General features: G+C 51.4%; 6 protein-coding genes across 11 annotated transcripts in view; 3 read left to right on the top strand and 3 right to left on the bottom strand.

The window, feature by feature from the left end:
- The first annotated feature begins 1505 nt into the window (after positions 1-1505).
- ERCC2 (ERCC excision repair 2, TFIIH core complex helicase subunit) lies at positions 1506-15878 on the top strand. 2 transcript variants are annotated; one of them, XM_033128912.1, is made up of 23 exons: positions 1506-1545; positions 1858-1957; positions 2937-3014; positions 3089-3151; positions 3320-3433; positions 5143-5259; positions 5354-5470; positions 5778-5901; positions 5994-6090; positions 6259-6392; positions 6472-6640; positions 8381-8499; positions 10680-10749; positions 10838-10907; positions 11008-11109; positions 12191-12254; positions 12801-12922; positions 14249-14341; positions 14424-14496; positions 14687-14757; positions 14894-15037; positions 15181-15324; positions 15780-15878. In XM_033128912.1, the coding sequence occupies exons 1-23, from the start codon at positions 1541-1543 to the stop codon at positions 15870-15872; spliced, it is 2283 nt and encodes a 760-aa protein (XP_032984803.1). In that variant the 5' UTR covers positions 1506-1540; the 3' UTR covers positions 15873-15878. The 2 variants fall into 2 exon arrangements, with proteins under 2 accessions (XP_032984803.1, XP_032984804.1); XM_033128913.1 differs by lacking the exon at positions 1506-1545 and adding an exon at positions 1634-1767.
- Positions 15879-15943: 65 nt separating this feature from the next.
- KLC3 (kinesin light chain 3) lies at positions 15944-23886 on the bottom strand. Of its 4 annotated transcripts, none has more exons than XM_033128916.1 (13): positions 21377-21400; positions 20751-21016; positions 20018-20248; positions 19662-19731; positions 19029-19248; positions 18587-18674; positions 18411-18512; positions 17763-17936; positions 17051-17141; positions 16937-16977; positions 16739-16848; positions 16492-16555; positions 15944-16221 (listed from the first exon to the last, which is right to left on the bottom strand). In XM_033128916.1, the coding sequence occupies exons 2-13, from the start codon at positions 21006-21008 to the stop codon at positions 16150-16152; spliced, it is 1521 nt and encodes a 506-aa protein (XP_032984807.1). In that variant the 5' UTR covers positions 21009-21016; positions 21377-21400; the 3' UTR covers positions 15944-16149. The 4 variants fall into 4 exon arrangements, with proteins under 4 accessions (XP_032984807.1, XP_032984806.1, XP_032984805.1 ...); XM_033128915.1 differs by having other exon boundaries at positions 21314-21390; XM_033128914.1 differs by lacking the exon at positions 21377-21400 and adding an exon at positions 23787-23886 and having other exon boundaries at positions 15953-16221.
- A 6252-nt stretch (positions 23887-30138) lies between these two features.
- On the top strand, positions 30139-40133 carry CKM (creatine kinase, M-type). Its single transcript, XM_033127980.1, has 8 exons — positions 30139-30201; positions 32249-32459; positions 33390-33544; positions 34130-34262; positions 36623-36794; positions 38344-38467; positions 38899-39088; positions 39606-40133. Exons 2-8 carry the CDS (start codon positions 32267-32269, stop codon positions 39782-39784), a joined length of 1146 nt encoding a protein of 381 aa, XP_032983871.1. The 5' UTR covers positions 30139-30201; positions 32249-32266; the 3' UTR covers positions 39785-40133.
- A 136-nt stretch (positions 40134-40269) lies between these two features.
- On the bottom strand, positions 40270-72255 carry MARK4 (microtubule affinity regulating kinase 4). 2 transcript variants are annotated; one of them, XM_033127979.1, is made up of 18 exons: positions 71891-72255; positions 67425-67625; positions 65374-65427; positions 65232-65280; positions 64487-64552; positions 64335-64405; positions 63059-63115; positions 60334-60570; positions 57246-57365; positions 56697-56796; positions 55244-55353; positions 54974-55133; positions 52075-52292; positions 49224-49327; positions 47066-47344; positions 46826-46905; positions 45819-45863; positions 43836-44042 (listed from the first exon to the last, which is right to left on the bottom strand). In XM_033127979.1, the coding sequence occupies exons 4-18, from the start codon at positions 65257-65259 to the stop codon at positions 43978-43980; spliced, it is 1740 nt and encodes a 579-aa protein (XP_032983870.1). In that variant the 5' UTR covers positions 65260-65280; positions 65374-65427; positions 67425-67625; positions 71891-72255; the 3' UTR covers positions 43836-43977. The 2 variants fall into 2 exon arrangements, with proteins under 2 accessions (XP_032983869.1, XP_032983870.1); XM_033127978.1 differs by lacking the exon at positions 46826-46905 and having other exon boundaries at positions 40270-44042; positions 71891-72253.
- A 4038-nt stretch (positions 72256-76293) lies between these two features.
- EXOC3L2 (exocyst complex component 3 like 2) lies at positions 76294-96884 on the top strand. Its single transcript, XM_033129261.1, has 12 exons — positions 76294-76356; positions 80141-80680; positions 83965-84598; positions 86253-86364; positions 87309-87410; positions 87512-87612; positions 87831-87941; positions 89450-89585; positions 92596-92718; positions 93120-93275; positions 94040-94161; positions 96254-96884. The coding sequence occupies exons 2-12, from the start codon at positions 80158-80160 to the stop codon at positions 96540-96542; spliced, it is 2409 nt and encodes an 802-aa protein (XP_032985152.1). The 5' UTR covers positions 76294-76356; positions 80141-80157; the 3' UTR covers positions 96543-96884.
- A 15482-nt stretch (positions 96885-112366) lies between these two features.
- The window catches only part of LOC117035381 (very-long-chain 3-oxoacyl-CoA reductase-like), a 15045-nt gene continuing 12872 nt past the window's right edge, over positions 112367-114539 (bottom strand). The window contains exons 7-11 of the mRNA XM_033129260.1: positions 114472-114506; positions 114183-114264; positions 113428-113493; positions 112920-113069; positions 112367-112738 (exon numbers count right to left, since the gene is read on the bottom strand). Coding sequence (XP_032985151.1) covers positions 112628-112738; positions 112920-113069; positions 113428-113493; positions 114183-114264; positions 114472-114506 — 444 coding nt within the window. The 3' untranslated portion in view covers positions 112367-112627. The remainder of the gene's footprint in view (positions 112739-112919; positions 113070-113427; positions 113494-114182; positions 114265-114471; positions 114507-114539) is intronic.

Genomic DNA, 114539 nt, shown 5'->3' with positions numbered 1-114539 from the left:
AGTGTTCCTTTGGTTAAGGCTCAGGGTTAAGTCGGTGACTTCATTAACTGGCTCAACATCCACCCCTACCATCACCATCCTTATGAGTTCTAGTCCCCCAGTACCTATTTTCAGAGCCTTTGTCTAACTCTGGAAGTATATTCTCATTTGTATGACTATATAATAAATGTCATTTGTTGATGTCAGTATCATCATCTCCACTTTAGAGGTGAAGGACTGAGTCTCAGAGAAAACTTGCCAAAGGCTTTACAGCTAGGTCAGGTGCTGCGTCCTGGACCTGCCTGCCCACTCTGGGTTTTCACTGTCTGGAGAAAGTCACTGGAATGTGAGACCCTAGAGGGCATGGCTGGGTCACTGCTGTGTGCTTTTAAACACCCAGTACAGAGCATGCACAGAACAGGGGTCGGGGAATATATGATGATTGAATGAATGAATGATTGAATGAATGAAAATGAGGCGATTATGAAGAAAGTGACAACCAGGGCCTAGCATAGGGTCAGGCACACTGTAGACACACCATAGCTATTTGTCGAACAAACACATAAAAGCTAACATTTTTTGAATGCTTAGTACGTGCTGAGTCCAGTTTTAACTGCTTTATGTGGGTTAGTTTAAGCGTCATCTACATTGTAGATAATCTAATTGTTCTACTTTGCAGGAGAGCAAATGGAACCCCAGAGAAGTTAAGTAATTTGATCAAGGTCACACAGCTAGTAGACAGTGGAGCCAGGATTTGGGCCCAGGCATTCTGGTTCCAGAATCCATACCTTAACCACCTAACCACAGTGCCTTTTCATTACTGCTTGATTAAAATACATCTGGCAAACAGTTGGAGCTCAATAAATAAGAGGAGTTATTTAACCCAGAGAAGTCTAGGACACAGCAGGCATTTTAAAAGTGCATGTTTGACCACAAGGTTGCCTGTTCAACTCCTGGCGGCCGGAAACGGATGGTGGGCTCCGCCCCCTGCAACTAGCAACTGGCAACTGGACCTGGAGCTGAGCTGCGCCCTCCACAACTAAGACTGAAAGGACAACAACTTGACTTGGAAAAAAAAAAAAGTCCTGGAAGTACACACTGTTCCCCAATGAAGTCCTGTTCCCCTTCCCCAATTAAAAAAAAAAAAAGAGTGCATGTTTGTCTGGTGCAGCGAAGCAATTCCTAATTAGTAAGCCCCGAAGAGGTCCCCAATTTTCCTGTTCTTTTCCCCTAGACTTTCTTCGCTACACAAATAATCTGAGCAGATGAAGAAGACCGCATCCTAATGAATGGGATCGATTCTCTCGGTTCTCTTTCTTCCATGTTTTGTTCTTGGTCTTCGGCGATCCTCAGCGACGCCTCTCCCGGCGAGCCCGCCCTCGTATTGCCGTGCGCATGCGCATTATCCTGATTGGCTCTACCCCAGTAGAGTGACGGGAGGGATCCGCCAGTGGCGTCGTGAGGAAGGTGCAGCGGCCCCTTGAGGACGCCCCACGGATCCTGCCGCACTAAATATTCATGAGGGGGCGGGTCGGTGCCGCTTCTCGCCCCGGCCATCGCCATGAAGTGAGAGGGGGGTTGGGCGTGGGGACTTGGAAGATGGGGGGACCGGTGGGCGCGCCCGGGGCCCCCGCGGGGCGAGGGGAGGCTGAAGGGATGGGGAGGGGATAGCCGCGGGGACCCACGGTACGGTAACGGGAATGGGCAGCGAGGAGATAACGAGGAGACCCAGAGGTTCCTGGGGAACGGGGGTGTATCCGGGGGGACCCGCAGGCCGGTGCCTGGCAGGTAACCTCCCTCGGCCCGGCGGCAGGGGAGTGTGGGGGTTGAAGAAGGGCTTAGGGGACCCGGGACTGACCCGACGGCCCCTGCGGCCAGGCTCAACGTGGACGGGCTGCTGGTCTACTTCCCGTACGACTACATCTACCCCGAGCAGTTCTCCTACATGCTGGAGCTCAAACGCACGCTGGACGCCAAGGTGCGTGGGCCCCGTCCGCCGTTACCCACCTGACAGGTGGGGCTTCCACGCAGGCGGCTGAGACTGAGATTGCAGGAGGTCTAGATTAGAAATTAGAGGTCCTTGGGGAGCCAGCACTCCAAAACTTCCTAGTACCTAAAATAATAATAGTTAATAAACGGAAGAAAACAAAAAGAAACAAAAATAAGTTAATAATAGCAGTAGCTGGCTTTTATCAAAGCTTGAGCTACTCTGTGGCTGGGAATATGTAGATTTTGGACTCAGCTACCTGGGTTGGGATTCTGGACCCACAGCTGTGTGCCCCCTTGGGAAAATCACTTAATCTCCCTGTTCCAAAATCGGCGTCTTAATAGTACCTAAGTCAGAGGTTAATGTGAGGGTTATATGAGTTAATTCACTAAGTAAGGTCGCAGTTGTCACCTGGGGGTGATTTTGACTCCCAGAGGACATTGGCAGTGCCTAGAGACATTCCTGGTTGGCATACTAGTGGAGTGGGGGTGCTACCTGGCATACAATGTTTTGAAGCCACAGATGCTGCTAAACATTCTGCAGTGCACAGGACAGCCCCTCCACAACCAAGTATTATTCGGCTCCAAAATATAAATAAAGCTGAATTTCACAAACCCTGATGTAAGACTCTTAGAAATACTGCCAGGCACAGAGGAAGTGTGAAGTTGTTTGTTTGCTACATTAAAAGAAAAAGGGCTCACTGTATATCAGGTACTATGCCAAATATTTAACCCCCAGTTTTTCATTAATCCTCATAATCATGCTATGAAAAAAGCTTATTAGGCCTATTTTAGAGATGAGGATACTGAGGCCAGAGAGGTGAAGGCACTTGCCTAAGACCACCCAGCAAAGAAGGGTTCAGACCCACTGCCCCTGGGGCCCAAATTTAATTGCTGTGCTGGCCTGCCATTTCAAGATGGTGGCATTCTGGAGGGAGTTGTGAGAGCCTATGTCTTATCCCAACACACAGGGCCATGGAGTCCTGGAAATGCCCTCAGGCACTGGGAAGACAGTGTCCCTGTTGGCCCTGATCATGGCGTACCAGCGGGTAAGTGACCCACTGGGCCTGTGGAAGGGGAGGAGGGAAAGGGCTGGATGGGCTGAACCCTTTGTTGTCCGCAGGCATATCCACTGGAGGTGACTAAACTCATCTACTGCTCGAGGACTGTGCCTGAGATTGAGAAGGTGAGCTAGAGCCAATGCCGGTGCTTCCTCACTCTCCCCGGACTTCGCTGGTCCCCCTGTGGTTGCCATCGCAGCTTGGGGGTGGTGTTTGGGAGGCTGGGGCCTGGTTGGGCAGGGGCTTGTGCTTTCAGTGAGGCTGAGTTCCCCCTCCCTTCTCTTCTGGCACAGGTGATTGAGGAGCTTCGAAAGTTGCTCAACTTCTATGAGAAACAGGAAGGCGAGAAGCTGTCGTTTTTGGGGCTGGCTCTGAGCTCCCGAAAGAACTTGTGTATTCATCCTGAGGTGAGTGCCCATTCCTCCCCTCACCCAAAGCCCCAGGGTTGAGAAAACTCTTACATTCAACCAGGAGTTTTAGATCTTCAGACTAGACCTCTCGGGGGATACGCAGGGGCCACGCATAGAATTCTCTCCTCACATGTAAAATTCCAACTCATCTTTTCATGGCTGAGGCGCGGATACCACTGGGGAGCCCTCCTACTTTCCCCCAGCCTGGGAGAGGTTAAAAAGGCAGTTCCTGGAGGCTGGCAGGCCTAGTTTCCTGGCTTTGTAACTTACTAGTTATGTACTCTTGGAGAGGAGATTTCTGCAGTCTTGGCCTCGGTCTTCCTTTCTGTAAAATGGGGATAAATAAGTACCTGCTTCGTACAGTTGTTGATAAGATTGGGTGAGCTAATGCATGTGTACCCTTAGCATGTACAAAGAACTAAAAGGTATTAGAAACTGCCACGATATTAATAGATCTATCACACATAGAATATTTGTTATTTTTGAATTATGTTAAAAAGCCACTGGGCTCACTGTGCACCAGGCACTGTTCTAAGCACTTGATGTGTGGTAACTCATGGAATATATATTCTATAACATTATTTGTAAGAATATATGAGAAATAATACGTATGATGGATAATAATTAAAGAGAAGTAGCATAGGCCTTGGTGACTGATGGAATGGGAAAAGGAGAAGGAAGGGACGGCAGCCTTGAGCCTTCCCTTTGGGGAAGGAGAAGGTTTTGTTCTGAGGGCAGGCAGCCCGGGGCTGTGATGATACCACCAACAGAGACTTGGAGGGGACAGAGCAGGGCAAGGGCGACCGTGGGTTCTCATACTGTGCAATCAGAACCTCCTTTTATTCTTAGACCTTGCCAGGGTCCTGGGTGGTTGAGCATCTTAAAAGTAAAGCAGTTATCCTTTATCTACAAGCTAAAGAATCTTCAAGGCTTAATGTTTTGTATTTATTGAGGTATAATTGACATACTAGTTTCAGGTGTACAACATAATAATTAGATATTTGTATACATTTCAAAATGATTACTGCAATAAGTCTAGTTAATATCTGTCACCTTACATAGTTATACATTTTTTTCTTGTGATGCAAATTAAGGTCTACTCTCTTAGCAGCTTTCAAATATGCAATGCAGTGTTTTTAACTATAGTCACCATGCTGTATACTACATGCCCATAATTTATTTATCTTATAACTGGAAGTTTGTGCCTTTTGACCCCCGTCACCCATTTAACCCACCCCCCAACCCTGCCTCTGGCAACCACCAATCTCTTCTCTGTTTCTTTTTTCTTTTTTTAATTTTTTTTAGATTCCACATGTAAGTGAGATTATGCGATATTTATCTTTCTCTGCCTGACTTATTTCACTTAGTGTAATGCCTTGGAGGTGCCTGCATGTTGTTGCAAAAGGCCAGATTTCCTTTTTTATGGCTGAAGAATAATCCATTGTATATAGGGCTTAGTGTTTTACAAGTAATAATTAAAGAGTGACAATTTTGCCACTCTTGCATCCCTGCAATAAGTTCCCAAGTGTCTTAACTGTTCAATAATGAAACAGGTTGAGGTTTGTGTTTTGCCCAAATCCCCGAGTCTCACCCCAGACAGGACAGTCTCCCATTGCACCCAGCTGTGGGGTGTAGAGCCCCAGGTTCCAGCAGTGGTTGGGCTTCTCAGCCTGTTTCGGGGCTGAGATGTACCCCTATCTCCCCAGGTGACGCCCCTGCGCTTTGGAAAGGATGTCGACGGGAAATGCCACAGCCTCACGGCCTCCTACGTGCGGGCGCAGTACCAGCAGGACCCCAGCCTGCCCCACTGCCGCTTCTACGAGGTGCCTGCTGGGGCAGGGCTAAGGGAGGGTGAGCCAGGCCCCTGTGACAGCCCCCATCTCCCTGACCCCCAGGCATCCTCTTGCCCCGCCCTAGGAATTTGACGTTCATGGACGCCAAGTGCCCCTCCCCGCTGGCATCTACAACCTGGATGACCTGAAGGCCGTGGGGCGGCGCCAGGGCTGGTGCCCATATTTCCTTGCCCGCTACTCAGTGAGGAGGCTGGCAGGGGGTGGGAAGAGGGCGTGTGTGAGGGTTACAGGCTGCCTGCCCTTCCGGTTACCTGTGTCTGTCTGCCTGTATCTCCCTATGGGTCTGTGCCTCTCTGTCTCTATCAACTTGCTTATATGTGTGCCTTACCTCGCCTCTGTGTCTTGTCCGTCTGTGTCTGCCTGTCCATCTGCCTGTGTCTGTCTTTCCTTGCCTAACCTCTGTGGACCTGTGACGGAGTGATGTGGTGGTGTGGGCGGGTAGAGGGGGCAGTTAGGCTGGGGTAACACTGCCCTCCTCGGCCCCCCAGATCCTGCATGCCAACGTGGTGGTTTACAGCTACCACTACCTCCTGGACCCCAAGATTGCCGACCTGGTGTCCAAGGAGCTGGCCCGCAAGGCCGTGGTGGTCTTTGACGAGGCCCACAACATTGGTGAGGAGGGAGCCAGGGCAAGGAAGTGACGCCAGCCCCTCGGCTGCCCCGTCTGCCTGATGGAGCCCAGACCCCTCTCCTCTCCTCTACAGACAATGTCTGCATTGACTCCATGAGTGTCAACCTCACCCGCCGGACCCTGGACCGATGCCAGGGCAACCTGGAGACCTTGCAGAAGACAGTGCTCAGGTGGGGGCCCGAGTGGCTGGTAGACCCTGTGCTGGCCCTCGCCCAGCCAGCCAGCGCCTGCCTCTCTCAAGCCCCTGTTCTCTCCCTGACCTGCCTCCAGGGGCACCAGCCCCATCGCAGTGCCCTCTCAGGTGTCTCCTGCCCTTCCTACAACCTGTCTCCCCGCAGGATCAAGGAGACCGACGAGCAGCGTCTGCGGGAGGAGTACCGGCGCCTGGTGGAAGGGCTGCGGGAGGCCAGTACCGCCCGGGAGACCAACGCGCACCTGGCCAACCCCGTGCTGCCCGACGAGGTGCTGCAGGGTGAGCTGCTGTCCCCGCTGCCACCCTCCCCCGGCCCCACTCTCCCTGTGGCGTGGCAGCTGACCTCTGCTCCCCGCAGAGGCGGTGCCGGGCTCCATCCGCACGGCCGAGCACTTCCTGGGCTTCCTCCGGCGGCTGCTGGAGTACGTCAAGTGGCGGCTGCGCGTGCAGCACGTCGTGCAGGAGAGCCCCCCGGCCTTCCTGAGCAGCCTGGCACAGCGCGTGTGCATCCAGCGCAAGCCCCTCAGGTGCGGCCCCACGTAGCTAGGGGTTTCTGGTCCCTGTGGGGCGGGGGGCAGGCCCTGATCCTCGCAGAGCCTCTGCGCCTGTGGCCACCATGTGGCCATTGTCAGCCATAAATAAGGAGTGTGGAGGGAGCACACATGACACCTGTTGGCCAGAGCAGGCAGGTCCAAGGGCAAGGTCAGAGCTGGTCCTCCGTCCCTGTGTTGGGCAGGGGGCTGGCAGGCAGCACATGGCTTGATCGGAGACCTTACCTGAAGAGATTTTGACAGAGGCACTATTTACGGAGGGGTGGGTAGGGCAGAGGAGCCATCAAGGGTGGCAAGGCCCCTGGGTAGCCAAGAGCTCAGAGGTATTTCCACCCCAGGCCACAGGGGCAGGGGCGACAGCGGCCCTAAAGAGGGGCTCCTGAAAAGGCCCAGCAGGGTGTGAGCTGGGGGGAACGCCCCAGACCTCCTGGACCCCTTCCCCTCCCACTGGTGCCTCTCATTGTCCCCTGGACCTGAGGGCAAAAGTAGGATGGGGCTCCCCGTACTTTTCCTTTGCTGTTTTGGGTAGGTCATTGGTCTTCTCTGAACCTCAGTTTCCTCCTTTGTAAGATGGGTTGGGGGTCATCTTATTCTAGAGTTTCCATGGTGGTTAAATGAGCAAGCAGCAATATAAGTACCTACTCTGTCTTGAGCACTGAGGATGAGCTAAGCACTTTACATTTTGTATCTCCTGGAATCTCAGTATGGTGTCCCCATGCTGCAGATGAGGACACTGTCACTTGGAGTGTGGAAGCCATTGCCCAGAGTCACACAGCACTGGGTGGGGTAGTTGTGCGAAGCCAGGCCTGTAGGGCTTTGAGGCGCCTGGCTGCCCCGTCTCTGAGGGGGTGGGGCAGCCTGCCCCCAATGGGAGACTTGTGAAGGCAAAGATAGGGCATTAGCCGCTCAACACATGTTCCCTGAGGGCCTGCTGTGCTGGGGACACCGTGGTGACCCAAACAACCCTGGCCCTGCCCTCCTGGGCTTAGTCTAGCAGGGAGATAGACCCATCCCCCGACAGGGACGACCCAGAGCCGGGAGGGCTGAGATGGGGGAGCCCAGAGGGGTAGGGGTGGGGTGGGGGAGAAGAGAAGACAGACTTGAAGAAATGACGTCCAGGAGAGAGGTTTTAAACTCTTGACTGTCCACCTGGGTCCGAGCCAGGTGGCCCTTCTCCATGACCTGCCCCCAAATGGTGAGAGCCTCAGCCTGACCATCATTGTTTGTGGGCGCTGGTCTTGTGTGTGCATGAGTGTGATGTAGTGTGTGTGACTGCGAGGGTGTGTGGGCATGTGGGACTCGGAGGCTGTATGTGTCGCCAGGGTGGCCGAGTGTGACTGAGACGGTGTGAGGTTCTGGGTGCAAGCGAATGACCGTGCGGCCGTGCAGGATGCATGTTGTGACTTTGGGATTCTAGGTGTGGTTGTGGATTTCCTGTTTTGACTGAGACCTGCATACCAGATTGTGTGACGTGTGACCACATGACTCTGGGATGTGTGATTATTGTTCTGTGTGTGCCATGGTACCGCCGTGGCCCTGCATGACATGCAGATGTACAATGTGGGGACACAGAGGTGACACAGCCCCAGTCCCTGCCCTCACGTAGCAACCCAGTCACCTGGGGAGGCAGAGGCATGTCCACGTGCTCTGTTGGAGGAGGGTTGCTGATCCTGTCTGCTTCCCACTACCCCCGACCTCCTCTTGCCTCCCCACCAGATTTTGCGCAGAACGCCTCCGCTCCCTCCTGCACACCTTGGAGATTGCCGACCTCGCTGACTTCTCCCCCCTCACCCTCCTGGCTAACTTCGCCACTCTTGTCAGTACCTACTCCAAGGGTAAGCGCACCCCTTCCTGCCTCTGCCGGGCCCCCTGGCAGCTACAGTCATGATCCCAGCAGAGTCCAGAGGATTGTGTGTAGGACTCAGACACTTCAGACCTTGTAGGGCTGTGCGCAGGAGTTTGGACTTTGAGGGCACTGTGGAGCCAGCAGCAGTTCTTGAGTGAGTGAGCCTTGTGCTCAGATTTATATTTTCAGAGGCTCCCTCTGGCTGCAGACTGGAGAAGGATGGGAATGGCGATGGTATGAGATGAGGCCAGAGAAGTTCTGTGGGGTGAACTCACACTCAGGGTGCAGTAAGGACTTGATCGTTCTGTATCTGAGGGCACTGGGGAGCCATGGCAGGTTCTGAACAAGGGAGGGACAGAGGCAGATTTGCACTTTAGAAAGATTCTTCTGGCAGGGACTGGGGTCAGGAGAGGAGGAGCCTGGGCAGGTTTGCACGAGAGAAAGGGAGGGGGAGAAGAGAGATGTGGGAGGTAAAGAGGCTGGGACTTGGTGCCTGGGTGTGGGGAGCAAGGGGGAGACAGTTGATGATACTCAGATTTCCAGCTCGCTAGGGAGAGGGGAAGTGATCCGGAGGCTTTAGCGCCTTTATCCGGCAGCATTCCCTCCCCTTCCTCAGCTTTAAGCTGGCTGAGGTGAGTCTGATCCCTGGGGATTACTCCTCTGTCCAGGAAACCAGGTCAGGCCTGTCTGATGTCTTGCGGCTGGGCCCGGCCTCAGCAGGAGGACAGAGAGTCTGTCCCCCTACCCCAGAGCCTCTCAAGCAGCAAGTCCCACGGGAAGCTTCCTTCTGTGTTCACACCCCCTCCCACTCTGTCTCCCCTCTCAGGCTATCTTTCTCCTCTCCTCCCCACTTACCTATCTACCAATACGTCACTTTCTTTTACCTGGAATATCCTTCCCCATCCTCCAGCCTCCAACTATGTCCCCCTCAGCCTTCAGTTCTTGGCTCAGTAGAGATGTCCCCTCCTCTAGTAAGCCCTCTCTGACCCCCAGGCTGTTCTCAAGTGGGCAGGGCTGGGTCCCCTGGCCTCCTTCATCCCAGCCCTGCCCACTTCGGGTGGTCAGTGGGGACAGGTCTATGTCCCCATCACTGGATCGTGAGCCCTGAGAGAACCGGGCCAGAGATGTCTCAGTTACTGGTGTGTCCCCTGCACAGGGCTGGGCACAGAGGACTTGGCTTTTTTTTTTTTTTTTTAACTAAGTGAAATTGAATATGTGAATTCATCCATCTATTCAATAAACAGGCCAGGCAGGAACCAAGAAAGACCTCTTCCAGGACCTCTGGGATTTATATTCTAGAGGGGAAGATAGGTAGTGAAGGTGCAAACAAACAAGGAAGATAATTCCAGAAAGTCACAGTTTTCATGAGAAACAGATAGGTTGTCATATTGGAGCAGACCTGCAGTGGCCAGGGTGGCCAGGGAAGAAAGCCGTTCTGAGGAGTCGACATTTGAGCTGAGTCCCAAATGACCAAATGGAACCAGCCACCTTGGGAAGATTTCCAGGCAGTAGGGCCAGTAAGTGCAAAGGCCCTGGGGTGGAGTGAGACTGCTGGTTTTTGAAAGTTAGGCAGGAGGCATGTGAGCAAGAGAAAATGGGTCGGAATGGCCTGGACCCCAGGAAGGGTATGGGGAGCTGTGGGGGGCTTCTGACCAAGACAGGGGTGTGACCTGACTCAGGATTTCACAAGGTCCCTTTGGCTACTGTGAAGGGAGCAGGGGTAGGAGCTGGGAGCCCAGTGAGGAAAGGAGGCAACTACAGTGCTGGGCAGAGGTGGTGGCAGCTGAACTGGGGAGGGGGGCGGAAGTGGCCAGGTAGCAGATAGACTTTGGAGGCAGAGCTGACAGCCTCCTGATGGCTTAGACAGAAAAGTAGTGGGAGAAGGATCGAGGCTTTGGTTTGAGTGGCAGGGCGGGCCCTTACGGCCCTGGGAGAGACTGAAGAATGAATCTTTGGTGCTCTCTGCTCTGGATCCTCTATGAACATCTGCACAGGTGTTGGTCCTGGGGAGAAGTGTACAGGTTGGGGTGAATTTTGGACTCAGATACCTGGGTTTTAGGCTTGGACTGCTGGTGACTGGTTCCTTTCACTAAGGGGGTGGGGACTGGGGACTAGCTAAATGGGCATGGTTACTGCTGGCACCCTGGGAATCTCACTGGCCCTTTGTAGGTTTCACCATCATCATCGAACCCTTTGACGACAGGACCCCGACCATTGCCAACCCCATCCTGCACTTCAGGTGAGACCCAACCCCAGTGGGGTCGTGAACAGACCGTGGGCCCCAGCCCCCAAGCCAGGCCCTCATCATCCTCATCTGCTCCCCACAGCTGCATGGATGCCTCTCTGGCTATCAAACCTGTGTTCGAGCGCTTCCAGTCTGTCATTATCACTTCTGGGGTGAGGATCCTTCTCTACCCCCCAGTCCCCAGCTCTCCCCTGAGGGGCTCCTAGTTCCTGCCCAGTCTTACTGAGATCTGTCCTGCTGTCCCCGCTACAGACGCTGTCCCCATTGGACATCTACCCCAAGATCCTGGACTTCCACCCTGTCACCATGGCAACCTTCACCATGACGCTGGCCCGGGTCTGCCTGTGCCCCATGGTATGTGGGAAAGGTGGGGTGACCGGCCGCCTTTCCTCTCTTTGTTCCCGCCACTGCTCAGGCAGGAGAGCTTTACAGCTCAGGACACGGATTCTGGGTGCACACAGACCTGGGCTTGATGCTACTTCTTCCCGTGGGTGTACACCCCCGGCCTCAGTTTTCTCATCTGTGAAATGGAAATGCCTCCTCCCGGATCTCCCCGGGTGGTGGAGGGTAGCGTGAGCCTAGGGGTGTAACACACTTACGTGGCCCAGGACCTGGCTCTTGGTTAGCGTGGCTTTGCCCGGTTTATCATCTGTCTGTGACCTTGGTAAGTGCCCCTCCTGCGCTGCCTCAGTCTCCTGTGTAAATTGGGCATCGTAACACGGAACCTCAGACGCTCATCTGTAGCCCTTGGGCCAGATGTGCTTTAGAATTGAGAAGTTTGAGAATTGAGAATTTCCCCGACTTTAGAAACGAGGCCTGTGCCGTGTGCTGTGTACCACGCCCAGTGGGGTGTGGGCAGCAACCTCCAGTTAGAGTCATGTGATTATTTCATCAGCGAAGCATGTAGAGCCAAAAAGGGAGATAAGTCAGGACTCTGAATAGACTCGGGGAGGGCAGGTTTCCCTACGCTGAGTTTGTGCCAAACTTAAATATCTGGACTCCCCCGAGTATTGTGGCTTTGGGAATTGCCCCCGGGGGTTGTGGACTGGTGCTGACCACACTGCAGCAGGGTTTTGTGAGGCTGCTTGTGGCGTTGTAGCAGGGGCTCTCACGGTCATGGTGAGGAGCATTCTCCTGGAACCGACTGGCGGGAGGCTGGCGCCAGTGGAGCGTACTTGCTAGCTGGGGACATGGGCAGACTTGGGTCCTGTTCCCTCTCTGCCGTTTGTTTGCTGTGTGACCTTGGGTAGGCGATTCACCTTCTCTGAGCCTTAGGGCATTCTTCCATGCAGTGCTGATAACAGGGTAGCTGAGCATTCATTCAGTGACACCATGTCTATAAAAAGCTTAGAACAGCATTAGCTGGCTACCAGCACTCACACGTGGGACTGGTTGCTGCTGCGTCGCTTATTGTGACCTCTCCTGCTGTCTCCAGATCGTTGGCCGTGGCAACGACCAGGTGGCCATCAGCTCCAAATTTGAGACCCGGGAAGATATTGGTATGCTGCTGCCCAGGGGCTTTTATTTGGGTTCCAAGAGGGGAGATTTATCAGTCAGTATGGCCTAAGACTTGCTGCAGTAACAAATACCCCCAATTCGAGGTGGCTTTACACAGAGGTTACTTCTTGCCCACGGAACATGCCATTGAGGGGGCATGGTGGGGGCCTGCCCAGTGTCACCTCTCTGGGACCCTCCACCATTGGACACATCACTGTGCTGGTGAGGTGTGACAAGAGGTTATCGTGGTGATCATGGTGAATTGTATACTGGCTAACAAAGGTGCTCAGATGGAAGTGACACGGCCACTTGTGCACTCATTGGCGATGGCAAGTCCCATGGCCATGCCTAACTTCAGGGGGTGGGGGGGGACAGTCCTCCCTAGAGCCTGGAAGAAGTGGAATGTGAGCGATAAATAGCCCTACAGACGGCCTCAGTGGGGTTTCTGGGAACCCCAAGTTCAGGACCGGGCATTAGACAGGAACGCTGATGGGGAGTGGGGAGGAGAACCCAGGCCAGCAGAGGGTGCAATCTGTGATCCCTCACAGCGGTGATCCGCAACTATGGAAACCTCCTGCTGGAGATGTCTGCCGTGGTCCCTGATGGCATCGTGGCCTTCTTCACCAGCTACCAGTACATGGAGAGCACTGTGGCCTCCTGGTACGAGCAGGTACTCTCACCACCCCGGCCGCCATGCACCTGAAGGCTCCTGGCTCCTCAGCTCTTGGCTCTGTTCCTCTGTGTGCTCGTTTTACTCCTCGTGTTGTAAATGTTGACGTGTCATAGGTGACAGGATGGTGTATAAGCTACATATGAACAATTTAAGGAATAAATCGTGTACAACTCCGTGGGCCCCTCCCTCAAAGGCATAACCCCTCAGGAGAGGTAACCACACACCCCCTTTCTGGGTTCCCCATGACCATGTCCCCCCAATATCTATGGTATGGAGACACTGGGTAGCAAGTGTGACTCCAGCTGCGTGCTATGTTATTAATGGAAGGTTCTGGAGAATTAAGGCTGGACAGAGACTCAGGACAAAGAATCTACTGGGGAGTGTGTGGGCACGGACCTGGGGCATTCTGGAGACTGGGAGCTGGGCACTGGGTGGCGACAGGATGTGGGTAGGGGGTACAGCTTTGTCCTTTCTGCTTCTGAGTGCTCCATGGCCCAGCTCTCGGGAGGAGGTGAAAGCAAGCTCTTTGGGGTGACATGAGGGAACTGGCTAATCCAAGCACCAGGGAATGGTGGGGGTGGGGACCTCATCCACTCACAGCCAGGACCCTGGTCTTCTCCTCAGACAGGCCCTTTCCACAGTGGGAAAGGTGGCTGTTGGCCACCTGAGCGCCTCATCCCAAGTGCCTTTTGTGTTCTATTTCAGAAACCTGTGCCTACCCCAAAGTCACCAAAATAGTCTCCAGTGTTTCCTTCTAGAAAGTTTTGTAGTTTTAGCTTTCACAGCTAGGTCTGTGAGGTACCTCAGATTCATCTTTGTGGATAGTGTGAGGTTGGGCGTCAAGGTTCCTTTGTTTCTCCTATGGAAATCCAGTTGCTTCGGCCCCATTAATTGAAAAGAGCTCTCCCCACTGAACGGCACAGGTGTCCATCTGTGAGGGGGTATGTCTTCTGGAACTTCCATTCTGTTGTCTGTGTCTTTGATCACGTGTCTATTACAGCATCACTTGACGTCTCCCGGCAGCCTCTGATTGGCTCTGCCTGTCCTACCTCAGCTTCTCCACTGTCACTGGCTGTGGGGCGGGTAGAGTGTCCCAGTTGGCCATCTTGGGCCCCAGGCCTACCCCCTTGTCCAAAAGATGAGATGCGGGGATTGGTTCCCTACCCAGGTCACAGGGCTCCCCAAAAGAAGTGAGGCGTGCCAGTGCCACCACCCTCCCTCCCGAGTCTGCCGGGGACAGAAGGGAACCGGGGCGAGGTGAGGACGCCTGTGTGCTTAATCCTGCTGCCAACACACCCTGGCCTGCCCGGTGTCCTGTCCTAGGGCATCCTCGAAAACATCCAGAGGAACAAACTGCTCTTTATCGAGACCCAAGATGGGGCTGAGACCAGTGTCGCCCTGGAGAAGTACCAGGAGGTAAGGGGGGTGGGGGATACTGAGAGGGGCCGGAGGGGGCAGCTCTGAGGGGTGCAGCTCTGTCCTGGCCTCCCCCCCCCAGGCCTGCGAGAACGGCCGTGGGGCCATCCTGCTGTCAGTGGCTCGAGGCAAAGTGTCGGAGGGAATCGACTTTGGTGAGTGGACTAGGCTCTCCCCTCCCCAGGAGCCTGCCTGGACTCTTCTGCTCCCCCAGGGCACCACCCACAGCCCGGGCACACACAGGGACCCTCGGAGCACACCCACTGTCTCCCCGCTCCTGGGCCACCGGAGGGTGGCTTTCCAGCCTGTCACACTGGTAACCCCCCTCTTGCCCCCTCCTTCCAGTGCACCACTTCGGGCGGGCCGTCATCATGTTTGGCGTCCCCTATGTCTACACTCAGAGCCGCATTCTCAAGGTGAGCAGCACGTGGGGTGCGGAGGATGTTAAGGCCTCTCTTGCTCCCCAACCCCAGGACTTCTGTGGTGTGAGGAAGGGGCTGAATGTGGAGGGACAGGCAGGAGGGGACCGCTCCCCCATCTCCTCACCCACAGGCACGGCTGGAATACCTGCGGGACCAGTTCCAGATCCGAGAGAACGACTTTCTCACCTTCGATGCCATGCGCCACGCGGCCCAGTGTGTGGGTCGGGCCATCAGGGGCAAGACAGACTACGGCCTCATGGTCTTTGCTGACAAGGTGTGGGTTCAGGGGCCCCACCAACCTGGCTGTTCCCTAGTCATTTTTCAGATGGGGAGAGCTGGGCAGGGTGGCCTGAATGCCCCCCGACCCCCAACCCAGGGTCCTGACACTCTCCCTTTCATTCCCACCCTCCTGCCCAGCGGTTTGCCCGGGCGGACAAGCGGGGGAAGCTGCCCCGCTGGATCCAAGAACACCTGACTGATGCCAACCTCAACCTGACTGTGGATGAGGGGGTCCAGGTGGCCAAGTACTTCCTGCGGCAGATGGCACAGCCATTCCACCGGGTGAGCCTGAGTCAGCCAGCCCTCACTTCCCTTCAGCCTCCCAGGCTAAGCTCCTCCTCCGGGAAGGGCCCTTGACAGAGAGGTTTGTGTGAGCCCACATGCCAGGCTGGGGGGCTGGGGGCAAGTCAAGGGCTACAGCCACCAGCGTGTCCCCCTCCAGTAAGTGAGCAGGTGCATGGGAGCCGGAGGAGGTGAGGTGAGCAGGCACAGGTGGTGGGGCCTCTGGAAAGCTGATCCTTCCCTAGCTGGGACACAGCTGTCTGGCTGCCACCTTCCTCCTCTGGCCCGTCTTCTGTTTAGAGGGATGGCACTCTCTGCATTATATGGGTGTTTCGAAATTCATGCATCCTGTCCTGTGAGCCACCTCTCTGTCCCCATCTGGGGCATGTGCAGAAGTGCAGCAGTTGTCTCCCCGGCTTCTGGCCTGACCCTCCCTCTTTGTCCCTCTCCTGCAGGAGGATCAGCTGGGCCTGTCCCTGCTCAGCCTGGAGCAGCTGGAGTCGGAGGAGACGCTGCGGAGGATCGAGCAGATTGCACAGCAGCTGTAGCATGAGGTGAGGGCAGGGCTACAAAAGGTGCTCCTGGTGACTCCAGCCTTACCTGGCCCTGGGTCCCAGCGGCTTGGAGGGGGCCTCAGGGGAGTCACTGGAAGACCCCTGAAGGAACGAAACCTCAGGCAGATGCTCCCGGCTGCCAAATCCATAGCCTTTAATCTCAGGAGAGGGCAGCCCAGTACACCCAAGAGGCAGGGAGACGAAAGGACCCCCATTTGTCCACCCCTCTCCCACTCTCCCCGAGAAGCTGAGCCAGGTGGTTCTGTCGACTTTAGCGGGGGCCCAGGTCCTGGGTGCTGGTGCTGAGGGTCCGAGAAGCCTCACTCAGGTGCCGGCTTGGGAACTGGGGACAGGTACAAGGGATGGCTGCAGGGTGGGCGAGGGCAGGACAGCCCTGCTCCAGCAGCATGGCTGCCAGCTTGTCCGTCTCGATTGCTGTGTTGCTCATCCTTCTGTCCCCACCCGTCCATTCTCCTGTTCTTGGGTCCATCCCAGCCCACCAGCCCTTGGCTCCCAATGCCAGCCTGACTGTCTCCACCCTTTTCTTGCCTCTGAGCCTGTCAGCATGGCCCCCCACTCTGTCCTTGACCCAGGTGCCCATCTTCCCCCTCACCTGGGTCCCAGTAGCCCTTGCACTGTCCATGTGCAGCGTGTTGAGTGACATGGCTCTCTTCATCCTACAGAGGAAACAAGTGAGCCCAGGAGCGTCAGGCTCCCACGCTGGGGAAGACCTCTTCAACATCGGATTTGACTGTATGTGTCACAGGGAAGATGGGAGCCATGAAAGGTTCTTGAGCAGGACAGGGAATGGACTGGGCTGCAGATATCAGGGTTCTTTGTTGATCTGATCCAACACTCACCCAGCTGCCCCTGCCATGCCCTCTCCTCGGAGACGGGAGACCAGCTTCTCGCTTCCACGCCGGATAGACTCACGTAACTTGGAGAATGAGCTGCTCCGACGACGAAGGTTCTGAGGAGGGCACGGGGGACACCAGTCAGTCCCCATCCCATCCAGTCCCCATTCCCAGCCTGGGAGCTGGAGCCAAGCCCATCCTCACCTGCTGTTCTGTGTCACCAGTCGTGCCTGTGCTGGGGGCTCCTGGGGAACAGATGGGGGCCATTGTGGTGGGGACACGGAGAAGCCACCTTGGGGGGAGGGACTGGGGGCTCACCGAGAGGGGCGGGCAGGTCCTCCCTGCTGAGGATTTCTTTGTATAGTTTTTCTGCTTGCTGGTACTTGTTCTGTTTCAGGTAGGCTGTGGCCTGCGGAAGGGCACAGCCTGTGATCTTGGCTCAAATCTGGGAGCTCCGCAGGCCCCAGCACTGCCCCCAGACCCGGCAGCCGCATCCCACTCCAGGCCTCCGCCTACAGCAGAGTGGGCTTGGAGCTGACCCCACTTCTGCCTGGGGGACACAGGGCAGGAGACTTCCTGGCTCAGCCTATTTCCCGCTCTACCTTGGGCCAGTGACACAACTTCTTTGTGCCTCAGTTTCTTCATCTGCAAAATGGGGGCCACAAGAACACCTACCTCACCAGGTCCCTTAAAAAGCGGATGGTACAGGAAAATACTAAGCAGGGGATCTAAAGCTCAATAAATGTCTGATGTCGGCTCCCAACCAATCTCTCCAGCTTCCTCTTTCACTGGAGCTGTTCGCTGGCTGCCACCAACTTCCCTGTTTCCTAACGTTCCATGTCTTCTGTGCTAAGTGAGCTCAGCAGTCAGGGCTCAGCTAGGAAGCCAAGTCTTAGGGGACCCCCTTCTCCATGGGCCTGGCAGAGGGGATTGCTCCCGGCCTCTGTAGCATTCCACCCTGGAGCCAACGGGTGCCTCCCCCACGTGTGACCCATCCACCCCCCACCCCCGGGACCCCTGGCACCCTCACCAGATTGTTCTTGGTCTTGGCCACGTTTGGGTCATGGGGCCCACCCAGGGCCTCGTAAATGCTCAGGGCTCGGGCGTAGTGCTGCTCCACCTCCTCAAACTTGCCCTGGTTCTGGCAGAGCAGGGCCAGGTTGTTGAGCTGCTTGGCCACGTCCGGGTGGTCAGCGCCCAGGACCTAGGGGTTATGGGGTCACAAGTCATCGGGGTCATCCAGGATGGGTGGGTCACGTGACGCCAGCAGCCATAATGGAGGTCAGAGGTTAGGGATTATAGGGTCAAAATGGAGAGTTACATGAGGTTGGGGCTGGAGAGCAGAAGTCACACTATCAAACTAGGGATTCATCAGGTTAGAGGTCATGGTGGTCCAGAAACCACTGTAACTTGGGGTTCAAGGTCACATGGGTAGGTAGATCAAGGGTTGGGGGGCATATGAGGTGAGTTAAAAGCGATCAGGAGTCAAGATCAAAGGGAGCTCACAGAAGGTCAAGGATGGTGGGTCACCAGAATGGGTGCTCTAGGCTCAAATTGTGGGCTTACAACATCCAGTAGGAAAGACATAAAAGGGGCACCACAGGATCAGGGAGCACTGCAGGATCAAATGGGAAGGGCGTCACAGGACAAGGGACTCGGACTGGGCAGGGGCCAGGACCTTCTCACGGATCTCCAGGGCACGATGGCACAGGGGCTCTGCCTCACGGTATCGCCCACGCTTCCCGTAGAGGACGGCCAGGTTGTTGAGGGTGGCAGCCACCTGTGGGGTTGGGGGAAGCAGATCAGGGATTGGAAGGCACAGCCCCCAGCCCTTCCTCCTGGGCCACAACTCACTGCAGGGTGCTCAGGGCCCAGTGTCTGCTCCCGGATCTGCAGGGCATCGTGGAGAAGGTCTGTGGCTTCTTTGTACTTGTTCTGGTCCCTATGGGGTGGCCCAGGGATGGAGGGGAGTCAACCATACTGGGGTGGCAGGCCCAGCGACCTGGCTGAACCAAGCATGGATGGCACCCTTTGGGGGTCCCTTCTGGGTCTCCCCACACCTGCACCTCCAGATCACTGCCAAGCCTCTGGCCATCCATTGTCCCCATTCTGTTGGGGTCTCTGTCACCCATGCTCCCTGACTCCTCTTTGCCTGGGTCACAGTGGCCTCCCCAGATCTCTCCCACCATCCCAGTGCCCCATGCTGACAGAGCAGGACACCAGGGTCCCCTTTTTTCACCCAACTATGGCTCCCACCCTTGCTGCCCCTCCAGCTGTAGCCAGCTGCGGCCCTCACCGGTACACCAGTGCCAGGATGTTGAGCATGGTGGCCACGTCAGGGTGGCAGTGGCCTGAGCTCCTCTCCAGGTCCTCTAAGGCCTGGCGACACAGTGGCACAGCCACCTCGTAGCGGCCCTGCCCTGCATACTGGATCACGAGGTTGTGCAGCGTCCGAAGGCGGGCTGGGATCTCATACCCGCCCTGCTGAGCTGCTGCGGCCCCCACCGTCTCAGGACCTGGGGGTGATGGGCACCGAGTCACTACAGTCCTGCCCCTCCAGCCCCACACGAGTGACACCTTCACCTAAGAACTACAGCTGCCTCGCTGCCCAACTGGCCCCGGGACCATGGGCCCCTGCACTGACTTCTGAGATGGGGATCCCAGGCATTTTACTGGCCCATGGGACGGAAACATGGGCACCTGCTTGGCTCATGGGGCTGTGGCCACCATGGCCGGCCTGGTGTCGTGCCTTCCAGCCTCACCTGCCTTCTGTCACCTCCCACAGCCACCTGTTTCATCCGCTTGACACCCTGCCCTGACCTCCCTCATCTGCTGCGCAGAGACCTTGGGGTTCAGCAGTCTCTCCCCAGCTTCGCCCTTTCAGCCTCCATGACTGAGCTCCCCACAGCCACGTCTCCCCCACACCCACCTTTCCTCTCCTCCTCCTCACTGGGGAACAGGGAGGCCAGGCTGTCTCGGCGAGGGGGGGACTCGTGCTGCTGGCGAGAAGACAGGAAAGTGGTAAGTCAGAGGGTTGGGAGTTTGTTCCAGAGACTGGGTCCTGAATCTCTCGGGGTTTGATGGAAGTGGTGGTCAGGGGCCACAGGGGTTGCCTGAGAGCTTGGGGAGGACCTGGAGGCGCCTGTGGAAGTTCTAGTGGGTTGGGGAGTTCTTTGAGGGTCTAGAACACTGAGGCTCCGTGGAGGGTTGGGGAGCTGTGAGTTATCTAAGGAGGATCGAGGCCCCCGGCGCACCACAGCCCCCACCTCGCCCGTCCCGCAGCACCTGGAGCTCAGCAGGTGTGTCATACTGCCGCAGCTGCCCCAGGAACTCAAGGTGCTTCTTCTCCTCCTCCAACTGGGCCACAGCCTCCTCACTGGCCCGCAGCCGCCTCTGCGTCTCCTCCAGCTCCTCCCGCAGCCACACATTCTCCTGGGCCAGCCTCCGGGCCTGTGCGCGCAGCCGCTGCTTCTCGGCCTCCAGCGCGCCCACATGCGCTGACAGGGAAAGCAGCACCTGCCTCAGGTTGGGGGGTCAAGAGTCAGGGCCCTGCTCCCTACCCTGCCAGACAGCCCCTGGCCCAGCCCAGGGCCTCAAGTCAAGCCAGAGCACCTTGTTCTATCCAGGATCCGCCAGATTCTAGAAACCCTTCCAGTGTGACTCCAAGGATGCACGGAGGCTCCCAGGGACATATCCAAATCTTACCCAGGGACCTCTTGATTTCCCCCAGGCACATAAATTATGCCTAGGGACACTTCATGTCCCACCCATGCATCCCAAAGTTTCTCCAGGACCTGCAGTTCTATGGAAGGACTCCATCTGGTTCAGGGGATCCTGTCATACTCAAGGGCCCTCCCAACGCTGCTTAGGGACCCCAACTCTGGCCGAGAGCCTCCCCCTCCCAGGCCTGGCTCCCCTAGGTCTCACCTACCCCAGGCTTGTCCCCTGAATACATGGCCCTCTCACTCCCAGACCCCACCCAGGCCTGAGCCTCCCCCCACAGCTGGCCCTCTCATACCTGGGCCTCGCCTAGCCCTAGTTCGATGGCCTCCAGCGAATGGCTCACCACCTGCTGCTTTTCTTCCAATAGTTCCAAGCCAGCCACTGGACCCTGCCCTGCCAGGGCCTCCACCAGGTGCCCAGCCAGGTCATGGTGTTCTGTACGTAGGGCCTCCAGCCCCTGCACCACTTGTCGCGTCTGCCGCACCAGCTCCTCAGGATTCAGGCGCTCTGGGCCCAGCCCCACACTTCCGGGGGCTGCCACCTGCACAGACATTGCTGTTCCTGAGGGGCAGCGGGATTGGGGAATCACTGCCAAAGCCAGGCATGCCAGCCCTTCAGCCTCCACGCCATTCTGACCAGCAGGACTCCTAGTTACCTCCCTAGCCAGCCATCCCAGCCAGCCCTCTGCCTCCGTACCCTCCTCTTTCCAGCCAGCACCCTGTCTCACACCCATCCTGGCCAGCCCGCAACTGGGAACATTCTAATCTAGCTTTGCCTGTCCTCAGCCACGAGGGCAACTCCAAAACCCCAAAGATGACCAACCAAAAGAAGGCAAACAGCTGGCTTGTGGCTTCCTACCTGCCCCCAGCTCATGTGGCCAGCCCTCGCCACCCCAAGGGCCCTAGATACCCTGGCCCGGACCTCCTGGCTGTGTGACCTGGGACTGGAGGCAGCCTCCTCCGCTGGGTGTGTGGGGCGGGGCGTGTGGAGGCGGCAGCTTCTCGTGAGCTCACTCTTAGGGTGTTTTTGTTGAGAACCAGTCAGACCACTGGGGGTGGGGTGGGGCAGGAGGAGCAGCCGAGGGGCTGGGGTACCGGAAGCAGAGGAGGCCTCTAGATGGGGGGGTGGGGCTCAGGGCACCCTGTATGGGCTCTGGGGGCCTAAGGAGCTGACAGACCCTGAGGGATCAGGGGCTCCACCCTCTACTGCAGACAGGCTCAGCCCGCCCAAGGCGTGTTGGGACACACGTGTGGCAGGTGTGGCCCATGGATGTCACACTGGCCTCGTGACAACTGAGGGTCTGAGGCCCAGATTGTAATGGGTGGGGGGGTCTCACATGAAGGACTTCATGTGGCTTGTATGTGAGTGACAAAGTCAATGACACAGTTGGTGGTGGCTCAGGCCCTCATATACACACTTACACACATGCACACTCCCCTCTCAGAAATACAACTCAGTACACTCTTTCTCCTCTGAAAAATCAAACACATCACATACACTCACACACACACATTTTCCTTTCAAAATACAACCTAATGCAACACACTAATGCAGGCGCACACACATACACTCCCGTCTTAGAAATATAAACTGACACACAGATATATTTTCCTGTCAGAAATAAAAACCAACACATGCAGAAACGAACTCTCTGCCTCTCCTCCCTCACCCGCGAAAATATAACCAAGTCTCTCACATTCCGAGTGTCTCCTTGCACTTATGCCCATGACACATGCCTCTCCCACACTTCCGCAAGCAGCCCACTCTCCGTTGTATGCCTAGTACTTCCTCCGAGCACACACACACATTCCCAGGATTCGCTGTGGACCTGTCACCACCTTCCCCATGTCCTCCAACACCCCCCACCCCCTTGCAGGGCTGGCCAGGGATTTGTCCATCTGCACATGAGCACACGGATACACATATAGAGCTTCAAACATGGACGTGCAAATGGCCCCTGAACTCAGACTCAGTTATGCTGCCATAAGTGGGTGCCCAGGGCACAGACAGCTGTGGGGACATGCACACACCCTCTGAGGCATCTTCACTCTAGCAGCTCTGTCCACCATGAGCAGCCCAGCGGTTTCTGCACCTGCTTGCAAGTTCACAATCATATACGCTTAGACACACAGTAAGGGTAGCACATAATCCTGTGTGTTTTATAGATCGCCGGTTCTCATCACCCTCAACCTCTCTCTTTCTGTGTATGTGTTTGGGCATTTATCCATCTCTCTTTCTATATATGTGCGTGTGTATGTATGCCACACCATCCTTAGTCTCACACCTCACACACAAACCCCATAAACAGTCAAACACAATCACACAAGTTCAAGAGTCATCCTGACAATCACAAATCCTGCCGATTTATACAACCTCCCACAACCTCATGTACAATCTCAAATAACTGAGCTGAATGCTCCAGACACAGCCTCGCCTGCACCACCCACAGCCAACCACAGTAACAGTCACAGCGACACGCACAGCCACATAGAACTGGGGCTGTTTCCTCGACACACTAGCTCATACACTCGTACAGTCCTCCAAGCAGCTGACTCCCCTTCCCGTGCTCAGACCTGTCACACAACCACACAGCTGACAATGATGATCAGACACACCCCACACAACCATTCTGTTGCACACATTGCCCACCTCCCTGCCACCCCCCATATGACTGGCAGAAAGACAACCACAGCTATGCAACCTTAGTCACATTCATACCTAATCCTACAAAGAGTTCAACTCCCTCCCGTACACACAGAGCATTACAGACACACAATCAGAGGTCTCCCACATTTTCACATCACTGAAACAGCCCCACACCATTTCACACAGTCCCTGTGTGCCCTCCTAGGGTTACACAAACAGTCCATGTCCCCTTCACATCCATACTCACAGCCTGACACTATCTCGACATACACCTGAGCTTCATACACCATCACTAATACACACGCACCACACACTATATCCATACACTCGCAGGCAGGACGTCCCCATCATGGTCAGCCCGGCGTAGCACCCAACTTACCCCTGGCCGGCCTGCCCAGACCAGTGCACCCCTGCTTCCCAGCAGCGGTCACAGGGGGCCCCTCTCTCTCCCTAAGCCCCGCCCCCGCTCCTGTTTACCTGTGCACGGGGAGGGGGTGGGGCCCCAGCTGGGCCTCCAGAGTCGGGGGAGCCCCAGGGCTGGGGAGGGGGCATCCAGGGGCCCCCAGGCCTGTCCTCGTTGACAGGCCAGCGGGCCCAGGGGAGCGACAGGCCCAGCCTTCACCCTCCGCCCCCGTCCACATCCTCGCGACCCCCGGGACCCCCGCCCCACACTTCCGGCGCCCACCTGACTGCGGCCGGCTCCCAGACCCGCTCTGCTGTGCAGGGCCCTGCGGTCTCCCACACGCCGCTCTCGGCTGCGCCTAGCGTCTCGGGCCTGGGGTGGGTCCTCCCAGGGGCGGGGCGGCCTGGAGCCCTGCCCCCTGCAGGTGAGACCGGCCCCGCCCACCGCCCAGGGAAAGTTTAGCCCCACAGCGAAGGCCCAGTGGGAATAGCACCACCTCCGAGGAGGAGCCTGGAGCCTCCAGGGCACGTTGAACCTGAGGATGATTCCAGCGTGCTAGAGGCCTGGAAACGGGGACGTCGGCGAGCCAGCAACTTAAAAACTTGGAATCTTGGAAACTTTAGATGCCAGAACCATGGTCTTGCAGTGTCAGCTGCCAGGCCTTTGCCTTGGCTGTGCTCCTGCTTGAACCTCTCTTCCCACAGATCTCACCTTTTTTCTGGTCTCTTCTCATAGGCCGCTTCCTCCAAGAGGCCTTGCCTGACTGCCCCTTCTAAATCACACCCTCCCACCAAACCACTACCTCGTTCCCACTCTTGATTTGGTTCACAAAACTTTTCAGGGCCTACAATTATTTTACGTAACATTATATCACATTACAGTGGTACCTCGGTTTTCGAACATCTCCGCTGACGAACATTTTGGTTTATGAATGCCGTTAACCTGGAAGTAAATGCTTTGGTTTTCGAACACGACTCAGAAGTCGAACTTGTCACACGTCTTCCACTGAGTGCAAGATTCTGAGGTCTAGCTGTCGGCTGTTTTCGAACGTTTCAGAACTCGTGGATTACATTAGAAAACTGAGGTACGACTGTATTATGTTATGTTACATCACATTATTGACGCGGTAATGTAATGGCTAAAAATTGGGCTCTGGGTTCGAATAAGATCTCAGCACTTATTGGCTGTGCAGGCCTTGGGCAAGTAACGTAACCTCTCTGTGCCTCAGTTTTTCTAATCTGTAAAATGGGGAGAGTCAAAGGCTGTGAGGATTGAATGAGTTAATAAATGGATAGAAAGCATTTAGCAAATATTAACTACTGGTTGTATGACATGTTATTGGTTCTCTCCTCCTAGAATGTCAGCTCCTGAGAGCAGAGCTCTGTATGGTCAGCACTGCATCTTTAGCACTAGAATAGAACCTGGTACAAAGGAGTTTCTCAGTAAAGATTTTTTTGTTTGTTTTTTTAAATTAAAGTTTATTGGGGTGACAATTGTTAGTAAAGTTACATAGGTTTCAGGTGTACAATTCTGTAATACATCATCTATAAATCCCATTGTGTGCTCACCACCCGGAGTCAGTTCTCCTTCCATCACCATGTATTTGAGAGTTTTCTGAGTGACTGGATGACTGAGTCAAGACCTAGAAACGTAAACTGGCCAAAGCTGGGTGCACAGGATTCCAACATCACAGAATTTATTTAAAGAGGGCTTTTCCGGACCTCTGCCGTATCCTGGTCACTGCACTACAAGAAATTTCCAGCAGAGGGCACTGCTGATCCGTGAACCAGGCCCCAAATTCCAGCCCAGCTCCGCACCTGTTCTCCAAGCCCCAAGGCAAAGGCTCCCTCCTCTTGGAAGTTTTCTCTGCCCGATATCCCCAGGCTGGATGAGACGCTCCTTCCGAACTCCTGCAGGCTCCTGGGCTCCCACATCCCAGCCTTTCCCATTCTGAGTCATCATCTCCCACACTGGACTCACTATTGTGTCCCCAGTGCTACCCAACACAGGAGGAACCCCGAGAAAGCACTCGGGAGAGTGAGTGTTGATTGAATGATGGAAAATAAAACCTAAATTCACACTCTAACTTCTCCAGATTATTTTTAGGGAACAGAGTAGAGGAGGCAGCTGAACACCCTCCTTCCCAACTCCCAATTCTTTTGGCCTCAGGACACTGCGTGGTGGTTCTGCCATATGTTTACTAGGAGGCAGCCCAGGGACTAGAGAGGAGCCAGGCCGCCAAGGTGCAACTCCCTGCTCCGTCATTTGCTAGCTGTGTGACCCCTGAGCCAGGAACTAACCTCTCTGAGCCTCAGGTTCCTGGTCTGTAGCATGGGACTCACAAAGGTAACCTACTTTATGAGACTGTGGTGGGTATTAATGAATAATCCTCGTAAAAGGCTTAGCTCAGAGTAGCTCACGGTAAACACTATTAATGTGGCTGTGGGCCAAGGGAGGGAATTGGAGTCAAGTGGATCTGAGTTCAAATCCTGCTCTTGTCATTTCCTTTCCATGTGACCTGGGGCAACCAATGATTTTCTGAGGACCTATTTCCTCATCTATAAAACTGGAATGATCAAGCTCACCACATAGCATGCGTGGTGAGGATTAAATGAGACAAAGTCTGAAAGAAGAAAATGTTAACTAAGGTGGTCATTTCTTTAGGCCAGCCTTGTGCCAAGCACTTTTGCACACCAACGAGGACTGGAATGTCTGAATTCTTACCCAGGATGGGCCGGATGCCATGTCTTATAAATTAACCCTGTTAATCCTTACACCAACCTGCTGAGGTAGCTGATGATGTCCATTCCACAGGAGAAGATGAGGCACCGAGAGGTCAAGTGACTCATTCGATCACGCAGCCAAGGAGTAGCAGAGTCCCTGAATCCATACAGCCACCCTGAAACAGGCACTATGACTGGCCCCATCTAAAGAGGAGGAAACTGAGGCTCACAGAGGAAAAATCTCATGTCCAAGACCACAGCCAAGAAGTCACTCAACAAAACTTCCATCCTACCACTTAAGGCCTCAATTTGCCACGTCAGGAAAATGGGTGGATGGGTTGGGGGCTTTTCTATTTTCACCTTTGGCCATAATTTTTAAAAAGCTCCCCCTTTTTTAATTTACAAAGTAATGCACTGTCAGAAAAAAAAAATGTTCCCAAAGAACAAGACTATATAGTGAAAAGTAGGTCTTTGCCTCCCTTGATTCTCAGACACCCTTCCCAGAAGTAAACATGATTGCCAGTTTCTAATATCTTTCAGAGATATTCCATGGATATGAATTGCGTGTGGATGTATGAGCATCAGTGCCCATTTAAGAAAAACACAAATAAAAAAACCCCTCACCCATGGAGGTAGACTGACGGCCTTGACTTTGTGTGGTCATGTGACTTGCTTTGGCCAATGGCAGAGGAGCACAAGTGACAGTCGTGCCACTTCGGAGCTTAGGCCTTAAGAGGCTTTGACCATTTCCTTCTGTGTCCTGGCATAGGCCCGAGAAACACTCTCCCTGTATAGCGGCTCCCCATTCAGCCCACACCCCACAACATCTACATATTGTTGAAAGATAAACTGAGGCACATTCAAATTTTTAAGAGTTTATTTGAGCAAAAATCAATTTGAATTGGGCAGCATCCAATAGAACAGATAGAAAGGAGCTCCGAGGAGCTGTACAAAATGAAAGGCTTGTAGGCAGAAGGGAAATGGAACAAGGAAGTTATTCTAGGCAAACCAGCAGCTTGGTTATTGCAAGGTCACTTTCCCTTAGGAGACGGCAGGGGTCTATGAGGCAGATTACCTAACTAGTGCTGATTGGGCAATTCCTGATTGACAGGTTTAAGATTCCATGTCTGGGAGAGCTGAAACTGTCATTAAGTCTTGGTGACATGGGGCTTAGCATAAATCCATTTGGGGCCGGTTGTCTGGTTTTCAACAGTATGGAGCAGAGCTTCCCAGCTGAGCCCTGCTCAAATCAGCTAAACCCACATCCGTTTTAAAGCTAATGCATTTCGGGGTGGTGTGTCTCACAGCATTTTTGTGGCAATAGGTATATATGAGGTCAGACAATTAAGTTTGAGAACTTGTTGCAACAATGTTGCTAACCTTTTTTGATATCAGAGGGATTATTCATTATGAATTCGTACCAACTGGACAAACAGTTAACCAAGTTTACTATTTGGAAGTGCTAAAAAGCCTGCATGAAAAAGTTAGACAACAATTCATGGTTCTTGCATCACGACAATGCACCAGCTCACACGGCACTGTCTGTGAGGGGGTTTTTAGCCAGTAAACAAATAACTGTATTGGAACACCCACCTTACTCACCTGATCTGGCCCCCAATGACTTCTTTCTTTACCTGAAAATAAAGAAAATATTGAAAGGAAGACCTTTTGATGAGGTTCAGGCATTAAGAGTAACATGACGTATACTGGATCCTGTGTCTCCCCTGCTCACAACCCTCAGTGGCTTCCATCCCACTCAAAGTGATATGGAAACTCCTCCACAGCCCCCAGGGCCTGCAGGCTCTGCTCCTGTCCCCTCCTCAGCCTCATGTTCTTCCTTCCACTTTCCCCTCTACCCCATCTGCTCCAGCCCTGAAGCTTCCTCCCTTGTCTCAGATACGCCAAGCCACTCCCACCTCGGGGCCTTTGCACCTGCTGTTCCCCTTCCGGATTCCCCACATGGTTGGCTCTCTCCTCTCCCTCAAGTCTCTGCCCAGATGTCACCTCCCCAGACAGGCCTGACCTCACCTCCCCTGTTGTGCCATCACTTATCACTTACTCTCTTTCAATTTCCTTCAAAGCCCTGTTGTCCCAACATGACAGCATGTATTTACTTGTTCACTCACTCAAATGTCACCTCCATGAGGGCAGGGGTTTTGGCTGTTTTCTGCTGTGTCCCCAATAAGTGCTCAACAAATAATTGTGTTCTTTTTTTAATTTATTGGGGTGACAATTGTTAGTGAAATTACATAGATTTCAGGTGTACAATTCTGTATTGCATCATCTATAAATCCCATTGTGTGTTCACCACCCAGAGTCAGTTCTCCTTCCATCACCATATATTTGATCCCCCTTACCCTCATCTCCCACCCCCCCACCCAAATAATTGTTAAAATGGTAAATGCATGACAATTCCAGGCCAGTTCCTTTAAGCCCTCAGGGCCTCAGTTTCCCTAACCATGAAGGAGACCTTTGCCATTCTGGCCTTGCTGGGAAGGGATAGGTGTGTGGAGAGATCAGGGTTTGGGCCTCAAGGAAAAGTTTTCTAAGCAACCCTCTCCCCATCAGGGGTGAAACAGAGAGGGCACCTTTTCCCTAGATCTGTCCCCATCTGCCTAGGAAGAAATGGGGGAGAGCCAGGAGGAGGGAAGAACCCCAGAGGGAAGGGAACGTTCTCTTCTTGCAATCCTGGGCTCTCCCTTCACTCACTCCCCCGCCCCCCTGACCTGCAATATTGGTGCCTTCCAGGAGGAGGAAGCAGCTTCCTCTGTGCCCTCCTCCCTTCCACGGACTCCCCTCCTCAGTCCTTGAGGTCTCCAGTCACACTGGAGGTGCCAAGAGCTCCTGCTACAACCGGATCTGTGCGAGTAGGGCGCCCGCGCTCTGGCCAGAGTCACCGCCCTGCCTTCTTCCCCTGGGAGTGGGGACGGCCTCCTGGGGCCGTGGCTGCCCTTGTAAGGAGGCAAGGCCCGGGACACCCGAGAGGCCTGGTTATAATTAACCCGGACACGTGGTGACCCCACCCCCCAACACCTGCCCTGGGCCCCCCCCATCCCCAGCGCCCCGGGTTCTCGGCTTTCGCAGAGGAGACAGCGAAGTGTGTTCCAAAAATAAACCCTATCCTGGGCGAGTCCTTCCCTGTCCCCTCCACAGCGGACGGAAATCTCATAACGTCACCGTCACTGGGCTGGTGGAGTGGGGAGGGTTGGATTACTGCCTCCAACCCCAGCCTTGAGTTTGAATCTCAGCTCAGCGGAGCCTCAGTTTCTGACCTCCCCATCTCCCCCCCCACACACACACACTCCCAAGGAGGAAAGTGCATGTAAGCACAGGCTTCTGTGGGCAGCAGCCCTGAGTTCCAACCTCAGCCTTGGTCATATTCTCCCTATACGGTAGTTAGGTGACACCGGGCAAGTCACACAGCCTCTTTGGACCTCTGTTTCCCCTTCTGGAAAACAGATACCTGGCACTCTGGCGACCATTGCAAGGTTTCCCCAGGGCCAAGGCTCAGGAGATGCCCTTCGCTGGAGTCAAGCCCCCTGGGGGCTGAGGAGAGGGCTGGGTACAGGAGGGGGCTGGCAGCTTTGTGGAGGGCCAGGGAGGGTGGCGTCTACGTGCCCAGGACGGTTCCTGCGACTATCCAGTGTCCCCGGCAGGGGGCCAGCTGTCCCTGCCAGCCCGACTCAGCACTTGGTCAGGGGATCAGCTTGGTGGGGCTGCCCTAGGGCGGCCCATACAAGGCCATGGGGCTGGGCTCAAGGCATGCCTGGGTTCAGCGTGGGCACAATGCCCGGGCAGTGAGGTGAGAGGCTCAGCTGCCCTCCAACCCCCATCCCTGGGGACAGCCCCTCGCAGCCAATAGCACAACCTGGGGGGGAGGGCGCCCTATATATAAAGCCAGGGCTGCAGGTTCTTCCTTTGGGTCAGTGTTGCCTCCAGGATACAGACAGCCCCTTTCAACACAGCCCAGACAGGTACTGCTGGGGTGGGAATCAGGGTGGCAGCCCCACGGGTGCCAGAGGCCGGCCTGGCTCTGGAAATGGCCTTGCATGTCTGCTTCCACATCCTCCCGCACACAGGCGGGCCAGCGTGTGGGAAAGTTGACTTCATGCCTGGGAGTCCCCTCCACCTGTGAGCCCCCAACCCCCGCTGTGACTTGTGATCTCTGTAGCACAGTGTCCTGGGGAGGGATCCTGGGGACAAAAGGGGTCTTGACAGCTGCCAGCTGCAAGGGCCTGACCTGTGTTCGTGATGGTTTGTCACCAGAACGCGGCTCCACAAGCCATGGGAGGAGTCTGTATGTCACTTGTCAGGGTCTATAAGAACAGACTCGGTGGAGTCTTTGCGTTTGTGACTGTGCGGGTCCCTGTTGTGTCCCAAAGCAGTGTGACCTTGTGTCTGCCTTTCCGTGGCTCCTGCATGGGTGCCTGTGTCCTGGGTATGACCCTGAGCTTGGAGGTGTGTGCATGTAACTCTGTTGATGGTGCGATCAGGGGGTCCATCGTGATGTGTGTGTGTGGCTCTGGGGCTATTTCTGCTCACGTCTCTTGGACGCACCCATCTTGCCTCAGTGTCCTCTCCTGACATGTCCCCAGTAGGGATGGGGGTAGGGGCACCCTCTGAAGGGAGGTTTCTGGCCTTGCAGCCCTTGAGTCCAGTGGAGGCCTGGATGCGTGTCCCTGGCCACCCTGACCCACCTGTCTCCAGCCTGCTGACTTGGTGCAAGGCGAGCCCCTGGAATGTGGGGGTGGGGTGGGGTGTGGCAGCTGGATGTGGGGGAGGAGGAGCCTGCCAGGCTCTAAAAATAATCCCCAACCCTGGACAGCAGCTCCAAAGATCTTTCCTGGGTTCCCATCCCCCCTGGCCCCATGCCTCAGCCTTCTTCAGCTCCCCTGGTCCCAGTCTTCCCACCGTCCTATTTGCTTGGATTCCTGGAGCTGGGAGTGAGCATCCCACCCCCGTCCCCACCACTGAAGGGTCCCTCCTCCTTTCTGGGTCTTGTGAATAAAAAGTAAGAATAACCCAGTACCCCTAGGTACTGGACCCAACTCCATGCCAGGGCTTGTACTCAGCCAGCCAAAGGCCCTAGCTTGAAGAATCCTCCTGGCAACTTCATGGAGAAGTCTCAGTTCGCAGGATCCAGAGGCTCATAGAGGCTGAGCAACTGGTCTGGGGTCACAAGCAGGGAAATGGCATTGGTGGGATTTGAACCCAGCTCTGTAGACCCCCCACCTCCAGGCTGAGCTTTTCTTCCCAACTGAGCTCTGTGGGAGAGCTGTCAGCACACAGAGGTGGGGCAGCCACCCAGCCCCCTCCCTCCCACCCTGCTCCTCATCCCTTGACTGAGCACCCAAGAACCTTCCGGGAGAGACTGTTCCTTCTCTGCTCACACACTCATTCTCAGCATCACCTTTCACCTTCTTACCAGCTCCTCACTTAAAAACAACAACAACAATAATAGCTTATTGTGTGCTTATCGTGAGCAAAAAAATAATGCTTATTGTGTGCAAGGCATTATTCCAAGTACTTTACATACATTAACTTCTGTAATCCTCCCAGCATCTTCATGAGGGGAGTGCTGTTATGATACCAATTCTACAGATGAGGCACAGAGAGGTTAAGCAACTTGCCCATGGTCACAGAGCTTGTTGTAAGTGGCAGAGCTGGGATTCCTACCCAGGCTGTCTGATTCTAGAAACTACATTCTTATCCATGCCCCAATTACTACTCCAACCCAAAGATTTCCCCTTCCATTTTCCAGCTGGAGAAACTGAGTCTCTAGCAAGATTACTAGTCCAAGGTCACCTGCCAACATATGGCAAAACTGGTATCCTAACCCAAGACTCCTGAAGCATCCTGTCAAAAGGCAGGAGCTCAGAGAGGGGACCCATCTTGCTCCAAGTCACACAGCACAGGAATCAGGACTGGCCCTCAGGCCTGCCTGACCCCAAAGCCTCGCTCTGTTCCCTTGTGGTCTCTGCTGGATACACGCTAATCTTCCCCACCTCCTCTTCCCACTAGGCCCCCCACGCCGCCACCATGCCATTCGGTAACACCCACAACAAGTTCAAGCTGAACTACAAGCCGGAGGAGGAGTACCCGGACCTCAGCAAGCACAACAATCACATGGCCAAGGTGTTGACCCCTGACCTCTACAAGAAGCTGCGGGACAAGGAGACCCCGTCTGGCTTCACTCTGGACGATGTCATCCAGACAGGTGTGGACAACCCAGGTAAGCCTCCTTGGTGGAGCATTACAGGGACAAGAACAGGGGGGTGCTCTGGAGGCTGCCAGCCAGACCTCGATCCTACCTACCTCTGCAGGCCTCAGTTTTCCCATCTGTAAAGTGGGGACTATACTCACGGAGCTGTTGTGAGAAACGAATAAGTTCATATGTGGGGAGGGCTTTGGACAGGACCTGGCATATAGTGAACTACTCAATAAACATACACGAGTCTAATGCGAGACTTCCCCCAGAAGGTCATTTAATCTCTCTGGACCTCACTTTCCTCACTTAGAAAACGGGTACCCATGTTGTGACACTATAGGAGCCCATATGCACACAGTGCTGGAGTAGCACTTGTCACAAAGAGAGCACTCAGAATGTGACAGGGGATGTAACAGATGCCGTAGTTCTTTTTCCAAGGACACCCTGCAAGGGGGAGTGGACCGGGTGGTAGGAGACCCGGTTCTAGTCTTAGCCTCCAACTGATCACGTGACCGAGAAGAGAGGCCCCCTGTCTCTTCGTGCCACTGTTTCCCCATCTGGGAAGTAAGAGGATTTTGCGAGTCTCTTATTATCAATGGGAACTGATAGTCTAAGGTTTTGAAAGTTTTTAGGTGAAGACACCACGATCTGGGAATTCTGAAGTGGTGATATTTTTAGTACCTTATAATTGGCCCCCTGAGTCTCTCCTTTCTCCTTTGTCCTGCTCCCAGCATTTTTTTCCTCACCCCAGTTGCCACCTTGACCTCTCCTAGCCTCCCCTCCCCATTTTTACCAACCCTCAGCCTTCTCAGTTCTGACCCACAGGTATTGAATGAACCCCCGCTGACCCAAACACATGCACACGCACACACAGACACATGTACACTGTACCCAGGAGCCCCGGCCGTCCTTGCTGGAGACAAGCACCTCTGACCTCATCCCAACCCCCCCCAGGTCACCCCTTCATCATGACCGTGGGCTGTGTGGCCGGAGACGAGGAGTCATATGTGGTTTTCAAGGACCTCTTCGACCCCATCATCCAGGATCGGCATGGAGGCTACAAACCCACCGACAAGCACAAGACTGACCTCAACCATGAGAACCTCAAGGTTGGCTGCCCCCGGGGGGTGGAGGCAAGGCGTGGGGAAGACAGGGCAGAGGGGCGAGGAGGAGAGAGGGACAAGGACAGAGGCAGAGGGAGACAGAGAAGGACTGAGGTGGGAGGGGCACTCAGAGAGACAGAGATGAACAGAGATGGACAGAGATACAGGGAATGGGACAGAGAGAAGACAGACAAGAAGAGAGGGAAAGAGGGAAGAGAAAAAGGGAGGAGAGAGCGAGGGAAAGGCAGGCACAAAGTAGACACAGGAAAGGGAGAAACAGAGATACAGAGAGGATGGAGAGAGTGATGGGAGAAGAGACAGAGAGAGAGATACACAGACTGAGTCAGAGAGACAGGGAGAGTAAGAGACAGAGATGAAGAGAAACAGAAATGGGGAGACAAACTGGGGAAAGAAAGGTATGGAGAAAAAAAACTGAGATAGATGAGGAGATGGGAGACAGAGATGGAGAGAGAAAGAAGGGAGAGACAAAGGCAGGAGAGACAGAGGCAGGGAGGGCAGTGGGGAAGGAGGAGCCAAAGGAAGCAGCAGAGAGCCAGAGGGAACTAGATGTGACACCCACCTGCCCTCCAGGGTGGAGATGACCTGGACCCCAACTACGTGCTCAGCAGCCGTGTCCGCACAGGCCGCAGCATCAAGGGCTACACGCTGCCCCCCCACTGCTCCCGCGGGGAGCGCCGGGCTGTGGAGAAACTCTCAGTGGAAGGTGAGAGCCCCCACCCCACCCACTGCTAAGGTCACCCAACTCTGACTCTGCTCCTCCACAGGCAGGTCCCTGGCCCCCTTTGGTCCCCTATTTCCCCAAACATGAAAGTGCTTGGTATATCATGGGTGCTTGGTGAGTGACAGCTGGCAGCATTCCCCCACGTGGAAGTCTGGGGGTGCTGTCAAGACCTGAGGCACGCTGAGCAGATCCATGCAGACACCTAGTTGCACCAGGGTCCTGACATCCAGTCAGCCAGCAAACATTTATGGTTGATCTGGCTCTGTGTGGGGACCTGGGGCTTTCATGATGAATAAAATGGACAGTGTTGCTGCTCTCACAGAGCTGTCAGCCTGGTGGGGAAATGAAAGGAAACACAGAAACCAACCAAACAACAAGATAATTCCAAAATGCCATGAAGCCAAGAAATAAGGGGTGTGGCAGAGAATGACCGGGGTACTTCCTTAGGAAGGAGGTGAAACCTGATTGACAGGAAAGGAGCCTACCTTGGGAAGAATTCTAGCAGGTGGAACAGCAAGTGCAAAGGCCCTGAGGTGGGAAGGAATAGCAAGGAGACCACTGTGGCTGGGGTTGAGGAGTGGAGGAGATGAGGTCAGAGGGGTGTGGGTGGCCAGGTTGGGCAGAGCCTTGTGGATTGTCCAGAGGGCTTTGGCTTTGACTCTGAGAGAGGTGGAAGCCATGGGAGGGTGGTGAGCAGAGGAAGGACAGGTTCAGACTTACATGGAGCCCTCTGGCTGCTGAGTAAGGAACAGACTGTGGGCGAGGAGCAGAGAGACAGTGAGGGGGTTACAATGGTCCAGGTGAAGGGTGAGGGATAGCAACGGGATGAGGAGAAACATGTTTTGGAGGTAGAATCATTAGGGCATGTGTTGTTCTGATAAATGTTTAACAACTGGCTCTCGAAAAAAATAGCCCTGATTTGCAGCGATGGCCAATTTCTGTCGTGTAAATTCTCCTCCCATGGCCAATTTTAAGCTATTGATACGACATCATACAGAGATGGGAAGAGATGCATGGTAGCACGTCATCATATAGTATTTCCACCACACAGATAGCGATAGATGAAGATAACGTGAAGAACATAGATGATAGGAAATGTAGTAAAATAATTAGGAAATGATAGTTTTGAGTATTTATTACCTTTGTTTTAAATATAATTTATTTAATTTGTAAGTTTATCTAATTTATTTTAATAATATATTTGTATAGTATATGAGATACAGCATTATATAGAATATTATATAAATAATGTATAAAATGTATATAAATAAATACAGGGGTGCCAAAAAAATGTATACACATTTTAAGAGATGATATCAATGTATTAGCTACATTTTCAAAGTTGAATTGAATTATGGTAGCGATGTGTAGTATGACGTTCACTCAAAAGATGGCGTTAATCAAATGAATGCTAGCGTCACCATGCGACAAGCAGGACAGTCAAAGAAAATGGTGGAAGCACAGTTGTCGTTCGAGGAGTGCAAACCATTTTGAAGTGGTATCTGAAATTCGAGAATGTTGTGGAAGTACAATGACAATGGAGGCGTGAGTATGCAACAGAACCTCCAACACGCCTAACAGTTGCATGCATTTGTGATAAGTTTGAGACGCACAGTACTGTGTGAAGAAATTGAAACGTGCAGCAATACAAGTGGAAGCTTTGGTCAACGTTGCTCAAGCAGTAGTTCGCCGTGATCAGAAGTTCTGGACGCTGATGGTAACCACTTTGAGCACCTCTTGTAATTGCAGAAGTCAAATGTGACTTGTGTTCATCTTTTGTTATTGGTATATGTTGAGTATTACAATTTTAATACAGTTGTTTTCCTTTCTTAAAATGTGTATACATTTTTTGGCACCCTCTGTGTATGTGTTATATAAATATTATACATATATACAAATATACTTATACACATTATATGTTTATTACACATATGAATATATACAAATACCAAATACATTATATTATAATAATTTTTACTGGTGACTCCCCAAATTCCTGAGACTTTGACTATCTGTCCTGCCAACCAGTAGATGTGGGCACCAGCACACTATTGCTTGCAGGTGGATTGGATGTGAGGCTCGAGGAAAGGAGAGAATCCTGTTTTCTGGCTTGAGCACATGGTGTGGCTGTTGGGGGAGAGTTTGGCGGGGCTGGGCAGACAGGAGAGGAGCACATTTGGTGGCTCATGAATTTGGGTTTAGACACAGTATTCAGGCACTTTAGGATATCCACAAGGCCCAGGCCCATTACAGGCAGCAGCCTGGGGTCCCTGGCGCCTCCACACCCCGCTTCATGGGGGGCAGGCTGCAACTGCTGACGGCTCCTTCTTGTGGCCCCTTAGCCCTCAACAGCCTGACTGGCGAGTTCAAGGGGAAATACTACCCTCTGAAGAGCATGACAGAGCAGGAGCAGCAGCAGCTTATCGACGACCACTTCCTGTTTGACAAGCCTGTGTCCCCTCTGCTGCTGGCCTCAGGCATGGCCCGAGACTGGCCCGACGCCCGGGGCATCTGGTGAGAACCCCTGCTCCAAGGACTGCCCTCCCCACAGCCTCCTCCAGTCCCCGCACAACCCTCCTCTTTCCTCCACCAAAATTAAGACCATAAAAGTAATTATATTTCCAACCAGAAAATGATCATGTCCTCTACTCCGGCCTACCCTGTGGTCTATGTGTCCCATTTTGGGAAACCTGGACCAGAGAAGTGGCAGTTAGAACTTAGACTTAACCAAGACTCTGTGGGTTAAAATCCCAGTCCTGCCACTTACTAGCTGTGTGACACTGGGCACATTATTTAAAGCTTTTTTGCCTCAGTCTCCCCATCTGTAAAATGCAGATCACAATAATTCATAGCTGTTGGGGTTCTTGTGAGGATTAATGAGTTAATTTACGAAAAGAATTTAAAGCAGGGCCGGCCCGGTGGCTCAGGCGGTTAGAGCTCTGTGCTCCTAACTCCGAAGGCTGCCGGTTCGATTCCCACATGGGCCAGTGGGCTCTCAACCACAAGGATGTCATTTCAACTCCTCGAGTCCGGCAAAGGACGGTGGGCAGCGCCCCCTGCAACTAAGATTGAACACGGCACCTTGAGCTGAGCTGCCACTGAGGCTCAGTTGGTTGGAGCACATCCTCTCAACCACAAGGTTGCCGGTTTGACTCCTCCCACAAGGGATGGTGGGCTGTGCCCCCTGCAACTAGCAGTGGCAACTGGACCTGGAGCTGAACTGCGCCCGCCACAAGTAAGACTGAAAGGACAACAACTTGAAGCTGAACAGCACCCTCCACAACTAAGATTGAAAGGACAACTTGACTTGGGGAAAAAAAAAAAGTCCTGGAAGTACACACTGTTCTCCAATAAAGTCCTGTTCCCCTTCCCCAATAAAATCTTAAAAAAAAAAAAAGAAGAAGAATTTAAAGCAGCGCCTGCTATATAGTAAGTGCTCAGTACATCGCGACTATTAGTGTGATCTTTATTACTATTGTTGCTAATTAGGCTTTTAATGAATCTTTGAATCCCTGATTCTAATAGTCAAAGATTTAAAAAGATTTTGAGAAACTGGTTTCAAACGATTTGGAGAGTGTAGGTTCTAAGATATACAGATGGGATGATTTTAAGATTTCAAGATTTTAAATATTTTTATGTTCTAAGATTCCACTAATTTTAGATTCTGTGATTCCACGGTTTCAAACATTTCCAGCTCCTAAAGTTTCATGGTTCCAAGACGTTTCTGGGATGTCACAATGTGATAGGAAGATTCTTGGGTCCTGAGACCAGATGCAGGATTTCCAAGATTTATCAATTAGGATTCCAAGCTTCTGATTCTAAGAGTCTATAATTTAATGCTGTTCAACGACCTAAGACCCTAAAAGTTCTTGGTCCCCAAATTAGAGATTTTACAGATCCTGTGATAGTCTACAGATGCGAGCTTCTGTGATTCTGAGAAAGCAGATGCCACCACCTAAGGCTCCTCAGCCCGCTGCCCCATGGCGGGGGTATGTTTGCGAGAGGGCGGGGAATGGGGTTCCCGCGGAGCTGATTCCCGGCCTCTTGCTGCGCCCCACCCTAGGCACAACGACAACAAGAGCTTCCTGGTGTGGGTCAACGAGGAGGACCACCTCCGAGTCATCTCCATGGAGAAGGGGGGCAACATGAAGGAGGTGTTCCGCCGCTTTTGCGTGGGGCTGCAGAAGGTGGGTGCCTGCCCCTGCGGGCTGACTTCTGACTCTACTTTGAACGCCCCATGCCCTTCCCAAGGCCCAGTTCTACGGAACCCGGCTCCTCCCCACACACTAGCCCCGCCCTTCAGACCCGCCTGATTCGCTTTCCAAGGCCCTGCCCTGCCCCGCCCCCCCCCCCCCCCCCCCCCCCGCTCGGCTCCATCCCTATACTCAAGACCCGCCTCCAAAGCGTCTTCAAATCCATCCCGCTCAGAATCCGGCGGTAGTCCGTGTGGTCGGGTGCCTCCTCTCAGAATCTCATCCCTCCGGGTTTCCCCACCGCGACCCCGCAGAACCCGCTCCCACCCACATCCTCACGCCGTCCCGCCGAACACCGTCCGGGTTGCAGGTGTATTTGGGGGTGCCCGCTGGTGCTGACCCGTGGTTGTCTCCCCCTACCTCAGATTGAGGAGATCTTCAAGAAAGCCGGCCACCCCTTCATGTGGAATGAGCACCTGGGCTACGTGCTCACCTGCCCATCCAATCTGGGCACCGGGCTGCGTGGAGGCGTGCACGTGAAGCTAGCGCAGCTGAGCAAGCATCCCAAGTTCGAGGAGATCCTTGGCCGTCTGCGCCTGCAGAAGCGGGGCACAGGTGCGGCTCCGCCTCCTGCACCGCGGCGTCGGGGGCGGGCCATTTGAGGCGGGGAAAGGGGAGGTGGGGCGTTCCCACGAGTCCTGAGGGTCGGCATGGGCTGCTCCTCTGTGAGCCTGTTGCTTCCTCTTTAAATGGGCCTTATCTCATAGGAGTCAATATGATATCATCGTGGTTATATAATATGCATTGTGTATGTCCTTGGCCCACTACCGGCCTCAGTGTCCCACCTATAAAGGGGAGATGTTAGGATTGGAACACAGGCAGCCTGGCTCCAGGGCTCACTCTCTCATCCACCATGTATATTTTTTTGTTGGATGATAGGGGAAGTTCCTAAAGCTGGAGACTTGGGCCCGTGAATAGACAGCCATTTAGGAGGCTCTGCGTGCGCGTAACTTGTTTATACATAGTAGGCATTCAATACATGTGTCTGTCGCGGTTGACACGGGGACAGCGTTCGGAGCTCCGCTCCTGTACCTCTGCTCCCTCTTCACGCTCCTGCCTCCTGCTTCCACAGGTGGCGTGGACACAGCTGCCGTGGGCTCAGTGTTCGACGTGTCCAACGCCGATCGGCTGGGCTCGTCGGAGGTAGAACAGGTGCAGCTGGTGGTGGATGGTGTGAAGCTCATGGTGGAGATGGAGAAGAAGCTGGAAAAGGGCCAGTCCATCGACGACATGATCCCCGCCCAGAAATAGGCGCCCAGCCTGCCCGCCGCCGACTGCTGGAGCCCCAGCCAAAGGGAGGAGCCGGCCCACCGGAGGCAGGCCCCTTCATCCCTTGCCCCGCGGCTTTCCCCTGGAGGCCCGCCTATAATGGTTGGCTCAACAGAGGGCTCTATCCAACCTCGTTGGAGTTCCAATTACAACCAGAGTTCCAACCAATGGGCTCCATCCTCTGGGTTCTGGCCAATGAGAAACCTCCCTCACACTCACCTCTCCTTTTTCCAGAGTTCTGCTTACCAGTAGGAGCTAATGGAGAGCGCCCTGCACATCTGGAGCTCATGCTTTTTCTCCAAAGCAACAAATAAAAGCAATGGTGGCCTTAGCTTTGTGTGCGGTAGTTATTGAGGGAGGAGGAGGAGGGACGTTTGTAATTGTCAGCTGTGTGATCTCGAAGTGGTTTGCCGTCTCTAGGCGTGCACTAGACACATTTCATCCCATCTCTAAAATGACGAAAAATTAGGGTAGTGCAATCCAAAAATTGTATGTCTCTATGGGGAATCTAAAACCCAGAGAGGTGTGGCCTAGTGTCACATAGCCAAGCTTGGGCCCTTCCCAACCTTGGCTCCTGATCACAAACGCTCAGATCTCAAACACGGGATCCACGTAAGGGAAAAACCTAACAAAATGTCTGAGTCTCGAATTTGGCCCGTGAGCCTCCAGTTGGAGACGTCCCATGCATCTCACCACACGTACCTCATTATACTTTTCACTGGCCCCCTTCTGTGAGGTCTGACTTTATCCATCTTATAGTTGCTACCAGTCTTCTCAACGTCCCTTACTTTGCCCAAGAACCTGCCATTAACTCCCACATCTCCCCGAACAGCCTCCTATTATTTGCAACTTTTCATGGTCAAACTGAAATGCGTACCATTTGCTGAAGGCTCGTCTTTCCAACCCTTTCCCCACTATCCCTCTATATATTCTTAAGCGCCTACACCCTGCAATTTCCACCTTACTGTCTTTGCTCATGCCGTGTTCTCCAGACGGGGGCTTGGGTCAGAGCATCCCTGGTACATATTTAGGGATTGGTCTTTTGGAGAACTTGGTCCCAGGAAGGGAAAACTGAAGCCCAGGGATTCCCCCCAAGAATCCCCAGAGATTACTGAAATAAGACGGATAGACCCCAAAGGTTTAAGACACGTAGGGACTGTCAGATGCCAGGATGTCATTTACAATATTATCCCCAATTAAAGACCCCATCACTAATCCCAGCTCCAATTCCCACCGCCATCCCTCAGAGGCCACAGACCACAAACACTACAGCCTGGCCAGGCTGAGCAGCCAAATCCTCAGTCCAGGCGTCAGCTACCATGGCCATCCTGACCATTTGTCTCCTAAGCATTAAACCCACCCCCTCTGCCCAGCTTCTGCCCTGCCTGACCTCCTCCCTACTCTTCTGATCTGTCTCCTTCCCTCCCGTCACAGCAGACCTGTCCGTCTCTCCCTTGCTCACCTCATCATGGATCCCCAGTGCCCTTTGAAGGCCCTGCCAACATCTCCAGCCATCTCTCTCAGTGACTCTATACTCACGCTGAATCAGATGCCATTTGCTGAAGGACTTATATTCTCTCTTGCTTCCCAGCCATTCAACTGCACACCGTAGTCCCTCTACCTAGAACACACACACCTCCCCATCCCCATCCTGCAGTGTCCAGATAGCTGCTCCTTCAGAAGGCCTCCCCGGGTGGGGCAGGCACTCTCTTTGGACTCCCATACCAGCCCTGCCCACTCTGGATCATCACTGAGGACACAGCTGCCTCCTCCACTGGACTTTGAGCCCTGAGGGCAGGGCTGGGGCTGTCTTGGTCACCACTGTGTCCCCAACACAGGGTTGGTTCCCTTGACACTCCCGTTTTCCAGCCCTCCCAACTATAAAAACCTTTCAGCCTCACACATAAGACAGGAAAGCAGTTCTGCCCAAGACCCTGAATTTTTCAACACTGATCACTCTTAATCTTAACCACCCTTCATTTTATCATGTTATCTTCCCTATTAGCTCCACGAAGAACACAAGATATTCCTACCATGATGCAATAGGCAACTGAGGCACAGTTAAGCCTCTTCCCTGCATACAACCCTCCATGGCTCCCTAGTGCCCTCAAATGAAAGCCCAACTTGCTCATTTTGGCCCACAAGGTCCTGGGTGAACAAGCCCTGCCCTCATGTACTGGACAGTCCTCAACGGCTTAAGTCAATCAAGCTTCCATTTCCCTTCTCCTGCTCACATCTTGATTTCCCATTGGGAACCCCCTTTAAATTCAGCTCTAGGTATAGGCCTGGCCACTTGAGTCACCAGCGATTGGTTCAGGGATGATCACACGATTTTTCTGGGCCAATGAGAGTCTGTCTTGGGACTTTTGAAGGAAGTTGGCAATGGGAACTTTCTGCTGCAGAAACTAAGCTGGAAGGATGAAAGTTGGAACTGCTGGGGTCATCTTTGCCATCACGCAGTATCTACTGTATGAAACTACTAGAATGAAACTAAGAAAAAGCAGATGAGATGGCCTGCTGCCTGGACCCAGCCATACCTGAAGTCAGGAACCCCTGGACTATTATTAAATAAGCAAACAAGTAGCCTTTTGCTTAAGTGTAGATGGATTATTAGTCCTAATACAGCATTTCTCATTAGTTCTCCACTCACCCCCAACATAGCAGCCACACTGAAATTACCCACAGCTCTCTGAAGATATACCATGCACCCCCACTTCCCGGCTTTTGCCCCGGGCATACCCAATACCTGGTCAATTCCTACTCATCCTTCAAAGCCCAACTCTGGCATCTATTCCTCTGGAGTGACTTCCCCAACCTCCTCTCTCTTCTGGGCTCCCAAGCAATGGTTTCTCTATTGGTTGTGTCAGAACCCACGTCCTCCACAGACAGGGGCTCCTTGTATCTCCATGTCCAGTACTGGGCCTGGCACGGAGTAGGCACCGGTCAATGACTATTTATTGAATAAATGTACTACTGGAGTAAGAAGTGGCTTAGAGTCTCGTATAACATGTGGGTGGGCACGAGTGGATGAATGGGGGTCCCATATAGGAACTGGGGGCCTCAAGGATAAGGCTGAGTTCTGTCCTGCCCTCTTCCACAATCATCCTTGACCCTCACACCCCTACTCCCATTCTGCAGATGAGGAAACCGAGGCTCAGAAAGGAGAAACCACTGGCCCAAAGTCACACCCTTCCTCTTCATCTCACTTGTAGGTGAAGGCAGGGAAAGGAAAACCCCAGGGTCCGGGTGGGGGAGGGGGGACTCTCCTAAGTTTATTGGGCAACAGGCTGCAGGTGAGGGTACTGACAGGAGGGTGGGGGTGTAATAACTTAAAAACCAGAGGTGACAGTGGCAGCTCCTTGAGAGATCTCTGCAGAGGGGAGGGCATGGAGGTATTTACAAGGATTTGTACAAAGTGCCCCACGCCAGCCAGGGGCAGGAAGGGGGAGTTCGAGCATGAGGAGCAGGGGAGGGGAAAGAATCTGCCTCTCTGACCCCCACTCCCAGCCCCCCCAATTCTCCAGTCTTTAGGCTCAGTAACTCTTCCTACCCCCTGCCCAAGGCCTAATTCTTGCACTGTTGGGAGGAATGGAAGTGTCCTCAGTTTCCCTTTCTGCCCCTGCCCTTCCCCCAAAGTCTCCTCAGGTGCCCCATGGCATAGTGAGGGGGGCCAGGACTGGCTGGAGGCTCCAGGAAGGTGCCAGCTCTCCTGCTAAGCCCCCTCATGCTTCTCATGCTGAGCGTCCCTGGAGAACAGCAGAGGGGACAATCTTTGCCCCCAAATCAAATTCAGGGAAACTGAGGGGATGACAAAGGGAGAATCCCCTCCCTGACCCCTTTCCCTCCTGTAGAAGTGAAGGGGACAAAGAAGAGGAAGAGAAGGGGATCCGGGGCTGTGGTGGCTCAGAGCTCGAGGTCATTGGAAATGCGGGTGACGAGGGTGCGGAAGGCCAGGGCAGTGCCCGCAACGCGGCGGAAGAGAACTCCCCGCAGTCCAGGCCGGGGCAGCTGGCAGACCTCCACTTCGAAGTGGGACAGGGGCTCGGGCCCGCCCGCACCCCCATGCAGGCAGGCCAGCAGGAATGGCTGTGGCTGGCGGCAGCGGCAGCGGGCAGCCGCGGTGGCCTGGCGCAGAGCTGCCATCAGGGCCTCGGGCGGGCGCGAGCTGGTCAGCTTCACACTCCAGGGGAATCGGAGCAGCCTGGGGGCGGTTTCCGTTTGATCCCAAGGTAGATGGCAACTGGGGTGGGAAGATATTCGAGGTCACAGATGGGAGAGGAGAGGAAGGTAACCCACTGCTCCCACTCTTCAGGATAGACTCCTCCTAGCTGTCCCCTCTAAACCTGTCATCCCCTTTTACTCCAATAACATAGTTTCAGCTGGTCATACAGCTGCCTAGCTGGAGACTACATTTCCCAGCCTCCTCACAGCCAGACATGGCCTCAGTCTCCAAATTCCAGGATGTGAGTGGAAACATTTGCAACTCCACACACATCACCTCCTCCAAAGGACATTGCATGCCGTGGCTTCCTGTGCTCCACGTACTGTGAGCTGGACCTGACTGCAGCATGAGCCAGCCTCGTGAAGATGAGAAGGTTCTAAAGGATGGTGATGCAAGAACCTGGCTACCTGAATGACCTCATGGAACAGAGTGGCCCTGCCAGCCTGGCCTGGCCACATGGTTTGTGAGAGAGAAAAGTTTATTCCTGTCTGTATTTTGGGGTCTCTTTGCTCTAGCAGTTAAACTCATTTCTTAACTAATACATCCTTTTTTTGGTAAGAACAATCACTTTTCCATTGGAGGACCGACTCTCCCTACTCTAGACCAGGAGGTTTCACTTAGAAGCAGTACTGTCCCCCAAAGGGGTATTTGGAAATTTCGGGGCCTTTTTGTCACAATGTCTTGGGATGGGAGCACCATGGGTGTGTGGGGGGCAGGGAATCAGGGACAATATATGTTCTGCAATTGGCAAGAGGGCCCTGCACAACAAAGAAACATCCTGCCTAAAATATAATACCAAGAGTAATCCTTTTGGAAAACATTGCAGATCTTGCCTTTCCAGTTTAGGTGGGGCTGACTCTGCCTCTCAGTGCTAAGGGTGAACACAAGACTGCATTCTGGCCAATGAGAGCATCCCATCTCTGCGTTCTGGCCAATGAGAGCATCCCATCTCTGGCCACTGTGATTGCCTCAAGGATGAGCATGTGACCAGGTCTAACCAATCAAGAGTACTCCATCTCTCCGGCCACGGGCATTCCTTTAGGAATGAACATGTGACCCAGTCCCAGTCAAGAGGAATCAGTCTTCGGACTTTGTTGGAACTGCTGGGGCGGCTCTTTACTTCCACTGGGGTCTCCAAACTGGTGTTGTGTCAAACTACTGCAGGGTTTGGCAAAGTACAGCTGTACTTTGTAAAAAAGTTGTATTGAAACACAGCCACACCCATTTGTGTTTGTATTGAATGGGGCTGTGTTTGCGCTACAATAGCAGAGCTGAATAGACATGATAGAGACGCTCTTGGCCCTCAAAGTCTAACAATTTTCCACCTAGGGCTATATACCGTATTTCCCCGAAAACGAGACCAGTCTTATATTAATTTTTGCTCCAAAAGACGCATTAGGGCTTATTTTATATTACGAGCATCCCGAAAAATCATGCTATGGCTTATTATCAGGTTAGGTCTTATTTTCAGGGAAACACGGTAGATAATATTTGCCACCAGCTGGTCACCATTCTGCCTCACTGGATGAGAGGGGAAAGGGGGCATGGTGTCAACAGGGGGAGGAGCTGGTTATAGATGGAAGAGGCTGAAGTTAAAGATGGTCAAGAGAAAGTGCTCAGGGATGGGGTGGAAATGAGGGGAAATCATTTGGTGAGGGGGAGGAAGAGGATCTGGTAGAGAAGGGATGTGACGGGCATTTCAGGGAGCTGGCCTTGGATGATGAGGCTCAGGTTCTATCTAAGGACCAGGGGGAGGGGCTGGTGTAGCAGTCAGGGGTAGGCACACAAACTCACCTTGTGACCTCAGGTCCCCCGATTCTCTCAGGTTCGTCTGTGACCCTAAGGGAGGAGAGGGGGGCAGAGTGTCTAATCTGGACGTAGGGAGCCCCCTCCCCCAACCTACCACCTCTAAGACTCTGGGCAGCTCCTGCCTTGGCCCGGGTTCCTCCCCCCTGGCTGGAGCTCGGCTGGGGAAGGCCTAGAGTCAGGATTTGATTTCCCTTTCCATGCCCAGAAGGGGAGCCCATTCTGAAATGATTAGTGTAAGTCACAGGAAAGATACTAAAGAATTTGGAAGACAAAAGAGAGAGGAGGTGGGCAAAGACACACACCTATATATAGAAGGGGCAACACACACACACATACACATCCGTCCTTCAGGCTTTGCTCGAATGACACCTCCTTAGTGAGGCCTGCCCCATTTAAAACTGCACCCGCCCTTCCCCACACCCCTGAGCCCTCTTCCCTGCCCTATTTTTCTCCTTATATTTGTTACTACGTGATAGTCTATATATATTGCTTATTTATTGTATACTCTCTGGGTCCCCTAGTAGAATGTCAGCTCTGCCTGGGCAGGGCTTGACAAAGTACATTTTGTTCACTCTACTCCAGGGCCCACGGTGGTTCCAGGTACATAGTAGGTACTCAGTGAATAATGGAAAACATTTGTAAAACATTTTCCAAGGCAACATTATAAACTCAGTCTGTACATATATCACTTCATTTAATCCACAAAGCAACCCTATGAGGAAGGTACTGTTATGACTATACCCATTTTCCAGAAGAGAAAAGTGAGTCCCAGAGAGACTGAATGACTTGCTCAAGGTCACTCAGCAGAGCTGGGGTCTGAACCCCGAGAGTCTGGCTCCAGAGGCCAGACTATTGTTTATTAAATGAGTAAATGTCCCCAGGTACAGACCCCTCCCCTGACACAGCCCCCCTCCCTCCATGCCCGCACACACAGGTCAGACATGCAGATAGGGAGGCAGAGCCAATGAGAGTGGAAGGTGGACAGGACTTACTGATCTTGGATCCCTGGGGCAAAGAGGTGCCCGAAACGCAGCGGTTAGAATTCTGTCGTTTAGAGGGATCGAGGGTAACCCTGTAGTGTGAGGAGGGAGGTGAAGGGTGACGCAGGAGGAGGAAGAAGAGGAGGAAGAGGAGATGATGTCGGGGTACAGGAGGCAGAGCAGAGTAGAAGACAGGTTAGGCCCCATCAGCCCCCTACCCTGCCCCCTGCCCCCATGTCCCGTGGGGCTTACCTTCGGGTCAGTTTGGAGGTCAGCTTGGTGAAGAGGTTGGTGGTGGGGCGGGGCCGCCCGGTGGGCAGGGGTGTGGCCTCGTGGGCCAGTGTGGGAGAGGCAGGGGGCCCATTCTGCACGCCCCCGCCTCCCCCGCCCCCTGCCCGCCGGTCTCGGACCTGGCCACCATGGAAGGTGCTTCGGATAGTGGAACCCCGTGCCAGGCGGCTCCGCTCTCCCGATGGTGGAGCCAGGCTGTGACTGGAGGGGGAGGCGGGGGGCACCCGTGGGGTACCCGAGCTGTGGGCAGAGAAGGACAAGTCAGGGCAACACCTCAAGGCAGGCCAAGACCCCAGTCCCTCTGATTCTTCACTGTCCTGTCCCGAGATCATAAACTCCTCCTAACCTAGAGCTCGGAGACAGGGTTGCCATGTACAGTAGGACAATTAGTATTATATTACCAATTCTCAACACCCCTAAGTCATCCCTCCTTCAAACTGTCCCTTCTTCAAACTACCCCCTCCAAACTGTCCCCTAACCCACCTTTCCTTTCTCCAACTCAGTCATTGAATAGATTCAGATACCTTTTTGGATGAATCTCTTGCTATTTGCCATCCAAACCTCAGGAACCAAATCAACTTTGTAAATACTTTGCTATCTGAACTTTCATTATCCAAACTTGGGAAAGGAACAGATGTGTATGTTAAGAGTACCTATATTAATTATGACAATTTTTCAACAGGTGAAAATCAGGAGGAAGGGCCCGTCTTCCTAACTCTCTCAGGATGCTGTGTGGGCAGTGGTGGTCCCACTGTACCAGGACCCTCCTCCAGCCCCCTCTGACCCTCCCAGTCCCGATAGCAGAGGTCAGACCTCCAATCTCTATCCTTCCAGGGACCCCAGCAACCAGCCTGGATTTCAAAGAGAGAACCCTGACTGTGGCAGATGCCACTACCTCTCCCCCAGAATTCATCCTCCTTGTTCTTCTATAGTGACCAAACTTTTAATTGAGAGAATGAGCGCTGTACATGGCCATCCAGCCAGAGACTACATTTCCCAGCCTCCCTTGCAGCTAGGGGTGGTCATATGACTATGCTCTGGCCAATGGGATATAAGCAGAAGTACTTGATACCATTTCTGTGTCACGCCTCTATAAAAAGAATGCTGCTTTCACTCTACCTTCTTTTCACCCTTCTTGCTGGTTGGAAAATGGTGGCAACTGATGCAGTGGCCTCAGACCCAGAGCTGGAGCCTCATGTTGAGATTGACAGAATCAACCTGGGTCCTTGAAGGACCTTTCCTGACTACCTCTGGATTGTTGTCACCGAGGACTAAACTTCCATCTCATTTAAGCCACTATACCTGGGGTCTCTTTGTTTCAGAAGCTGAGTCTATAATCTAACTATACACCGTCACTTGACTAGAGATGAAAGGTCATGCATTATAGTGGTTACAAATACAGATTCTGGAATCTTTGCTCCTTGACTTAGCAGCTAAGGGCCTTGGACAAGCTACTTAACCTATCTGTGCCTCATTTCCTCAGCTGTAAAACGGCGATACCAGGATCTACCTCACAGAAGTGTTAGGGACATTCAACCACCTAAGGGACGGAGGCTTGGCACGTGGTTACTGCTTGATGAATGTTGGCTACTATTATTTTTATACCCCTACAGTCCTGATGGGCAGGAGAGTCACTGTCCTGAAGCCCTTGGACTTGAAGTCGGATGTGAACAAATTCATTCCCTTCTTATGCTCCAGCCAGTCTGCACTGGTTTTCCCCTCACTTGCCAGCTGAAAGAGACTGAACAGACTCAGGCAAAATAAGTTTGAAAACCAGCCAACCAGAGGATGTGGAAGCTGTGACATTCTGGGGCTTCTAAGTACTAAAAATGGATCATTAAAAAAATAAAAATAAAAATCAACTTAGATTCCCAAGGCTCGTAGGCAGAGAACAGGGCAGACGCTTCCCTGTGCTGATGACTGATTAATTAAGGGGGGAGGATTTTCAGGGGGGTCCGGGAGGGGGAGGACATGGGTAGAGTCTGCCAAGGGAAGGGCAGAGACATACACTCCCCAGTCCCAATGGCACCTCTCCCCCAACATCTATCACCTTAGATCAAGGGGGGCCCTGCTCACCTCATTTCACTCCCCCCTCCTCACTGCCACACCCCCTCCTTACCTGTTTTCTTTGCCATTTGGCAAAAGGGATGGGCGCTCAGCTCCTGGTCGTTCTGTGCAAACGTAGGTGTTTCTGCGGGTCATCATGCTGGGAGGGAGGTTGTTCTGTGGGAGACATGGCCAGGAGGGGATTGAGGGGGTAAAAGGGCACCCCTTAACTCCCTGCTTTTACCCTCCCTGGCCTCCCTCGTTATGAACGAGGTAGGGGCCTATGTGTAAACTGATGGTTTACTCTGGGCTAAAGGACCCAAAGACACAAGGCTAATGGCTCACTCCAGCAATCTAGGCTAAGAGTCAAGGGAGGCCATTGGAGCTGAGAGGGTCAGAGAAGGTTCCAGGGGCAGCCTTGCCCACCTCTTTCCCCACTCTACCCCCCCAGTACAGTTCATCAAAGTTTTTTTTTAACATATTCATGCCACAGTGTCTCTCTTTGCCTTTGCTGAGGCTGTCTCATCTGCTACCTGGATACTCCTCCTACCTTCCCCCTGACTCACTCCTATGTACATTTCAGATGTCACTTCATAATCTACTCCCACCCCCGGCCCCAGGTTAAGTCAGGTGCCTCCTCTGGCTTCCGCAGTGCAGCAGCCTTGATCACCTTGTACCGTCAACATCTGTTCACATATATGTCCCTACCCAGCACTGGACAGTGAGCTCTCTGAGGATAAGAAATACCACATCAGGATTATGTCGCCTCATAAAATGTATTTGGAAAGTGATCCCTCTTTTTCTAACCTCGGGAAGTTTGTCTAAGATTGGCATTATTTCAGGCAGCTGGATGGCTCAATTGGTTAGAGTGCAAGCAAGCTCTGAACAACAGGGTCGCCAGTTCGATTCCCACATGGGCCAGTGAGCTGCACCCTCCACAACTAGATTGAAGACAATGAGCTGCCGCTGAGCTGCTGGAGGGGCGGCCAGATGGCTCAGTTGGTTAGAGCTTGAACTCTCAACAACAAGGTTGCTGGTTCAATTCCCACATGGGATGGTGGGCTGCACCCCCTGCAACTAAAGACTGAAAATGGTAACTGGACTTGGAGCTGAGCTGTGCCCTCCACAACTAGATTGAAGGACAATGACTTGGAGCTGATGGGCCCTGGAGAAACAAACTGTTCCCCAATGTTCCTCAATAAATCTTTAAAAAAAGAAAAAGATTGGCATTATTTCTTCTTTCGATGTTTGGCAGAATTCCAACAGTTTAGAACCATTTGGATCTGGAATTTTCTTTATGGGAAAGGTTTAAATTATGGATTCAATTTCTTTTAACTATTCAGGTTTTCTATTCCTTCTCATGTCAGTTTTGGTTCACTATGTTTTTAAAGATATTTATCCATTTCATCTAAGTTGTCAAATTTATTGGCTTAGAGTAGCTCCTACTACCTTTTTACCATCTTACGTTAAAACATAGTTATCTTGGGGGCAGCCAGTTGGCTCAGTTGGTTAGAGGGCAGTGCTCATAGCACCAAGGTTGCCCATTTGATTCCCACATGGGCCAGTGGGCTGCGCTCTCCACAACTAGATTGAAGACAACAACTTGACTTGGAGCTGATGGGTCCTAGAAAAACACACTGTTCCCCAATTAAAACAAACAAACAAACCCATAGTTATCTTTTTCATTCTGATATTGGTAATTTGTGTTTGCTATCTTTTTTTCCTTAATCAGTCTTGCTAGGGGTCCACTTTTATTACTTTTCAAGAACTAGCTTTCAGCTTTGGTGATTTTTCTCTAGTGTATATGTTTTCTCCTTTACTGACTTTTCTTATTATTGCCTTCCTTTTACTTTTTGGGGGGGCTAATTTGCTGTTCCTTTTCTAGCTTCTTAAAGTGTAGGTTTTATTTTAACAACATAGCTCTTACTGAGTGCTACTGAGCCAGCTGCTGTGTGAAGTACTTTATTCTCACGATAACCCAAGTTCTGTGATAAGCTGATTTCACCAGGTGGAATTCTGAAGCTCAGAGATGTGAAGGCACTTGCTCAAGGTCACACAGCTCATCAATGTAATTCAAACTCTGGTCTATGTGGCTTCAGAGTCCTGACCAGTTTCCTATAATCTGCCTCCACCCTTGTCTCCCTATGTTGAGGATATTTTGGTTCCCTCAGCTTGCACCATAACATTCTAGGGAGCTGCAGAAGCAGGAAAAGCCAAACACTACATTCCCCAGAGTGCTCTGCAGCTCGGGTTCTGGATAGGAAAGGGTCCTGCCAATCTTTGCACTCATGAAGATATGGAAGGTAGAAATAGGGTGGCAGTCACCTTCCTGTCCCCTTTGACTTCTGCTCACACAGGCAAGGTCATGAGATGCGGGTCTTTGCTTTAGCAGGGCTCCAGTGCCCATTCTCCAGACCTCTCAGTGGCAAGAGGCTCTTCTGGTGGAGGAAGAAGTTTTTGAGTCTTACCCTGTAGCCATGATCGTGTGTTTTTGAATTCAACATGAGAGGTGGCCCCAGTGATGGCAGGTCCCTTGGTGGGTCAGGTCTGCTCTCATGAGGTGTCATTCTTGTAGGTCTAGTCTTTTGCCTGCTCCTCCAGCACTTCCTACAATTTTCTAAGCACCACACCTAATTCCCTGTATTAAATCCTTCCTGCCCAAAACGTGTAGTTCTTCTTTCTGACACAGACTGCTAATTTGCACACTAGCATCAGGCATGAGCTCAGGCAAAGAGAGAACACTCAATAAATGTCTGTTGAAAATGAATGAATGAATGAATGGAAGTAACAAGGAGTCCTGTGTGGTGGTCTGGGGAACAGGATGGGAAATGGCAGGGTGTAAATGATGTGAATCTGGTGGCATCTACAGGCTGGGCCACGGGTGGTCGCACCCCTGACCCTGCTCCCCACGCCTGGCTACTCACAGGGGTGCTCGTGCTATCCTTCCGCCGCTCTGGGATCTCAGCCTTGTTGGGGTTGTGGGCGCTGCTGACCATGGGGCTGGAGGGGGGCAGCCCTCGGCTCCCGCTGCCCGCGGCACTGCAGCTTGCCTTCCGGCCAGGCAGGCGCTCCTCTTTCAGCTCTGTCTCCCCCGTGCTGGTCGGGCTGCGCTTAGGGTGCAGGGGTGCAGGGGATGGTCCGCCTGGTGGAAGGAGGGTACAGTTAGGGCTGGCGTCACCTGGAAAAGCTAGAACCTACTCTGGGTGATCCTTGGGAGCCTAGAATTCCTTGCATCAGCTGCAATCTCTGCATAGGTCACTCTGACAATATCTGCCAAAATGACACACGCACATATACTAACCCAGAAACCCTACATAAATGACACGATGCAAGTAGAGGGTATGCATTGCATGACCCTGTTTTTAAAGGCACAAAGATTGGGAACAGCCTAAATGCCCTTTAATAGGGGAATTGCTAAATAAGCCAAGATAGTTCTGTATAGTATTCCAAGATTATGGAATACTATACAGCTATAAAAAAGAATAAAATCTCTTTATGTAACAATAAAGCAATCATCAAGACAGCCTACAAAGGAAAGGCAAGGCATGAGGTCTACAGTGTGCTACCATTTGTATAAAAAAGGAGGACAGTGCCTATCTGTATCTCCTTGTTTATATATGAGCATCTCCAAAAGGCTATCGTTTGTGTTAAAAGGAGAGAATATTATCTTTATATTATATTAATATATTAACATAGTGTTTACATATCTTTATATGTCTCTTTTCTTTCTATCTTCCTCCTTCTGTTCATAACTACTTCTTTATATATTTATGAATGAAACCCTTCAAAAGAATTTATATAAAACCAGTAATAGTGGTTGCCTCCAAGGAGAATGGGGTGGGGGGTGGGGTGGCTGGGAGAAATACGTCACATGAAAACATTTTTATTGCCTACCCTTTCTGTACTATTAAATTTGAAGCATGTTTTAATTTCAAAAACCAATCTGATAGATGATGTAATACAGAATTGTACACCTGAAATCTACGTAACTTTACTAACAATTGTCACCCCAATAAACTTTAATTAAAACAAAAGAAAAATCTGGCCCCTTAGTACATCTTAGGTATTTACAGGTTTAGAAACATGTTCTAGAACTTCAGACAATCAGAACATCGGCATGTTAAATCCTCATGAATCTTAGTAGTTAAAAGTCCCAGAACCATAATAAAAGTTCGTGATGGATAAGGGGCGCCTGTCAACAATCCTTCACTCCGAGAACCCCTGGAACCCAGAAGGTCTCCATGTGGGGGCTTTTAAAGGGTACATGTTCTAAGCATAGGATGTTGGAGTCACAAGCTTCTGAGGATTTTCTGGGCCAGTCCTGCTATTTTATGGGTGGGGAAAAGGAGATCCAGGGGAGGGGAACAGTTTGACCATCCATAAACCCTTACTTCCTGTTTAGGGCTGATGCTGAGTTTCCTGACAGCCCTCTCTCCATACTAGTGCCTCTCCCAGAGTAAAGAGCTTCACCCTGGAGATAAGAAGGGCTGCAAAATAACAGAGAATTGAAGACCACCCTGGCCATCCCTTAAACTGTTAAACATAGAGTTACCATATAACCCAGCAATTCCACTCCTAGGTATTTCCCAAGGGCAATGAAAACATACATCCACACAAAAACTTGTACACAAATGTTCACAGCAGCACCATTTACAACAGCCAAAAGGTGGAAACAGCCCACCTGTCCATCAACTGATGAAAGGATAAAGAAAAAGTGGTCTATCCATGCAATGGAGTATTATTCAGCAATTAAAAGGAATAAAGTACTAATCCATGCTAAAATGTGGAGAGACCTTGAAAATGTTATCCTAAATGAAAGAAGCCGGACACAAAAGGGCACACATTGTATAATTCCATTTACGTGACATGTTCAGAATGGGCAAATCTGTCCAGACAGATGATCGATTAGTAGTTGTCAGGGGTATGGGGGAGTGGAGCGGAGTGGGGATTGAAGTGGATGGCTAAGGGGTGTGGAGTTTCTTTTCGGGTAATTAAAATGTTCTAAAATTGATTGTGGTGATACACAATTCTGTTACTATACTAACACCACTGAATTGTACACTTTGAATGGTATGTGAATTATCTCTCAATAAAGCTGTTAAAAAATAGTGGAGACGATTAACATTTGATGAGAGTGTAAGTAAGAGACCTCTTGGGAGTTTCTATGCCTAAATCTGTGATGGTGGTGGGGGGGGGCCTATTTATTTTCTGAAGGGGATGAGATACCTTCAGTTACAGAATGTGGGGTACAATTAGGTGTCTGTCCAGCCCCTTACCATTAGTAAGGAAGGGGCTCCCCACATTTCAGCGGGGAAGCAAGTCCAGAGGGCAGGCTCTCAGCAGCCACTTTGTACAATGTATCCTCCAGTATCTCAATCACAGTAGATTAATCCCAAGTGGATCCTGGTATCAGAGCTCTCTCCCTGACAAGTGGATCCCTGACAAGTGGATCAGAGAGATTGCAGCTACCATTTGGGCTGGTCTCTAAAATGAGATGTCAGGAGCTGAGACATTGGGAAAAGATAAGGTACGGTAAGTGAGAAAGAAAGGAAAAACCAGGTGAGCAGAGATGAAGCAAGACACAGAGAGTGTCCGCTCTGGGTATGGCTGCTTTTCCAGTTTCTGATTCCTCCCAGAGCCTGGCTGTACATTCCTGCCTCCAAGTTCTATGAAATGTCCCTGCATCTTTCTAAGAAAGTTTTCCCTTTGCTGTAATTGGCTTGAGTGGGTTTCTGGTGCCTGCCTGTCGGAGAACCCTGACGTATCACAGGGCGGAGGCTTTGGGGCCAGGGATGGCATGTGAGGGTGTGGAGCCATACTCACAGAAGTCACTATGCCTGCGCTGGCGGTGGTAGGTGGAAGAGGAGCTCCGCTGCCCTTTGCTGTGGCTGGTGCCTTTGCTGGAGCTTGTTCCATTGGTGGTGTCGCTGGGCGCCCGCACCCGTGCCAGGGCCAGTGCTGGGGCACCCCGGTCCCCACCCTCCTGCAAGAGGATGACACACCACAAGGAGCCTCAGCTCCATGTTCCCTCTGCCCCAGAAGTCCCTCCACCCTGGGCACTGCAAAACCCAAATGCCCCTGGCACCTTCTGACCTCAGTCTTCCTGCCCAGCAGGAGGTAGGTGGCGGTCACTTCGTTGTACTTCTGGTTGGTCAAGGCCTCTTTGATTTCTTCCCGCGTGTAGCCCATACCCACCATCACGTCTGGGAGAGGGGGATGGAGAGGCAGTTCAGTCCGGAGAGCCTTCCCTTCCACTTGTTTCTGTATCACATTAGCAATGCTTGCTCTTTGGCCTGTTTAGTACCTATTCTTCCTTTTGCCAGGACAACCCTGATTTTCCTTGGAAGAATATTCCTTCCCAGCTCAGATCACCTGGTTGACTCCTGCCTGTTCCAAGTCCCAAGGGCAGGCATAGGACCCAGCTCTGGCCAATCAGAGTGCCCCATTCATAAGGCCACAGTGACTGATTGGTTCAGGGCAAGCACATGACCCCAGTCTGGCCAATTACAGCATTCCATTCCAAGGCTAAACTGATTGGTTCAGGGGTAGCCAATAATCACCAGCCTAGGGCTTTTAGTAGTTTATCATGAAGTGGCTTCTCTTCCTTTATGAGTACCCAAGGCCACTAGGATATATTGTTGCCAGCTTGCTCCTGGGAGTGGGGGTGGGGGTGGGGGTGTGGGGAGCTGCCTAGGAAAGAAGCCACCACCACATAGAAGATTCCCAACAACTATCTGAACACCTGGATCCAGCTGTGTCTGTAGGCCGACCTACCCTAGCCTTTTTAGTTATGTGAATGAATTAACTTATCACTATTAGGTTAAACCATATTAAATTGCTATAAAAGTGGCAATTTCCTATGGTTCAACCTATTATTATTATTATCTGGTTTAAGCCAAAATGGCTTGGGTTTTCTGTTACTTGCAACCACAAAAGTCCTGACTAACGTAGCCAGCTCTGATGGTGGCCTGTTTCCTCAGCTGTAGAATAGAGGGTTACTGGATGGTTCCTAAGGGGCTCTTCCAGGGCTAATGCTTTAGGGGTCAAGTGTTCGAAGGGTCCAGGCTGGAGGGATCAGGACCAAAGGAGTGGAGGCGGAGGCACATGCCAAGGTGGGGATTTCCCCAAACATGCGGATTACTGATGACTTGTGACCAAACTCTTCTGCAGGTGACCTGTGACTTCTTTTTGTGTCTTAATAGTCAAAGCTAACACACATCAGCACTTATTACATGCCTAATATAAAGTGCTTTACGTAGATTAACTCATTTAATATTCATAACAACCCTACAAGATAGGTTCTATGATTACGCCATTTTACAGATGAGGCAATAAAAGCACAGAGAAGGGAAGACACTTGCCCAGGGTCACACAGCTAGAAAGCAGCAGCAGAGGGGTTGGAGCCCAGACTTCTCCACTCTCCCCAACTGCCTTGCAACCTTCTCTGACGCACTGACCAAAAGGGTTGGTGCTGGGAAGCTCCTACCCCTGGTTCGGTGGCCAGCGGGCCTGAGGAGCTGGGGCACCTGCGCACCCTGACTCTCACCGATTCGCTTGGTGTCCCCGAAGTCCTCCTCTGGCTCTGTGTATGGCTTCAGCTCCTCACCCTCATAGCCGATGTTGATCCATTTGTCTTTCATGATTTGCTGCAGGAATCAGAGCAGGACAGGGAAGAGGAAGCCAGACGTCAGAAGAAACTAGGAAAAGTACAGCTGCGCACCCCCTAGGCAGGCCCCCCAGGTGGGGCTACCTGTCCTGACCCCAACCTCAAGGCTTAACACCCCAGGATAGAGGACTTCCTGAGAGCTAGCACCCCCTTGCCACCCCCCATGCTCCCGCTGGAGCCTCCTGACGCCACCCTCCCGCCTCCACATCATCTAGGTCCCCAGCACCCTGTAATCATCCCAGGAGCTCATTAGCTAATTACTGGAATGGCAGGGAGTGGGCGCAGCGGTGTCAGGACAGGCCCAGGAGCCTTTTCCCGGGCTGCCCGGCTCCCACCTTCCAGCAGTGGATCTTAGGCAGGTGGGAACGGTAGAGGAAAGGTGCAGGGCATGGAGGCTGCAAGGGGAGGGTTGTGGGGCTGAGGGCTTACCTCGAGAGTACAGCGTTTAGCTGGGTTCAGCACCAAAAATCTCCTCAGGATGCTCTCACAGTCTGTTGACATGTAGAAAGGGACCCGGTACTTCCCTCTGAGGACTCGCTCCCGCAGCTCCTGGAGGGACAGGGTTACTGGGGGAGAGGCCCAACCTTCCTGTCCACCCGTTACACACACACACACACACACACACACACACACACACACACACTCATCTTTGTCTCAATCTCGGACAGAAGTAACAGAAGCTCTGAGATCCAGACCCAACGAGGTGGGCAAAACCCTACCACTCTCTCTAGACCTCAGTTCCACACCTGTAAAATTGGAACATTAAATGCAGCAACTTTCCAAAAAAATATACTATTTTTAAAGCTATATAATTTTCCATTCAGAGGAAATCTTACAGAGAAAGTGAATTCTATAAGCCAGGTAAGGGGAGAGGTGGGCAGGTGAGCTAGCCAGTGGGGTTGCAGTCTCCTTATCTGTAAACAGGAATCCCAGCACCCACTTCATGGACTAGGGTGTGATTGAATTTATAGAAGTAAATGCCTAGCACACACTGGGACCAGAGCAAGTGCTATTTAATTAGGATTCCAATAGGGGAGGAGGGAGGAGGACCCTGCCCGCCTCCCTTTCCCCGCTGTACCTTCGCCACTAGACACGCCTGTCTTTCCAAAGAACTATGAGCTTTTTATGAGGGTCCTTGCCAAGGCTGTAAATTCCATGCCCTGTGGCCTGGATGACCAGGGAGGGCCCCTTCCGTCCTGAATAAAGAGTGGTTACCAGAGGGAAGGGGGGTCAAATACACGGTGATGGGAGGAGACTTGACTCTGGGTGGTGAACACACAATGCGATATACAGAAAACATATTATAGAACTGTATATTTGAAACATATCTTATTAACCAATGTCACCCTAATAACTTAAAAAAAAAAAAAGAAAATGTACGGAGAGAGAAAATGGAGGAGAGGGTGAATGAAGAGAGGGGGTCTCTTGGGGTGAAGCCCTTTGCTGGAGACTGGGCGCGGGTTCTGTTCCAGGGCCTTCTCCTACATGGCTGGGGAGCCTCCTGGGTCTGCAGATCATTACAGCCTGAAGGGTCGTGAATATTTCATAATAATGAGTATCGCTTTCAGAGCACTCGCCCCACGCCGGCGGTATTCTAACTGCTTTACACATATTCCACCTGTGTTCGCAACAATGCTGTGAAGCACGTCATAATGCCCATTCTCCAGAAAAGGAACGGAGGCCTAGAGAGGTTAAGTCACTAGTCCTGGGATTATACAGCCAGAAACTGACAGGGTCTGGGTTCAAACCCAGGCAGTCGGGCTCCAGAGCCTGTGCTGTGTCACTACTGCACCACACTGCCTCTGTCACATGAAGGTGCCATCAGGCCACTGTCACCATCACGAGAGCTGCCCCCAAGCATGTCACCTAGTTAAATGCCAGATCCCGGTGAAGGGCTTTACACACCCAGTCTGGCTATAAGTGGATACTCTTAATGTCCCCACCGACAGGAGGGGAAACTGAGGTTCAGAAAGGGACATGTCCAAGGTCACTCAGTAAGGAAATGACAGAGTTGGGTCCTGCCCCAGCTGTGTCTCCTTTGCCTAGCAAGGCCTGAGGTTACTGGAGGGGAAACCAGGACAGCAGGAGGTGACAAGGGCCTGGGGCAGGTGAGTCACTGGCCTAGACCCTTGAAAAGGTCTCTTGGCTTTATGCTTGGGGCTCAGAAAGATTCTTCTGTGATAGTGAGCACTTTCCTGCCTCATCTCAGTGAGTCCTTGGGTCGCTGCTACAAGGTTAGTACTTTATGGTGCTCACTGAACAGAGCGGGAGTCTGAGTCTCAGAGGGGCCGGCTGCTTGGCCAAGGCCACTGTGAAAAGGGGCTCCCTCCTCCTCCTCACCCAGTCTCTGCTCTGATGGCCTGTCCTCCTCAACACTGAATGCCACATAAGGAGCCCGAGTAGATGCTGGAGCAGGAGGAAAAAGAGCTACCAAGGATGTCCTCGGGTCGCTATCTGAGTGTGAACCACGGGTTAGAGGCCAGGACTGCATCAACGCTGGATTTCCTGAGTGTGACAGTGGACGGGAAAATGCCCGGGTCTCAGCGGATACCTGCTATACGTTGCTTTTAAAAAAGAACAGTGTGTCTGCAACTAATTCCCAAATGTTCCATCAGTAACGATGACCACAACGACACCACGAGCATATACAAATAGATGTGACAAAAGTGGCCAAATGCTGGCGACTGGAGCATCTCCTGAAAGGTGCCATGCATACTTTGTTCTAGCCTTACAGCTTTTCTATAGACTGGCAATGTTTCAGAATAAAAAGTTCAAAGAAAAAAAACTTTCCACCTCTTTTATGTTTTTTTCCCCTGTAGCACTGGCCAGCATCTGAAATAATATATTTTGCTTATTTATTTGGTTTTCTGCCTGGCTCAGCTGCTGGAATGTCGGTCCATGAGGGCAGGAATTTTTTAGTTTTCAGTGCACAATTCAATGGTTTTTAGTATATTCTCTGAGTTGTGCAATCATCACCACAATTTTAGACCATTTCATCACCCCAAAAGAAACCCTATTCTCCAACTTCCCCATCCTCCCCTAGACTTAGGCAACCACTAATCTGCTTCCTGTCTCTTTGGCTTTGCCTCTTCTGGACATTTCATAGAAGTGGAATCACACAATGCGTGGCCTTTTGTGATTGGCTTTTCCTACTCAGCGTGTTTTTAAGGATCACCCATAGTGCAGCTGTGGGAAGGCAGGGGTTTCTGCCTCGCTTGTTCACACAGTATCTGCAAAACCTGAAACAGCCTGAACCATCGATGGTGGGCAACAAAAAAGTGCTGATGGAGTTGTGATTTGAACCCCAGCCCGCCAGCTGCAAAGCCCATGCCCCGAACCCCAACAGCGGTCCACTTGGGCTGGCCATGCAACTGTGGGGACCTGGGTCCTGCCTGACCTCCGTTTTGCCATGTGACCTCAGGCCAGCTCCTCACCTCTGCAGAGAAAGTGTCTTGGATGAGGCTTAGAGAGACCCTCCCCAGGAGAGTAAGACCTCCGTGCCAGCCCCTCCCAGCACCTTGAGGTTGTGCCCATCAAAGGGCAGGGAGCCACTGACGAGGGTGTACAGGATGACGCCCAAGCTCCAGATGTCCACCTCCGGCCCATCGTACTTCTTGCCCTGGAACAGTTCTGGGGCGGCGTATGGGGGGCTCCCGCAGAATGTGTCCAGCTTCGATCCTAGCGTGAATTCGTTGCTAAAGCCAAAGTCAGCTATCTTGATGTTGGCCTCTGCGTCCAGCAAAAGGTTCTCAGCCTGGGAGAGAAAAAGAGGGCAGAGGGTGGACGTGTGTAGAGGATAGGAGCATAGGCTCTGGAGCTGGTCCACCTGACAGCCTGTGGCCCAGTCCCTTATTCCCTGTGTGACCCCAGGCAGTAACTTTATCTCTCTGGGCCTCAGTTTCCTCATCCACAGAATGGGGGCAATGACAGTCCCTACCTCACAGGGCTGTTTGAGAATTAAGTGAATTAATCTATGTAAAAGACCTAGAACAATATTCTATACCCAGTAAGCACTATATAAGGTTAGCTATTATTATTGTCCACATGGTCTGCAGAGCTGTAAGTCCTCAGGCCACTTCCTGTCCCTCTCTGAGCTTGTTTAACCAGCAGGGAAAAAAAAAAGAGGACTGACTGCTCAAGACCCATAAAAACGAAAACAGTCATTTTGTGCAACACTTACTGCACACCTATAATGCACTGGGCTTCGTGTACTGTCATTTATTTTGTAAGAGTGGCCGCAGAAAGTAGGATTAAGAGTACAGACTCTGGAAGAATCCTAGCTTCAAATCGCAGCTCCACCACTCACTCACTGTGTGACTTTGGGTGGGTTACCAGACTGCCCTGTGCCTCAGTTTCCCTATGTGTAAGCTGAGGTTAAGCGTAAAGCACCAACCACAGCACGTGGGGAGTAGCCAGCACTCAGTAAGTGCTTTGTATTGTTATAAGGTTTGGTCTTTTTTTGGTTGTATGTGTTCTTATAATCGCCATTTCACAGGTGAGGAAACTGAGGCTCAGGGAGGTTACCTATGTCCACAGCAAGAAAGTAGCAAGCCTGGAATCCAAGAGCCCCGGCCTCCCCATGGCCTGAATGAGGAAGGAGCCTCCAGCACCCTGCCTCTCCCAGCTTGACCACAACTCGATGCACATATCCACCCTTCAAAATGTTGCCCACGGAGGCGGCCGGTTAGCCCAGCTGGTTAGAGCTCAGTGCTCTTCTTAACAAGGTTGCCGGTTCGAACCCCACATGGGCCACTGTGAGCTGCGCCCTCCACAATTAGACTGAAACAACTACTTGACTTGGAGCTAAAGGGTCCTGCGAAAACACACTTAAATAAATAAAAGTTTTGGAAAAAAAAAATGTTGCCCACGTGTGTCCCATGCCAACCATAGCTCTTCCTTAGTCCAGGCCACCAGCATCTCTGGCTTTCTCACGGTCTCCCCTCCTACTATTTTTCGGTAACGCCTTTCCCCACCTCTGACCCAACAAAGGGATAGAACCCACAGACACACACTTCAGAGAGTTCTTGCCCAAACCTCAATCTGATGGCATCTCAGTCTACCTCACGGGTGACATTTCCCTTCGTGGCATTTGAGGTGCCACAGGCCAGCCCCATCCTCACGTGTAGGTTGGTTCCCCTGGTGCACTAACCAGATCCCAAAATCCCTTTTAGCCACTTCCAGGATCTTCCACCAGGGGGCGTGCCTCCTCCAGGTCTCCATCCTCACAATCGTGGCACCCTTACCCAGCACCTTAAGGGTGCTTCCTCAGAAGGCCACAATGGGGATGTCAGGGCAGTACGGAGAGAGGGTTTAGAAACTTCTACAGCAACGTGACAATGGAATTTTATGTTTTTTGAATTTAACAGTAATTTTAAAAATTGGGCTTGTGTTTTGTACATGGTTTTTTCATTTCATTTTATTGTACTTTACCAAAGTACCTGTCCACAATGGGTTGGGAATTGAAAACATTAAAACAAACCAGGTCCTTCACTCAAGAAGCACTACCTTAAGAAGCACTTCCTTAAAGCACAGGGGCCTGGCTGACACATAGTAGGTTCTCAAGAAATCACAGCCAAGACTTGACTGAGCTACCCAAACATTTATGTCTCGGGTTTAAGACGAGAAGTCTTGAGATGTGAGGTTCTCTCTGGGTGGGGGGTGTGGAGCGGGGGCCCCCCCGACATGAAGCTTCTCGAGGGGCTGCCCCTGTTCAGTTTGAGCACGCAGCAGAGTCCAGGCCTACTGAGTCCCTTCCCTGCTGGGTGCTAGCTCCAGGGCTCTCTGTCAACGGTCCTTCTCAAGTTCTAAGATGCCTGGGAGTCTCAGACCCTGGAGAATCAGGCTCTAAAATCTCAATTCTCGAAGATTCCTGAATGTTCTAAAGTCTGAGAGATTCCAAGACTCCGGAGGTTCTGAGAGTGACAAACTCTATCGCCTCCCAGTGACTCTGTCCAGTACACATGTAACCGTCCGGGCCATTCCAGGACACTTTGTTTCTTTCCCCTTTGTTCGCTCCTCCTGCCCCACTCCCCACCCGCTCCCCCTTCTGCTGGCCCTGCTTTTGTCACAAAAGGCTTGGGAAAAAGTCGAGGGGCCCTGAATGCTCAGAGAGGAGCAGGTGGAGAAAAGGGGGTAATGTGGTGGACGGTTCAGGGGAACCCCAAGGGACTAGAGGTGGGGCTGGGGACAAGCGGGGGCACTGGGGGCTGAGCTGGGAGCTCACAGTGGGATGCGGGGCTCACCTTCAAGTCCCTGTGTACAATGTTTTTCTGGTGACAGTAGTGCACAGCCGAAACAATCTGGGGGGAGAACAGGGGGGAGAAGGTCAGTTACTTGTGGCCCCCAAACCTTTCAGCCTCCCTCAGAGACCCCGTGAGCCCACTCACAACCCAGCCCTTGGACCTCAGGCCTCCCCTAAGCACAGGCTCAGATGCTGGGGCCTCACACCCCGATTCAGTCACAGTAGGAAATGCTATGGGTCCTGCACATGCAAACACTCTGTTACCCAGATATTAGAATGCCCTCCTGACAGGGACATTGGAACCAAGACATGAGGACTAGCCCCCTCCTGACTTTCACTTCTGGAAACATGCATGAGTACGTCGCATACCTGTAGATAGATCCACGACCCCAACACACCAAGGCTTAAGCTCCCCACACCCCGTACAACTGTGTCAGAGCCACTGGACAGTCGGACTGACACCCTCGCTCAGATCCCTTCACCCAGCAAACCCCACATCTGTATTCCCTCTTACCAACACTCCTGGGCACCCTCACACCTGCATGCCATGCCCTCTTACATATCTGGACACCTCACTGCCACATACCTGGACACCCACACACCTCACCCACCTGGACATCCTTACACCATACACTCTCTTGTCCACCAACCTGTATACCCATACCCAGGACCCCTCATACCGTCTCACACACCTGGGCACCCACATTGCCACACATGTGAAACCACATGCCCTTTTACCCAGCCACCTGGACACCCACGCACCCGCATGTCCTCTTACCCACAAACTTACACACCCAAACTGGGCTCCCCTCACTCATACACTCAGGCTGCCACGCACACTTTTACCCGCACATCTACACTCGTACATTGCACCTGGGCACCAACATAGCTATTTCCCACACATCTTCTAATCCACACTCCTACACTCACGTGCCTCAGCACCCCGGCACCTCCAGGTTCTCCTAGCCACACTCCTACACACTACACACACCCTCACAACCCCCACAAAAAATCCCCCCAAAAACAACACCTGTAAAAACCACCCCCCCAGGCCCCACACCTGGCACCTCCCTGCCTGCCTCACCCACCCAGCTGGGCACCTGCACACCTACATCTGGATATCCTCACACCTGGGCATTTGCACATCCATGAACACCCAACTCTCCACCTTTACCCATACGCAGACTTAAGCCACGCCCCCAGATCAGTGGACAATCAGACTCATCCCCAGGGACCCAGGCACCCCTCCCAGCCCCAGCCACAGCCATGACCCCAACCTGTCGGAACTTGGCTCGAGCTTCCTTCTCCTTCATGCGGCCGTGTGACACGAGGTAGTCAAACACTTCTCCTGCAGGGTAGAAGCCAAGGGGGTCAGGGGGACCCTCTCCGGTCACCGCAGAGGACAGGGTAGGGAGGGGAGGGGCCTCACCAGCACTTGCATATTCCATCACCAAGTACAGCGTCTTCTCAGTCTCGATCACCTCAAAGAGCTTCACTGCAATAGCCAGAGGGTAGGGGGGTTATGAGGAAGCGATCTCCCACACCCGACGTGCACTCAGTAACTATGCGGATACGCCGACCATAATACCCCTCACTCAAGAACACTCTATGGCTCCCTACTGATGGCAAGATTTTCCCAACTCCTCAGCCCCTCGTCACAACCTTTTCTACTTGCTCACAATAATGTCAGCTCCATGAGGCCAGGAATTTGTGTCTATTTTCTCCACCACTCGGTCCCTAGCATCTGGCATGCAGCAGCCACTCAACAAATATTTACTGAGTAAACGAATAAATGGATGGATAAATGCTGCAGCCAAATCCAGGCGAGGCTAAATCCCACTTCTCTCCCTAAACAGCCCTCTCTCTCTCCCTCTGCTAGTGATAATGACAATGACAGATGATTGCTATTGATGACAGTAGCTCCCACAGCTTAGCTCTGAACTAAGTGCTTTGCATGCATTATCTTACCCAATCCTCACAATGACCTTGATGTAAGCTCTTTTATCAATCCCACTCCAGAGGAGGAAACTGATGCTCAGAGAGGTTAAGTGACTTGGCAAAGGTCACAGAGCCAGTGAGCAGCAATATTGCTACGAGAAAACAGGTCTGTCCCCGACTCCTTTCCCAAGTGCCCTGGTGGGTAGCCTCTGAGCCCACTCCCTTCCCCTTCTCACCAATGTTGGGGTGGTTTAGGCCCTTCATGATGCGGACTTCTCGGAACAGCTAGAAGGAAGAAAGAGAAAGGTAAGGGTGGGTGGTTCCAAGGACCCTCTCCCCAACTTTGCCCCCACCCTGCTTCCTCTCCCTGGGCCTCACCTTCTGCAGGCTGCTGGGGTTCAGCTGGGTTTTGTCGATGATCTTGATGGCAACCTGGAAGTGGGAGAAGGCAGGCAGGGCCGGGGTGGGGAGGAGGTCAAAGTACCACAGGCCCTTGGGCTGAGCAAGGTTCCCTAACTCAGATCACCCTGGGATGCCCTTCCTTTGCCCCCTCACAGAAAGCCCTCAACCTGGGCCATTCCGAGTGGATGGGGGATCTGGGCCTCAGGACCTTTGCACATGCTGTTCCCACCACGTTCAGTGCTACCCTTATTTCTATAAGGAAATATCCCCTATTCCACAGTGGAGCCTGGATGGGGCTGCTCCAGGGGCCTGTGTGAGGGTGACCAAGACCTTGAGGGGGCCCTTTGTGAGGGCATCTTAGATCATTCATCCATCACATCTTTGTTTTGAATGTACGAACTGTGGAACAATGAGTAATAACTGTAGCTTACATTTACCGAGCAGTCACATGTGCCAGGGGCTGGTCTATGTGCTTTACAAATGAGAACTCTTTTAATCCTCATTACAATCTTATGAGTGCTAGAATTATCCCCGTTTTACAAATGGGGAAACTCAGCCAAGGTTATGTGACCAGTATTGTGGGCTGGAATCTGACCTTATGCAGCCTGATAAAGTCTACTTCTTAAACACTTAAAAAAAAAAAAAAAAAAGAATATATATATAGACACATATATATACATATATACACACACACATAGTTTTAAAAGAGCTTTGAGATAGTCATCATGGAGGGAACATCAGAATGTTACTGAATTCTCTTTATACTTATTTTACAGTTAATTTTAACTTTGAATTACACTTGGGCTAGAGCACCTAAGTTTTTCCACAGTGAGGGGCCTTTAAAAGTCTTAATCCAGCTCTAGGTCTGTAGTTTTCCCAAAGGCGTTTGGGGCCACCCCCAATCACCCTCAGATCCACTGGATTACAGAATTCTTCCCCTGGGAGGCCCTTAGAAGCCGGTCCTCTCAGAAACCCCTGGAATCATGTTCAAGACCAACAGCATAAGGGGAACGATGTGTTCTTTGTGGGGGAGAGGGTCCTTTGGCTTTGCTCGTATTCTTCCAAATGGGTTTTTAATTTTTGTCAAGCACTTTGTATGCCAGTATTGAGACAATCATATGGTTTCTCTCCTTGAATCTGTAAATGTGGCAAAATACATGAATAAATTGTGAATCTGAAAAGAACTGTGCATTCCTGGGATAAACCCAGCTTTGTCATCACACAGCTTTCTTTGATTTTGGTATCTACGTTCATGTGTGAGGCTAGCCCATAATTTCATTTCTTATCTGCTTTTGTGGTTATCATCGAAGTAGCACTTAAAATCAGTTGGGCAGTGCAGCCTCTTTCTTTAGTCTCAGGAAGTACTGTCATAAAATTGAAATGTTTGGTAGAATTTGCCCATAAAACCACTGGGGCCTGGTGTCTTTTGTGTGTATGGCGTAGCCAGTGTGAGGGCAGGAGAGGGTTCACCAAAGGTAGAAGAAACCACTCCAGTCACTTGCTCTAAAATAGAACGGGGTGCAGAGGAGTCATGAACCCCACCCACCATCTTTTTTTTCCTCATTAAGTGTGAGTTAGAGGCATCATATTTAGGTCCCAAGGTCTGCGTGGATGGGCCCTTTCTACAATGTTGCCATACTTGGGACTTATGCCCGCTCTGGAAGGGAAGGTGGGGAGAGCGTGTAATGGAGAACACAAATGAACTTCTTGTGTTCTCATCATCATAAAACGGGGAGGCAGTCCAGGTTCAGACACAACAGCCACATGAATTCTTAGAAATACAATACATGGTTCTGCCTGTGATTTGAGATTTCCTGACAATTTCAGGGATGCCCTAAATTGGCTCTTTTCTGCTACTTAGATTGTTCTGGAAAAATCTGAGATGTTCCTATCTGTCTGAGACAGAGGCAGGGACTTACCTGAGGTCACAAAGCACAGTGAGGGCCAAGCCCGACCGCACCCCACCTCCCACAAAGCACTGGTGCCGCAGGATTCAACCCCGAGCCCCACCCCATGTCCTCACTCACCTCCCGGCCGGTCAGGATGTGCCGGGCCAGCTTGACTTTGGCAAAGTTGCCCTTCCCGATGGTCCTCAGGAGTCGATAGTTGCCCACGTGGGGCTGCTCCTCAGGACAGGAGGCGATCGAGTTCCGGCAGCGGGCGCCCAGGGAACGGCTGGACCAGGATGGTCCCTTGTCCGAGGAGCGGCCACTGCCCAAGGTGCCATGCTGGGTGGGGGAGATGGAATGTGAGCGGTGGGCAGTGCCCGTCTGATCCTGCCTTCAGTGGAACCCAGCGCTGGGGAGGTTAACTCTAGCCCAGGCCAGAAAAAAAGCAAGATGCCTTTGAGTACCCTGTCTTTTTCTACAAAAAGACGCCTCCAAGAACGAAGATGCTGGGGCCCCCCCAAATCTATAGCATCCAGTGCCCCAAACATTAGGCCTCTTCTTCAGCCCTCTCTGCACTTCATCTACCCCCAACTTTGTTTTCTAACAACTGGAACCTCCATCAGCTCCATAGTATTTTATTCTAAATGCTGCAACCCTCAGCCGCAGTCAACGTTGACTGGTCCCAACGCGCCACCCAGCCCCTCACAGCCTCCAACATGCTGTTTTCTCCACCACTACCTCCACTCCGGCCCCCAAATTCTACTCCAAACCCAAATGTTAATACCGTATTTTGTTCCCAGTTTATAGTGCCCTTAACATTTTCTTCTGATCCCAAATTCAACTCCAAACACAGTGACCAACAGTCTTTCATTTTGCCCTGACGTCATTCTAGCCCCACTGTTACCTTGCTCCTCGCTCGCCCCGCCCCCCACCAAACACTGCTGCTCCATCAGCGCCCTGACCGCTGTCTCCCCCGCCATTACTCCTATCTGTCCCCGATGTTCTGTTCCTGCTGTCCTGGCTCTCTCACCCCCGCAGGTCACCTGCTTGCTTCAGGCTGCCCTGTCCTGATTGTGAGCCCCAGAGACTGTGCCTCCCTTTCAGGCCTGAGGCCCAGGGTGCTGGCGACAGAGGGAGCCACAGGCCCCAGCCAGAAAGCGCTGCTCAGCCCTGCAAAGGGAGCTGAGGAAGAGAGAAAGCCAGGTAGGCAACGAGATGAGGGCCCCGGGCTGCCTCTTGGAGAAAAACTGCCAGGCCACTTAACAGTCGTGATGACCAATATATAATGAGCACTGGCCATCAATACGTCGCCATCCCCATTTTATAGGTAGGGAAACTGAGGCCCAGAGCTGGGCTCTGAACCCAGATAGCTGCCCCCAGAGTTGATGGTCTTCACCATCACCCTACCATATGCCTCACACGCCCACATCACTTTTATTAAGCAGCCGTTACTAGGGCCAAGTCCTGGGCTAATAGGTATGTCATCTACATTTAATTCCCAGAGCCCGTGAGGGCAGCATCTGCATCCTCACATTCCAGGGGAGAAACTGAGGCTTGGAGAGAGGAGCTGCCTTGTCAAGGTCACACAGTTCATTCACAAAAGGCAGAAACACAATGTTCCCCGCATGGGACAGAAAACCCACCCCTGCTGAAGCCCTAACCACTGCCCTGCGCCCACTACGTGCTCACGTGGCCTCGATGTGGGTCCAATTATGATCTGCACTCTCCAGACAGAGACCCCAAGAATGAGGCAGGGGTGTCCAAGGTCACAGGGCAGGTGGAGCAGAGCAGCAGGGGCTCAGACCCGGGCCTGCTGACTCCTGAGTGCTGAGCTTTCCCACATCCCACTGGGCCTCCTCCAGGGGAGGGTGGGAAGGGAAGTGGAGATCCAGCCGATAAGATGCCCACTGAGATACCGGCTTGGAGAAGAATCCCCATCAGGTGGCACCAGGGGAGCCAAGTGGGGGTGGGTTGGCACCCCACTGAAGGCAGCGTGGGTGAGGGACCCCTGCAAGGGGCAGCTGGGGCAGTGGGTGACAAAGCCCCCAGGGGGAGGGGGCGGGAGCTAAAATTGGCACCACCAGCTGGCCCCGCTCCCTCCCAGCCCGGCTGGTGCCCCAACACTGGGTCTGTTGCTAGGGAACCTCCAGAGAGGCTGGAGGGTGGGGGGCCTGGAACTTGGGGTGGGGGCACATGACCCTACATGGCTTTCATCATGACTGGTAATGAGCTAGAAAAGGGGGGAGGTTGCAACTTCAGATTCCAGAGGGAGAGAGGAGACCCCTGCCAGGACTGACAAGCAGGTCTTACACACTAGAGTTGGGAGAAGAGAAGGGGATTAGATCTCCCCATTCCCTCCACCCCGTATGCATAAATCTGGAAAACAAAAGGAGGACAAAGTGCTCACATAGCCCCATTTTACAGATGAGGAAACCAAGGTTCTGAGAGGGGAGGTCACTTGCCTGAGGTCATACAGCTAGGGAGGGACAGAAACTAGATTTGAACCCATGCTTATCTGAATAATCAAAGTACTAGTAGTAATAGTAATAATAATAATGAATAATAGCAGCTACAGTAAGCCTGGCCCTGTGCATTTTACTCACATAATCTCCTTGGGGTCCTTAAAACATCCCTAACAGGGAGGGTACCATGATCAACCCCATACAGAGATAAAGAAACTGAGTCTCTGAGCAGGGAGTGGATCTGTAAGCTCATTCAACAAACTGTGACAGTCCTGGGCTGAGAATCCACAGCCGTCTGACTCAGATCCAGTCACAATAGCATGAACATGTGCGGAGCGCATCTGTGTGCCAGGCTTCACCGGTATCATCCCAAATAATCCTCCAAGGGACTTGAGTGATTGTCCCATTTTTCAAGGCAAGAAAACTGAGTCTCCGAAAGGGAGAAGCCTTAGTTCGAGGACACAGTGCAAACCAGCTGGCAGAGCCAGCATTTAAACCAGGCCTGTGGGCTCCTTGGCACTTCCTGTAGTGACTAGGGGTGCATATCTCACTGGAGACTCCAAATCAGAGTCTGCCTATTGTATGATAGGTGGAGGTGGTGATATCTGGAGGGAGGATCCTACAAGATGAAGGGGTGGGAGATACACTCTCTGGTGGAGATCTGGGGTGAGGGGTGCTGGGGCGAGCAGGACCCGGCAGAAGGCCTGTGGAAAGGGACAAAAGACCCTAGCTGTGGATGAGTCTGGCATTGGTTGTTGGGAGGGTCTTTAAAAGTGCTGAGAGCAATCAGGATTGTTTCTGGTCTGTGGTGTAGGCACAGGGGGCCTGGGGATAGTAAAAGGGATCCAAGCCATGGGTAGTGGAATTCAGGGGCAAGGATCCCTGGACCAGGGACCTGAGGAAACTCCTAGAAGTCAAAGAAGGGATTTTATAGGAGAGCCCTTAGAACCAGAGAAAGGTCCAGGGCCTGCAAGTCCTGGGCAAGGGGCAGCCCAGAGGAATACAGACAGAGCCTTGGGGTCAAGGGGCCTAGAAACTTGTAAAGAATGCTTCCAGAAGACAGACCTCAAGAGAAGAGGGCTGAGCGGCAGGCAAGACCAGGAGTCTTCTGGAAGGAGGATCTGAGTGTCAGGTGTGTGAGCTGGGGAAGATTTCCGAGGAGGGGGCTTCCCTGGGAGGCCAGACCCCAACCAGGAAGAGGGAGGCCCTGGGGCAGGAGAACGGATGAAAGCTTGGAGATCTAGGAGAAGAGATGGTGTCCTGCAGGAAGGGCCTGGACAAGGAGAGGATCAAGGGGTTGGGGGCTTGGGGAGGGGGCTTGCCTGAAGCTGAGCAGTTGACAGGGAGGTTGAGGCCTGCAGTCACACTGGTCCAGGGCCTAGAAATGCGGGACTGGGCTAGGGGCCTGGAAGTTGGAGGCCAAGGCTTCCAGGGAGAGGAAGAGACCAGAGAGGGTCCGGAAGCGTCTGGGGGGACCCAGGGTACTGGGAATCCAGGGACAGGGCTGCTTGGAAGAGGGGGCCCAGGCCTGGAGTGGAGAGACCTTGAACAAGCTAGAAAAGGGCCCTAGGCCCAGAAAAGGTGGAACCGGCTTCCTGTGAGGGGGAGCTCACAGGAGCCAGGAGGGGCAGAGGGCGGGGAATGAGGGGCGGGGGGCTCCTGGGGGGGCCAGATCCAGATCCAGCGGGGAAGGCCGGAGCTAGAGGCAGGACTGGGGCAGGCCTTCCTATAAGAAGACCAGGGCTGGGCCTTGGGGTCAGGAGCCCTGCAAATCCGGCAGAGGGCGAGTGGTCGGATGCCGGCAGCCTGAAGGGGAAGGGGCTTAAGAACACACCGGAGAAGGGAGGGGCTCCTGGAAGGCCGGGGAGGGGGCTTCCTGGAGGGAAGAGACCCAGGCGGAAGCGGTCCGCAGAGGGACCAGAGCGGGGTCCCGAGAGAGGGGCGCCCTCAGGGGTCGGGCTGGGCTGAGGAGTGGGGAGGGTCACGAAAGGCCTGGAAGTCCGGGCGGGGGTCGGGAGGTGGCACGCCGGGCAGGACCCAGAAATGAGGTTAGGGGCTTGCGCAGCGAGTGGCACAGCATGACGAGGGGTTCGGTTGGCTAGATCCGCCGGGGCTTCCCCCAGGGGCCGGCCCCCACTCACCCGTGTCCGCGTTCCGACGTTGCACGGGGCCAGCGCAGTCCCGCGAAGAACATTGCTCCGGGTCCCGGGGGACTGGGCGGCCGGTGGGGGGGGCAGGGGTGCCGGGGTCCCCTTTTCCCCTCCCCCCCCGCCGGCCTGAGGACGCGAGCTCAAAAGCTGGGCGCCGTGGACACCCGGGTTCGCGCCGCGGGAGAGGGGGGCAGGAAGGGGGAAGGAAGGGACGGCCGAGGGTCCTAGTGGCCCCGCGCAGGTGGGGGCCCCGGGCGCCATAGGGGCGGCGGGCAGACGGGCTGGCGGGCGGGGGCCGGGGAGGGGGCGCGGAGCCGGTCGGGGCGGCGGCGGAGGGAGGCGGTGGAGGGGTCGGGGAGGAAGGGACGTCAGGGGGAGGGGCGGGCAGGGCGGGGCCGCAGAGGCCCCGCCCCCTGCCTCCGGCCCTTAAAGGCGCAGGTCTGGGCGGGCTGACCGGCGGCTCTGGAGGCGGAGGCAGGTCTGAGCGCGTCGATCCGTAGCATGTTCTCACGGGAGAGTAGAGACTCACCGGAAGAGATGGGGAGAGAAACGCTAAGGCCGAGCGCCAGAGACGCAGAGAAGGACATTGAGAAACGCAGAGACAGGGTGACACCAAAAGAGAGAGACAGAGAGAGGGAGAAACATAGAGAAAGAGACACACACATACAAAAAGACAGAGATACAGAGAACAGAGACACAAAGTGACAAAGACGAGAGATCCACAAACGGAGACAAGAGGGAGAGACAGAAAGAGACACATAGATATACACAGAGACGCAAAGACCCGTAAAGAGAATGGAGATAAAGAGAAGAGGCAGAGGAACCCCAGAGGCAAGAACCAGGCAGATGGCACTGTCCACTTTCTCCTTCCCAGCCCACCCTGGACCCATTCAGGGAGCCCAGGAAGCTCTTGGGGACATTGTGCTAAAGGCGGTGGGGGATGGTATTCTGGGCGGAGCCACTGCAGAGGAGTGACCAATCTCTAGCAATGCTGCCTCCCACCTCCCAGAAAACTCCAGGCCGCAGGCTTGTGGGCTGCAGTCTCTTCTGTACTCCAGCCGGGGCCTGAGGACTCTCTGTCCAGCTCTGTCACGCAGGGCTGACATTTGCCCTTTCCAGGCCTCAGTTTCCAGGCTATAAAGTGAGGGGGAGGATTAGTATGTTGCCTCCCTGGCAGGGCTCTGCCGCTACCGGATGCGCGAACTGAGACTAGAGAGAGCAAGGGCTTCGCTGAGGTCACCCAGTGCTGTGAGAGCCACCCATGACCTCTAGACAAGAATGGGATGAAGGAAATAGGGTCATTGCATAGTCCTCGCCCCAGAATCACACAGCCCTTGGATGGGGTCCATGATCTGCCCCTGTCTGACCATCTTCTTGATCCCCAGTTTCCCTTTCTAAAATATGGGTGTTATGATAACAGCAGTGTGTTGGACCTGGCTCAAGCCAGCTGATTGTTAAAGTCTCAGGAATTTTGGAACTGGTTGTTAAACAGCCATTATTAAAAATTAAATTATGCAAACATACAATTCAATTATATTTAAAACAAAAGTAATAAATACTCATCCTATCCTAATTATTTTACTATTATCTATGATCCTGAGGCTTTTTACATCTGTTGTATCTGCATAGTGAAACTGCTGTTTAATGGGGTACTGAGCATCTCTTACCCCGTCCAAAGAACACGCTTTCAGTGCTGTCAGCTTGAAATTAGCCATGGTGGGAACATTCACATGATGGAAATTGGCAAATGCTTGAGTCTCCACACCCCTACCCCCCCCAGAGTGCTGGTTGTTAAACATTTACCAGCATATTCCTGGTGGATACTGTCAGCTACTAGACTCACAAAGGCTTCCTCCTTGCCAAATTCTGAACTCTTTATCCTTTCTGCCACCCCGTGAGGTTGAAGCATCATTATGAACCCCATTTACAGATGAGGAAACAGGCCCAAAGGAGAAAAATCACATGTTCATCACATAGGTGGTCAGAGGCAGGGCTGGGATTTGAACCCAAGTGCCTCTGAACTTCAGAACTTGGGTTCCTGTCCGCTATGGTTTCCTGTCCCTGAATAATAATAGTAGCAACCTCAGTCTACAATAAATTAATGAGACTATATAAGTGCTGAACATGGGAACAGATTAGAACTTCATAAGTGGTGACATTACTATTACTATTCAGCAAATGGGGCTCAAGAAGTCTTACGGATGATGGGAAGCGGAGACGGAAGAGTTCAAAATGGTGTTAGAGAAGCTTTGAGATCCCAAGGGCTCTGAGGGGTGAGGGGCGGGGTCTTGTGGTTGGTTTGGGGTGGCTGAGTCATCCCCACCAATTCCTTCCCAGCCTTGGCACAGAGAGCTGCAGTTCTCCAACGCACCACACGAGGGCAGCAGATCTCCTCCCTACACACGTAAGGTACACAAGCACCCTGGCTCCCCCGTTCCCAAAACTGCTCCCAGTCCATTTCCCAGATGAGGGGACTGAGGCTTAAAGAAGGGGAGGTTACAATATGGATGAAAACAGTATGCCTAACGAAGGAAGCTCAGCTACATGATTCCATTTATATGCCAGAACAAGTAAATCCATGGTGCTGGGAGGAGAGGGGAATGGGGAGAGACTGTTAATGGGCCACAGGGGTTTCTCTTTGGGGCGATGAAAATGTTCTGGAATTAGATCGTGGTGATTGCCGTGAATACACTGAGAAACAGTGAATTGTACACTTTAAAAGGGTGACTTTTATGGCATGTGAATTATATCGCAATAAAAAAATTTAATTTAAAAATATGAGAGAGATCCAACAGCAATCATGGCCCCTAACAAGCCACTTGGTCCCAACCTTCTTTTTTCCTTTGTTTAAAAGAGGGCGCAGCTCAAAGTGGCCCATGCGGGGATCGGATCGAACCAGCAACTTTTTTGGGGGGGGGGGTGGGAGTGGGGGAGTGGAAACAGGACTTTATTGGGGAACAGTGTTCCAGGACTTTTTCCAAGTCAAATTGTTGTCCTTTTAATCTTGGTTGTGGAGGGTGCAGCTCAGCTCCAGGTCCAGTTGCCATTGTTAGTTGCAGGGGGTGCAGCCCACCATCCCTTCCGGGAGTCGAGATATCGAAACGGCAACATTGTGGTTGAGAGCCCACTGGCCAATATGGGAATCGAACTGGCAGCCTTCAGAATTAGGAGCTCGGAGCTCCAACCGCCTGAGTCACCGGGCGGCCCTCAAACCAGCAACTTTGGTGTAAGTAGCAAGGCGCTCTAACCAACAGAGCTAAGCTGCCACCCGTGGGCCACCTGCTGATTACCACACAGATCTGGGAAAGATAAAGCCTGTTCCTCCTCCCCTTTAACCCCTGAACCACTTCTCCAAACCTACTTGTCTAAAAAGCCCTTACTGCTGGGGCTGAGGTAGGAGCAGTGACCCCCCCCCACCCCGAGCCAAGCCCCTGACCCTAATGCTAACCCCAACCCCAACTTTGCCTAGGCAAGTGATCACTTGTCCCAGCCCAAGCCCCTGAAAGGCCGCCTATACCTAAATCCCAACCTTAAAAGTTACCTGAATCCGGCATCTAACCCCACCCAACACCCAGCTCATTCCCAAGCCCAACAGCACCTGCCACCTCCAGCCTCAACTTCCTCCCTGACCTATCTTCATTTGTGCATTCGGTTAATAAATCTTTACTGAGCACCTACTCTGTGCTAGGCACGGATCTAGGGATATAAAGATGAACAAGGTAAGCACCATCTGCTTCAAATCTACCATTGAATGGGAGCAGAAAATCTACACGGGAGACAGAGGAGTCTGATCGTTTCAGACTGTGGAAGGTGCTATGGAGGAATTGACAAATCAGAGCAATGTCCCTGACCTAGGGGAGAGAGACTGCAGGGGAGCAGAAGCGCTTTTGCTGGTTGGGATAATGTCTCCTTTGAGGAAGGGATGCTGGAGCTGAGCTCAGGATGACAACAAATGAAGGGGCCACGCAGAGACCTGGGACAGGGGCTTCTAGGCAAAGAGAACAACAATGCTAAAGCCATGCCCAGTGCCACCCCTTTAGACCTCCAATCCTGGCCTCTGAACCCAGCAGAACCTTCCTTCACGTCTTCACCTATATCAGGGAACCAAGAGAGAGCTTTGGGCCTGTGTCCAGCAGGGGGTGTCTCCCCAGGCGCCCAGGATGGTGTTGTCACCTTGGGAGGCGTGAAAAGCAGGCAGGGGGGGTCTGATTCCGGCTGGGTGGGGGGTCAGGGTGGGGGCCCGACTCGTCCTCCCAGCCCAACCACAGCCTGGCCTAAAAGGGCAGACAGATAACAGTCCTTCCCGCTGCTGGCCCCAGAGAGGGAGGGGTTTCCTGACAGGAAATTGACCTCCTCTAACCCCCCCCTCCTCAGATCCAAGCTCTCAGCAGTCCTGGCCAAAGTAGCCTCAGGACAGGACAGCAGCAGGGACAGAGGGAGAAGACACTGGCAACAGAGGTGAGTGTCGTGGGGCAGGGAAAGCAGCACTGCTCAGAGTTGGGAGAGAACATGTGCCCTGAAGCCAGGAGAGGCTGGGGGCAAAGAGACAATCTGAGGCCTTACCTTGGGAGGGTGCCCGTGAGAGAGCAGGGAGAGATGGAAGCAGGAGGAGGGTGCAGGGGGCACTCTGGAGATCCAGAGTGGCTGCAAGGAGTGGAGAGCTTGGAACCCCAAGGGAGAAGAGAGACGAGATGTGTTTGGTTGGGGCTGACGTCCTCCAACTTCAGGTAGGAAGACTGAGGCCAGGGAGGGCTGAGTGTTTTGCTCCATCCCCAAAAGATGGAGTCTTGGAGATGGGAGAGGGGACAAGGGCTGGGATGGAGATGGAGCAGGAGACAGGGATGGGAACCGGGTTGGGAGTGAAGATGTGGATGAACTTGAAACAGGCTGGACTGGTGACGCATTGTTTGGGGGCAATGCTGGATTGGGCTGGATTGGCTGGGGTCGGGCTTGGATGCTCAGTTTGTAAGAGAAGTTCTCCCATACAGGCACCGGGGACTGGAGGGGAAGACTTCTGCCAACAGGTCAGGCAGCCAGCGGAGGGTTTGGGCCTTTGGGGAAAGGCTGGCAGTGAGGAAGAGGAGGAGGAGCTCAAAGAGGGACGCTCTGGTGGCCAAGACATCCTGTGGGAGCTGGGGGGCTGGGGGCTTGGGGATGCCTCGGAAGTGAGTCAGGGGCCTGGCACTGGGGCAGCAGAGAGGGAACTGGAGGGGGCAGGATGTTGGAGCCAGTTTGCAGAGGGGGTTGTTGGAGCCAGGAAGGGGAAAGACGTTGGGGCTAGTTTTGGGGAAATGTTGCAGCCAGGTCTGAGGATGTTGGTTTAGGGGTATTGGATCCAGTTTGGGCATGGATGTGGGAGCCAGTGGGGGAATGTCAAGTCTTTCTTGGGCAGTGTTCACTTCAATTGGAGGGAAATTGGAGCCTTCCATTTTGAGGGAGAGGTACAGTTGGAGGAGGGATGTTGGAGCCAGTTCTGGGGAGATGGTGGAGCCATTTTGGGGATGAGGTGCATTGAAACCCGCTTGGAAAATGAAAGATGGAAAAATCACTGTGTGAAGAGTGTGTGTGTCCGAGGGTTGGTATCGATTGTGTTCAGCCATAGGGGCTCCAGGCAAGAGGTTGCCATGGTGACAGCCTCTCTGGGGGGTAGGGGACTTTGAGGACTGGAGAGAGTCTGGGAGGGTGTTTCTAGGAACTGGAGACTTGAAAACAACAACTGAGGTCTAGAGGCTGAAGTTGGAAAGGAAAGAAGGGAGCTGCCCACCAGGAAAAGGCCATGGCTCCACTGACTCAGGGCGCCTTCAGCATCAGCCTGCCCCCAGGGGGTGCTTCCCATGCACCCCCACATGCACAATTCTGACCCTGTCCTTCACCTGCTCAGAATCCGTCCCGGTTCAAAACCACGTATGCGTCCAGCAATAACAGAATATGTGAACATCTGACACTACACAGTTTTGTCATAGTTACACAATGGAATAGTATGCAGCACTTAAAATAAATCAACTAGAGCCACAGAGCGAGGCATGGATAAGGGAGCCAAAAAAAGGAAGTTGCAGGACTCACATAGAATGACAGCATTTATAGAAAGTTTGAAACCATGCAAAACAAGATACTATTTTTGAATACAAGTCTGCGTGGGCATAGGGTAGATTGGCTTGGACATTCTGGATGCTGCTTTTCTTGGAAGAGCTCTGGGGCAAGCGGGGGCAGGGAGGGGCGTTGCGGGCTTCAGTGCCTTTGTAATGCTTGATTGTTAAGAAAACCTGAATAGAGCCAAAATTTGCGTTAGATGCAGCTAGGATTGTAGGCACAGGACTGTTCGTTGAGTTTGTTCTCTATACTTTTCTGAATGTTTGGATGATTTTGTGATTTTAAAAAGCACGCTCCCATGGCTCTCCAGCGCCTTCAGAAGAAAGCCGGAATCCCTCATCACAGCCTTCGGGCCCTGTGTGGCCTGCTCCTTATTGACCTCTCCAGCTTGACTCATCATTCCTCTTCCCCACAAGGAATGAAGTCCTTACCTCCTTCCTTCATTTCCTGTTTATCACCCATTCGTTCCCTAAATGCCTGGCCTGGAAGCTGGAGACACAGTGGTGACAGAGACAGCCCTTTGAGCCCTCTGGGGGCTCAAAGTCCAGTGGGGGCAGAGAGTCATTCCCAGACAGTGATAACTCAGAGTGGGCAGGGCTACGGTAGGGGAAGTTCTGAGGGGGGCAGCTGACCCAGCCTGGACATCAGGGAGGGCTTCCTGGAGGAGGGGGCATTGGAGTTGGATCCTAAAGAATAAATGGAACGTGAAGAACAGGTTTCCATGTAGAAGGATCGACAGATGTTGACGTGCAGAGGAATCTGGAGTAAGGAAAAGAATGTGGGACAGCACTGGCAAGGTGCTCAGCTGGCAAGTGAGGGGCCTGAAGTTTGTCCTGAGGGCACTGGGGAGCCATGGAAGGTTAGGAGAAAGGGAAGGGCAGGTTTGTGCTTTAACAGATCCTCAAAGGTTAACTGGAGGGACCAAGACTGGAGACCAGGGAGGAGGCTGCATCAGGCAAGTGGGAAGGGGCTTGGACTGGGGCAGGGGCCATGTAGAGGGAGGGAGACCAAGGACTGAGGAGATGGAATGGGCAGGAAGCTTCAAGCCCCTTGAGGGCATGGACTAGATCTGCCTTGGTCTCCGCTGTGTCCCCAGTGCCTGCACAGGGTCAGGCCCAGGGCAAATAAATACCTAGGGAGGTTTTTTTTCTTTTCTCTTTCTTTTCTTTTTTTTCTTTTTCTTTTTTTAAATCAGGGAATATTGGGGAACAGTGTGTTTTTCCAGGACTCATCAGCTCCAAGTCAAGTCATTTTTTTTCTCAATCTAGTTGTGGAAGGTGCAGTTTAGCTCCAAGTCAAGTCGTTGTTTTCAGTCTAGTTGTGGAGGGTGCAGCTCACTGGCCCATGTGGGAATCGAACCGGTGACCTTGGTGTTATGAGCATTGCGCTGTAACCAGTTTTTTTTCTTATTGTTTTTTTTTCTTATTGTGGTAAATGCACGTAACAAAATTCATCATATTAGCTGGTTTAAAGTATACAATTCAGCGGCATCTAGTATATTCAGAATGTTGTCAGTCATTACGTCTACCTAGTTCCAGAACATTTTCATCACCCTGCAAGGAAATTGTGTCCATTAAATGGTCGCTGGCAACCACTAATCTCTCTCTGTAGATTTGCCTATTGTGGGTATTTCCCAGTGAGGTTTTGCTGAAGGAATGAATGGGCAGAGATGGCAGGAGTACTGACTGGACAGGGGAGACGACAGGTGCCAGCTGTGTGACCTGAATGTCTGGGTGATGGTGGGACTTGGGTCCCAAATAGTCTCTGCCCTTTGCCAGCTGTGCCACCTTGACAGAGACGCTCCCCTTCTCTGAGCCTGCTTCTTCATGGAGGAGGGTCAACGAAGATGACACACTCCAGGGCAGGAGTACGGTAGGGGAGGGTCTGAATGTTGATGCCCAGGCTCTGAAATCAGACAGGTCTGGGTGTGAAGCCTGCCTTTGTCCCGAAATCATTGGGATGTTAGGCAAGCCACGTTGGCTTTCTGAGCCTGTTTTCCCCATCTGCAAAATGGGCATAATCACCTCCTGGGATTGTGAGTGCCCAGCCCCGTGCCTGGCACACATGCCCCGAAGTGCTGGGGACACACAGGCATTGTCTTCGACACTACCATTCTCTTCACACCATTGATCGTCCATTATTTTTTCCCCAGGTCCCCTGCCTGTCAAAATGCCCATCCTAAAGAGTCTAGGGGTGGCAGACTCTAAGGTGTCCCGGGCAGGGACGCTGCCCCGGATGTCCTCTAAGAACCCCTTTGAGGAAATTCCAGGGCTGGAAGAAGAAGAGGCCGGGGAGCTAGGGAGCCTGCCCAATGGAACATCTTATCGTCGACGTGCCACTCTGGAGAAGCTGGCAGGCCTGGCCTCCTTCCGGCTGGGCTGGACCCCTGGCCGGCGAGCAGGCGGCCCCAATGATGGGCAGCCCCGCTCTTTCCTGGGCCGTGTGCTGACACCAGGGATACGCAGGAGCTCAGCAGATTTTGGCCTCCTGGGCAGGCTTCAGGGGACCCGAGGCCAGAGCGATGATGAGGCAACTGGGGAGGCTGCCCGGAGACTGGCCTTCCTGAGACTGGGGCGCGGGCCCAAGCCCCGGCGAGTGTCACTGGCCGAGAGAGTGGTACCTGCAGGCGAGGCGGCTCCTGAGCCCCCACCCAAGGTCCCAGAGCCCCCGAAGATGAAGGAACCATTGTCAGGTGAGTTCAGGCCCAGGCCTGGGAGAATCACAGTGCCATTCCACCCCTCTCCCTGACCGTCCCCAGGCTTCACACTGAACCCCACCCCAGCCTCCCCTGTGACCCCATCTCCAACTTGTATCTGCCTGTCTCCAGGGACAACGCCAGCTGGTCCCCTTGCAGTCTGTCCTGCTCCCCATCCCCATGCACCCCCAGTGTGTTTCTCTCCACCTGCTATCTTTAACCTTACCCCATGTCTAGCGACAAGTGAACCACCAACTTTGGTCCCACCTCCTCCAATCCCCACCCTATCGCCAAATTCAACCCCCTTTCCCTCCCTATTCTCAAGTTCAACCTCAATCCCGGCTCCTTTCAAAGTATCCACATTTGACCTTGACCTTATGCCCCTCCCTGACCTCCATGCTCCACTGGATCCATCCCCAGCCCCAACCCTGGCCCCTCCTCAACCTCCTCCTTCATCCTCAGTCCCTTCTCCTCTTCCATCCCGCTCCTAAACCCTCAGCCTCAGCTTCGACCTTTACCTTTATTCCCAACTCAGCCCACGTCCAAGCTTCATCTTCAAACTCAGCTCCGCGCCCAACATCTACCTTTATCTCTTGACTATCTCACCCCAGATCTACCACCCTCTGTGTTAGTTTCCTGGGGCCGTAGTAATAAAGTACCACAAACTAGGGGGCTTAAAACTACAGAAATGTATTCTCTCGGTCTGGAGGCTAAAAGTCCGAAATCAAGGTGCCCCCTCGGAGACCTGTAGGGGAATCCTTCCTGGCCTCTCCCAGCTTCTGCTGCTTTGCTGGCCATCTGGTGTCCTTGGGCTTGTGGCTGCATCACTCCGGTCCTCGGTCTTCACATGGCCTTCCCTCTGTGACTCTTCACACCACCTTCCTCTGTGCATGTCTGTCTTGGTGTCCAAATTTCCCCTCGTTGTAAGGACACCAGTCATATTGGAGTAGGGCTCACCTTACCGCCTCCTTTTAACTTCATTACCTCTGTAAAGACCTGTTTCCAAATAAGGACCCCTATTCTGAGGTCCTGGAATTAGGACTTCACTTGTCTATTATCTTGGATGGGGGGACAATTTAACTCATAACACCACCATCTGTATCCTCAACCCCAATCCTACCCCAAACCCCAGTGCCTTCCTCAATGACTTTTTGGTTTCTACCCCATACTTAGTCCAACCCCAGCAGCAAACGCCACCTTGGGACACATCATATGCTTGTCCTCAACCTATTCCTTTCTCCGAAGGCCGTTTTTAACCTCTTCACTCTGCCCAACCCATGACAACTGCCAATGGGCCCAGCCCTCTTGCATGGCCCATTTTTCTACTCTTCAACCCCCTCCCCAACTTCCCCATTTAATGCTAGTCTTTAGATGCCCCTCCCCAGCCCCCAATTTCAAACCCAACCTCCTCCTTCATTCTTTTTTTTTTTAATATAAATATGGTACAAATCTTTAATTTTTTTAAATTGGGGAATATTAGGGAACAGTGTGTTTTTCCAGGGCCCATCAGCTCCAAGTCATTGTCCTTCAGTCTAGTTGTGGGGGGCGCAGCTCAGCTCCAAGTCCAGTCTCCGTTTTCAGTCTTTAGTTGCAGGGGGCGCAGCCCACCATCCCATGGGGGAACTGAACCGGCAACCCTGTTGTTTAGAGCTCGTGCTCTAACCAACTGAGCCTCCGGCCACCCCCTCCTTCATTCTTAATCCAATCTCCCCTCCCATCCCGAGTCCCAATCCTAACCCCCATTTTCAACCTCCATCTTCAGCTCCATCCACAGGCATAACCCCAGCTCACGTCCAAACTTCATCTTCAAACTCATTCCCCTCTCTATCTTTTACCTATCCTCACTCTCACCTAGACTCCCCTCCACCCATATCTCTAACCCCATCCCTACCCCAAACCCCAGGTGTCATTCTCAATTCCTTTCCCACTCCCTCTACAGCTTTCCACCCCAACCTCACCCTAACCCGAACCTCCCTCATCCCAACTCCTACCTTCCCCTCGTCCTCATCTCCATCTGAATCCCCAATCCTGTCCCCGGTCCCCACCTTCATTCAGTCCCATCCCCAGTCCCCATCCCAGCTCCTAGCCCTCCCCCCATGGACGGTCCATGCTGTCCCCGTGCTGGGGACCTCAGGAGAGCCATTTGTGCGTCCTCTGATGCCCTCCACATCCTGACCAGAGGCTATTTCAGCCCCTGCTCCCTGGGGACTGGGAGGGCACGGCAGGGAGGTGAGAAGGGGGTGACTGGAGCCCCCGCCTTCTGGAAACGGATGGGCAGAAATAGCCCTGGCCAGGAAATAGTTTCTCTGCCAGGGAGGAAGTGGAGGGGGGTGGAGATGTCGGGGGTAACCCTGGGCCACTGGCACCCCCCCTCCTTCACTCAGAGGCCTCTCAGCCCAAGGCTCCCCTCTCTTTGGGGAGTCTGAACTCATCACCCCCAATAGCTGTCCCCACCCACCAAAGACCCATCTCTGGTCTTGCTATCCTCGCCCCTTGTCCAAGCTTCTGCCCTGCCCACTGGTCCACTGACTCTCTCCATCCCTCTCTCTCCTTACCTGGCTGGGACTGTTCTCCCTCAGCCCTCCCACTTCTTTATCGCCTCCATTTCTACAACCCATCCCCCCTTCTCTGACCCCTTTCTCTGGCCCAGATACACTTTTTTTCTATCCTAACTCCTCTGAGGTCCCCAACCCTTAATCCACCCCGCGATGCCTTCTCTCTTGCCCTGACCCCTTACCCCATTCCTTAACCTTCTCCCGTCTTCCTCACCCCTTGTCCCGCACTTCCTCTGACTTCCCCCCTCCAATCCTCTTACTAATGTGACACCCTCTATCTAGTCCTTTAACCTACTTCCCACATCCAGACGCTGGCTGCCATGGCCAAGCCCTCTCTTCCCTTCCCTGACGTCTCCGTCCCCTCCCTGTTGTGCTGGCCCTTTCCCTTGCCCTCTCCTCCAGCCCCTCGCCCCCATCCATCCCCTCCCCAAACCCTGACCCCCTGCACCCCTTTCACTTCTCCCCTTCCCCCCTCCCTTGACCTCCTGCTCTACTTCTGCCCCCCCCAGCCCTAAAACTTCCTCTCCCCATCTCCTCCCTCCCCCTGGTCCCCACACCTCTCCTCCGACACCCTTCGCTTTTCCCGCTTCTCCGGAACCGCCCGACTCCTCTCTCTGCAGCACACCTTTTCCCCTCCCCTCCTCTCTCCGGTTCCCCTACTAACCTGTCCCCACCCCCCGCCCCCCGCCTGTTTTCCTCCCTCTGACTCCCGCTTTGCACCCACAGTGCTGGAAATCCTGAGTTTGATCCAGCAGCGTGAGCTCGCGCGAGCAGACGAACACATCTTGGAGCTGGAGGCCGAGGAGCTGGCGTCGTCGGGGGGCGGCGCGCCTGGGCCGCCCAAGGTTGAGGGCGCCGGCGGGGGCCGCCGGGCGCGGGACGTGGCGCTGCTGTACGAGGCCCTGCAGCGCGAGCTGTGGGCGCTGGTGCGCGAGACGCTGGCGGGCCCCGGGCCGGGCGCCGGCGCCGGGGCGGGCGCCGTGGCGCAGCTGGGCCAGGTGCTGGTGCAGGAGGAGGCTGCCGACGGGCGCCGGGGCCCGGGGGCGGCCCGCAGGCTGCGTGCCCACTGGGCAGAGGCGGTGGCGCGCGCGGCGCGGGAGCGCCTGGAGGCGGCGGCCCCCGGAGCGCCCGGCGGCCTGGCGGCGCAGCTGGAGGCGCTGCGGGCGCGGCTGCTGGAGGACCTGGGCGTGGTGCGGGGCCGCCTGGCACCCGCCTACCCCGCCGGCCTGGGCGCCTTCGGCGTCTACCTGCGCGGCTACCACGGAGCGCTGGCCGAGTGGCTGGGGGCCGCCGCCCGCCGGAGGCTGCCGCTGGCCGACCGCTACGCGCTGCTGTACTGGCACAACCAGGTGTACCCCAGGTGAGAGGGGGCCGCCGCACACCTCACCAGGATGCCCCAAGGTCGCGTGGAACCCTTCCCCGGCCCCCACCCCCAGCCAGGGCCTCCAGATCCCAAGGAGCTTAGAACAGCCGACCTTGAATTCTAGAACTGTAACACCGATGAGCCCCGGTGCCGTTGACAATACTAGAACCATAGCGCTGTTTACCCTTCATGCACATCCATCCTTCCAGTTCTGAAACCTTAGCACCTTCCTGTCTTAGAATCTTAGCTCCGCTGATTTTTCCAAACCTAGAACCTTCGCATCACGGCCACCAACACTCCTTGAATCTTAGCATCATCCATCCTTCTAGTCCCAGAACTTTCACACTGTCCACCCTTCCAATCCTAGAATCCTCACGTGGTGGACAGTTACACACCGAGAGTTTTAGCAACATCGACCATTGACGCTTCCAATCCTGCAATCTTAGCACTCACTGCTCACCCTTCTTGTCTTAAAATCTTGGCACGGTCCACCCTTAGAATTCTAGAACCCCGACACTGCTCTTTCTTTAGATCTTAGGGCATTAGCATGGTTGACGCTTCCAATCTTAGAACTTCAGGATTGATGATGCTTCCAAAACTAGAATCTTAGCACCAGTGAGCCTTCAAACCCTGAACCTTAGCCCCTCCCCTCTTTGGATCGTACAACCTTGACACCGCTCATCCATCCAGGGTTGTTGGCCCCTTGAATTGTGTAATCTTAGCATCTAGAACCTCAGCACCATTGCTGCTCCCAGTCCTGGAATCTGATAACCATCAAGCTTTTGAATCCTAAAACATACCTCTTCTTGTGGCTGGGGGATGGAATATGGTGATTAGCCATGACTGTGACCTACGCACTCCAGGGAAAAGGGAGTTGGCCGCGCCCAAACCACACATTGGAGAGTGAAGGGGCTGGGTGGTTCCTCAAACAAAATCAGGATGCTGTCCCTAGAAGAACGGGAAGGCTACAGGACCAACAGTGACCTCTGAGGTCCCACTTGGAAATATATGTTAATGACACTTTCACACCATCATCCCTGGGAGATGGCAGCAGGAAAGGGGATCTGGAAAGCTTCCTGGAATGGGGGGCATGAGTCAAGTCCAATTTGTAGAGAGGCTGTGCTTATGGCTGAGAAGATGTCCTGAGCAAAAGTCTGGGGTGTGTGTGTGTGTGTGTGTGTGTGTGTGTGTGAGAGAGAGAGAGAGAGAGAGAGAGAGAGAGAGAGAGAGAGAGAGAGAGAATTGCACAGGCCAGGGAATGCAGGTGTATAAAAGTGGGGAGTGAGGGCTGGACTGGAGAAGCCTCCAGGGCCAGGTGAGGCAGTAGGGAGTAGGAGAGGCGGTGGAAGGGACCTTCTGTCTGGTGAAACCAATCACGGGTGAGACCTTGCATGCCCACAGATCATCAAGCCTGGACTTGACCCCTACAAGTCTTGCCCGGACACCATCCATCAGGGAGCTGACTCAGAGAGCTGGGGCCAGGGGAGCCACAATTTCAGAGACTTCCTTTGAGGGATGAGCAAAGCTGGCCCCAAGAGAGGAAGGGAGTGGCCCAGGGTCACACACTGGTGTGAAGGGCTGGAGATGGGCATGAGTTTAGTTGTCCAGTCCCACCTCTCACAGACCTCCCTGTCTTACCTTCCACCCCCAGAGAGGTCCTAGGGTTGGTGGATGTGGTTGCCCTGGAGAACGGGGAGCTGGGGTCTCTTCTGTCGCCTGGCACTGTGCGGGGCTTGGAGGATGAATGTGTCACAGACGTCAAGGTACCTGAGACTTGGCCTTGGGGATTTGGGAGGGCGTGGGAGGCACCTGCAGACACTGGGCTTGGGGGCCCCTCCCCTCCCCCTTTCGCTGTTTCCATCTCCCTTTCCCCGCGGACTTCTGAGTTCTGTCCAAAAGACATAGATGTGTAAGCCCCTACTGATCACTGCTGTCTTACATTCAGTCATTCAGCGCTGTGCATAGACACTCAGTAAAGGTTCAATACATTTGAACATTCAAAACTCAGAGCAAGAGAACGTTGTCACAGAACCTCAGCTCACAGACCCAAAGACTCAGAGAAGGAGGCATCGAAGCATCCTTGCATATAAGCAGGGCTGATCATAAACATGGTTAATAACTGGCTGGGACTGGCACCACTCGGCAGAATGGCCCAACCGTAAGCACCTAGCCTGGTCACCGGGGTTTCCTGCCTGAATGTAGGTCCTGCTCCAGCCACAGAAATCAGCATGTTTGCAACTTGAGAGCCCAGAATCTTAGACTTCAACATATCTAGATTCTCAGACTCACTGAGTTGAAGACAACATCGGGCCAGAAAATCAGAGATGTGTTAACATTAGAATCCCAGACCCTGGGAATTTTTGAATCCTGGACTCTGACCATCTTGAATGAGTTGTTTTGTAGAACCTGAGAGCCGAGTCTTAGGGCCATCAAATAATGAGCACTGACCCTTAAACCTTCTGGGTAGCAGAATGAGGAAGCTTCAGACCACAGACATTTAATATCAAGCTCCAAATCACAGACTTAGCAATGGAAAAGGCTCGGTACGTTTGCTAGTCTAGCCTTCCTCCCCAGGGTAAACTTGACGAGCTCACTGGTAGACTCCAGACCTGCTTGGGGCTAAGGTGTGGGGATAATGGAGAGAAAGAGAGGGAGAGGCTCCCAGGTGATCCCAACTCCTGCTTCTCCCCCCACCTACCCACTCCAGGCTCAGACTCGGGCAGCCCTGCTCCGGGTGCTGCAGGAGGACGAGGAGCACTGGGGGAGCACAGAGGACTGGCCCAGCAGCCTGGCACAGGATGTGTGTGAGGTAGGAGCGGGAAGGTGGAGGAGAATCCGCTGGACGGTGCCGGGTGGGAAAGTGGGGCCTCACCCCGTCTGCATCCCTTCTCATCCCCTTGGACCACGCAGCTGCTGGAAGAGCACACAGAGCGAGCGCCCCGCATCAGCCGGGAGTTTGGGGAGCGGATGGCTTACTGCTGCCTGGGGGCGCTGGCAGAGTTCTTGCAGAGGTATGGTGGCTGGGGGTAGGTCTGGCATTGTGGGGGGGAGGGAGAGGAGCGCTGCGGTGGGAAGGTGAGCATCAGGACCCAGGATCCAACAGAGGAGAGATGAAAGTAAAAATCAAGGCAGGATGGGTAGGGGTGCCTCAGTGGGGATCGCAGGCTTTGCAGGGCTAAGTACCCAGCAAGGGACCTTTGTGCCGCCCTCCCGCTCCTTCTCCCACTAGCTTCCAGCAGCGTGTGGAGCGATTCCATGAGAACACAGGAGTCCGGGAGCTGCTATCAGACACCTATGTCAGCAGGACCATCACCCTGGTCAATTGCGGCCCCCCCCTGAGGTGAGAGCACCCACCGTGCATGGGGGAGAGGGCCAGTCCCAGGGGACCAGCTGAACTGAGGTGCCTGGATCCTGGGTGGGGATCACAGAGCTGGCCCCCAAAGGCAGGTAGGTACATGGGACCTTAGAAGCCTAAAACCTGGGACTTTTAGAAAGAGCCACAGCGTCACCGAGCACTAGAAGGATGGACTCATCAGAACACTGGGGTGTTAGAATTTCGGCAGCAACCTGGAAGCCAGGCACATGCTCTAAGAATTACACTTTTTTTTTTTTAACCTTTTAATCTTACTTTTCTTTTTCATTAACTTAAAACAGTAAAAAGTGTCACGCCCACCGCATTCCTCCCCCTACCGCCACTTAGAGGCAGCCGGTTATTGTTAGTGTCTCCCATTCTTTTGCAGGGATATTTGAAACACTCACCAGTAAGTATGTATACATGATAAGTGTATATATGCATATATACTGTGCCCACTTCATGCATATACAGATATACGCGTATCTTATACGCACAATACATATATTTAATGCATATATAAGTCAATACATTAAATTTATGCATACGTATTACTCCTTTTCCTTGTTTAAAAAAATACAAATGGTAGAATATGGCACACACTCTGCTCCTTTAACAGCTCGGAGATCTTTCTGTTAACCCACGAAGAATTCCCACATTCCTTTTTCATATCTGAACTGTGTCCCACTGCTTGGATGTACCATCATTTATTTCTTCTGTCCCCAAAGGATGGATAGTTGGCTCCACTCTTTTGCAGAGAAAAACCTGGCACATCTGTCAACTCCTCCTATAAACACGGGGACTCAGGGATACATTCCCAGAAGGGGGGCCTGCTGGGATTTGGGCAGAAAGTGCCAAGTTGCCCTCGGCCCTTCTTACAGTGATCATCGAGTGTCATCGACTGTTACAATGACAGAAAACAAGAAGGGTAGAAGTTTAGGATTACAGTAGTACCTCGGTGTTCGCACGTCTCTGTTGACGAACATTTCAGTTTACGAACGCCGTAAACCCAGAAGTCAATGCTTCGGTTTTCGAACACGCCTCGGAAGCCGAACATGTCACGCGGCTTCCCCTGAGTGCAAGATCCTGAGGCCTGGCTGTGGGCTGTTTTCAAACATTTCAGAACTGAACGGTCTTCCGGATCGGATTACGTTCGAAAACTGAGGTACCACTGTATAGACATTTAGAATCACAGACTTTGAGAATGGAGACCTCCCCACTCTCACCCAGAGGAACAGACCCAGAGAGAACTCTTTCATCCCACAACACCCTGTAGGCCCCCAGACATTCCCCAGAGACCCCAAATTCTGCAGTCTCCCAGATATCCCCTGATATTTCTCAGCCTCCAGAACCTCCCCAGAGCCCCTGACTTTTCCCAGCACCCCATCTGACCTGTCATCCCTGTGTCCCATAAAACAGGGTCCATCTAAGGCAGGTCCAGGCAGTTGGGCTGAATGTTGGGGCTCCTTGACTTTTGACTCCACTCATCCCCACAGGGCTCTGGCGGAGCGCCTGGCCCGAGTGGGGCCCCCTGAAAGTGAGCCGGCTCGGGAAGCAGCAGCCGGTGCTCTGGACCGTGTGACCCGGCTCTGCCACCGTGTCTTGGCCGACCTCTTGTTCCAGGAGCTGCAGGTGAGTGAGGCAGGGGGCTGGTGGGGCCTGTGCCGGACAGAGGAGTGTACCCCCCCAGTCCTTTAGTTCCTTTCAGTGGAACTAAACACCCATGACTCAGTGTTTGGGAAGCAGGCGGGGGTAGGGGGTGATGGCCATGTCTGGGCCATTTGGGGCGGCAGAGAGGGATACAGGAAGGAAGAGGTGGGAGGACATGGTCCAGGGGAGGACAGAGAGCCACCAGCAGGAGGGGCCTTAGGGATTGGGTAGAGCCCCTCCCCACTGAGGTCCCCCAAATCCCTGCCCAGCCCCTCTGAGACCCTAGGGCCCCATTCGTCCTTCTCTGGGCTCTTGTGCATGCCTGAACAGGTCTGGGTTCAGACGTGGATGAGAGTGTGGGCAGGGAGTGTGGGGGGGAATGGGGAATGAGATGAGAGCTGTGCAGTTGAGTGGTGCTCTATCCAGGCTGTACATCAGCTTCTGCTCAGAACCCTGCGTGGCTCCCAGCTCACTCCGGGCGAAAGCCAAAGTCCTTGCCATGGCCTCCAAAGCCCTGCACAGTCTGCCTCTTCCCTCTTTGACCTCATCTTCCACTTTCCCCCTCACGTAACTCCACTCCAGCCACACCGCCCCCCTTCTGCTCCTGAACATGACCGACACATCCCAGCCTCAGTACCTTTACACCTGCTCTTGCCTCCGCCTGGACCACTCTTCCCTCCAGGAGCCACATAACTCCCTCTCTCACCTCTGAAGTCTTGAGTCAGATGTCACCTTCTCAGTGGGACCTCTCCTGATTGCCCTATTTAAAATAGACACCCTGAAGCACACAAGAGAAAATAAATAAATAGAATAGACGTCCCGAGACTCCCTTCCTCACTCCCTGCTCTATTTGTCACCAAAGCACTTACTGTCACCTGCCATGCTATATCCTTTGCTTTGTTTGTCTTCTCCCACTGGAATGTTAGCTCCCGAAGGGCAAGGATTTGTTGGAAAGTTTCTAAAATAGTGGCTTCTATGGAAAATTTCAAACGTATACAAAAGTAGACAGAATGACAGAACGACCACTTGGGGACCCATCACCCACGTCCAGCAACTATCAGCTCCGCGCTGATCTTGTCTCATCTCTCCCCCCATTTCTCCTGCCCACTGGATTCTTTTAAAGCAGGTCCTTCACATCCTAACACCGTCCATCAACCCTTCAGCCCGTATCTCTAAAAGCGCAGGAATCCTTTTTAAACAAACATGACGACAATGCCCTTTTCATACCTGACGCATGGAGCAAAACTTCCCTAATGTCATCAAATATCACCTTGGCATTCAGAGTCCTCTGACCTGTGTACGATTACCAAGCATTTGTTTGTTTTATTCTGCGCTGTGTCCCCAAGGATTCTCTCATGTGTCCCCAGTGACCCACCCAGGGCTGGGCCCACAGGAAGGACTCAGAAAGTGTTTATTGAGTGACTAAATGGACAAGTATGTGAATGAAAGTGAGTTGGTGAGGGGGAGTGTGGGGGTGCCCGGAGGTGGGGTACAATCTGTGTTTCAGGCCCAGCTTCCAGGTAGGGGGCCTTGGGTAAATTGCTTATCCTCTTGGGGCCTCCATTTCAACAGAGGACGCAGGAATTCCAGGTTTCTCAGGTGGCTGTGAGGAAGCAATGGCACTGTGGCCATACAGGGCTTCGCTCCGGCCCTGGCCCGTGGGCATTGGCCATCGTTGTCTTCATACATGTGGACTTTATAGCAACAGTAACGTGTCCTGAGCCAGGCACTGTACCAAGGACATCAGCTCATTTAATTCCCCCTCGCTTTTCAACAAAAGGCCACAGGCCCCATTTTTGTAGGTTTAGCAAACTGGGCTCCTGCCAGGATTAGAGAGCAGGATGGGGGTGCCGGGCTGAGTGGAACAGGGACCTGCTTCAGAACCCCGCGGGCACCACCCCTGGAGGTCTCCCGACACCTCACCCTGCTGGTATCCACCCAGACCGCAGTGTGTCCCCTTTGCTCCCCACAGCCTCCGTCTCAAGGACAGACCCCCTCGCCATCCCACCTCCAGTATCTTGTCCAGAGGCCTCCCTCCCCTCCCCCCAGCAGGTTACTCACTAGTCCTGTGCATCTGCCACCTGGGTTCTCCTTTCCCCGTCCTCACCTCCTCTGACTGCTTTTGTCCCCGCTTTACCCTCCTTCCCGCCTCCCCACCCTCATTTCTGCCTTAGTCTTGCCTGCTCCCATAGATCTTGGTAAAGCACAAACCTGACCCTTTCCCTCTTTTGTTCAGAACTTGCCCTGGCTCCACAGTGCCGGCAGGAGAAAGGGGGGGCTCCTCACTGCATGCTCCCGCCCCGGCCATCTGACCATCTGACCAACCTAATCCCTCCTCTGCCCCATCACTGGTGCCAGCTTCAGGGATGCGCAGAACCAGGCAGTCACACAGGGCTCCCTTTGCTTAGAAGGGCCTGAGCTTCGTTTAATTCTCTACTGTCTCTGTCTTGAAGTTCTTAATTTTTGAACAAGGGTCTCCCATTTTCATTTGCATTGGGCCCTGCAAATTGCATAGATGGTCTTGCCAACCACACTAACCTTCTTTCTGGTCTTCCTACGACTGGCAAGCCTTTCTGAAATCTGAGCCTGCTTCACACTTCTTTCTGATTGAGCCACTCTCTCTCCCACCCACTACCTGGCTAACAGTGACCATTCACCCAGGGCCTCAGCTTAGGTGTCCCCTCCTCCAAGAAGTCCTCCTTGACTCCATGCTGACTCAGGCATCCCTCTGGGCTTCCTGAACCCCTGCCTGGGCTCCCCCATCCCAGCCCTGGATAGTCACTGTCTGGGGATGCGTCTGTCTTTCCCTCTGGACTCTAATCCCCAGGAGGGCAGAGCTGAGGCTGTCTCGGTCACTGCTCTGTCCCCAGCACCACACCGCCCTGGTTCAGCTCCAAGCAGGGTTTGAGGACATGGTATGTTGAACTGGTAAATGAAGAAGGAGGGTGGCAGTAGGGGAGCTGTGACACCCCCCCCCCTTTGTCTCTCCCAGCCGCACTTCAACAAGCTGATGCGCAGGGAGTGGCTGAGCAGCCCGCAGGCCCTGGACGGCATCGTGGGCACGCTGGGCGCGCAGGCCCTGGCACTGCGCAGGATGCAGGATGAGCCTTACCAGGTGCGGCCGCTTGAGGGGAGGAGAGGGAAGGAGGGTGCTGGGGAGACCCCTTCAAGGTGGGGAGCAGCCCTCTCGGGGTGAGATAGGTGGCGTTCCGCCTGGGGTCTGCGGGGAGCGGTGCCCGTGGGTACTGGGGCACGGGGCGAGGTGAACCTCGGGAGAATGGGGAGAGGGCTGGGATGGGCCACCCTGTGGGGCCGATAGGGGGTGTCTGCGAGTTTTTTCGGGGAAGAGGAGGGTATCATCAGACAGGACCGGGGTCACCCTCGGGGGTTGGGCGCGGGGAGGCGGACTGGCGTTCTGTACGCTGGGCAGGGGTTCCCGTTGGGTTGCCCGGAGTGGGGAGCAGCAAGGGGGGTCACCGGCGGCTCACACCCTCTCGTGTCTCCCCCGGTTCCTAGGCGCTGGTAGCCGAGCTGCACCGGCGGGCGCTAGTGGAGTACGTGCGGCCCCTGCTCCGCGGGCGCCTGCGCTGCCGCTCGGCGCGGACCCGCAGCCGCGTGGCCGGGAGACTCCGGGAGGACGCGGCGCAGCTCCAGAGGCTGTTCAGGCGGCTGGTCAGTGCGGCTGTGGGGTGGGGGCGGCAGTCCGAAACCAAGGACCGGTAGCCAAGACCGGGGCTTAGAGTAAGACTCTCACTCAACTTTCAGTCCATAGCAACCCGTAACACTCCAGGCCTTGCCCTCTGTGAGTACAAATCCGGCGACGGCTGGCCTCTGCGCGCAGATGAGTGGAATTATGGTCCCTAAGCATTGTTGGGGGGTGAGATCAATTATGTGCTTAGAACCCTACCAGGCACAGAGATGACACTACAAACATCAGCTATTATTCTGAGCACAGGTAGAAGCCAAATAAATGCAACAGAAACTCAGAATCTTAGCGTTCCCAAATTCAAGAATTTAAAATCACCAACATTTATTTGTCCCCAGTTGTAATCAGCAGGACTCGAAGGGCCTTCTCAGACTTGATTCCAGGAGTTTCCAATCGGGAGTCTTTGGAAATTTGGGGGGGGGGAAATTTTATTGAGGAGGCAGAGTGATCACTTGTACAGGTATCCAGTTTCCCCCCAAAGTCTGCAAACTTGGACGAGGTTCTACGGGGTGCCCCCGCGCCCCAAATTAACTGCAAAACTGGGAGTAGCTTCTATTATGCATTTTTATTCCAATTTCCAAAGGTTCCAGAGAACTTGTGATCACAGTCTGTCCTCTGCCCCGTTTCATAGATGAGGAAACTGAGGCCAGGAGGGGCTGGGCCTTGGGAGGGTGTGGTTCTCGGAGGGGGGGCATTGGGAAGAGTGTGAGCCCTGGGCGTCCTCCTGCAGGAGTCCCGGGCCTCGTGGCTGGATGCCGTAGTGCCCCATTTGGCCGAAGTGCTGCAGCTGGAGGACACTCCCAGCATCCAGGTGGAGGTGGGGGTGCTGGTGCGAGACTATCCAGACATCAGGTGAGTGTCCCCTTCCCACCTCGCTGCCAGGCCGAGGTCTCCGGAGGGCCTTGGCATCCGTCCCTGCATTTCCTGCCTCTGGGGTGAGGGAGGGAGGTGGCGAGCGTGTCTGACGGCCGTTTCCTGCTGGAACCAGGGCATTATTAATACGATTTCCCTCCTTCGCCTGCCGCCGTCACCGTCGCTGCCGCCGCCACCAGGGCTCGAAAACAAACAAGCAAGCACAGGAAGCGCAGGGCAGGGGGGCGCGGGGGCCGCCTGGCGGCAGGAAGGGCCGGCCCAACAGGGGAACCGCGGGGGACACGGGGACACGCACGGGCACACGGGCGCACACGCATTGCCACAGCGGCAGGCACCATTCAGATCCTGGTGGACCATTTCCTTTCTCTGTGGTCCTCTCTGACCTTCATTTTCTCATCTGTTTCATGGGGATAACAGCACTCTTTTCATAGGATTAGGAAATCATCGTCATCATGCTCAATGGTGACTTCAGCAACGATGTCAGCTCTTACTTACTGAGTTCTTACGCCAGACCTAAGAAAGCCTCTTACACACCCACTCTATAAGAGAAGGGCGGCACTGTTCTAAGTGCTTGGCACCACCTGAAGCAGGCAGAAACTAAGTAGCTTACCCCAAATATCGCAGCCAGCAAGTAGCAAAGCTGAGACTTGAACCCAGGCAGAAGGCTGTCTAAAGCTGGCACAGCTGACCACCACACCACACTGCCCCCTGTAAATGTGGGATGCTGGTGGCAGGGGTGGCAGTGGTGGCAGTGGTAGCAGTACCAAGGTGCTATTCGGGCAGGCAGACATTCTGTCCCCAGAGAAACAAAGCATTGGTGAGGTTTAGGTTCCAGGGATGAGGGTGAGGATTCCAAAACTGATTCAGGATGGATAGTTCTGGTTCTGGGGTGTGGTGCTCACATCCTTGGGAAGGCACAGAGCCCTGGAGTCCCATGAGGGTGGGGGACCCAGCATTCTTACTGGATTGGGGTTTCTGAACTTGAATATGAACCTCGGTTTGAGAGGTCTCAAGCTGGGCTGGAAGGAGCACTTCCAAAGCTGAGTTTGGGGGCTGTTCACTTGAGTTAGAAGGTTCTTGAGCCTCATTTTAGGTGAGTGTTTTGGAGCTGTGGGGATTCCAAACCTGGGATGTGGAGCGATGTAGACACTGAGTTGGGTTGAAGGGAGTAGTGAAGGCCCCAGAGCTCTGAAAGGAAAGTTCTGGAAATGAATGTTGGATGCAGGATCTTGAGTTGAAATATGTTGGTGGCTCTGGAGTAGAGTTTTGGATCCGCGATCGGGAACTGAGGTGGGGATTTCCATTGTGTCAGATTTAGGGACAAGGGCTGTGGGATAGAGTCGGGTCTGAATTGAGAAGGAGGGTCCCCAAAGCAAATCTCAGTTCTGGAATAAAATTTTGATTGAGCACGATTCTGGGAATGGATTGGGGGGTGAAATGAATGAGGATTCTAAGGTTGGATTTGAAGACGAAGGTTCCAGAATGGGTTTGAGAGATTTTGAGTCGAGGTTTGGCTGAGGGCTCTGGAACTGTTGAGAAACTTCCAGACCTGGCCTTGAAGTGAGGGGAGGGTCAGGTTGGGGATGTGGGTGGGCACCACCTTTGAGGGATGACGTGTGGCTGTTTGAGATGAGGGTGAAGAGGAAGTTCAGTGCTGCTGTAGATGCCGGAGCTTAAACAGGTGTGAGGGCGCCAGAAGGGAAATGTCTAGGCTGTCTGAGCTAAGTTGGGGCTGAAAATTAAAGGTTATTTTAATCAGGAGCTGAGACCGGGGTGGAAAGGAAGATTCCTGTGCTGGGTTTGGAGGCGAGGGTTCTGGAATCCTTGTGAGTGGGAGGATTTGGGAACGGTTGGAAGGGATGATCTGGAAGGAGGCTGGCTTGGGGGGAGGGGTGGGGGTCTGATGAACAGAGAGGAATCTGGCGGGACTGGTGTGGAGGGAGAATCTGGAGGGGTTCCAGAGCTAAGACAGGTTCTGACATGGATGCTGGTCAGGTGGGGTCCACAGGTGGGCTGGGTGTGTCCCTGGAGCCCAGAATCCCCATGCACCTGTCCTTTCTTCTACCCTCAGGCGGAAGCATGTAGCTGCCCTCCTTGACATCCGTGGCCTGCACAACACAGCTGCCCGCCATGAAATCCTGGCTGTGGCCCGAGACCTGGAACTGTCTGAGGGGGGAGCCCTGTCCCCTCCTCGTAACCGTGCCTTCTTCGCAGACATCCCTGTGCCCCGCCCATCTTTCTGCCTCGGCCTCCCTCTCTTCCTGGGCCACCTCTCCCTCTCCCGGCTGGCCAGGCCCAGTTTGGCCTATCTGCCCCGGCTTCGGCCTCTGTCTCCATCCCGGCCTAGGGCCCGACGCTGAGACTCTCCCAGCCCTCCGCCTCCGTGCTCCCCATCTTTGCTGCTGACACAGTCCTCCTGACTCCTTGCCTGGGACCACAGAGCCCCTGGGATGGAGAGGTCCTCAGAGGTCTTCTCACCCACCCGCAAACTCCCTGTACAGGAGAGAAATGAGGGCAAGAGGGAGCAAGGACTTTCCCAAGGCCAGGAGACGTTCCCAGCACCACCTCCCCAGCCCAATGTGTGGCGGGTGGCGTTGCAAGGCTCTACACAAATATCCCAGGCCCCCCCTTTCCCCTCACCTCAAGGTCTGGCCCCAGTCCAATGTATTAAGGAATGTACGATACTTAGAATAAAGAGGTTTCTATTTAACACAAGGAAGGGCTGAGTCCCCAGTGTGTGGGGGGAGGAAGGACCAGGGGCAGGGCCCAGGGCCAAGGGCTTCTCACACGCCCAAGGCCGGGCTAAGGTCCAACTCTTGGGCAGTGCAGTGGAGACTGAGGGAGGCCCTGGGGGCCAGGAATAGCCAGGCCACCTTCTTTGCACTCAGGTGCTCAGGTAGGGTCCACAGGCAGGCTGCATACCTCCGTGGCCAACGCTTGGCCACTCTGAGCCATTTTGTCAATACCAAAGTGCTTCTCCTTTCCTGGGCCTGGCAGTTCCACCTTGGCCTGCCCTCCCCATCTATCCTTAACCGGGAAGCTGTGTCAAGAGAGGAAGGAGGTTGGGGGCAGGGCTGGCGGCATCCAGGGCGCCCTCCTGGGTTGATGCAGGAAAATCTCAGGGTGGGAAAAATTCCAGCTTCTCACCCCCAGCCCCGCCGGATTCTGGAGACCTTGAGGTCACCTCCCTGTTGACCTCTGCCCCTCCGGCCTGGTTGGACAGCCTATGATGGATGCTTCCTGGCAGGATTTTTTTTTCCTGAGAAGTCGGAAGGAGGAGGCAACCAGGGGTCAGTGTTGGAGCTGGGGTGGCCTCACGCACATTTGAACTCGGGAAGGTGGGGACTCAGGTTTCTTGGAGCCCCAGGGCTGTGTAACCCTGGGCAGGAAGCTGACCCTCTCTGGGCAGTGTGGTTCCTGTCCCTCTCTAGGAGGTCTTTGCCCAAGACAAAGTGAGATGTCCAGAGGATGTATCCTCCTTACTTCAACTCCCGAAATGACACTTTCAGTGTCACTGATCCACAAGAGAGGAATCAAAGAATTACTAACATGTTGTAGTTTGTAGGCATTTAATTTAAGATGAATTCATCTCAGTTTGGCAGTGTTCTTTTCAGATTTTGCAAGCATTTTCTTGGTCTGACCTGAGAAACTCTGACCTTACCCGGAGCCTCAGTTTCTACTTTTATAAAACGGGGGAAAGTGTCCTAAGAGCTGCAATAATTTAGCGCGTACTGTATACCAAGTCCCAGGCCCGTGGGGATTCACTCAGTGGCCCTTCTCAGCAAACCTGCAGACTTGGAAACAGAGGCTCAGACAAGGGAAGGAATGCAGCCCAAGTCACCCACCCAACAAGTGCGAGAACCCCACCGGTACACTCCAGGCTCTTATGACAACCACTCTGTGAGTGAGCCGGCGGCAGGGCTCAGCGAGGAGGCGGCACAGGTCCCAGCGAGGAGGCGGCACAGGTCCCGACTCATGGAAAGCACTTGGGGAAACGGTAGCTGTTTGAGCTCGAGGTGTGTTCCATCCCCACCCCACCCTTTCCTGGCCGGGCGACATTGGGTCTCTGTGTGCCCTCAGACCACAGCATCTCATGCACCGTGTCCCTGGCCCTGGGAGGAGGGACTGCTTGTCCCAGGCAGGAAGCACGCTCAGATTAGGCACCAGCTGGGCGACAGTACCTTGGAGGCAGCAGCCAGGATTCGAACCCCAATCAGAAAGACTCCAAGCGTTCCCAGCCACTGTCCACTGAGCACCCACATACCACGTGCCTAACTGCACTGCGTACCTGCTGCTGGTCCCAGGCCAGCCTCCTCACCACCTAGGAGATGGGTAGTGTGCTTGTCCCTGGTGCACCAGTGAGGTCCCCAAGGCCATGACTGTGACTCCAGCTGGTCACACGGCCAGGAAGTGGCTGAGCAGCCCCATCACCGGGGAGAAAAGATAAAGCCAGATGGTAAGGGAGACTACTCATCTGGGACAGGGTGAGAGAAAGCCAGGGGAGGCACCAGGTGGCCATGCCCTCTGCTTGGACTGGGGTTGACGCAACTGGGACCAGCATAATTTAGCTTTATCAAAACATGAAGTTGCAGCCAAAACCGAAGAGGCACCTGGGTAGGAAACTCTGAGAAGGAGACGCACCACGGCTCAGGGTCCACTTCACTCTGGGGCCTCGCCCCCCCGCCCCCCGCATCCCCTTCCAGAATGGGCCAGTGCCCTTCTGCTGAACTGTTAACTCAAGCAGGTAATTTTCTATTGAGCCTTCAGCCTGAAGCAGCCCCATCAAAACACCCAGTGTACGAGAGGCCCCCAGAGGTATGGAGGGAAAGACCAGGGTATCTAATGTCTGCCAGCAAAGTGCTTGGTTCCCTTCATCAGCAGGCCGAATCCAAGCATCTGAGCAAGTCTGAGACAAGCCTGGGCCTCGCTATCACAGAGGAGGAGGGACAAGGAGAGATCATACCGAACTCCTACCCTACCTCAGAACCTCAGCGCAAGGCCTTCTGCAACCTCCACCCCCTGTCGGAGCCCCCACACCCCTCCCTAGGCCTCAACCCGTCTCTAAACCCCAGTCCCCTCTCCAAGTCCCCAAGCCTCTCCCTGAGGTGTCACCGCCCTCTGAGTTTCTATCTCTCTTCTTGAGACCCTGTCCCCTTCTGGACGGCTCCCTCCCATTCTGCAAATCTCCATTTTCTTCTCACCTTCCCTCCCCCTCTGCCTCTGATGTCCTGCCCCTTCTCTAGGTCCCTGGGGGCTCTGAGTCCTGTCCCCCACTTGGGTCTCCTTTGAGCCCCCACTTCCTTTGTCCCTATAAATTTATCCCTTCCTCCCTTCCATCCAATCGTTTGAGTTCATCCTCTGCCAACCTTGTTCAAGGCAGTTCTGGGGACACTGTGGTGACCTCAATAGCTTTGGCATAGCTCTTTCAGGACCGACAGTCCAGTGGGGTAGATACATCTATCATCCAGAGTGGTCAGGGCTAGAGTTCAGGAGCTCAGTCAGCTGGAGGAGCCCAAGGGATGCCTGACCTTGTCTGGGAGTTGGGGGGGGGACTTCCTGGAGGAGGAGGCACGTGTGCTGAGATGCAGCCCCCACTTGGCCCACAGACATCGTCTTGCATTTCACAATATCCCAGAGGCCCTGAGGAGGAAAACGGAAACAATACACCCCTTACATTTTCTTATAGTCTCACTGAATGCACTTTGTTATACATGGAGTGGTTTTCAAAGGGAAATTGAAAATGCTCATATCCTTGAACTCAGAAACCTCAGTTCTAGGAATGCATTCCTTTGCCATAGTCACACAGATACAAAACAGACACTTGAAAGAAGATAGCCATTGCTACACTGTTCAAGTAGCAAAGATGGAAACAGTCAAGGGTCAGCTAGCCCCAAAAGCAATGCACTGTAGCTGATAAAAATCGGAGGCAGCTTTTCAGACTCTGACATGAAACACCCTCCAAGACACACTGTCAGGTGAAAAATGCAAAGTGCAACACAGTGGATACATCTCAGTAGACATATTTATAACTCCACAGGTAGAGATACTACCCAGTTTGTATCCATGGTTACCTCTGAGGAATAGAATTGGAGGGAGACAAGAGATTCTCACCTTCAAATTCATACACTATTCTCCTTGGATTTCTTTCTCTTTATAGAAGTATAATAAACACACAGAAAAACACACAGATCATTAGTGCAAAGCTCAATGAATTTCTACAGCGTGAACACACCTATGTAACCAACACACGTAACGATATAGACCTTTCCATTCTCCCCGCTTACATCTCCTCCCAACCACTCCCCCACAAAGGTTAATCATTATCCTGGTTCCAACACCATTGATTGCTTTTGCCAGTTTTTGAACTTTGTATAATTGGAATCACACATTAGAGTCAACACTCAAAAATCTGTTGTAGTTCTAAACACTAGCAATGAAAAATCTGAAAAGGAAATTAAGAAAACCATTCCATTTATAATAACATCAAAAAGAATAAAATAATTAGAAATAAATTTAACCAGGAAACTAAAAGACATACACTGAAAACTAAAAATCATTACTGAAAGAAATTAAACAAGACCCCAGAAATGGAAAGACATTCTATGTTTATTGTTTCAAAGACTTAATATTTTGTTCACATGACAATACAACCCAAAGAGATCTACAGATTCAGTGCAATCCCTATCAAAATCCCAATGGTGTTTTTGCAGAAATAAAAAAATTCCAACCTAAAACTCATATGGAATTTCAAGGAACCCAGAAAAACCAGAACACTCTTGAAAAGGAAGAACAAAGTGGGAGGACTCATACTTCCTGATTTCAAAACTTACCAGAAAGCTACAGTAATCAAAATGGTGTGGTATTGGCATAGAGACGAAGTCTAGACCTATGAAATAGAGAGGTCAGAAGCAAACTATCACATATATGATCAAGCTTTTCTTCAACAAGGATGCCATGACCATTCAATGGGAGATAGGATAGTCTCTTACTTTTTAGCAAATGGTGCTGGGAAAATTGGACACTCTTCTGCAAAAGAATGAAGTTGGGCCCTTACCTTATACATATACAAAAATTAAGATCAGGGACCTAAATGAAGAGCTAAAACTATAAAACTCAGAAGAAAACATTGGGTAAAATCACAATCTTGGCTTTGGCAATGGTTTCCTAAGTATGACACCAAAAACACGGGCAGCAACAACAAGAAATAGATCAATTGGACTTTATCAAATTAAAAACTTTTGTGAATCAAGACGCTATCAGGAGAGTGAAAAGACAACCCACATAATGGGAGAAGATATTCACAAATCATATATCTGATAGAGAATTAATATTCAGAATATAACAACAATAAAATAACAAACGACCCAATTCAAAAATGGGTGAAAGACTTGAATAGACATTTCTCTAAAGAAAATATACAAATGGCAAATTAGCCCATGAAGATATGTTCATTAGGGAAATGCAAATCAAAAGTACAATAGGTACCACTTCACTCTCATTAGGATGGCTATTATTTTTTTAAAAGAGGGTGGGGGTAAGAAAAATAATAAGCATTGGCAAGGATGTGGAGAAATTGGAATGCTTGTGTACTAATAGTGAGAATGAAAAACGGTACCACCACTGTGGAAAACAGTATGGAAAACATGGAATTACTATATGATCCAGCAATTCCACCTCTAGGTATAAACCCGAAAGAATTAAAAGCACGGATTCTGATATTGGTCCACCCATGTTCATAGCAGCATTATTCACAATGGCCAAAAGGTAGAAACCCAACACTGACAGATGAATAGATAAACAAAATGTGGTGTGTCCATACAATGGACTATGATTCAGCCTTAAAAAGGAAGGAAATTCTGACACATGCTTCACATAGATGAATCTTGAAAACATTATGGTAAGCAAAATGATCTAGTCACAAAAGGGCAAACGATATATATGATTCCACTTACATGAAGTACATAGAGTAGTAAATTCACAGAGACAGAAAGTAAAATAGTGGTTGCCAGGGGCTGGGTGAGGAGGAAAGGGGAGTTGTTTAATAGGGTCAGAGTTTCCATCTGGGAAGACGAAAAAGTTCTGGAGCTGGATGATGACCATTGCACAGCAATGTAAATGTACTTAATGCCTCTGAACCGTGCACTTAAAAATGGTTAAGACGGTCAATTTCATGTTATGTATATTTACTACAGTTTTTAAAAATTTAAAAACTTAAGAAATGGAAGGTAAAAACAAGTTTTTTGACATTCCAAAGCTTAAAGAATGTATCACCAGACCGGCACAACAGGAAATATTACAGAAATTTCTTCAGACAGAAGGAAAAAATACCAGATGGAAATCAGGATCCGTATAAGGGAATAAAGAGCACCAGAAACCATAATTCTGTGGGTAAATATAGAAACTGTTTTTCTTATTATTTAAATCTCTTTAAAAGAAAAGTGATTCTTGGAGCAAAAATAATTACAATGTGATGTGGAATGTATAATATGTAAAAGTAAAATGTGTGACAATAGCACAAATACCAGGAGGGGAGATATGCAAATACGCTGTGCAAGGTTCTTACACCATATGTGAATTTGTGGTAGATTACCTGAGGGTAGCCTGTGATAAGTTAAAGTTATAAACTCTAAAGCAAACGCTAAAATAACAAAACAAAGAGCTATTGCTAAGAAACCTACAAAGAAGAGAAATAAAGTCATAAAAAATACTCAATTAATCCAAAAGAAGGTGGAGAAAAGGAACAAAGACTAGATGAGAGACAGAAAAAAAAAATCAAGTTGATAAATTTACACCTTATCATACTCCTAATCACACTGAACCTAAATCAGTGAATATTCAATTATAGGATAGAAATTTTTCAGACTGGATAAAAAAAGCAAGGTGTAACTATCTACTGCCCAAAAGAAACACATTTTAAATATAAAGGCATGATATATTTAATTAACAACAGTTAATTAAAAAAGAAAATGTGTATATTTAAGTGTTTACATTAGAAAAGAAGGGTTTAAATCAATAATCTACTGTAAGAATCTAGGAAAAGAAGAGCAAATTTAACCCAAAGTAAACAGAAGGAAAGAAACAATAAAGATAAGAATGGAAACCAATGATACAGAAAATAGACCAAAAATAAGAAAATTCAGTTTGAAAAAAAGTTGGTTCTTTGAAAAGGTTAATAAAATTCATAAACTTCTCACTAGATCAAATCATGAAAATAAATGTAAAAGGTTATTAAATTCAAGAATGAAAGAAATTAAAAGAATAAAAAAATAATTATAAACAATATTATGCCAATGAATTTGGGGACTTAGTTGAAATGGACAAATTCCTTGAAAAATGTAAATTACCAAAATTGACACTCGAAGAAATAGGATATCTGAATATCACTATAGCTATTTAAGAAGTCAACTTATTATTTAAAAACCTGTCCACAAAGAAAGTGTAAGGGCCAGACAGCTTCACAGTTGAATCCTATTAAACATTTCAGAAAGATATGATATCACTCTTACATAAACTGCTTCAGAACAGAGAGGAGGAAAGAGTGCTTCCCAACTCATTTTATGAAGGTAGCATTACCCTGAAATTGAAATCAGACAAAAATATTACAATGAAAGAAAAGTATAACCAATATCCCTTATGAACATAGATACAAAACCCTGAGCAAAATATTCACAAATCTCCTACAGCAAAATATAAAAATGTAACTTGACCAAGTGGAATTATTCCAGACTGCAAGGTAGATTTACCCACCGTAAAGCTATCAGTCAAATTCATCACATTAATAGAATTTGGAGAGAAATCATATCATCTCAATAAAAGAAAAGAATCTAACATAATTCAACACACATTCACGATAAAAATTCTTGGCAAACCAGAAATAGAATGAAACTTTCTCAACTTAATAAAGGCATCTTCAAAGACCTCCACTAACATTTAATGGTGAAAGACTGACCATTCTCCCTCCAGGATCAAGAAAAGGATAAGGATGTCTATTATCACCACTTTTATGCAATATTGTAGTGGAGATCCTAGCCAGGGCAATAAGGCAAGAAAAAGGAAATAAAAGGTAACAGATTGGAAAAGAAGAAGTAAAATTCTCTTTACTTGTGGATGACATGATTATGTACATAGAAAATCCTAAGTATTCTAGAAAAAAAGGACTAGCACTGAGTGATTTTAACAAGGTTGTAAGATACGAGGTGAACATAAGAAATTAATTGTGTTTCTAGGTACTACTAACAAACGTTTGGAACATAGGATTTAAAAATATCATTTACAACATCATCGCAAAAATATAAAATACATATAAAGCTAACAAAATATGTGCCGGATATAGAAACTGAAAACTATAAAACTTTGATGAGAGAATTTAAAGAGAAACTTAATAAACCATATTCATGAATTGGAAATCTCATATTGTTAAGATGTCAATTCCCCTCAAGTTTATCTATAGATGCCTGATCACTGCATTGTACACCTGAAGCTGAAGCTAAACAATAATGAATGTCAACTACAAGTTTATATATATATATATATATACACACACACACACACATATATATATACATATATGTGTATACACACACACACACACACACACACACACATACTTACAAGAAGCGGAGTACAGCATTAGGAATAGACAGTGGAAATGTAAGGGCTGTGTGTGATGTCAGAGGGATAGTGGATGGGGGGAGGGGGCCTGACACAGTGTGAGGGATATACATGATAAACGTCGAAGTATTACTTTGTTTTGTGCACCTGAAACTAATTAAAAAAATAAATAAATAAATAAATAATTTATCTATAGATTCAATCCCAGCAATCTTTTTTGGTAGAAATTGACAAGCTGATTTTTAAATTCACATGTTAATGCAAAGGACCGAGAAAGGCCAAGACAACTTTGAAAAATAACAAAGTTGCAAAGCTAACACTATCTGATTTCAAGATTTATTATATAACCATGGTAATAAAACAGTACGTTATTGGCATAAAGACAGACAAATAGATCAATAGTACAGAATAAAGGGTCCAGAAATAAACCCAAACAAAATCCCAGCAAACTCTCCTTATAGAAAATGAAACGCTGGATCTAAAGTTTGTATAGAAATTCAAAGACAGATTTACTACATGATCTTAAAGACTTTCTATAAAGCTGCAGTGTGGTATTGGTGTAAGGATATACATCGCACAAACAGAATAGACAGCCACAAAAATAGACCCACAGTTGCTTTTCTATAAATATGTCTGCGTAATTCTATGAGAGGAAAAGATGGTTTTTTCAAGAAATGGTGCTGGGGACAACTGGATATTTGCATGAACAAAATTGAACCTATCAACTATAATTGAAAAATTAAAAACACCTTAATAAAAACCAATAAAGATACCTTAAATGTTTTTAAAAAACTGAACCTAACACACCACACACAAAAATTATCATAGACTTAAATGTAAATGTAAAGGCTAAAACTATAAAACTCTTAGAAAAAACCCGGAGAAAGTCTTCACAAACTTTGGGTAGGCAAAGGTTTTTTAGACAAGATAAAAAAAGCACTACCCATTAAAGAAAAGATAAATGGGACTTCATCAAAACTTAAAACTTCTGTTCTTCAAAAGATGTAATTAATATTATAATAAAATGAAAATGTAAGCCAAAACCTGGGATAAAATAGTTGCAACATGTATTCCTGCCAAAGAAGTTGAATTTGGAATATATAAATTACCTTTACAACTCAATAGCATATCTTCAAAAGCATAAAAGTTACCAGAACTAAAAAACTAGAAGAAGAGGAAGAGGAAGAGGAAGCAGCAGCAGCAGCAGGAGAAGGAGAAGGAGAAGGAGTAGGAGGAGAAGGAGAAGGAGAAGAAGAAAGTTGCCAGAGCTAAAAGTAGACAAATCCACAATCATAGCTGGAAATTTTAACATGCTTCATGAATAACTGATAGAAAAGTAAAAAAAAAAAGGAAAGACTATAGATCTGAACAATACAATTAATCAATGTGAATTGACACATATAAAACACACAACAACTGCAGAGTATACATTCTTTGCAAGTGTATATGGCCCTTTAGGTAGGTGCTGGTTTCCGCTTTCACATGTAACGATCTTGAAAGTCATCACTCAATCTTCACAAGTAAAAATCTGGACTGAAAAATCAACAAGTCATCTAGGATGCTTAAGAGAGATGAGGACACAGGACAACCACGGCTCCCAACATTGGAGAGACTGTGTAATGCAGGGTCTCAGCTCCCGAACCCGGCACAAGAACTCAGGACATGGTGAGGCCAAAAAGGAACACAAACGGAGCCATAGGTAGGGGAGTCATACCACTATACTCTCGCTGGCGGCTGGGTTGGAGACACAGGAAGCAGGATCCACACGATGCACAATCTACCATCCGCTTCTCTGCCAACCAACCCACCAACCCCTTGCTAAATGCAATCCGCGCTTGCTAGGTCAGCCACGGTAGTTATATATAATGGCTAACCGGTAACAGCTGATGGCCAACTGGTTACAGCTGACGGCCATCTACTACCCAAGCCAGCACCTTTCCACGTGAGGCTGAGAGCCTGGAAACTGCTCTTTGGGACTCTGTCCTCACAGACTGACAGGCAAATACATGTAGAGAATAATAATTTACCTGAGCAGAAAGTCAGAAGCAGAAATGGGAACCAGTGCCAGGGTAAGAAAACCAGAACCATCACTGATGAATTGCTGGAAGCTGTATGGACAATCCCAAGAGTTAAAAACACAAGGAGGACACAGTCATAGGAGGAACCCCACACACAATTTTGTGAGATTTACCTCCAGGAGCTCAAGTGGGTTCCCACAGTAAATATTAGAGAGAAATCCCTCTGTGCTTCTGGCAGGGAGAGGGGGGGAAAAGACCATTTTTAAATTCTCCAGAGTGCTCTGTTTTTAATAATGTCTGCCCTCGGGAGAAATTAGTTAAGCAGAGCCTCACCTGCTGGAGTACTATGAGAGCCTAAATGATCTGAGGAAGGGAAATACCCAACTCCAGCCCACACTAGCCATCCTCTCCCACATAAGAGAGAAGAAAAAATTGAAAACACTTGTGAAGTTCACAGTCTAGAGGCATTAACTCACTAAAAGACTGAGACCTAAACATAGGACTATAGAATACTTCCTCCCCACCCCCACACCTCATCACCACATTACTAAAAGGCTATTTAGTTCCTTTTACCCAGTACATCATGTCTGGCTATCAAGAAAAAAATTACAAGGCATACCAAAACAATTTGAAGAGACAGAGAAAGCATCGGAACCAGACATGGCGAGATGTTGCCATGATCAAACCTGAAATTTAAAACAACTACAATTAATATACTAATTTACTCTAATGAATAAAGTAGACAGCATGAAATAACAAGTGGGCAATGTAAGAGAGAATCAACAAACAAATGCTGGAGATCAAAAACACTGTAACAAAAATAGGGAATGTCTTTGATGGGTTTATGTAATGGAGGGTCTCTGGTCCTGCTCCCTACACCAGAACACAGGATATGGTGAGGCCAAAAAGGAACACCAAAGGAGCCTTAGATAGGGGAGTCATACCACTATACTCTCGCTGGCGGCTGGGTTGGAGACACAGGAAGCAAGAGCTGCAATCTGCTTTTCGCTTCTCTGCCACCCAACCAACACCCTTGCCAGCGTAACCACAGCAGCTATATTAGTGGCCAATGGCTAACTGGTTACAGCTGATGGCCATCTGATGACATCTGATGGCCATCTACTACATGAGCCAGCACCTTTCCACACGAGGCCGAGAGCCTGGAAACTGCTCTCTGGGACTCTGTCCCCACAATTTACTAATAGGCACAGCTGAGGAAAGAATCTCTGAGCTTGAGGACATCTCAACAGAAACCTCCAAAACTGAAAAACAAAGAGAACAAAGACTGAAAACAAAAACAAACAAAAAAACAGAACAGGACATCCAAGGACTGTGGGACAGCTACAAAAGATATAACATAAGGGTAATGGGAATATCAGGAGAAGAAGGAGAGAAAGGAACAGAAGAAATCTTTGAAACAATAATGACTGAGAGTTTTCCCCCAATTAATGTCACACACCAAACCACAGACCCAGGAAACTCAGAGAACACCAAACAAAATAAATGTCAAAAAAAAAGACATCGAGGCAGATCAATTTCAAATTACATAAAATCAAAGATAAAGGGAAAAAACCAGAAGTGAAAAATATCTTACACATAGAGGAACAAAGATGAGAACTATAGCTGACTTATCTTCAGAAACTTTGCAAGCAATAAGAGAATAGAAAGAACTATTTAAAGTACTGAAAGAAAAAAACTCTGCAAAATTATCCTTCAAAAGCAAAAGAGAAATAAAGACTTTCTCAGACAAGCAAAAACGGATGGAATTTGTTGCCAGTAGGTCTGCCTATATTATTATAATTTCAGGCACAGAAGACTTCTAGACAAGCAGTTATCAAGGAATAAAGAAAGGCTTTCCATATGGTCCATTTACCAAAATGACCATATTCTGGGCCATAAATCAAGCCTTTAAAATTTTCAAGGGATGAAAATTATGTAGTACATATTCTCCAATCACTTTTGAATTACATTAGAGTACTATCATAGTTAGATAAGTAGAATATCTCCATGTTTGAAAATTAAGCAACATACTTCTAAATAGGCTACTATGAATCAGAGAAGAAATAAAAATGGGAATAAGGAACTTTTAACTGAAGGACAGTAAAAATGTAACATAGCAAAACTTGTGGATGCTGAAACATTATGTTTAGAGGGAAGTGCATAGCTTTAATGCAAATATTAGAAAAGTCAAATTTTAAATCAAATATCTAAGAAGGTAGAAAAAGAACAAATTGAAAAACAAAGTAGAAAATAAAACATCAATTAGAATAGAAATCAATGAAATAGAAAACAAACATACCATATAAAAATCAACAAGCCAAAAGTTGTTATTTTAAAAGATTGATATAATCAACTGATCCCTATTAAGACCAATGAAGACAAAAATAAGAGAGAGAGAAAAATAATTTACCAAAAACAGGAATCAAAATGAGACATCACTATAGATCCTACAGGCATGAAAATGGCAATACAAGGATAATATGAACCACTTCATGTTGATACATTTGAAAATTTAGATGAAGTGGATAAATTTTTTGAAAAATAAAACCACAACTGACCTACAAAGAAATAGAAAATCAGAATAGTCCTATATCTATCAAAGAAATTTAATACATAATTAAAATTTTTTCCACAAAACTGCAGATGGTCCCACTGGTGAAATCTTCCAAACACTTAAGGAAGGAACACCAGTCTTACAGAAACCCTTTTAGGGAATAGAGAAACAGGGCACACTTTGGTGGTGGTTTTGTACTTTGTCAATTGGGCTGAGCTGGACCTACCTTCCTTAGACTCCCCTTCCCTGCATGGTTCTGGATTAGAGTTGGCTGAAAGAGAATATGTGCATAAAAATTCAAAGGAAGAAGTGAAACATGGTCACTGTTCTTGGATGGTTATTCTATTTAGATGTGGCAAGACACAAATGTAGATGTGCCAGTGAGGGTTTCCAGCTTGCTCTCACTCTCCCCTGCAGTGAGAGAAAGAGAGGGAGACAGAGAGAGATGCAAAAGCACAGGACCTTGTTTCCTCCTCACTCTCTACTCATCTCTTCTCAAATTTCTGCCCTGCTGCTGACCAACAGTGACCCAAGCATGCCACCACATGCAGAGGCAATAGCCTTCCACCGACTTCTTCACCAGCTGTCTTGGTGATCCTACTCTGGCAACTGGATATAATGACATCCCAGATTTTTCCTGAAAGCTCTGACTTATCCACCTACACCAGTGCTTCAAGAGGTGATTTTCCACTGATCCCTCAACTCCTCTTCTGGACCTTCTTTCCCCACCATCACCTGAAATTGTGTGAGATCTTATGCTTACAATAAATCCCTTACTCCATAAAACTCACATTGTTTTTCAACTTCAAAACATTTCTGCCAAAAAAATGTTAGTGTCATGGAGCACAAAGAAAAGATGAGGGACTGCTGAAGGTTAAAGGAGACTAAAGAACCATGACAACTAAATGAATACATGACCCTGGATCGAAACCCAGACAGGAAAAAACATTGCTAAAAAAGGTATTATTGTGACAATTGGAAAATTTTGAATGTGGACTGTGTATTAACAATGATAAATTTCCTAAATACCATCACTACATTGTTGTTATTAGGATAATGTCTTTGTTCTTAGGAATTACCTACTAAAGCATTTAAGAATAAAGGATCATGATGTCTCAGCTTACTTTCAAATGGCCCATTCATCGTCATCATCATCACATACACAATCACATGTACGTAGAGAGAGATAAAAGTAAATATTAATGGGCTGTGAATCTAGGTGATGAGTATACATGTTCTAGTCTTATAACTTTTACAGGTTTAAAAATCTTCAAAAGAGAAAGTAAAAAATAGCCCCACTTGTTCCAGAGATTTGCGCTTCCTTGCTATTCTTTGAAGTTGTCAAACTTGACCCTAAGGTGAGGTCTTCTCATCTCTCATTGCTCTAGCTGTGGAGGTGGCTTTGCTAGGTATGAGAGTAAACACTTGTGTCATTTTTTTAGTTAACTATTATCAAATCTCTCCTCATGGAGGTGTACCATTTTGAATGTCCAACAGCTATGCATTTCCAACTTACGCATTTTTGCCAATTTCATAGGTCAGAAATGTATTGTTTTTGGGTACCTCTGGTCATTTGCAGAATGTGAAAGAATTCACAAGACTCAGAAAAACAGGAAAGTGAGAAAAAGTTTATTGAAAGTCAGGCTGTGAAGATGCCCATGGCAGTGTCTAAAGAAGATGGCTGCACCAATGAGAAGGAGTGCTGGGGTTTTATATTTCTCTATGCAGGATGTAGGGTGCTTGTTAGGTTGCAGGGGGTTGCAGTCACAATTTGCCTCTTCTGGGAACCGTCCTGTTCCAATCTATGATGGATGTAAGGTACTTGTCAGCTGGCAGGTGTCTTTCTAGCCGGGGTGTGTGTGTGTGGGGGGGGGGGCGGATTGAGCCAAGCGGTGAATTTTTAAGTTTGTTCCTGCTAACTCACAAGCTTGTTCCTGTTAACTTTTTTCATAGCTCATCCTGCTAGCTCACAAGTTTGCTCTTTTTAACTCTTGCCTGGTACCTCACAAGCTCACTCCTGTTAACTCTTTGCCTGTCTACTTAAGAAATGCTACTTCAGTCATTTTAATTGGCATTATTCTCATTATGAGAAAAGTTGAGCACCTTTTCATATAGTTAAGGACTGTTTGCATTTGTTTCTCTGAACTTTCTGTTTATTTCTTTCATACGTTTTAAAATATTGGCCTTTTGGTCTTTTTCTTATATAGTGAGATAAACATTTTGTGTATGATGTAAGTTGTAAATATTTCCTGAGATTGTCACACTTTTACTTTGCTTACAGAATCATCTTTTCTTAAGTAATTTCTAAATATGCATAAGCAGTTTTATTTATAAATTTATTTTACTGCTCCTGGATTTCCTCCAATCTTTTATCATGAAAACTTTCAAACATACAGAAAAGTTGAAAGAACTGTGCAGTGGACACCCATGTGTCTATCATTTAGATTCTATTACTAATATGTTACCATACTTGTCTTATATTTCTATTCACTCTATCCGTTCCTCTATTTATCTAATTCACCTAACTTTTCAATGGATTTCAAAGTAACTTGCAGACATCAGTACACATTCCCTAAGTAATTCAGGCTGCATATCATTAGCGAGAGTTCAATATTTGTTAGTGATTCTTTTTGTTGTTGCTTTTAATTTTCTGTATTAATGAAAGATCCTCCCACTCCCAAGATGGAAAGGAATTCATTCATGTATTCTTCCATTCCAGTTGTTGGGTTTCCATTTTGACATGGGGATTTCTGGATTATTTATGCAGGTGCAGGGTGGGAGGAATGGTTCCGATTCTCACACACACACACACACACACACACACACTTGGGGGGACTCTATTTTTTAATTATTTTTATTGAGATATAATTCACATACCATAAAATTCACCCTTAAAAGTGTACAATTCAGTGATTTTTAGTGTATTCACAAAGTTTTGTAACAATCACCACTACATTTATATATATATACACATATATATTTACACACATATGTGTGTATATGTAATATGTATCTTCCCCCCCTTCTGAACGGCTATCTGATTGTCTCAGAGCCACATATTAAAAATGTCAGAGGTTTGAGATGTCGCAGTTGTTACTAAATGTCCAGGTGTTCCGGGGTCCACTTCTGTTCCACTGGCCTGCTTGTCCCTCTATTCACACGTGTGGGACATCTTTGCGAACACCAACAGCCCTGGCCCAGGACTATGTAGGGGGTGTAGGAGAGGAGAAAACTAGTGGTCACGCCTCTTCAAGGCCTTTTATCAGAGAGCTTTTTCACTTTTAGTAGAGTACACCCCAAACAGAAATAAAAACTTTACTCCCCATCGACTGAGACAAAACCAGCTGGGCAGGAAGAGATCCACCAGGACACTCTGGGAAGAAGAAGAACCAGGAGTCAGGTTACCCTCAGGTCACCCTTCTCCTCTCCTGTCTCCCCAGGCCAAAGTGTGGCCCTGCCCTCTTCTGGGCATCTCCCCACTTCTGAGGACTAGTGGACCTGGGCCCGCGAGTGTTCCATCTAGCCCTATGCCTATAGTTGTCCCATAAAGACACCTGTATAGCGTGGCTGAGGCACCCAAAGGTTTGGGAGGTGAGGCCAACGGTGTCCAACGCCTGCCGAGCAAAGTCTTCGGGACTCACTCTGAACTGCTGGAATTTCATGGGACGTGTCATATTTGTGTCAACTATGGAGGGGCTCACTGTCTGCAGGAAGAAAGAAGGTAAAGAAAAGAACTCCCTGCCCAAGCCAGCCTAAGCTCCCAGGCTTTCTCTGAGAATCCCGGAGGTCCACCTGCTTGCTGCTCTACCACAAGGGTCTCGGAGAGCTCGCCCCTCTAGTGCATGCTCCGGGCCACGCCCTTTCAAGCCACGGTCCCTGAGACAACCCACCGCTTCTGAGGCTGCTCCACTAACGCCGTTCTGAGTCACCGTCCTCTGCGAAATCCCCTGCCCCAACCCCAGAGCCTCCACTGTCTCTAAATTCATACCCTCTGCCAGAGCCCCGCCCCTTCTGAGCTGCCACTCTCGCCTTGTCCCTTGGGAGCCCCGCCCCCGTGGTGACCTGCACAATGACTCCTTGAGAGAAGTACTCTGCGCCCACTGCTTGGGAGAAGCTCCGCACGAAAGCCTATGGAAGAAGGAGAGAGGGAGGGTCCCAGGCCCGCCAGCATCCCTATGCAGACTCATCCAGGCCGCCCTTGCCCCGGCGCTTGTCCCTGCTCCTAGAACACCCCATGGCTCCAGAAGGCCCCCAGGTTCCCTGCCCAAGTCCTCACCTTAACACCTGAATTCTTCCGTGTTCTAAGCCCTCCCTCTATTCCCACACACCCAGTCTCCGTTCCAGCAGGGCCAGTCTCTGATCTCCTTCCCACCTCACATGTTCTCTCCACCCCTAGCCTCTTCTCTTAAAAAAAAAAAGCCTGCTTCATCCACTGGACTGGGCCCCAGATGTCTGTCTGACTTACGCATAGGCCCAGGCTCAAGTGGGCTCTCTCTCTCTCTGTCTCTCTTTCTCTCTCTCTCTCTCTCTCTCTGTCTCTCTCTCTCTGTCTCTCTCTCTCTCTCTCTCTCTCTCTCTCTCTCTCTGTCTCTCTGTCTCTCTCTCTCTGTCTCTCTCTTTCTCTCTCTCTCTGTCTCTCTGTCTCTGTCTCTGTCTGTCTGTCTCTCTCTCTCTCTGTCTCTGTCTCTGTCTCTCTCTCTCTGTCTCTCTCTCTCTCTCTCTGTCTCTCTCTCTCTCTCTCTCCCCCCCTCAGGGCTTCTGCAGAAATATCAGCATGGCAGGGCAGCCGTTGCCTCGAGTCTGTGGGCTCTGGGTACCTTAGAAGCTGAGTACACTGATAAGAGTGGATAGGGTCTCCTGTCGAGCACTGAAGAGATGTTGATGATAACACCTTTACGCCTGAAGGAGGAAGCATTAATTGGAAGGTGAGGCTGAGAGGATCCAGGTGATTTCCCTACCTCTACCCCTGAGCCGAGCCCTAATCTGAGAAATGTCAGAGGGACAGGGAAGAGTTGGAAACATGGGTGGGACAGCTGCGGAAGGGGAAAAGCCTGGAATTTGGAAGGGGGAGGGTCTAGGGTGGAAGAGAAAAAGACTGCCTCTTACCTGGTGACCATTTGGGGCAGGACAATGGCGGTCATCTGTAGAGAAGAGTGGGGAGGGCCCCATTTTTC

Source organism: Rhinolophus ferrumequinum, chromosome 15 (assembly GCF_004115265.2).
Source record: "Rhinolophus ferrumequinum isolate MPI-CBG mRhiFer1 chromosome 15, mRhiFer1_v1.p, whole genome shotgun sequence".
Lineage (NCBI taxonomy): Eukaryota > Metazoa > Chordata > Mammalia > Chiroptera > Rhinolophidae > Rhinolophus > Rhinolophus ferrumequinum.
The sequence above is the reverse complement of the archived record's forward strand: the minus strand, read 5'-3'. Positions and strand labels throughout refer to the sequence as shown.

What these genes read in the sequence shown, in the direction of transcription:
- CKM (XM_033127980.1), top strand. Translation starts at nt 32,267, where the DNA reads ATGCCATTCGGTAACACCCACAACAAGTTCAAGCTGAACTACAAGCCG. An exon ending in TCAACCATGAGAACCTCAAG is followed by an intron (nt 33,545 to 34,129) that starts GTTGGCTGCCCC and finishes CCTGCCCTCCAG; the next exon opens with GGTGGAGATGACCTGGACCC. An exon ending in CCTGCAGAAGCGGGGCACAG is followed by an intron (nt 39,089 to 39,605) that starts GTGCGGCTCCGC and finishes CTGCTTCCACAG; the next exon opens with GTGGCGTGGACACAGCTGCC.
- KLC3 (XM_033128914.1), bottom strand. Translation starts at nt 21,008, where the DNA reads ATGTCTGTGCAGGTGGCAGCCCCCGGAAGTGTGGGGCTGGGCCCAGAG. An exon ending in CCCTGGAGATCCGTGAGAAG is followed by an intron (nt 17,937 to 18,410) that starts GTCCTGGCCCCT and finishes CATAACCCCTAG; the next exon opens with GTCCTGGGCGCTGACCACCC. An exon ending in CAAGGGCTACTGGGACCCAG is followed by an intron (nt 16,222 to 16,491) that starts GTGAGGGGGAAG and finishes ACCTGTCCCCAG; the next exon opens with TTCCCAAGCCGGCACCTGAG.
- MARK4 (XM_033127978.1), bottom strand. Translation starts at nt 65,259, where the DNA reads ATGAAGGGCCTAAACCACCCCAACATTG. An exon ending in GCGCAGGCATAGTGACTTCT is followed by an intron (nt 52,293 to 54,973) that starts GTGAGTATGGCT and finishes TCCTTCCACCAG; the next exon opens with GCGGACCATCCCCTGCACCC. An exon ending in AGGATAGCACGAGCACCCCT is followed by an intron (nt 49,328 to 52,074) that starts GTGAGTAGCCAG and finishes TGTCTCCCACAG; the next exon opens with AACAACCTCCCTCCCAGCAT.
- EXOC3L2 (XM_033129261.1), top strand. Translation starts at nt 80,158, where the DNA reads ATGCCCATCCTAAAGAGTCTAGGGGTGGCAGACTCTAAGGTGTCCCGG. An exon ending in GATGAAGGAACCATTGTCAG is followed by an intron (nt 80,681 to 83,964) that starts GTGAGTTCAGGC and finishes TTGCACCCACAG; the next exon opens with TGCTGGAAATCCTGAGTTTG. An exon ending in CTGGCAGAGTTCTTGCAGAG is followed by an intron (nt 87,613 to 87,830) that starts GTATGGTGGCTG and finishes TTCTCCCACTAG; the next exon opens with CTTCCAGCAGCGTGTGGAGC.
- ERCC2 (XM_033128912.1), top strand. An exon ending in ACTTGTGTATTCATCCTGAG is followed by an intron (nt 3,434 to 5,142) that starts GTGAGTGCCCAT and finishes CTATCTCCCCAG; the next exon opens with GTGACGCCCCTGCGCTTTGG. An exon ending in TGGCCTCCTGGTACGAGCAG is followed by an intron (nt 12,923 to 14,248) that starts GTACTCTCACCA and finishes GTCCTGTCCTAG; the next exon opens with GGCATCCTCGAAAACATCCA.